The sequence below is a fragment of the Schistocerca serialis genome, chromosome 5 (genome assembly GCF_023864345.2).
Source record: "Schistocerca serialis cubense isolate TAMUIC-IGC-003099 chromosome 5, iqSchSeri2.2, whole genome shotgun sequence".
NCBI lineage: Eukaryota > Metazoa > Arthropoda > Insecta > Orthoptera > Acrididae > Schistocerca > Schistocerca serialis.
This window is the reverse complement of record NC_064642.1, coordinates 316,505,040-316,649,218: the sequence shown is the minus strand read 5'-3', so window position 1 is coordinate 316,649,218 and position 144,179 is coordinate 316,505,040. Positions and strand designations below refer to the sequence as shown.

The following is a 144,179-nucleotide window of genomic DNA, read 5'->3' as shown; positions in this document are numbered from 1 at the left end:
CAAAAATGAAAAGCGAGGCGAGGCAGACTGCGAGCGCACAGCAAACGGTCATTTGCTTGCTCCATAGATCACATTCGCGATACCCGATATGCTGTGGCATATGACCTTTGTACACGGATTGTAAATCTGTAATTTAAATCTCTGTATGGCTGCAGTTTGGTAATTTGCTACGTTACAGTTGAAAAATGTTGACCACTGGTAGTAAAGGGTTGCAAGCTTTGTTGATCTTCTTATTTATGATATATTTATTTAGACACTAATAACTTCTGCGCAAGGACTTCTCTGTGACATGGAAGATGTTATCTGTGAGATCAACCGCAATATGACGCTGTTATCACGTAATAGGGGAGAGAGTGTGGCAGATATGATACGCGAGTTGGGATGGAAGTCATTAAAGCAAAGACGTTTTTCGTCATGGCGAGATCTATTTACGAAATTTCAGTCACCAACTTTCTCTTCCGAATGCGAAAATATTTTGTTGAGCCCAACCTACATAGATAGGAATGATCATCAAAATAAAATAAGAAAAATCAGAGCTCGAACAGAAAGGTTTAGGTGTTCGTTTTTCCCGCGCGCTGTTCGGGAGTGGAATGGTAGAGAGATAGTATGATTGTGGTTCGATGAACCCTCTGCCAAGCACTTGAATGTGAATTGCAGAGTAATCATGTAGATGTAGATGTAGATGTAGATGTAGATGTAGATGTAGATGTACAAGTACCTTTCTGTTCCCTAATAAGAAGAAACATTTCACGTGACACAAAAAATTATATTCACGTATTTCCGAATAGCTGGAGAAAAACTAGTTGTCGTGAAAAATGAAAAGACGACTGAACATACGTAGTAGATTCAGGTAAACTTTACGCCAACTTCTTAAGGTGCCAATATAAAGCATGATTTTTCACCTTAGGACAAAGTATTCATCTTAAAAGAATTTTTCGAAAAACGTTATAGACTGGCCAGCCACCGCCGCTATATAGCATGCTGAGAAATAAAACAGCTTCAACTGTAAAGTCTTTTTATTCTCTGCCACTATCTGTTTCACAGCACCTACAGCTGCGTCTTCAAGTGCAAATTTGCATAAAAGGGGAAAAACAATCACGTAGAAAAATAAATAATCGAAAACCTAAGATGAAAACGTAAAAAAAGCACTCACTACAGTGAAGTCATGCTATACGTAACATATTGTGGGAAGACCCAGCGTTCTAAGTCAGTCCCATGCAGGAGATTAACTGCAAAAAATGTAAATGTTCTAAATGAAATAAGATATTGTGGCGAACACTAGCGCAAAACGTATGGAGAAGGGGAAAAATAATTAAGAGGAATTTTACCTAATACCATAATGGATAGGAAGAACATGTAAGAGGCACTCACCGAAGTCAACGTGTAGAGGTGAACAATCACTATCACATGGTATCTAAGTAACAGTCCACCGTCTAAAATTTTTTGCAGCATTAATAACAATATATTACGGAAAATGGACTGTAGTGTAAGGGTTCCCATGGAATACTGCGAGACATTCTTCTTTCCGTCGCTGTGTGTAGCTGAGACGGAAAAAGGGGAACCGGCCTGTATTTGCTGAGGCAGATGGAAAACCGCCTTAAAAACCATTCACAGGTAGGCTGGCACACCAGAGCTCGACACTAATTGGAACCGGCCCGTATTTGCCGAGGTAGATGGACACCCACCTTAAAAACCATCTAAAATAACAAGTAGTCGTAATCCATGACGTGAGTGTTTAGCTAGCCACTCAGTTAAGTTGCACATGGCATGAAAATTAAACAGACAGAAAGGGAAAATAATTACGTGTAGTTCAGCAACAACAATGAGCAAACGAAATCGTACCCAAATATAAAATTTTTAAAAGCTGTTAGAAGGTAGTTGGAGGGTACGTGGTGCAGATATATACACGAGCAATTGAATTACAGACACTTATTGTGTGACAGAGACAGCAGACCAGTCACCATGGAGGAGGATACCGTGCGGCGGGTCACGTGACTGGAATACTGCGAGACATTCTTCTTTCCGTCGCTGTGTGTAGCTGAGACGGAAAAAGGGGAACCGGCCTGTATTTGCTGAGGCAGATGGAAAACCGCCTGAAAAACCATTCACAAGTAGGCTGGCACACCAGAGCTCGACACTAATTGGAACCGGCCCGTATTTGCCGAGGTAGATGGACACCCACCTTAAAAACCATCTACAGGCTGGCCGGCACACCGGAGCTCGATACTAATCCGCTGGGCAGATTCGTGCCAGGGACCAGCATTCCTTCCCACTTGGGTAGCAGCGTGTTAGACCATGCGGCCAGCTGGGCGGTCACCAATTGGAAATAGTGACAATGATATGCAGCATCATAATTGAGCTGTGCACAGCTCGTGTTCATGCCGTTTATTGCTTGACGTCTTGTCTTTGCGGTATTGCCGTCCCGTTTCTTATTCGATTAACTGGCGTCACTAAGTTGCTGACTTGCCTGCCCGTGAGTGGCAGCAGCAGCACTTACCGATAAGAGTACTGTCATACTGTCTTTGGAGAGGCTGCTAGTATTTCAGGGTCGTTGTGTGTCGGGAGTTCAATCGGGACGGAGCAGCAGTGAGGTCCGGAGAGCCATGACTCGCCTGACCGTTGCCGACACACATGACTTGAGTGGGGACGACCTTGGTTGGTCGTTCGGTCGATCGTCTCACCGGACGACGTGTATTTGGTCACCGACAGCTTCTGGTTTCTCTGTGTGTGTCTACTTGTGATTCGTCCTTGTTGTTCCACAGTCACTGGTTTTAGTATTGCTCAAGTTGTTTGTGGAAGTGTTTTCGTGGAACCGTGTTTAGCTTGTGTGGTTTTGACTGAATAGCTATTTTAATGCTGCCTGCGTCCTGCATGGAGTCGGTCGGTTGGGTCAGAGCAGTGAGGAAGTCTCCACTGCGCTAGGACAGGCCGGGACCGCTAGCGGCATGCATGCGCAGTCAGATTGTGAGGCGCTAGCAGCGAGAGCTACAAGTTCGTTGCCTACCGTACCTGGGCACTGGAGTTGAGTGATCAGTCAACCTGTTATGAAACCTCCGCTGCTGTGACATCTCTTCGTTCATTGCCGGTTGTTGCTTCCTGGGCTGTTGTAAGTAGGCTGTTTAGGTTTTTATGTTGGTAACATCACGTAGCGCTCTGTATGAAAATCAGTGGCTGTGCTGTGTGCAGTCTGTGGCTGGTTGGCATTGTTGAAATATTCTCTATTGTAATGTTGGGCAGTTGGATGTGAACAGCGCGTAGCGTTGCGCAGTTGGAGGTGAGCCGCCAGCAGTGGTGGATGTGGGGAGAGAGATGGCAGTATTTTGAGAGCGGACGATCTGGACGTGTGTCCATCAGAAAGAGTAAATTTGTAATACTGGATATCATGAACAGATATATATACATATGTATATATGATGACTTTTGAACATTATTAAGGTAATACATTACTTGCTAACTATTCTTATCAGTAGTTAATACCTTCAGTAGTTAGAATCTTTTATTTAGCTGGCAGTATTGGCGCTCGCTGTATTGCAGTAGTTCGTGTATCAAAGATTTTTGTGAGGTAAGTGATTCATGAAAGGTATAGATTATTGTTAGCCAGGGCCATTCTTTTGTAGGGATTATTGAAAGTCAGATTGCGTTGCGCTAAAAATATTATGTTGATCAGAATAAGTAAAGAGAGTACGTTCAGTTATGCTCAGCTTTTTGAAAATCAAATAACGTAAGAGGTTTATCAGCACAGTGATCCAATAATTTTTCTAAGTGGAGGATTTATATGTCGACCCTTAGCCGAGGATACCTCACTGGAATCTTCTGATTTTTTCTTGTAGTTTGTGTAATTAGTGTAGCTATTGCGCGTAATTGTAGAGAGAATTTCCTTTGTAGTTGTAGTTTTTCATTGTTGTACTGTGAAACAGTTGTGGCATGCTTGTAGGTTTGCATAAAGTATTTTGCAGCTGCGCTTGCAATTAACTAGATATTATTTTCAGTGCTATGTTAATGTGTTTTCTTATTTTACCCTTCAAATTGTGCTTTTCTGTGTTATCGTGTGAAGTATTGTGACAGTTATGGCGCGTGAAAAACGTAATACTAGGCTCCGAAGTAAACTCAGAAATGACAGTGAAGACGAGAGTAGTGTGTTAGCGCCACCGTGTAATGAATTAATTAATGTTAAACACAGTAATTTGGTAATTGTGCATAGCGAAATGGAGTGGATGGCAAATAATGGTGTAAACAGTGAAACAATTAGTGAACAGGGAAGCATTATCGATCGATCAATCGGCAACAGCTCGCCTCAGGATTCCGAAATTACAGGACACAATTTTGCAAATACTGTAGATTCAGGTTTTGTGTCCTCTCCGTTTCCTCAAATACGTCAAGACACATTTTCTGCTTTTCAAAATGCGGATATTGCCGGTTCAAATGCACTGCCGAATAGCACTGAGGAACATGTTTCAGACACCACTGCATTGTTATTACAATTAATACAACAAATGGGACGAAGGCTTCAAAAGTTAGATACAACGCTTGAACAAAATCAGAAACAACTGGGACAAAAGCTTCAAAAGTTAGACGCAATGGAATAAATTCTTCAAAAGCTAGACACAATGGAACAAAATCTTCAAAAATTAGACACCACGCTTGAACAAACACGTGAAGGTTTAACCCTGAGTTACTTAAAATCAAATCGAAATGTCAGAAAGTCTGTAATGACGTAAAAACACAAATTTGTGAGCATTTTCAACCTATTTTTTCACGGCATGAAAATGCATTACAGAATCACGAAGCAGCCATAAAAGAACTGCAAACGATTGTTCACGAAAATCACGACACCTTGCAAGCCAAAATTGACTGAACTGCATCAAACGATTCGGTTACGCAACTTGCAAAAACTCAAGGAAACTTAAGGACATAGTAGATACGTTTTTACCACAAATGGACACACTGAAATTTGGTTCAGAAAAACACACTGAGGAAACCAGTTCATTATCGAAGAAAGTAGCCGAACTTTCGGATCAGTTCACTAACTTATCTACAAAGGTAGGTGATGATCTGAATGACACAAGACCGGTAGCCTTCACTGACACAGAAGAGTATGAACAAATTAGAAAATTCAAACAAAATCATAATCAACTCAATACACAGTACAAAAGAGAAATTCGGGAATTACAAGATCAGTTGACACAGGTGATACAAGAATTATATATTTCAGAGAACACTCGCACTCCAATACGGGAAGAGGGACTGAATGACACAATACGGAACAGCCACAAAATAATGACACAGGGCACTTCGGAAATTATGAAAGAAATTGGCAAGGTACACCGAATTTTGAGATGGAATCGCCGAAACGACGTAACAATGACCGACACGCGATTCACCGACATGATGATTTTGACTATAAGCTGTTTATTACTATACGTAAATTCAAAACATTTAAGAATTCCGGCAACAACATTCATCCACAAGCGTGGCTTCATCAAATCTCTCATTGTTTTCCTCCCAACTGGTCATTAGAGCAGAGATTAGAATTTATGTGTGGCTATTTATAGAATGAACCAGCTCTAAGAATGCGATCGGTCATTCACGATTGTCACAGTGAAGGAGAATTTTATCATGCATTCCTCTCAGCATATTGGTCTCAAGCTACACAAGACCGAGTAAAATTAGCATCATTATGATGAAACACTTTGAACAATCTGAATTTTCCAGTCTTGTGAAATATTTTGAAGACATGTTACATAAGAATCAGTATCTGTCAAACCCATACAGCCCCTCAGAACTCATCCGCATTTGCTCAGTCAAATTTCCTGAACATTTACGACATGTTATTTTGGCAGGACGTTGCAAAGACGACATTGAAGCTTTTCAGGGACTGTTACAAGAATTGGAAATTGACACTGACAATCGCAGGACGCGAAAACAGGAACACAACAATTACAGGTCACATCTGTCACAATTCCGTGATGAAAGGAATAATAACTGGACACGACAAGGCTATTCTTACAACGCAAATCGTGAACAAAACAGACACCACCCGTATGACAACCGTTGGCAGAGTAGTAATAATTACAGGGAAAGATCACCTCTCCGTGGTAATGACTATGACAGAGACAATCAGAGAAACAGACAATATGGGAACCAAAATAATTATTAGCAAGGGTGACAGAACAATTTCAGACGCAACGGTCCACTGTGCAGTTACGATTCCGGGAGAAATTCTCCACCACATGACCGACAAAAGAAGGAACTATGGAAACTACCGACGTAATGACAGACCTGAATTTCATCAGAACTGGCGAGATTCCAACAGGGCAGGGCCCTCTTGGCAAGGTGAATTTATAGAAGTTAGGTCTCCTAATCCCAATAACGACGCGCGCCAACAAAGAGACAGTAGGCAATGACTCACACCACTGGCAGCCACAAAACGTACTCATGAAGCTGACGACGTAGCTGCCGTGGGTAGTAATTACGTAAAAATGGGAGACATTAGGGACATCTTACTCCAGGAACACGACATAAAACATAACAACATTGCATATCCTGTAATTCACATTACAGTAAATGACGCAAAATTACGGCGTTACTTGACTCTGGCAGTCCCATTTCAGTAATTAGTGAAACAGCCTTTAGCAAATGCAACAAATCGAACGATTGCCCCACACTTCCCTTACGTAAGATTAAACTACAAGGTGCAATTGTTGGAAAAAGTGTAGATTTACGCCAACAAAACAACTTAGAATTCTTCTGTCAAAGCCACAGTTTCTCTATGAACTTTCTTGTCGTTCCATTATTGTCAACAGGAATTATATTGGGAGTAGACTTTTTGAATGAATACAAAGCAATCTTAAACTTTCACGATGCTGAAATAAGTTTAGAGAAAGAAGGTAAGTCAATAGCTTTGAAATTTGAAGATTGGCTCTCAAACCATGACGAGGAAATTAATCGGCTTTACCTTCTGTTAGACAACAGTTCGGAACTTGACACTAACAATCACTCTGCAAGTACTGACAGGGATGATATCGACGGCATATTTGATACTAATGAGTTAATTCAGAATAAAATTCAAACAATTGAGAATTGTAATAACACTGATAGGCAGGACCTTTTTGAGATTTTACAAGCACATTCCACAGTTTTTACTCACAAAACAGGAACAATCAAGGGATTTCAGTACCAATTTCGTGTTCGTGAGCATACTAAATTTTGTGTTAGACCATACATAATTCCGGCATATCATAGGGACTGTGTTAGAACAGAAATACAATTTATGCTTGACGAGGGAATTATTGAGCCTGCAGTAAGCTCATACAACAATCCATTACATGTTGTCGAGAAGAAAAATGGATCGATCAGGCTTGTCTTAGATTCGAGACAAATCAATACTATCATCATTCCTGAAACAGACAGGCCGCAAACGTTGAAAGAATTTCTTCAAAATTTTAATGATGTAAAAGTGTTGTCTTCTATTGATCTCAGATCCAGCTTTTATCAGATCTAACTTCATCCAGAATGTAGAAAATACACAGCTTTTCTTTGTTTCGGCGTTTGTTACCAATTTCGGAAACTTCCTTTTGGTTTGAACATTTCTTCGACAGCATTCATTCGTAGGCTAAATTCCATATTACCTGAGTTCTTAAAACGTCACATCACCCTATATGTGGACGATATTCCCATGGCAGAAACCTCATGGGAACAACGTATTCGCATCCTCAAAAGTGTGTTGCGTATCTTTGCAGAATCTGGAATTACAGTTAACTTGGAAAAGTCTGAATTCGGTAGATCAAAGGTGAGGTTTTTGGGACATATTATTTCTTCTGTAGGCATTCAGCAGGATCCTGAAAAGTTAGAAGCAATCAGAGCCACTCCAGTTCCATCCACAAAAAAAACAAGTCCGCCGTTTTCTAGCTCTGGTAAATTTTTACCGTCGTTTTCTGAATATGCAAATTCCAGTTACACCAAAACTTTGTTCTCTCACTGGAAAAAATACTATTTGGAACTGGGACGAATAGACACAGTTGGAATTCAATTCTTTGAAAGAAGCGCTACTTAACGCGCCAATACTAGCTCATCCAGATCTGTCATAAGATTTCTGCCTTAGCTCGGATTCTTCTAAAGTCGGTCTTGGTGTCAATTTATTTCAAGAAGCCATAGAAAATGAAATGACACTACTGTTTAGAAAACCATTGCTTTTGTTAGCCGAGTGCTAACAAAATCTGAAAAAAAATTATTCCGTTACTGAATTAGAAGCTTTAGCTATCGTTTGGGCATTTAACAAATTCCGTTTCTTTCTTTCTGGTAAGCACATAAAAGTATACAGTGATCACTGTGCATTACAATTTCTTATGTCTTCAAAATTAAATCATGACAGGTTAAAACCTTTGGCTTTGTTTCTGCAATAATTCCACTTCACAATTGGCTACATTGCCGGCAAGGAGAACATTGTTGCGGACGCACTGTCACGTGCACCGGCTGGACTTGAGAAAAGTAACACAGAAGGCAACCTCGAGAAAAATTTCAGTATTCTTTACATTCAGAAACCCACCTTTGAAAACTTCATCACCACATCTTTAAAGGACATTTCTCATGAACAAGATAAAGACACGATTTGGAAAGACATCAAAAGTCAATGGCATGAAAAGACACACACACAGATTCGGCATTATTATCTGGTTGGAAACAACATACTCTTCAAACGCTGCACTGTTGATGACAAGCTATGGGTACTTCGCATTCCTGACGATTTTGTTAGTAAACTCATTTGGTACATTCATTTCAGCTACGCACATTTTGGTCCACGAAAATGTTATCATATTCTTCGGACGACTTGTTATTTTAACAATATGGAAGAGAGAATTCGAAGAGTCTTGTCTATTTGTAAACTTTGTCAAAGGACTAAATCATCTACAATCTCACATCGTACTCCATTGCTTCCTATCATTCCTTCTAAATTAAAAGAATTTGCTGCTGTTGATCTCTTGGGACCCCTTGTCAGAACATCGAATGGATTTTCGTATGTTCTAGTCGCTGTTGAACTTACTTCAAAATTTGTTTCTTTCACACCGTTACATAAAGCCACTGGATGGTCTGTATTCAACGCCTTTGTTAAAAATTTCTTATTCGAAGTTGGACACGTTAGTAAAGTCATTTCAGATAACGGACCGCAATGCAGATGTGATGTTTGGTCACGCATGCTTCGGAATCATAAAATCAAACTTGTTTTTATTTCATTGTACTCACCACATTTTAACCCGTCTGAACGTATTATGAAAGAAATCAATAAGCTTTGCAGACTTTATTGTCACAGAAGGCATCAGTATTGGGACAGATATTTACACTCATTTCAAAACGTGCTGAATGAAATGCCTCATGACTTCACTGCTTTACCACCTATTCTTGTACTGAAGAATGAAGAACCATCGAACAGAATCAGAGAGCTTGTACCTATTCTGAATACACGTAAACTTCGACACAAAGATATAATTGATTTGGCTATTAAAAATATAAATTCTGCAGCAGAAAAAATGAGCAAACTACATGGTAAAGCAAATGCAAAGAAATTATATATTGGTCAGAAAGTTCTCATTAAAGCTCATTCATTGTCACATAATAAGAAACACTTGAGTCACAAATTCTTTCTGATTTACAATGGACCTTACAGAATCCGACGTATGCCACATGATTATTGCATTGAAGTTGAAACTCTGCGCACTAGGAAGAGTAAAGGATTGCACCACATTTCACATGTAAAACCGTTTATTGACAGATAATCTGCTTTTTAACTTACTCTTTGCCATAAAATTTTTCACTTCACGTTACTATTACGCTTTGTCTCACTTAGAAACTGTTAACATGAAACAATGTTTGGAAGTTAACTACCCAGTCTAGATCCTAGGGCACTTATTTAGACAGTAATTACAAATGCATTGTTATAGTGAACCGACGACACAGCGTTATTGTGTGTGTACATTCTTGCTTGTTAGTTGCACGATTACGTAACATCTATAAGGCTCACATACTTAGAACATATACCGCTACTGCTAACGAGATTTTAATGCAACATTTTGGTTTACTTGAAAATACATTCTGGATTTAAAGTACATTCTGAGAGATACCAGATGACACAGTGGTTAGTTTATTTGACACCTACACGATTATATCACGACACTACTAATGAGTGACACAATTTGCATTGTTGCTTTTGCAGTGTATCTGTTTTATATCTGTACAGTTTTTCTGTATTATTCTGGAAAGTAAGACATGTTTCAGTAGTAACTTTTGTGGTACAGCTACAATGAGACAGCCTTTTCCGTAGCATAACAATACGTTACAGTATAGTACTTTCTTGATCACAGTAATGTACGTAATAACTACGATATCTATACACATAGCATTTTACTTTTGTTTATTACGAGGTAAGTACATTGACTTCTGCAGAACTTTGCTTACGGAGGACGATAACTACGACACTTCGACAGAATTATCTTACAGTAAGACGCACAGTTTAGCGCTACAGTACACATATCTGAGTGATTAATTTTGTGCTTAAAACCTTTATTTATAAAGATTTTTGAATTACAAAGATACAAAACAAGTTTTCCGTGATACATTTCACTCCATTGCTGTAATCTATACCATCTGAGGGTATAATTACATTTATCCTCAGGGGGGTACACACCTACTTTGTGTGCTAAGTGTGTGGCGAGCGCTAGGAGCCCTAGCTAATATAGTATTTGCTTATACAAGTTTACACATCGGTACGCTATTTCTCTAACACAGAATTACACAGCTATCTGATTATTTAACAGAGAAACAAACATTTTTTTGTCAGATGTCTACGCAATTACACAGTTGGATAACTTCACACTTATGAAATTGTATTTTGTCTATACTTTGTGAACTGTTCACCTTCTTTTGGAACCATTTTGATACTATGAGAGCTTTGAATGATGTATTTGGTATGGGATCATGATTTTTTAAGTACGTTTTAGGAAGATGACATTATTGAAATGAGCAGAGAATTTTTTTAGGTTTTGAAATTATTGCCAAAGGATATGACGTTTTTGAGATTTGACTGAGGTGTTATGATGTTATTATTACAAAGACGATGTGTGTTATGCTGTTGAGGTATGTTTATGATCTATAAGCTAATGCTATATGAGGAATTTAATTATGCTATTTATTTATTATGATGAATTATTGAAGAAGTGTCGTCGAATATGTATATGTGTAATAAGGTAAGGAATAATGAGTAGTGGTTAGGGACTCTGATTTCTGAAAAATGATGTTGGAAACCAAGAATCGTACTTTAAAAGTTATGAAACGTGTGTACATGTGTGAATGTATCACAACACTGCTATTCATGAGATTTCGTTTCTACACATTTCTACTGTAATTTTTAGACCTGTGAAATTTTATTGGTATCAAACTGTCACTGTAGCGCATACCACTGTCGTAAATATTTCGGTAAGAAAGCTAAGTGACCTTGACGTAATGCATTGTGGGCCCCAGCTGCGCCAGTAGCCTGGAGATAAAGCCATTAGGTGGAGAAAAAAGAGGCCATTAACCTCGCTATTGACATTCCTTTCTAAAAATCATCGCAAATACGACACTCTCATTACTTGGAAACATATGATTACACTTTGGAGCTCATACTTTGTGCTACTTACTAAAATTCTTACGAATTTATGGGAAATATTCTCACATCTGCACACCTGAATATGACAAGTTGCTTTCTAAGAGAGTTGAAAGAATTTCTACTGACTTATGAAATGCGACATGGCTATTGGATGATGTTTTTATGCTTTACTTTGTACATAGTTGCTTATTTCATTTGATATCTGGGTTCCGGCTGTGTTGCAGCATTGGTTTTATAAAATAAAATTAAATGAATTTGCTAATGTGAACACTTTCTGTCAACAGATCTGTCAAATAATAATTTTATGATCTACATTCTTCAAAGAAGGAGCACTTGGAAAGGAAAGAACAATAAGAACAGACTAATAAAAGTAACTGCACACATAATTTTCTTTTCAAGCACTTGGTAACTATTTTGTAGAATAAGTTGTTGTGGTGCACCATTTTAATGACATAGACATTAAGATGTGAATAGACATTTCCCTTGTCCGCATTGGTGTCCTTAGTGTACTATTTCTTCTGCTTGAATTATGTCATATTAAGGTATAAGTTACTGCATTTGCTGCTGCTGTTTGCCAGGCATAGTGCTACTGAATTTCACTTTGTATTACTCTGTTAAGCCATTTTTAACGCTGATTTTTTTTCTTGTTTGCTGCACATTGCCTTATATTAGTTGTAATACTCCTTTTGCTTTGCTAATTTAGATATACTGCTGCTTGCTTCGCCAATTTGCATTTTTTTGTCATTGCTGTTCGTGGATTTTTATTTTATTTATTTATTTATTTATTGTTGCTATATTGCATCGTCCCTTAGTATACAGGGTGTTACAAAAAGGTATGGCCAAACTTTCAGGAAACATTCCTCACACACAAATAAAGAAAAGATGTTATGTGGACATGTGTCTGGAAAAGCTTAATTTCCATGTTAGAGCTCATTTTACTTTCGTCAGTATGTACTGTACTTCCTCGATTCACCGCCAGTTGGCCCAATTCAAGGAAGGTAATGTTGACTTCGGTGCTTGTGTTGACATGCGACTCACTGCTCTACAGTACTAGCATCAAGCACATCAGTACGTAGCCTCAACAGGTTAGTGTTCATCACGAAAGTGGTGTTGCAGTCAGTGCAATGTTTACAAATGCGGAGTTAGCGGATGCCCATTTGATGTATGGATTAGCACGGGGCAATAGCTGTGGCGCGGTACGTTTGTATCGAGACAGATTTCCAGAACGAAGCTGTCCCGACAGGAAGACGTTCGAAGCAATTGATCGGCGTCTTAGGGAGCACGGAACATTCCAGCCTATGACCTGCAACTGGGGAAGACCTAGAACGACGAGGGCACCTGCAATGGACGAGGCAATTCTTCGTGCAGTTGACGATAACCCTAATGTCAGCGTCAGAGAAGTTGTTGCTGTTCAAGGTAACGTTTACCACGTCACTGTATGGAGAGTGCTACGGGAGGACCAGTTGTTTCCGTACCATGTACAGCGTGTGCAGGCACTATCAGCAGCTGATTGGCCTCCATGGGTACACTTCTGCAAATGGTTCATCCAACAATGTGTTAATCCTCATTTCAGAGCAAATGTTCTCTTTACGGATGAGACTTCATTCCAATATGATCAAATTATAAATTTTCACAATCAACATGGGTGGGCTGACGAGGATCCGCACGCAATTGTGCAATCACGTCATCAACACAGATTTTCTGTGAACGTTTGGGCAGGCATTGTTGGTGATGTCTTGATTGGGACCCATGTTCTTCCACCTACGCTCAATGGAGCACATTATCATGATTTCATACGGGATACTCTACCTGTGCTGCTAGAACATGTACCTTTACAAGTACGACACAACATGTGGTTCATGCACGATGGAGCTCCTGGACATTTCAGTCAAAGTGTTCGTACACTTCTCAACAACAGATTCGGTGACCGATGGATTGGTAGAGGCAGACCAATTCCATGGCCTCCACGCTCTCCTGACCTCAACCCTCTTTACTTTCATTTATGGGGGCATTTGAAAGCTCTTGTCTACGCAATTCTGGTACCAAATGTAGAGACTCTTCGTGCTCGTATTGTGGACGACTGTGATACAATACGCCGTTCTCCAGGGCTGCATCAGCGCATCAGGGATTCCATGCGATGGAGGGTGGATGCATGTGTCCTCGCTAACGGAGGACATTTTGAACATTTCCTGTAACAAAGTGTTTGAAGTCACGCTGGTGCGTTCTGTTGCTGTGTGTTTCCATTCCATAATTAATGTGATTTGAAGAGAAGTTATAAAATGAGCTCTAACATGGAAAGTAGGAGTTTCTGGACACATGTCCACATAACATATTTTCTTTCTTTGTGTGTGAGGAATGTTTCCTGAAAGTTTGGCCGTAACTTTTTGTAACACCATATATATATATATATATATATATATATATATATATATATATATATATATATATAAGTTAACTTAAGAGGTGGTAGGCTATGTAAGAGAATGAGTTATGAAGAATAGAAAAAGAATGCATTGAGAAGTTGTATGAAAAAGATTTGGGCCAAAATGAGTATTGTACAATGATAAATAATTATTTTGAAAGAGGATATGAACAAAATAGTAGGGTTTAGGGACAACAGGCATAGATAGGACTTTTTGGGGATAATGATGAACGAAGGGAGATCTCCAAGAAGTAAAGAAAGTTTTGTTTGCTAAATACTGCAGTAAAACAAACCCTGTCCTTTCCTTTTGTGTTATTCCGCTATGTATTTGTGTACCCTTATGTATTAGTGTTCGCCCTGTCTTTATATGTTTATCTGATAAGTTATATTGCAGAAATTTTTTAATAATATGTTATTTACTTTGTAAAGATGTTCAGACATTATTTATTCTGTTTTGTTTTAATGCTCATGTGTGAAGTTGTTTCGAAAGTTATTCTGATCTTTTATGTCTTTACCTATGTCATAATTCCTGTAACACTGATGTATATGTTATTTCGATTCTTTTGTAAAGCCCGTATTACTACAAATGTTATCTGTATTGTTATGTTCTTTAATGATGTATTTTGTACCTTTGTAATTGTATTCTCATGTCGTAAATTTATTATTGTATAGACACCAGATCTTCAAATTAAGTTTCGTTTCACTGCATACGTTTCTGTTGGTCATAGTAAATGCACAATATGTGAAAAAAATGGACTGTTAGTGCTCGCATGTGTGTTGATAATTCAACAAGGGGCTGGTTAACAACATTGCTGGTTCTAAGGACATACCAAAAAGTTTGTGAGTGCACAAGTGGTGGTTTATGGACTTGCTATATTGTCTGCAAGATGGTGATTGTGCACCTGCACAGTCGCAACAGATGTCTGCTGGCCATCTCTACAAGGACTACAATGGGTCTACACCTTTGATGATCCACCAATACCATTATTTCTACAAGGACTGCAGTGGGTCTGCACCTCTGGTGGCCCATCACTACCATAATCTCTACCAGGACTACAGTGGATCTGCTCTGTGATGACCTACCTACCAATATTCTTCAAAATTGCGACTGACTCTGCTGTGGGTTTGCTCTGTTGTGGTCTATTACCTGTCTGCACGTCAAGAGTCAGCATTGTCTTTCCGTTGGAAGGACAATGCTACTTCTTTAAGACTGCATGGAAATCCACTACTTGCATGTGCATTTTCTTTTACTGCTCATACTTTGAGAAAAAAACTACAATTACTACTGTGATGAATGATCAGGATCGTCTTTATAAGACTGTGAGAAAATCTTTGCTTTTGACCAACAGTGTATCAATAAGTGTGTTCATTTGATATCTTTGTTATTGTAATTATGAAAAAAATTTTCATATCTGTATTGGCCACTGCCCAAAACAATCTTTAAAATTTTTTTGGGGTGCATGGGGCCTATGTAAGTAGGCTGCTTAGGTTTTTATGATGGTAACATCACGTAGCGCTCTGTATGAAAATCACTGTCCGTGCTGTGTGCAGTCTGTGGCTGGTTGGCATTGTTGGAATATTTGCTATTGTGGTGTTGGACAATTGGATGTGAATGTGGGGAGAGAGATGACAGAATTTTGAGAGCGGACGATCTGGACATGTGTCCATCAGAAAGAGTAAATTTGTAATACTGGATATCATGAACCGATATATAGGATGACTTTTGAACATTATTAAGGTAAATACATTACTTGTTCTCTATCAAAATCTTTCATTTGCTATTTATGCCTATCAGTAGTTAATGCCTTCAGTAGTTAGAATTTTTTATTTAGCTGGCAGTGTTGACGCTCGTTGTATTGCAGTAGTTCGAGTAACAAAGATTTTTGTTAGGTAAGTGATTCATGAAAGGTATAGGTTATTGTTAGCCAGGGCCATTCTTTTGTACGGATTATTGAAAGTCAGATTGCGTTGCGCTAAAAATACACTCCTGGAAATGGAAAAAAGAACACATTGACACCGGTGTGTCAGACCCACCATACTTGCTCCGGACACTGCGAGAGGGCTGTACAAGCAATGATCACACGCACGGCACAGCGGACACACCAGGAACCGCGGTGTTGGCCGTCGAATGGCGCTAGCTGCGCAGCATTTGTGCACCGCCGCCGTCAGTGTCAGCCAGTTTGCCGTGGCATACGGAGCTCCATCGCAGTCTTTAACACTGGTAGCATGCCGCGACAGCGTGGGCGTGAACCGTATGTGCAGTTGACGGACTTTGAGCGAGGGCGTATAGTGGGCATGCGGGAGGCCGGGTGGACGTACCGCCGAATTGCTCAACACGTGGGGCGTGAGGTCTCCACAGTACATCGATGTTGTCGCCAGTGGTCGGCGGAAGGTGCACGTGCCCGTCGACCTGGGACCGGACCGCAGCGACGCACGGATGCACGCCAAGACCGTAGGATCCTACGCAGTGCCGTAGGGGACCGCACCGCCACTTCCCAGCAAATTAGGGACACTGTTGCTCCTGGGGTATCGGCGAGGACCATTCGCAACCGTCTCCATGAAGCTGGGCTACGGTCCCGCACACCGTTAGGCCGTCTTCCGCTCACCCCCCAACATCGTGCAGCCCGCCTCCAGTGGTGTCGCGACAGGCGTGAATGGAGGGACGAATGGAGACGTGTCGTCTTCAGCGATGAGAGTCGCTTCTGCCTTGGTGCCAATGATGGTCGTATGCGTGTTTGGCGCCGTGCAGGTGAGCACCACGATCAGGACTGCATACGACCGAGGCACACAGGGCCAACACCCGGCATCATGGTGTGGGGAGCGATCTCCTACACTGGCCGTACACCACTGGTGATCGTCGAGGGGACACTGAATAGTGCACGGTACATCCAAACCGTCATCGAACCCATCGTTCTACCATTCCTAGACCGGCAAGGGAACTTGCTGTTCCAACAGGACAATGCACGTCCGCATGTATCCCGTGCCACCCAACGTGCTCTAGAAGGTGTAAGTCAACTACCCTGGCCAGCAAGATCTCCGAATCTGTCCCCCATTGAGCATGTTTGGGACTGGATGAAGCGTCGTCTCACGCGGTCTGCACGTCCAGCACGAACGCTGGTCCAACTGAGGCGCCAGGTGGAAATGGCATGGCAAGCCGTTCCACAGGACTACATCCAGCATCTCTACGATCGTCTCCATGGGAGAATAGCAGCCTGCATTGCTGCGAAAGGTGGATATACACTGTACTAGTGCCGACATTGTGCATGGTCTGTTGCCTGTGTCTATGTGCCTGTGGTTCTGTCAGTGTGATCATGTGATGTATCTGACCCCAGGAATGTGTCAATAAAGTTTCCCCTTCCTGGGACAATGAATTCACGGTGTTCTTATTTCAATTTCCAGGAGTGTATTATGTTGATCAGAATAAGTAAAGAGAGTACGTTCAGTTATGCTCAGCTGTTTGAAAATCAAATAACGTAAGAGGTTTATCAGCACAGTAATTCAATAATTTTTCTAAGGGGAGGTTTCACCGTTCCGGCTTAAGAGTGGTTATTGTGCCTCGGCTGTTTATAGACACCAATTTTGAAGACGTAGTGCTGCTGGTATCTTCGTCCTCGGCTGATATTTTCTGTTGCCGTACCGTTGGTCAGGCGGAAGGGAATTGATTAGGTTGCGGGTTGGTCCTTCAGCCGTCCCTGGGTCGAGTTGCCATCCGATTATTTAACCTTACTCTCGGCTGCCTGTCTCACCTCACCTTACGTTAGAGCTAGCCCCCCCCCCCCCAGGTCAGCCGTTGGAACACTTCTGAGCATAACTGTTCTGTTGGTTTTAGATTGTGATTTTCTTTTTAGTCTGAAGTATTGTGCGAGGCCTTCAGCTGTCTATTAATTTACTTTGTTTTAATTTTGAGATAAGGCCTTCAGCCATCTTAAATTAAAATTTGGAGATTCATTTGTTTAAAACTAACTTTTTTTAAAAAATTAGCTCTATCTGAATGTTTTTATCTAGACCCTAAGTCCTGAGTTGTTCTATGTCTTGTGTGTCGCCTTCAGCCGAGTATTTACGTGAAATATTTTTTAAGTAAGGCCTTCAGGCGCGCATATTCTTTAAAGCAATTTTTTTATAACTTGTGTTCAGGCCCTCAGCCATTCTTGTTTTTGGTATGGTTTTGGGCCTTCAGCCCAGGAGGTATCTCAAGTTTTCTTAACTAGGCCTTCAGCCATATTGCTTTATTTTGATCCTTTTAAGACAATGTGTAATTAAGTGGTTCCTAGGAAAATAAAGATTTGTGTGTTTTGTGCAACTGATTATCGCCCCCTCCACAACCACAACCTGATCCGCTCTAACCTGCGAAACCAGATTTCAATAATTTTTAAGAAGTTGGGTTTTTTTTTAAAGTCACATAGAGAGGAGGAACGCATCCAGCGCTAGGAATGGAAGGAGAAGCTATGTTCAGCTTATATCACCTACGTAATCGTAAGTGCACAATCTTGCCCTCTAAGTTAGCAGTATGACAAAGCATCTTACATGTACTGTATTCTGATCTACAGGTATGGAATGTATTATTTTATATCTATTTTAAAGTAATCCTTAACAAGTAGAGAAAATAAAATAAATTATGGTCACTTCCGATTTTTGTTTGGCATTACAATTCCTGTTCGATATTCTCGACTCCAATCCTCTTTATCAGTACACCATGTAAGAGCTCTAGGCTCTTCTAACTGCAGAGCAAGTTACAGAGTGCTGACAGGGGATTAGGGGATCTTCCTTCTATGCTTTCTGAGAGCGAATTTCACTGCTGGACGCAGTTTACAAATGTTCAAATGTGTGTGAATTCCTAAGGCACCAAAGTGCTGAGGTCATCAGCCCCTAGATTTACACACTACTTATACTAATTTATGCTGAGAACAACACACACACCGATGCCCGAGGGAGGACTCGAACCTCCGGTGGGAGGGGCTGCGTAATCCGTGACATGGCGCCTCAAACGGCGCGGCCACTCCACGAGACCACAGGACACCCTTTGGACAACAACGTGTTGGTGACAGGGGAGTGACCAACGACGATGGCAGATTTTGACCATAGAGTAGATATGAAGGGCCATTAACTCCACTTTTCTGTCTATAATGCTTCTGAAATTAATGATCCAAACAAACAGAAAGAAATGTTCATCTCTAGCAAGAAGCCATATGCTTGAATATTTCTGGTATCTCAATTGCAGATTTTTCAGCGCTCATTTAACTATAGGACTCTGTATCTCACAATGAACAAAAATGGATTTGTACCACTATTGAAATAAGCCCTTCATACACCCTGACATGAAAAAAAAATTGGAACATCTAGAGAAGTTGTGAGATATAAACGACAATTGATAGGAGTGTTTCTACGTATGAAAGATGATGTATATACAATTTCCCTTCAGTGACGCTAGTACCGTCATTGTGAGAATGCAAATCAGGTTTGCTTCAAACACACTCTGTAGCGGTCGTGAGTTTTAGTTCTGTTTCAGATTAGACAAAGATGCCATTACCAGCATCTCACTGTGTTTGAACAAGGTCGTGTAATAGGGCTACGAAAAGTGGATGTTCCTTCTACCGTACTTCAGAAAGCCTTGGCAGTTACGTAGCCACTTTCCGTGATTGCTGGCAGCGCTGGTCACGAGAATTTATCGTCGCAAGAAGGCCTCGCTCAGGACGGCCAAGTGGCACTACATAGAGGTAAGACTATCGTGTTCCCCGTACGCTTCTGATACATCGCATTGCATCTGCAGTAGCAGCAGCAATTTGAGCAGTAGTTGGCACCGCAGTGACTCAACGAACTGTTATAAATTGGTTACTTCAAGGATAGCTACGAGCCAGACGCCCTGTTGCGTGCGTTCCACTGACCTCAAAACACAGCCAATTGCGATTTCAGTGGTGTCAAGGGAGAGATCATTGGAGGATAGGGTGGAAGTCTGTTGTGTTTTCTCAATAAAGCTGCCTCTGTGTAAGTGATGGCCGTGTGTTGGTTAGAAGGCCAGTTGAGGGCCTGTAACCAACCTGTCTGCGTGCTAGACATATTGGGCCTCCATCTGGTTTTATGATCTGGGGTGTAATTTCGTATTACAGGAGGAACACTCTCGTGATTTCCTCACATGGTTACCCCACATATCCTGACTGTAAATGTGTACATCAGTCTGGTGATTCGACCTGTTGTGCGGCCAATCATGAACAGCATTCCAGGGGGTGTTTTCAACAGGATAACGCTCGCCCCTATACCGCTGTTGTAACCTAACATGTTCTGTAGCGTGTCGACATGTTGCCTTGGCCTTCTTCATCACCAGATCCGTCTCCAATCGAGCACGTATGGAACATCATTAGACGACAACTCCAGCGACATCAACGGATAGCATTAACCGTCCCTGTATTAACTGACCAAGTGCAACATGCATGGAAGTACATTCCGCGAACTGACATCAGGCACTTGTATAGCACAATGTGTACGCGTTTGTATGACTGCGTTCAACATTCTGGCGGTTAGCACCGGTTATTAATGTACCAGTATTTCACATTTGCAATGGCTTACCTCGCGCTTACGTTAACCTTTGATTTTGCCATGTTAATCACTTAAATAAATATATATTTGAAATTTCGTCACGCTATACTAATTATTTTCTGTTGTTGCGTTTTTCTTTTTTTCGTCAGTGGATCTGTCGATTGAGCGTTCACTAAAGCAGAATAAAATTTTTGTCGCCTATAAGTGTTACCTCCAGGGTCACGTACTTTTGATACGGCGTAAGGTTTGTTTTAACCGATCTGCAAATTTCGAAATGCCATTATATCGTTATAAAGGCAGATCCCTGTCAAAAGTATCTTGGATTTTGTACAATTGTTTCTTAGGAATTTTAACAATTTGCATTCGATACCGGGAACGAACTTATGTACTGGTGTGAATGGGTGAGGGGATGGCGTTCTCTGATGGAGATGACGTGGAGGTGCAGGAGATGTAGTCAAACAGTGGTTGACGAAACAATTTATTGACTTTCTTGTTAAAAAGGCGTAGAAATGGTGAGTCCACAGGCGGTGGGCGTCAGGCGGAGAGAAGTTAACCTCCTCTATGGACCGATTAGTACAGTCGCTTCCCGCCCACGCAGCCCTGCAGTGGGCGACGTTACTGCCCGTGCCTACCATACTACCTCGCAATGCCGCGCCAGACGGCGGTGCCTCAGCTCTCGTACCTGTGAGCCACATTCAGCCCAGCGGTAGTCGGCGGCATTGCCCAGGGTCAAAGCCCGGACCGGTGGCTGAAAAGCGGCGGCTGGCATTGGCGAATTCGAATGCCTCGGGGCTGGGAGGGCCTTAGTTCGTCCCTCGGCCCAAACGAGCTGCCACTGAATCACCAGGTCGGCGGTCATGTCGAGATGGTGGAAGAATGTTGGCGACCTCACGGTGGAAGTTAACACAGGGCAAATGGTTCAAATGGCTCTGAGCACTATGGGACTCAACTGCTGAGGTTATTAGTCCCCTAGAACTTAGAACTAGTTAAACCTAACTAACCAAAGGACATCACAAACATCCATGCCCGAGGCAGGGTTCGAACCTGCGACCGTAGCGGTCTTGCGGTTCCAGACTGCAGCGCCTTTAACCGCACGGCCACTTCGGCCGGCTAACACAGGGCAGAAGCCGATTCGAAGCCCAGCTAGTCTCGTGATCGGCCTGGACAGACGGCTAGCTTTTCTATACGACAGTACAGTCCTCGTTACTGCAGGAGTGAGGTACACGGTTTGTCAAGCGCCGCCGCAACATCTCTAACGCTGTCCTGTAGCCCAGACACCGGGTCGTGGTTGCTGACTGCTGGCATCGCATTATGCCGAGCCAGCGCGTGACAACAAGCGTCCGTCATCAGTGTCATTAATTAGCTTGAAACTATGATGAGATAAACACAGTGGCATTTTGCTTGTTGGCGCCACGCGTCACAGCTCATAAGGGAAACTTCCCCTCGCGCCCCCTCAGATTTAGTGGTAAGTTGGCCCAGAGAGTATCCCGTCAAAAACTGAACACAGTTCAAGCCTGAAAACAGGAAGAAAGTGTATTGAACTGTGAAAAAAAATAAAAATAGAAATAGTGAACGGCCCAGGAACAACAAATGCAATAAAGAGCATCCTGAAACAGCAATGGCGTAGTGGTTGAATATTTACGGTGTTGGACTGCCACGCGGGGACAGACGTGTTCAGAACTACCTCATGCCATTTACCTTTTTTTCCCAACATTATGAACTATCCGTCTGGTCACTGAAATGTTTGTTCTATTTCTGGAGTCTTGACAGTTGTCATACTGTACATCGGTTACAGAATATGATGTACTGTCCTGCGGTCGGCAGCAAGAACTACCAGTCAATTTGAACACATTTTATTGCAATTAAAGAAAAGACGCCTTCTTGGCATACAAGGAGTTTTAAACGCAGGACAAACAGAAAAAAAAACAGAACTCTTTGGTGGCAAAACAGATAAGGAAACAGGACAATGGAAAAAAATACTGATAAAAACTACTCTACAAAATACAACGTGCTACTACAAGACTACGGCGCGTGAATACAAGGCTAGGGCCAGCCGGAGCTGTTCCTAGTGGTTGGTAAACACTGCCGGTCTGACAACCTAGGCGTGCTTATAAAGCCAGGCCGGCTTATTTGGAAAGTCTTTTGTTTCTGTCCGCTGACGATGTTTCTCTCCGCGCTCCTGAACAGGGATCGGCAACCCATCTTGCGAGTCGGTTCTGCGGGCCCTCTAACAATAAGGGGCCGCTACGCCATATGAGTCATGAGGTAAGAATAGGTTACTGTCGCAAGTAAATGTGATGAATACTGAGAGCAGGCGAGATACCACATAGACGTCTCACAGAAATGGAAACAACAAATAAATGGGTTTGAACTGTGTTACAACAAAGGAATCCAAGAATCAAGACTTCCAAAACAGAATGCAACTTCAAAAACGTTAAAAACACATGTGATTGTGAAACTGTTGCGTTCATTTGTTGCAGTTTATTTGACAAACTATTATGTTTTCATCATTTCCTTGGGAGTGATCACATTCACATTCATACGAACACCTATACCGGGTAAGGAGGCATATCTCACTCACTTACCAGTCGTACAAATTAAGTGCGTCGATAAGAGATCCTATCATATGAGACACGTACTGTCACTAATGTATGATACAGCAGACGTGTTTTGCGGTGGAGGTCTGACTTATTGCCTTGTCATCAAACGTTTGCGATTCCCATTCGAAAGCCACTTCCTTTTGGCTGCTAATACTGTTGAGTACTTGTGCAAAATCAACTGTCATTATAGGTCTCTACCTCATACCTTGCTGTTGCAAACGGACGTTACACCATGACACAGACGCAAATTTGAGTGAAGCGTACAGCGAAGAAGGAAAAAGTAATTGACACGAAGGAGGTTTGAATACAGCTCGCCCGCTTGGCATTCCAACACCGTAACCACCTACCCAAGACGCCATTGTTGTTGCAGGTTGCTCTTTATTGCACTTCTTGCTCTTGAACCATTCACTGTTCCTGTTTTGCTTCTTTTCACAGTCATTATATCTTATGTGTACTGCATTTTATCGTATTGCCAAGACTCTGTTTTAATTAATTTTCCTGCAACAGAGTTCCTAAATGTCTTCCAAGTGCGCCAAAGTGAAAGCGTCCGGAAAAATATTGGATTTGGATCTATGACATGTTAAAAATAAAGATTTTTAACACAATGAAATATTTTTAGGAAAGAAATTGTTCCGTTTACACATAATGGTGCCATAACTTAAATCTCCGTTCATCCTTAGAGGAAGTAAAATATTACTAGGAGATACTTATTCTCCATGTCATGCTTCCTCGTATTACAGTTTTCTGTTGAGAATACCTTAAAATAAGCGCAATTGGAGATCTGTGTAATTCGGAGGAAATGACTCGAGCCGGCCACTGTGGCCGAGCGGTTCTAAGTGCTTCAGTTCGGAACCGCGCTGCTGCTAGGGTCGCAGGTTCGAATCCTGCCTCGGACATGGATTTGTGTGATGTCCTTAGGTTAGGTTTAGGTTGGTCTAGTCTAGGGGACTGATGACCTCAGATGTTAAGTCCCATAGCGCTTAGAGCCATTTTTTTAATGACTCGGATTATTATATACTTGGTGGTCAGAAACAGTCTGAAAAGCTTGCAGGGGTGTTGCACGGTAGGTTGTGCTGAGAAATTATTGTTAAGAAAAAAATTCGATGCGCTGTGCCGTTTCCGAGTTAATTAGAAGAATAGAATATTAGCTAGTCACGCTGTTGTGTGAGCAGTTTCAAGCAGCCTGCCAGAAACAATTAGTACGATATTCCACTGCCTGTGTTATTCCGAATTACGTTGCATCGTAATTCGGGGTACTGTACTTGTATTCGCATGGCTGACGACATATGGGAGGTTGTGTCTGGCCGGGAGTCGTGCTCGGACAGCCTATTGGTAAGACGGCCGTTCGTGACAAGCGGGAAATCCGGGTTCGATTCCTTGTCCGGCACAAATTTCCACTGTCGTCTTTCCATCATACAGATGATAGTCGTCCGTATTCGCAATTGCGAATACATTTATTATACGAGGGTAATCCCAAAAGTAAGGTTTCCTATTTTTTTATAAGTAAATAGACCTGTTAATTTCTACAATGGTTCACATCAGTTCATCAGTTTACAGCTCGAACATTTAGCTATTTTTCGACATAATCACCATTTCTGTCGATGCATTTTTGCAGACGCCGTGGCAGTTTCTGTATGCCCATGTCATACCAGCTCGCCGCCATGCTGTTAAGAAAGTTATGAACCTCTTCTTTCACCTCGTCGTCGGAGCTGAGTCGCTGGGACCACAATTAACGCTGACAGGTAGTGTGAGACTCTGAAAAAACTCAAACGAGCAATTCAGAACCGGAGAAGAGGAATGTTGAGCAAGGGCGTACACATTCTCCACGACAACGCTCGCCCACACATCGCTCGGCAAACCGATGCTCTCCTGCAGCAGTTTCAGTGGAACATAATCACCCACCCACCCTATAGTCCTGACTTGGCTCCCAGTGACTATCACCTGTTCCCTAGGTTAAAAGAACATTTGGCCGGAAAGCGATTCAGCTCCGACCACGAGGTGAAAGAAGAGGTTCATAACTTTCTGAATAGCATGGCGGCGAGCTTCTATGACATGGGCATACGAAAACTACCACAGCGTCTACAAAAATGCATTGACAGAAATGGTGATTATGTCGGAAAATAGCTAAATGTTCAAGCTGTGAACTGATGTAAACCATTGTAGAAATAAACAGGTCTATGTACCTATAAGAAAATAGGAGACCTTACTTTTGGGATTACCCTCGTATGTCACTTGTTCTCATAGCGTAGATAAAAACTCACGAACTGCTCAGCCTTTGGCTCGGGTTCGATCTTCACTCCCATGCTATGTCCAATTTCTGTACCACTCTCTTGCTCGCTTTTACGAAACCAAACTAAGTACACGTTTGGCGACACCGTAACTGGCGGACCGCTTGAATTTCCGCTCCTAACGACCCGACTGGCTTACTTCAATACTAATTCACTCGGAAACGGCGCAACGTATCGAATCTTTTTCTTGGCAGTCATATGTCAGCACAGCCTACCCTGCAACAACCGCACAAACTTTTCATACTGACCAACCTGTATAAATATTATCTGCATGTAAAAACTGCTCTAAATCTGTATACTTTCAACAAATTTACTAATAGCGCTCTGCCAACGATCTGGCTCACCCATCAGTTGCGTTGTAACCCCGTGTCCGAACACTTATATAAGGCAGCCCTACAAATTTAGCTCTTCATTATATTGTGTCCCGACACACATAGAGCACCACGTAGAAAACCTCTTACTTGTGTGACGCAATTATACCTTTGTTACTTCACTATGAAAGGTGAAGTTTTCTCATTTGATGTTTCTCAGTTTGCATCCGTAGGAGCAACAATTACTCACAGTTTCAGCTACTAATAAATAAATGCGTAAAAGCGTAGCAAATAACTATAATATTAAAGTTCCGTTATTAGAACAAAACATAAAAAACAGAAGTCGCATGTCAATTGCTGTTTGATTTTGGCGGCATGAGCCGCAGACTGTTCTCGCTGCACAGATATTCCCAATCTGCGTCTGTAACAACAGGCAGAACCCTCAACGCTGCATCAGATCATTCACATACATCACTCGGCAAACGGCGAGCAGTCATAGCATGCAGAACCACCTCACAACGGGGTACAGCTAGTGAATTTAACCATACATCATTACATATTCAGATACTAGCGTGAGCACAGGAAAACAGTCACTGACTGCTCGAGTCCTGAAAAAAGGAGAAAGAGAGAAATTATTGAGTCACTTGTGGGTGTTAACCGCCTCACAAAAAAGTGATGCACGCGGAAGACAGGGTCGGATATAATTGTAATATCATACACGTACACACCGTCAGTGCGTATGTAAATCATTAGACTCGCGGTTCTCCGTAACATGTAGAACATCCAACAGAATGCAGCAGTGTTGTTTGTGTTTAGTGTTGTTACCAGTTCTGGTAGCGTATACACGAGGCGTGAACGGATCCAGAAGCTAAGTGATCATTGTGAAGGACAGGGAGATGATGCGTACTCGTGTGCGGCAGCGTTATTAGCGCCTGACACAGTTTAGAAAGGGTCCGCATGTAGCTCTGCATTTGGCTGGTTGGTCGAATTGTGCAATAATCAGATTTGTGGGGCACTCGGATGAGACAGTTGCTCTACGTTGGACTGTATGTTCGCAAGCAGTTCAACATAAGGCCACTGCGAGGGTAGGCAGCTAATACGTTCAATGTTGCAATCTTGGGCCCTTTGACAGATTAATCTAGTCCATGGCGAATTTGCCCAGACTTACAGGGACCATAAATTCTCAATTAATATTACTTACGAGCTCTACACATCTACGCAGGAAGCAATGCATTCTATCTAATTCTTCATTTTCCTTTAGTAGTTCTATGACATTAATGCTTCCTGTGGCAAATCTGTAACAAATCGGTAACAACAGAAAGTGTTCGTAGTTTAGTTGGTAACACCTTCATGAGGGGTGCGGCTTGCCTAATTTGTTGCAGGTATATCCCTCAATGGAAACAAAGGCCCACTAAGTTCTACTTTATACTGCCGAAGACTAATTTTGGCACGATGTTTCTCGAAATAATGTAGCCCAAGAACTGCTGAATACCCGTCGCCTTCAGTGTACTCTTGGAAGTCTCTCGTTTCAATATTGAAACTTAGGAACGTTCTATCCACCAACTCTACGCTATTATCACCCATTCCACTCAATTTATAACGAGGGGACCCCAGTCCCTTCCTGCCTATGAGGTACAGACTGATGACTGACTCGTTTGCACCTGTGTCCACCAAACGTTTATGTCTTTCATCTTTTACACAGCCTGAAAAAAAAATCCATTTGCACATCTTCTTATGCAATGTTACGTCCTCTTGGGAATGTTCTCCAAAGGTCAAAACCTCCGCTGGCATTTAACAGTTGCCATTTCTTCTCAAAGTCCTGTGGTCAGTCTCCAGTTTGGCCACGCTTCTAGCATCAGGTTGCTGACACTGCTTCTGTATGTGGTCTTAACGTCCTCTTCTATGGGGTGTCCCAGAAATGCAGCAAAACACTTTGAAGGGTTGTCAAGGATGCCTTGAGGAAGAAAACGAGGATAGAAACCTTTGTCCAGAAACCTCATTCATTGACGTTACACAGGATCGAAATTATAGATGCCAGCCCCTGCCACTATGCCATCCCTTCAGCAGCAAACGTGACTTTGTGCACTGATGCACCACAGGCAGAAGGCCTTGTAATGTTGTTTCTTATTCAGTGATCGCGACTGATTGCCACGATCGCCAGTGAGAAGCTGATGTTGATGCTTATGTTGATTCTGAATCACCATCTGAATTGTTACTTTCTCACTGACAGGCGTTTTCATTTACTGCTATCACCACAGACGTACAATAAATCCAAAAGAACAGAAAGGAAAGGAAAAAAAACACAACCTGCCACCCCCAAACAAAACTTCAAGTCCACAATTACTCAAAAACTTTTACTGATTTCCACTGCTGCTGCACCCTCTTCCGTTGGTCGCCCACAACAGCCTCTAACAGTTGTTCTGACACCAAATGTAACAGGTTGTTGTTATGGGAAGATGCCGACAAGCAGTTCTCTGCTGGAGGCTGGTGAAGGCGCTGACGATGTAGGCAGTCAGTCTGTTGCCAAAACTCTTAATTAATAATCATATACGAACGTAGGGCAATGCATCTGCAACAGGCGGTCAGTAGATGTCAAGTGGTAGCCAATGCTAGGCAGGCGAGTTCAATAGGTCTACCCAGGCGATGAACATGGAGCTGCAGGCTGGAGAGTGGTGGTGGATGGCTGTCGTTGCTGGGTTGTTCAGAACTCGTTGCTAGGCCTGATCGACGGAGACGGTGATAGATGCTAGCAGCCCCAGGCTAAGGCAGTCAGCTCTGGTCAGAGATTCATGGCCTGGAGACGGCAAATATAGCAGTGTCGTAATTATGGCGGAAACTGGAACGAGCTGTATGTCATAGTAGGGACCAGTTGTGCCAATGACAACGAGATGGACCTGGGGATTTAAATACTGCGTCCCAGAGCTGAGTTTGTAGAGGAACAGTGTTTCTGTGTCGCCTAAAAATCTCTGGAATGGAGACCGGTAGCTGTTGTAATATATGCAGTGAAATGTTAGCAATTCGTGTTGCTTCTAATATTTGTCAGAGATAAAGTAACCATGCATAGGAGCTTGTAGTACGAGATGTGAATTTCTGTCACCTTCGAACATGACAATCTGGTCACTGAAAAATGTGGTAAAAGTAATTACGTCCATCTTAAATTCCCACTTTACTCCTGTTCTTGATAGCTTACGCTAATTATTGAATCACGAGAGGTATATGTATTATTAAAGTAATAAAATATTTTACATTAAGAGTCTGTCACGCCTATGACAACTCTTTACCCATCTGCATTCCCAAGCCTCATAATATTTATCAAACAAAGCTAAGGAATATAAATGCCAGAGAATGGGAAAGACGTCTTAACAATTTATAGTGTGCTGCGTGTCTTACCTGAATCGGAAGTTGTTTGGGACAATATAATCTCAGATCCATCAAGGCAGAAAGAGAGACTTGCAGTCTTGTTATTCAAATCAGAGATTATCTTTTATCGCAAAAGCTCCCAAGAGAATTGATTTCTCTGTTTTCTGTGTACCACCAGATAGGGCAACCAGTGGTAATGTCTGTTATTTTGTCTGCTAAATGTTTGCATATTATAAACTATCGACCATGTCCAAAATATGTTTTGAGTTGTTGACGTATTTTGCAGTTTACAGCATTATAAGCTGGCTTGCGTGAACCTTTAAAAAAAAACTTTAAGAAATTGGTGAACTGAGATATGATACGTTAAAGGAGTTTTGTAATCATTATTGCAATGTTATGCCAACGGTGTTGACACAGTGATAACACTGGTTCCCATCAGATCACCGAAGCTAAGACCTTGTATAGTCACCATCTGGGTCTGCGGAGTACTGCTGGCAAGTGGAGTGCACTCATCCCTTGTCAGGCCAATTGAGGAGCTACGTGACTGATAAGTAGCAGCTCCAGTTATGGAAACCGACATCGAATGGGAGAGATGTGTGCTGACCATGTGCCCCTCCGCATACGCATCCAGTGACACCTATCGTCCGAGGATGACACGGCGGTCGGCCGGTACCATTCAGCCTACCGAGGTCTGTTTGCACAGAGTTTAACGCAATGTTATAAAAAATTCTATGTTTCTATGTTTCATGATCTGTTGAGTGGGCAGCCAATAAAGGGAATACAAAAACTGTGGAACATCAAGAGAGGAGAAACGATTGTCTGTGGAGCATCATGTGCAAACTAACAAAAAGTTATGTTTGTTCTTAGTGGCTTACTTGCATCCAAACGGAATGCTTAGAACGCTTCAAAATTCAGTTAAGAGTGCTTTATTGGTTATTAAAGTAGTTTTCGTGTTATATTAATAATTTGCTGCAATTCAAGTGCCAAATTAGCAGTCTGACGCAGCAATAGGCCCAGATGCTTTTAGACTGTTTTTTCGTACGAACTTACCGAGCAGCTACCACTGTCTCGAAAAAGAGAATATAGTAATACGAGTAGATCACAGTATTAATTATTTTGGTATTAAACTCTTTCATTTTCCAATTTTTGACCAGATCCAGGTTATAGTAAAGATTGCCAAGCAGATGATCATGGAACCTGAACAGGAAAGCGACATAATATTGAATCCTGAAGTGGGAGGAACTAGCACTCAGCACTAGCACTCAGGTAGTTGATGGATCCCATAACAGAACTTTTTAAGCAACTGGAATTAATGTTTTCGACGCTGACCAAATTGGCAAAAAAGCCGGATGCTAAGTCGACAGATATTTGAAAGATGTCTACTGAAACTACGGAGAGTTCAAAAATGCAGGAAGCTACTGCTATCGAAATTAGGGATAACTCAAAAAGACTGGAAGCTACATGTACCGAAAATTCGAATCTTTCAGAAATCGCAGAAAAACAGAACACACACTAGTCCGAACTTATCGAACTTTTAGAAGGACAAAAGAATTTAGTAAAGGAGTTATCTACTAAAATATCACGATGAAAAGGACGCCCAAGCTATACACTTATTAGATACAAGGGGACATAATTGTTCCGATAGTCAAGCAGGAAATGAACGGTGTAAAAAAATTAGGGCTAAGTTTGTCATTATTGAAAGATATTGTAAATAAATTAATAGGAAATGTTAAATGAGAGATAGAAGAAGTAAAACATATGAAAGACATTCAGTCCATAGCACACAGTTCTGTAAACAATTTTACTTCCGAACGAATGTTGATCTGGATGTGGCAAATGCAAGCTGTGCCAGCGACTACTTTATTGCACAATGTGCAGCGCAATATATGGGCTACGTCACTTTATGCCGTGATGTTACTAGAGAATAATTTAATGTGACGTTGTCAATTTCAGAATTGTTACCAGACAAGAAGTCTATTCATCCCGTCAGATATATTCGCTTATTTCGTGGGACTATGCCAAAGTCCAGGTCAGATGATCAGAAAATACGTTTTTGTATGGCATTATTCAGGGCGAAGCCACGATGTCGGCCACAGAAGCTGCAAAATAGGACATACGATGAGTCTGAAAAAACTTTTCTGGCAAAGTATTTGTCCGACAGAATACAGAAAAGTCTTTGTAAAGATGTATTCAACGCAGAACCCGTTTCAAGTCTATCAAGGCAACTTGTGCAAATAGTTCGGAAAATATATTATTAAAACAACATACTTGGATAATCCAGTATTTCACAGAGATGTGCTCCAGATAGTAAAAGCGATACTGTTGGTGCACAAACCGGAAAAATTAATTCCTGTGTCACAAACGAATATGGAAGACTTTTTATCAGTATTGACTTTATACAAGAAGACATTAAGGCCGTGGCCAACAATGGACAATTTATCAGGAATAGTAACAAGAGAAGTGCTTAGACCAGAGTAAAACGATGGTTGATGGGTGGGATAGCAGCGAAAACTAATCAGTCCAGCCGGTATGATTCGAGGACAGACGTGACATCAGGGTCAAACTATATTCTAATGGTGCTAAATGCGATAGTTGGCATATAACTGTACCACAGTCCCCTCTAATATTTATGTAGGCGACATCTTAACCACGATGGTACGGATGCCGGTTACCTCCACGTACTTATACTGAAGAATGCCCCAAAATATGCATGCACTCACTTTACCCGTTAACAATTTCAAGAATATGGGTGCAACAGGGACCATATCTGGGAATATCAAATGGCAGATTCGGGTAACAAGCAGAGGTTAGGTTGTGGCTCCATCATCAAAGTCAAACCTAGTACAGTGATGGTATCAACATACTGGTCTCTCGTTGGGACAAATGTGTTCCTTTCTAGGGTGGCTATGTTGAAAAATAACCATGAAGTCATGAAGAATAAAGATTGAGAATGTAGACATTCTTTGATAGACAATATTAATGAAAAATGACATACCATTACAATTCTTGTACGGGGGAAGGTTACTTTATGTGTTTAAAGTGATCTCAGTTAGCAGCCAAACAAAGTCGGTGCTGCTGAACTGTTGACCAAACTATGGCTGTCAGTGTTGCCAGTGTGACATCCACACAGGAAACCTTGATAGTTTCTCTACAAGTGGCCTCAGTTAATAAATTTCATTTTTCAACGTCTCCCATAAGTAGAAGGCAAGACCTGTAAGTTTTGCAGACCATGGTGGGTATTCAATGGTTCCTCTTCGACCTTTCTGTCGTCCAGATAGATTTTCATCCAAGTAGGTTCTGACATCTCTGTGATAGTCAGGAGGAGCGCAATCTTTTTATGGTTGATAACTTTCAGTGTCAAACATCTCTCAGATGGCAGGTAAAATAGATGTCTGCAGCATATGAAGACACACCTCATCAGTTATGATACTTTCAAAGAAGACTGTGCGAATCAGATCATGTGAAGGCAAACCGCACCACACATTAATACCTGGTAGATTAATATGTTTGTCCACGTGAATGTGAGGATTTTCAGGAACCCAGTACACTCGTTAGTTGCGGTTTACGGCACTGTTCAGTTTAAATTGCTCCTCGTCAGACCAGATAACCATCCCTGCAAACCGTTCATCCTTATGAAGCATGCCTTCAAACCACTCACAGTACTCCAGCCTTTGATCTGTGTCGTCCTCGTTCATAGCATGCAACAATCATGAAATGCACACTTTCCACTTCGTAGCCTTCAGAATTCGTCATATGCTTGATTGGCTTACCCTGCTTTCATGCGCACCCTGCTTCACAGGTTTCTAAGGTGACCTAGCAAAATGTTGCAATGCAGCAAATGTTGCATGGCCTGATCTTTCATTAAATACACTCCTGGAAATTGAAATAAGAACACCGTGAATTCATTGTCCCAGGAAGGGGAAACTTTATTGACACATTCCTGGGGTCAGATACATCACATGATCACACTGACAGACCCACAGGCACATAGACACAGGCAACAGAGCATGCACAATGTCGGCACTAGTACAGTGTATATTCACCTTTCACAGCAATGCAGGCTGCTATTCTCCCATGGAGCCGATCGTAGAGATGCTGGATGTAGTCCTGTGGAACGGCTTGCCATGCCATTTCCACCTGGCGCCTCAGTTGGACCAGCGTTCGTGCTGGACTTGCAGACCGCGTGAGACGACGCTTCATCCAGTCCCAAACATGCTCAATGGGGGATAGATCCGGAGATCTTGCTGGCCAGGGTAGTTGACTTACACCTTCTAGAGCACGTTGGGTGGCACGGGATACATGCGGACGTGCATTGTCCTGTTGGAACAGCAAGTTCCCTTGCCGGTCTAGGAATGGTAGAACGATGGGTTCGATGACGGTTTGGATGTACCGTGCACTATTCAGTGTCCCCTCGACGATCACCAGTGGTGTACGGCCAGTGTAGGAGATCGCTCCCCACACCATGATGCCGGGTGTTGGCCCTGTGTGCCTCGGTCGTGTGCAGTCCTGATTGTGGCGCTCACCTGCACGGCGCCAAACACGCATACGACCATCATTGGCACCAAGGCAGAAGCGACTCTCATCGCTGAAGACGACACGTCTCCATTCGTCCCTCCATTCACGCCTGTCGCGACACCACTGGAGGCGGGCTGCACGATGTTGGGGCGTGAGCGGAAGACGGCCTAACGGTGTGCGGGACCGTAGCCCAGCTTCATGGAGACGATTGCGAATGGTCCTCGCCGATACCCCAGGAGCAACAGTGTCCCTAATTTGCTGGGAAGTGGCGGTGCGGTCCCCTACGGCACTGTGTAGGATCCTACGGTCTTGGCGTGCATCCGTGCGTCGCTGCGGTCCGGTCCCAGGTCGACGGGCACGTGCACCTTCCGCCGACCACTGGCGACAACATCGATGTACTGTGGAGACCTCACGCCCCACGTGTTGAGCAATTCGGCGGTACGTCCACCCGGCCTCCCGCATGCCCACTATACGCCCTCGCTCAAAGTCTGTCAGCCGCACATACGGTTCACGTCCACGCTGTCGCGGCATGCTACCAGTGTTAAAGACTGCGATGGAGCTCCGTATGCCACGGCAAACTGGCTGACACTGACGGCGGCGGTGCACAAATGCTGTGCAGCTAGCGCCATTCGACAGCCAACACCACGGTTCCTGGTGTGTCCGCTGTGCCGTGTGTGTGATCATTGCTTGTACAGCCCTCTCGCAGTGTCCGGAGCAAGTATGGTGGGTCTGACACACCGGTGTCAATGTGTTCTGTTTTCCATTTCCAGGAGTGTATATCCTGAACAGTGCCATCGGCTTAAAATTTATCCCAAATATGAAAAATTGTTGTACATGTTGGTAGCTGAGTTCCATACACATTATGCCATTGCTGCTGTGCCTCCATCACTTCAATATGACCTTGCATAGTTCAAACAACAAACTTACTACATACATTGCTGCACTTTCATCCACTGGGAAATGTGCACCAAGATCTGATCTATGCTACGGCGCAAAACTGCAACGATATCTCATTGTATTCCAAAGATATTAACTATCGAAGAGTGTCTACATTTTTCTGGACCCCTCTGTCTGTATATATATAATGTTAAAGAAAATAAGTTTATGGGTATATCCACATAATAGCAAAGCAATTAAAATAAATTTAGGCAGCAAGAATTATCCATTTTCCATGTAATAAGCTAGATACCGAGGTTTAGCAACTGCTGACTTCGAGTTGTTATGAGTCCTCAAAAGGACCTAAAGCTACTATCAGAATTTTGCTGGGTATTAAGAGGGAGTTCTAATTTTGTTGTACTGCTCAATCTTGCTGGTGATTCATTTTCTTGCTGGGATTGACACAAGTAGGTGCAAAAGAAAATACATAGTCAAATAACAAATAGCAGCCTATGTGTTCCATATTTAAACAATGCCTGTGTGCATACTAGACACCAGCTAAGAGCATATGTAAACCAGCCCTAGGGCAGAGGTGCCTAAAGAGAAGCTACGTGCTTAGATTAAAGGAAATGCTTGTATAGGTAGCATAATATTTCATTGGTAACAGGATAATTAGCAATCATGTGAGATTTTGGATAACAGTGTAACAGAAAATTATTTTGTGAGGAAATGATACATGTCAGAGAGATTTGTATATTGCAAATTGACAATATAAATATCTGAAACGTTAACTAGTCTAACTAAATATATGTGAGCTGGTGCCATGCCATGGACCTGAAGGGAAGGCTTTAGTTGTGGACTCTAAAAATAAATTGTTAATCCAAGTTACTTGCAAGCAGTGGCCTCAATGGTGAAGGCATTTCTTCAGTGATGTATAAATGACAAAAGCACTCAGCCCATGAGCACACCTGCAATATGTCAAGAAGAGCTTTTCTACATGCCACATGTAGACTGAGTGAGATCTCATTACAGCAGGTAACTGTCAATCAGGTTACACAGTGTCATTGTTAAGGAGAACAGTGTGTGCTTCTGAGACTTTTAAATTTGATAATGTACATGTGTTGCTAAGACTGCAAACTGGCTGTATATATATATATATATATATATATATATATATATATATATATATATATATATGTGTGTGTGTGTGTGTGTGTGTGTGTGTGTGTGTGTGTGTGTGTGTGTGTGTGTGTGTGTGTGTGTGTAGCAGTCATAAAAAGTAATAAACATTTTGTAAACAGAGAGTGTGTTATACACCAATAGGTGATGGACAATAATTGTTTTTAACAAGGGGACAAATTATGTTATGACAAAACAATAGAATATAATGTAGACCTTACCTCCCTAAGATCACGACTCTGGCTTTGCTGCTAATTAATTATTGCTGTGCTTTTGCCTCCCTAGGAATCTGTTATTATTTATTTGTTCTTGCTGCCACAACCGATCGGTGGCACTCCCACAAGCTGTAGCCTTTGCTGCTGTTGTGAGAGTTCCTTTTCATGTGTCAATATGTACACCCTTGTCTGGAACAACAGAATGCTGATCCACTGACGAATCAAGAGGCCAACAACAACTCCAACTTAACATATGTAATTTAAGCAACTAATGAAAGAATTTGGTAAAACCCACGGCTTTCCCATAAAAATTACTTATCGAAAGAATAAACTTAAGAAACAGTTCAATGTAAGGCCAAAGGTCTCATTCATGATTTTACCCAGTTTTCTATCGAACATAAACCAAAGAGAGAGGTACAGTTAAACTGATCAGAGACTGTATGAGAAATCTGATCTTAAAATCTGTAATGTAAACAAGGATCGACAATGCAAAGAACTATGGACAAGAATGTAACATCAAACCAATCTCTGAAAGAAAAAATCCCATAAAAAATAATCTAATAATATCCGTAACCTAGGTAATCAAAACTGTATCTGCAAAAAAGAAGCTATGACCATATCTGTCAGCCAAAAATAATCAGAAAGAAGAAAAGATAAAACTTGAACTTGGCCATACTAGCAACCATGTAACATGCCAGAGAGTAATGTCAGAAAGGTGTCAGCCTTCTTTATCCTATACATAATGTCTTCTGGCGTTCACTTGCACTTCATGGACAGTGGTATAACCACCATCACTTTATATAAATCTTCATCTACAACTTGGTGCATAGTAACAGAATTACTTGTATTAGTGATATGTTTATTGCGTTATTCCTGGTTATAACAATAACCATGTTTAGAAGCTTGTAGCATGAAATATGAATCTCTGTCACCTTCAAACATGACTCAGTGGCATTAAAAAATATAATAAAAGCCATTACAACCGTTTTAAATTTCCACTTTGGTTCTTTCCTTGACAGCTACTGGTATTCATCGGTGCAAGGAAGGTGTATTTATTCTTAAAGCATTAAATTACACACTGATCAGCCAGAATACTACTGTCAATGTAAACCCATCTGAGTGATATCAGCGTCACCAAGTAAGAAATGATCTGCTAGTCAGACACACACATGGTGCATGTGGTATCAGTGAGCGAGCTGTCCATTTGTAGAATGGGCAAGTTGGGATCTACACTCCTGGAAATGGAAAAAAGAACACATTGACGCCGGTGTGTCAGACCCACCATACTTGCTCCGGACACTGCGAGAGGGCTGTACAAGCAATGATCACATGCACGGCACAGCGGACACACCAGGAACCGCGGTGTTGGCCGTCGAATGGCGCTAGCTGCGCAGCATTTGTGCACCGCCGCCGTCAGTGTCAGCCAGTTTGCCGTGGTATACGGAGCTCCATCGCAGTCTTTAACACTGGTAGCATGCCGCGACAGCGTGGACGTGAACCGTATGTGCAGTTGACGGACTTTGAGCGAAGGCGTATAGTGGGCATGCGGGAGGCCGGGTGGACGTACCGCCGAATTGCTCAACACGTGGGGCGTGAGGTCTCCACAGTACATCGATGTTGTCGCCAGTGGTCGGCGGAAGGTGCACGTGCCCGTCGACCTGGGACCGGACCGCAGCGACGCACGGATGCACGCCAAGAGCGTAGGATCCTACACAGTGCCGTAGGGGGCCGCACCGCCACTTCCCAGCAAATTACGGACACTGTTGCTCCTGGGGTATCGGCGAGGACCATTCGCAACCGTCTCCATGAAGCTGGGCTACAGTCCCGCACACCGTTAGGCCGTCTTCCGCTCACGCCCCAACATCGTGCAGCCCGCCTCCAGTGGTGTCGCGACAGGCGTGAATGGAGGGACGAATGGAGACGTGTCGTCTTCAGCGATGAGAGTCGCTTCTGTCTTGGTGCCAATGATGGTCGTACGCGTGTTTGGCGCCGTGCAGGTGAGCGCCACAATCAGGACTGCACACGACCGAGGCACACAGGGCCAACACCCAGCATCATGGTGTGGGGAGCGATCTCCTACACTGGCCGTACACCACTGGTGATCGTCGAGGGGACACTGAATAGTGCACGGTACATCCAAACCGTCATCGAACCCATCGTTCTACCATTCCTAGACCGGCAAGGGAACTTACTGTTCCAACAGGACAATGCACGTCCGCATGTATCCCGTGCCACCCAACGTGCTCTAGAAGGTGTAAGTCAACTACCCTGGCCAGCAAGATCTCCGGATCTGTCCCCCATTGAGCATGTTTGGGACTGGATGAAGCGTCGTCTCACGCGGTCTGCACGTCCAGCACGAACGCTGGTCCAACTGAGGCGCCAGGTGGAAATGGCATGGCAAGCCGTTCCACAGGACTACATCCAGCATCTCTACGATCGTCTCCATGGGAGAATAGCAGCCTGCATTGCTGCGAAAGGTGGATATACACTGTACTAGTGCCGACATTGTGCATGCTCTGTTGCCTGTGTCTATGTGCCTGTGGTTCTGTCAGTGTGATCATGTGATGTATCTGACCCCAGGAATGTGTCAATAAAGTTTCCCCTTCCTGGGACAATGAATTCACGGTGTTCTTATTTCAATTTCCAGGAGTGTATCTGAGTTTGACTGAGGGCAGATTGGGATGGCCTGTAGGATCAGCATGTCGCATCTTTGAGGAGTGCTGTGGTGAGTGTCCTCAACATGTGGCGAAATCGAGGTGAAACCACATCTAGACGTCGTTGGATCGGGCTGTCATCACTCATTACACATGGCAGATGTTGCAGGTTGGGCAGACTGTTAAAACAGGACAGGCAGCGAACTGTGGCAAACATCAGACATTAATGCTAGGCAGAGTACAAGTGTATCTGAACACACAGTGCACCAAACACTCGAAACGATGGTCCCACTCAGCCAACGACCCACAGATGTGCCAATGTCAACATCATGACATCAACAACTATGACTGAAATGGACGCGTTTAGCACTGGACGTTGACGCAGTGGGAGAGCATTTTGCGGTCTGATGAATCCCAGTGCCTTCTTCATCGTGCCGATGGGAGAGTGCTAATCCAATGTCTGCCAGGGTAACAGCACTGCTGGAAGGAGACAAGCTGGCAACGGACGCATTTTGCTCTGGGGAATGTTCACCTAGCCGTCCATGGGTCCAGTGGAGTTCATGCAAGGCACCATGACGGCCAATGAGTATTGTACACTGGCTGCACACCGGTTACACCCCTTCATGACATCATGTTTCAGCAAGATAATGTATCATGTCACAAGGCCAGGAGTGTGATGGAGTGATTCAAGGAACACAATGGCATGTTACAATTTATGTGCTGGTTTCCCAGCTGTCCATATCTGTAACAGAACAAACTCATCTGGGACGTGACTGAACATACGGGAATTAGGTGACTTGTGTGTGCAGATGTGGTGCCAGCTCTCTCCAGCGACCTATCAAGGCTTGATCACTTCAATGCCCCGACACGCCGCTGCTGTTATCATTGCCAAAGGTGGGCAGACCAGCCATTACGTAGGTGGTCATAATGTTCTGGCTGATGAGTGTAATCATGTTAAAGCTTACATACATATTCTACATTCTCATTAGGCTCCTTCACGCCTCACAGTATTTATCAAACGAAACAACTAATTTAAGTCCTAGAGAATGGAAATGAATTTTCAAACAATTTCTAGTTTACTACTTATTGTGTCTTGTCTGATGGAAGTAGCTAGAGAGGATACAGGCTCGAATCAGTCATGGTAGAAAGACGAACCTGCAGCCTTTAGCGGCCTTCACACACTCAGTATTTATTGAGCAATAATATTGTGTAACTATATTGCGAAAAACTGCAGAGACCATGAACGGCATAAAATTATTGAGTTATGTTTATGTCAGGACATATTGTTAGAACTCTGCCTTTGTGGTGAATGTGTTGCACTTGATGATGTAGAATTCACATGTACTGCAATTGCAATCGCTGTGTGCTAAGAAGAAAAAAGAACGCATGACAATGGGTGAAAAATTGACTTGGTAGTCGTTCTGCACATGGCCATAATAATATACAGAGACCACTTGAAGCAGAGGCAGATGATTATAGAAAAATTTTAAAAATGATCTAGAAACCTCTCTGTGGATTGGTACCTTATGTAAAGATATTGTTGGCATATACCCGTCGGATTTCACATTTTGTAATGCTGTGAGCAATCCATAAACATGAAAAGAGGAAGATACATTATTGTAGAGGATAGGTAGGTAGTGCCATTGTGTGTTCCTGCAATAAGCAATTCAAGCCTCTGAAATGAACAAATAACCGGTTGCAGTGTTACTCCCCTGCACTTAAACACTTTTGTTGAACGTTTCTACAGATAATTAGTGGATAAGTATTAAATATGTAATGAAACTTCTTCCCTGAACGCACTTTAACAGACGATTCCTTTCATCTGTCATTTCTGATGTACGCATATTCATGTGACTTTACTGTATCAGTATCCACAAATCATGAGGTCTCAGCAGGAACGGCCTTGTCCTGCACAATACCAGGCTAACACAGTGCAATGTACGATTATTTTACAATGTATTGAGCGAGTGTCAATATTTTTAAAGCTCTACAGACTCATTCAAAAATGGTTGGTTCAAATGGCTGTGAGCACTATGGGACATAACTGCTGAGGTCATCAGTCCCCTAGAACTTAGAACTACTTAAACCTAACTAACCTAAGGACATCACACACATCCATGCCTGAGGCAGGATTCGAACCTGCGACCGCACTGGTCGTGGGGTTCCAGACTGTAGCGCCTAGAACCGCTCGGCCACTCCGGCCGGCTCCAGACTCATTCAATGCATCACCCAAATCGTCTATACCACTATCATACAGTAAATATTATTGTACAATACTCAGCATTGTGCAATAAATATTGAGTGCCTGAGGGCCCATTTACTAGTCACCACAGAGATTATCTTTTTTTGCAACACTCAGAAAAGAATTAATTTCCCTGGTTGCCATGTGTCACCAGATAGGGCAGCCAATGGTAATATATGTTATTTTGTCAGCTACATAGATTTGCACGTTATGCTGTGATCTGGCAGCTGTCATGGGTAGTTGGTCATACTGTATAAGCTTCCTGGCACTCCAGATCATTGGTACGCAAATGGATGCTGACGGAGAAGTGGGCACTTTCTACTAACTTTCAGGAGCATCGTCGGTGATGTATCACAGCAGCAGCCTGATTTCATTTCTAGGCTGCTTTCCATGCCGCTAGACTTTAAACCGCTACACAAGTAACACACCTCGATGAAACGTGGGCCATACACAGTAAGAACTACTACAGTACAGTATAGAAGATAACTGAAAGAAACACGCAATTAGACTAATAGAAACGACGCTTTTATTCAAAGACGATAATTGCACTGCAGTCACCACGATTTATAATGGTCCCTGGATGTTAGAAAAGGAGCACATGCTTCTTAATAGGATGTGTGTTCAACGCAGATGGCAATGCAATGTGCTTCCATGGTCTCCACAAGGTTGGTAAGGAGTTCTTATGATAGGGCTTCCGATTACTCCACCAACGCATTTGACAACTGTTGAATGGCCGTTGATGCATGTGGATGTGCTGCAGTACATGACTCCATCACACCCTGCACATGCTTTATTGGATGTAAGGTGGATGAATCGGCAGGCCAGTTTATTTGCTGTATATCATCTTGTTCCAGTACCTCTTCCACCAGCATTACTCAAAGTAGTCGCAAATTTTCATCCCTAAAAGTGAAGTCATGGCTGTATGCTCCCCTCAAAACACAAATATAAGGCAGAAGTGAAGTATCACAATAACAATGATCAGTGAGTGTACCTTTTCAAACATTTGGAAGTCAGTATGGCCCTTCAACATTATGCCCCCTCCCCCTACACCATAACATCTGCATCACCAAAACGATCATGTTCAATAATGTTCCTGAGTGTATTTCATGTTCCTACCTCTTATCATGTGAGGGCACATCCGGAATCACTACCCACACTAAATACACTCTCATCTGAGAAGAGCACATGACCCTACTCTCCATTGGTCCAATCTTGCCAATGTGTGGGTGTCAAAAGAACATGACATAGCCAAAGAGGCCACCTGTGTGCAGGCCTGTGCCACTGATTATTGTAAGATTGTGTGCCTTGCAAGCATGTTAAATATGTTCACAATAGCGTCGACTGTTTAACGTGGGTTCCTCTTTGCCTGTTGCTCAATGTAGCAGACATGTACTCCTGTAGTTAGCGGTGGTCAGCCACCTCCTTTGTTTCAGACTGGAGTGCTACATCATTAGACTTCAGTGTGCTTCCAGTACCCTGGCCACCTCCTCTGCTTCAGACTGGAGTGCTTCATCACCATACTTCACCCTTCTTCCAGTACCCTGACGATTCTTCTCCATGTGAAGTCATCCAAATGTTCCTCTGGGCCATGCTGTTATGAGGAACGCTACCACAGCGCACCTTAACTGATCACTGACTGATAAACACTATCTTTTCCAATTCCTTCGAGTGCCTCGGTTTTCTGGACCAGCCTCATTTGGCTCTATAGTCACGCTGACCTTACGCCATGTGGCGTCTAGCTTCATGTGCACGACTGGGCGGCATCTGCCAACATGCTTCCACACTTTCATTCATTTCCACCAAGTTGCTAATATGTTACGTTACTTTATCTATCTTGTCCAAGTCTGGCAAAGCAGTAAATATACAAAAGAAACTTTTCAAGAAGGAATATATAATTTCTGGAATGGAGCTACAGTAAGATTTTATTCTGAACTGTTTTCAAATTATTTGGGTGTGCAAAAAGTCTTTCTGTTCAGCCATTTTTGTGTTCTACTTTTGAAGATCTTCAGTGGGACATGAGTTTTCAGTGAAAGTTACGACCTAAATAGCTTTGTACTTACATATTTATAAGTATATCTTTAATGCTTATGTACAGAGTGACTTAGGTTATACCACTTATTGTTTTCTTCTGTGTGCAAAAGGTAACTGTTTATAAAGCGTGATAGGACCCATATTACATTTTACGTTTTAAGGTAAAGCTCACAAGATATTTTACTTTGAGAAACTGCAGACATATGTCTGATGGGCCTCTTCTGTTAGGCAAAAATATGTCTTTCCCTTGAAGGAATATGTGCTGAATATCATTCATTCATTCCTTCATTCCCGCGTTCAGGCCCAGTGAACCACGTGCCACCACAGTTAGAGCTCTCCATCTGTCTCTGTCTTCTGCTATCTGTCTCTAGTTTTCCGTGACTCGCAGCCGCAACGAGTCTTCTCTCACTCCATCAATCCACCTGTTTCTAGGTCTTCCCACTGGTCTGCTACCTGATGGGATCCAGTCCATTCCAACTTTGGGCCACCTTGTTGCCTCCATTCTACTTGTCTAGCCCATTGCAGTCTTTTGCTTATCACCACTCCCGAGATGTTAGGCTCCTTGTATAGCTCTTCTAATTCTGTGTTATGGCATCTTATCCATTCTCCAGTAGCCTCATCTCGGACTGGTCCAGATATTTTCCTGGGGACCTGCCTTTCAAATGTAAGCAGTCGGTTAAGTTCTTGTTTTCGAGTGCTCCAAGTTTGAGAACCATAAAGTACTACTGGCATTATTAATGTCTTAGACAACCATAGTTTTAGTTGTTGAGTTTTAATACAGGGTCTCGAGAGTGATAGCATCTGTTTCCCACCTGCAGATGCGCTTTTATCTCTGCTTTAGTTGATGTTACTTCTGTAAAAATTGATACTAGATATTTGAACTCTTTCACGTGTTTATGCCTGGTGTGGTTCACACTTAAATCTTGAGAGTTTTGGATCCTTCTTCCTATGGTCATATACTCTGTCTTTTGAGAGCTAATTAGTAGACCAATATTAGCTGCCAATAACTCGAAGGTCTGGATACTTCTTTTCAGATCTTTTTGTGTGCTGAAAATGGTGAATGAATAATGGTTCAAACAGCCCCCCCCCTCCTTAGTGGGTCATTACCTGCTATACATGTGTTGTAACCTCAAGCCGCTGCCTCACAAAAGTCTACCTGTTGATGTCTATAGGTCAATTCGCCCTGGACATCAATGGAACTGAAGGCAACATCACCATCAAATGGAGATGTGTTCACAGATCAAGGAACATCAAGACAGTGTGACTTCACTTATCCCAGTACTAAGGGATAAAACAGAGGTTATGAGACACCGTTATTGGAATGTAGTACGAAAAGTATGGAATTAACAAAGATAGAGTTTATTACTAGGCCTACTCAAAGCAAATTTATGTCCAATGTTCTAGAGAGGGGCTGTTTGTTAAATTTCCTGTATTCAGCTGAGAAGTGAAAGAATAGAAAAAGTGTTTTCTAAACATTTCTAAACATCAACATCTATTTGGTAGAGAGAATATTTACATTTTAAGACATTTATCATTGTGGTTTGTTCTCTTTCTGAGTATCAAATAATGTCAAAACGAACTGTACTTTTCATCTTCAATAGATCTTTTTTTTCACTGTTCAAAAAGGATTTTCATTGAAACATGTTCCATTAATTTACGTCCTCATTTGTGCACACGCACCACTGTTGTAGAAGAATACTCATTAGAAAAAATCCAAGTCCTCAGGATACATTTTGCAACATGTCATGGAAACAAATAGAACAGCAATATAAATATTTAAATAACGCAAAAGAACAAAATTCACTATTATAATATGAACGAGTACAACGAGAATACGTCAGATGTTAGTAACTGAAGCCTGCCTCCCCCCCCCCCCCAACCAACGTCATAGTCAAAATTCTATTCCCAAAAATCGTTGATGTTTCCATCACGTTCCATTGCGATTTGTTGACCATTTGTGCCATTGCCACTCTTTGGAATTCAATGAGGGTTATTTTGACGTTTTGGTCACCAACATCTAGTTGGAATAGACCAATGTGACAGTACATTTGGCAGTAACTAATCGAACAGTCCCATGACAAAAAATCTTTTATGTGCAGACCTTATCACAATTCCAAGCATAACAGACATAAAATTAACCAAGCAAAAGTAGTTAAAGAAATCTTTTATGCTCAAGTTCATTCTTCCTGTGATATTAAGATCACTTCACAGTTGACATGAACGGAATGTCAAAACATTCCAAAATGCATTCCACATAGCAGCGTTCACATAAGCCATCAATAGAAAGGAATGGGATGTCAACATCAATGTCTCTCTGGGAGAAAGTAGATACTGGTGGCTTTGTCTGCTAATATTGGAAATTAAGTGCACGTAGTGCTGACAACATCTAATAAAGTACTTTGTTTCTGTTGCTGACAGTTTGGTATTATCAGGTTTAGTAACCAGTGCAATAGAATATCTGAAACCAGGCCTACACATAACATTGGTGAAATGGAAATGACACTCACTTCTCCCAAATAGGTAGCATCTATCATAAAAACCTCAAAATCAAAGTATTCCAGTGATTATGGCAAATATCAATGAAATTAATCAAAGAGTGTTCATAAGAATAGAGTTCTATCTTAAGTCATTTGTGTAGCCAATGTCTTATCAGCAGAATATTTCCAGACTGGCCAAAATATGCTGAAGTTACACCTCTTTACAAGAAGGGGATAAAGAAATACCATCAAATCATCGACTGATATTACTTTTGTCAGCTATTTTAAAATATTTGAGATGTTGCGTTCAAATTTCTTCTTAGGTATCTAACTACAAAAATATATTGTTGAAGCCACAGTTTGGCTTCCTTAACAGTTCCGATATGGAGAAGGCTGTTTACACGTAGAGTGAGAATGCACTTAATTCATTAGATAACATATTAGAGGGGATTGGCATTTTCTGTGACTTGTCACAGGCCTTTGACTGTGTGACTCACAGCATTCTCTTAAGTATATCAGAATGTTATGGTGTCACAGGCAGTGCCGCAAAGTGTTTCAAGTCTTACGTAACTAATAGGAACAAAGGGTGTCATTGTGCAGTACCTCTGGAGTAAGCAATCAGTCTTCATCTGATTGGGAATTAATTAAATATGGTGTTCCTAAGGAGTCCATCTTGGGTCTACTGCTTTTTTGTGTATGTTAACGACCTCTCATCTATTACTTTGCCAGATGCTAAGTTTGCTTTGATTGCAGATGATACAAACATTGCAATAAATAGCAATCCAAGTACAGATTTGGAAATGGCTGCTAATCAAATTTTCACTGACAGTAATAAATAGTTTAAAGATAATTCACTGAAATTAAACTTTGAAAAGACCCACTATATGCAGTTCAGAACCTGTAAGAGATTTCCTTCCAGCATATGTAGAAAATATGAAGACATGCAGACAGAAGCAGTGGACAGTGTTAAATTTCTGGGATTACAACTCAATAGTAAACTCAGTTAGGAATGGCATACCACAAACTGCTGAAGTACCTAAATAGGTATGTATTTGCAATGATAATGATGCCAGATCTAGGAGATATAAATATTAATAAACTTGCAAACTTTGGTGACTTTCATTGTATTATGTCATATGGGATCAAATTCTGGGGTAACTCATCAAACAAAGAAAAAAGTTTTAGAGTGCAAAAGCATAGAGTGCATAAGACTCATTTGTGGTGTAAATTTAAGACCATCATGTAGACACCGGTTCAAGGAATTGGGTATTCTAACCACTGCTTCTCAGTATATTTATTCCTTAATGAAATTTGTTGCAAATAATATGTCTCTAATTCCAACCAATAGCTCAGTACATAGTATCACTATTAGGAATAATCTACATAAAGACCTAAAATCTTACCTTGGTCCAAAAAGGGGTCCAATATTCAGGAACACTCATCTTCAGTAAACTACCAGCAATCATTAAAAACTTGGTTTCAGATAAAGTACAGTTCAAACAGAGTCTGGAAGACTTTTCAGTAATTAAGCCCCATAGTGCTCAGAGCCACTTGAACCATTTGAACTTTTCAGTACGCAACTTCTTCTACTGTAGATGAATGTCTTAACAGGGCCTGTTAGATCAGCTTATGTAAAAATGTCTGTTAGATTTCAGTTTTGGCAGTACTTGGTCACAACAGTCAAGACTAGGTATTTTGTGTGTGATAAATTTATGAAAAACGTGTAATTATCATTTATTCTGACAGTGTACTAATTCTGTAACTATCAGCAGTTCTAGTTTACTGTGACATATTCATGAATCTTCACAATCTGCTGATAAATGATCGGGGAAGTGGGCATTATATTCAGATATTTTATGTTTTTTAAGTTATACTTCCTGAGATTTTCCACATGCATGAGAATCATCTCATTTTTGTGTTTATGCAACGAAAACTGAATCTAGTCTAACCTATTCTCACATCACTTATTCATGTTGCGGCAGTAGATTATGTAGCTTCATTTCTTCTTTGTCTTCATTTTAGTGTTTGCTTTGTTTTTGTAATATGCTGCAAATATTTTTAAATCAAGAATCGAAAATTAAGAATTCGTCATTCATCATTTTACAACGAAACAGGCTTCTTCATTGTTGAATAATACAGGATGAAGTAATACTTATGGGTTTATAGTGATATAAAATAACTTCAATTAACTGTAGTACACATATTAAGCATTATAATAATAAAATAAACTTCAGGTAAATTTCTAAGAGCTAGTGTCTGTAAGTTATACTATAGTGTAGTATGGTACAAACACTTTGCAATAATAATTGGACAGAGTATGTAGGACATGATTATACAAAATATACAAGCCTAATTATACAAAGCATAAACATATCACATAATGATGGAGGAGATTATTGTTTAATGTCTCTTCGATAAAACGGTCATTAGAGATGGAGTACAAGCTTGGATCAGAGAAGGATTGGGAAGAAAATCATCCATGCCCTTTCAAAGGAACCATCCCATAATTTTCCTGTAGCGATTTAGGAGAATCGTGGGAAACCTAAATCAGAATCTCTGGATATGGGTTTGAACCATCATCCTCACAAATGCGAGTTCAGTGTGCTAACCGCTGTGCCACCTGACTCAGTGGACATAATGACATGGTAGATCATAGGAAAATTTGTTTAGTACTAATATCCTCTTCAAGCATCTCAAATAATTATTTAATATGATAAAATGGGTGACCTGATAATCAGATGTACCACATGATTGTAAAAAATTTTAGGTCCATAGACCGAACGTATTGGTACTTTCTTGAAAATTCTGAGTGTGTTCACTTTGTGAGAATTTCCTGTACTTGTTAACCTGTATCTTGGTATATCTAAATTAGCCTTAGCTCTGTTGCTGTGTTCATGAGTTTCCCCCCTACAGCAAATCCTGAAATATTATATCTAACATAGAGAAAAAACACATATAAGTATAAATTTATAATTTTTATTGTCTTTTTAAAATGTTCTTAATGTCATAGGATTGTCCCCACACAATCAGACTATACAACATACGTGACTGGAATAGTCCAAAGTATGTCATCCTAAGGTTATCCACATCTATGTCTATGTGATATAAGGTCAACAAATCCTTAGCTTCGAAATAAAGTATGACACCCAAGACACTTTTTCCGATATGTGATTGATATGGAGTCAGCGGAGTTTGAAGTCAATGTAAATACTTTAAAGTCTTAAGCCCGGTCCACACGCAACGATCTGTCTGCGCAGACATCGGCGCAGATGTCTGTACATGCAAAAGATCGCTGCAAATGTGGTGTGTTCACATGACACAAACCCCAATCTACTACTCGCCCGCCATCTGTCGGTGTAGAAAAGAAATATCAGTGGCAAGCGACTACGCTCCCCGAAAACGTCAAAATTTAATTCAGTTATTTTGAAAAATAGGAATGGAGGAAGTTCTGTTGTGGTCTGTGTTCGCAACTTGTGTTGCAAAAAACATTCAGACCAACCGCAGGAAACAGAGAAAGCGGTCAAAATGGTGCAGACAGTGGCTGCTAAAGCGAAAGCAGTTTTGTCACGTAAATTTACTGCGAGAGTTGCAGGGCGAACCTGTTTTGTTTTACATAACCTCGTGTTCCATTTCCTCGCACATTGGCACTCCAATTTCATCTTCAATTGTACTCCTGCTTGGTCTTGGCGTTTCTTGATCGCTGAGAAAGCCAAGTAGATCAAAATACCATAACGTTGGCTGGTATACTTGATCTACTCCTACACCAGATCTTCTAGATTTCTGAACTTTGGATAACTCTTTTCGGTAAACAGTTCGCTGACAGTATAATTTACTTGACTTGCCTTCATGAACTCATATTTCAGGAAAGCGTAAATAGCTTCACATGTGTTGGGTATTATTTCACTCAATGCTTGTTTCGATATTGCAGATGAAAATTCCAAATCATTGTAGCTCCTTCCTGTTGCTAGGAATCTTAATGTTAGTGCCAGGCGTTCATGAGGAGAAATTTCCCTTCTCATACAAGTATTTTTCTCATAATATGAGGGGTTACATGCTTTAAGAGATAATTATAAGTTTCGACATCCATCCGCAAATAATTTCGCCAGTTCGCAACGAAATTATTTTTTTTATTACCGTTTCTCTGTTTGCCGAGGCGCCAACTGCCCGCAAATTTTCAATTAGAGCATTGTATGCTGCTGTCTTTTTGTCTCGGTCACTATATTCTTTACTTTTAATCTTCCACAAACATGGGTGGTTTCTGTATATTTCAATGAATTCACTTACAAACTCTCGAGAACACTGACGAGTATCAGCCATTTTAATGCCCTGTGCACACAAATACAAACACTAGACTGAGCAAACAGCTGTTTCGCGCCAGATTTGCGACGAACTCCTGTCCACACGCTCCAACTTGTCTGCGCAGATGTGGTTTGAACCGACAGATTTGAGAGGTTTCGCTCAAACCTCCAACTCCAACTTCCAGGTTTGCACACAACTCAGGTTGGTGCAAATCTTCTGTTCACACACAACGATATGTCTGCGCAGATGTGATGTGCGCAGACATTTGCGCAGACAGATCGTTGCGTGTGGACGGGCCTTTACTGACTTATTTTCTAGTTCATTAGACATTCCGTGATTACTTGACTATTTTTTCCATGAGCATTCTTCTAGAGGCCTGAAAGCAAAAAAATGATTTAGATTTTCAATACTTGGACAAAGGAAAAGCCTATACTGTGTATAAATAAGAACGTAAATAGCGAGAAGACAGATCTATTGAAGTAGAAAGTACAGATGTTTTTATGTTATTCAGAACTTTAAAGAAAAAATCACAGGGGGTAAGCTATTAAATGCTCTATATTTTGGCTTATATATATTATCTGATGTGTCTGTAGGACATGGTATATTTCCTCTATCAACAACAGCACGATGTTTTCAAATGTTTGGACAATACTTTTCCCATCGTTTCACTTCTCAGCACTTTGTACTACAAACTTCTCTTGTGTAATAGTGGAAAAGAATGAAAAAAGTTATTTAAATTTATGGCTCATCTTGATTAAAAGAAAGGATTGATTATTGAGTGATAGAACACATCCTGAGTCATCTACGAATCGTCACTTTGGTAATGTAGGGACAGTGAACTAAAAATTAAAGAGGGAGGCAAAAGCTTGACTACAGTAAGCGGGTTCAAACGGATGCACGTTGTAGTCATACTCCACGCCCTTGGCCTATGACACGGAACTTTAATGATTGCAGAATCTTGTGTTGGTGGCAGTCAGTGATCTCTATAGTAGTGGTGGGCAGGAAATCGCGTATCTGTTAGAAATCACAGTGACTGAGAAGTCACAGATATCACAGTAGCAACTTTACAGAATCTAACTGCGATTTCAGTCACAGTTAGCAGTCGCAAGTAATATTTCACATTGACAGACGTGAGCCATCTATTGGTCGAATTTAGCACTGCTTTCTGCGAATTCAGTGACAAGTCGCAACTAAGAGTCGCAAGTAGCAACTAAAAAGCGCGGTTAACAGTGGCATCTGTTGGCCGAAGTTCGTACTACGTCCATCTCTGCGGTACGCTATGGAGTCTAACTGCGATTTCCGTGACAAGTCGCAACTAAGAGTCGCAAGTAGCAACTAAAAAGCGCGGTTAACAGTGGCATCTGTTGGCCAAAGTTCGTACTACGTCCATCTCTGCGGTACGCTATGGATTCTAACTGCGATTTCCGTGACAAGTCGCAACTAAGAGTCGCAAGTAGCAACTAGAAAGCGCGGTTAACAGTGCCATCTGTGGGTCATAGTTCGTACTACGTCCATCTCTGCGGTACGCTATGGAGTCTAACTGCGATTCCCGTGACAAGTCGCAACTAAGAGTCGCAAGTAGCAACTAAAAAGCGCAGTTAGCACTGCCATCTGTTGAGCAAAGTTCATACTACGCTATTCGCTACCGAGTCAAACTGCGATTTCTGTGACAAATCGCAACTAAGAGTCGCAAGTAGCAACTAAAAAGCGCAGTTAACATACTTTTCCTAGTGTCATCTGTTGACCGACGGATGTACTTCGTTATGAGGGCCTTGTACCTCACGAGATCGATGTGCTGTGTGTGCATATGAAGGGCTTATTTCAATAGTGGTACAAGTCCATTTTTGTTAATTTTGAGATATAGAGTCGTAAAGTTAAATGAGTGCTGAAAAATCTGCAGTTGAGATACCAGAAATATTCAAGCACATGGCTTCTTGCTAGAGATGAACCTTTATTTATGTTTGTTTGGATCACTAATTTCAGAAGCATTATAGACAGAAAAGTGTAGGTAATGGACTTGTACCACTATTGAAATAAGCCCTTCATATTATATGACGACATGCACATTCAGCATCAGTTATGGTTGGTCAAATACTGCTGTGACTCTGAATGTATTATATTAATAAGAAGCAACATTGCCTTTTTCTCCTGAAAATATCAAGTAACGTAACAAATGTGTTTGATTCTGCTTCCAATATGACAGTTTTGGTTAATACTCCACATGCCTACGGGACTTTGCAATGTTAACACAGCAGAACTCAGACATCTGTATAAGTGTAGAGAAATGAAAACAGTCATATGAATGCCTCACTTTTTTTCCGACACAGTTCAAGACTCGGGAGAAAAGTTTTACACCTGGTGTTCTACATGGCAACTTCACACACAAGAACTTTTTGCCGACACTACTACCACCTACACAAGTAAGCTTTTCCTGTGTCACTTTCAAGTAATGCACTTAAGCTATTCCTGATTTAACTGGAAGATCTGTACTTCCCACTTTCATATCAACAGCCTCAAAATGCATAATGCATATTGTAGACTTCGGGATATGTTACAGGTCAGTGAGTGTCACACCAAGATTGTGGAGAAAGGGGGGGGGGGGGGGCATGTCACTCTCCAACAAGTGTTTACCAATAAATAAGTGGCGGAAAATTACGGGTATAGGATGGCTTAACATGTGGAAAATGAGATTTTTATTATTCACTCAATGTATTTAACATTTATTATTCCTTTAAAATCGCACAACAACTTCAATAAAACACTTTAATCAGTCACACACTTATTTCATAATTATTTCACTTTTAAACTGCAAATCCTCTAAGAGCTGTCTTGAATCTTCATGAGTCTCTCTCAACAGCCTTGATGTGGATAGATATGTACAGCAACCAGTAATCAGTCAGAACTGCGTCTGCAAAAACACAAGGATTATTAAAGAATTTTTGCTGTCACTAATTACTAGCAATATAATTGACAGAGTAGATTGCTAATATTTGCTATATCACATTTGCTAATATTTGCTATATCACATTCGCAAGAACGATCTCACTGAAGTAATTAAGTCCATCAAAACGCTTAGAAACTAACCTGTCGTCTGACGAAAACGGTCTAAAGACTGGCAATTTCTTTAGATCTGTTGACAATGATATTTTGAATTATCACTTTACTGAGTGACTGAAATGTAGTTCAGGTACCTATGAACATAACAATATGTTAGAATTCACTTTCTAAACACGAACTATTACGGTACTGTGCGGCTACTTACATATTAATTAGACTATTAATATTTTCACAGTTGTTTCTTTAATACAAAATTAAAGCCAACGGAAGAATAAACATAAAACATACTTACCAATGACAGGTTTGTTGAGATGCAATTTTCTGTGTGGACAGATGTAACTTTTTCATACGGTGGTACGTCGCAGAAGTAGCAGAAGTCACAGAAATCGCAGAAGTAGCAGAAGTCACAGAAGTAGCAGAAATCACGGAAGTAGCAGAAGTCGCAGAAATCGCGGAAGTAGCAGAAGTAGCAGTGGCGGAGGGATACGCGACTTAGGTTCCTTAACTGCGACTCTTAACTGCGACAAATCACAGTTAAGAATAACAGATACTGAAAAGTAGCATTCACAGAAATCACTGATATCGGAAAATCGCAGTTTAGCCCATCACTACTCTATAGTATGGCAGCTGTTGATGAAAGAGTGGAGGCAAAGATCCAAACTTGTTTTCGTATGTATAATCTTTGGCACCACGGTGTTTGACTGTTTGCATGGCGGTAGGAGTTTATTTGTGGGCTGTATGTGTTGTGTACTGTAGAGACACTGAGTTGTTTTGAAAAATACAGTGAAGTTGTCTTTCGAGATACGTTCTTGTAGCATATTTTAGCCTTACCTGTTCTGTATGTGCTGTAATCCAATAGTAGTTGTGTTTCGTGAACATAACCTGTAGGCTTCATTTCCGTCACTTGTGAGCATTTCATTTAATCTTTGCCTTGTAAACAGCTATTAAGTTTTCAGTACCACTTAAATATTATTATTTTAGTAAATGCGCTTAGTAATGTACACACTGTAATCACAAGTCTTCGTAGCGGAGGATGTGTTGTTATCACTCACTATGAAAGTGTTATTAGCTAGATGAGCCTTTAGACATTCTGTCCAGAGGTGAAAATATGCAAATGCGGCCATGAAGGAAAGTAAGACGTTTCAGTTCGTTATTGAATTTCACAAAGAATTCCCAGGGTAAGGAAGAAATGAGACGATCTCGCCCATCATTCAAGTAAACTGAGTCAGTTTATGCAAACCTGATAACCACTCAATTCATTTAGCACTAAAATCATAGATTTCCTATCAAAGATTATTTTTCGATGAGAATCGTGAGCGAGTGAATACAGTGTGGATTAGCCATAATACTTATAGAACATTGTAGAGTGTGATATGTAATTTGCTTCATTTCTGTGATGAGATATCTAACTTATTACATACATTATGATTCCAGTTGTGATCGTTGTTGGAGCGCTCTTGTAACAATGGCGTCATACTTGTCAAAAAAAGATGTAGAAGAAATGAAACCATATGTAGACAAAGCAGTCCAAAAGTTTTTGGGCTTTAGTGAACCATCAGTAGTGACTGCAGCTCTTAATTGTCTAGCATCTGGATATGACAAGAGAAAAACCTCAAGTAAGTATTAATATTGTATGATTCGTTCTGTACAAAGTGTTTACAGTGTTACATATCCCATGATTTATGTAATAAGAGAGAATTTAGTATCCATGAATGCTGTTTTTTATGTGTATGGTATACTTACAGATAGAAACAAAACATAGTATTAGCAGATTCTGTCTCAAAAGCCCAAATAACATATATAAATTATGTAACATAAAGTAGGACCAGAGGTACCATACACACAAACTAAGTTTGTGCTGTGTCTGATGGGAGGAACTATAAAGGCATTTCTCGTTTACGTTCACTCCCATCAGCCACTGCACCAAGTGGCAGTTTAGTGTGCATACATAGTACTGTTTTTCACATCAGAAGTTACAGTATAAACAACCATAGGCATATTTCATGACACTGATAATTTTGATGTGGAGTAATTAGTGCCAGAGACAGGGATGGGAGCTGTGTTTTGTATTACTGATTTGTATGATATTCATCAGGCATGAATTGGTTATTGTTTTCCCGTGTATAACTGGGCCCACCTGTGTACTTCTTGATCTGGTGAGATGGGACAGTGGGTGAAATGCTGGAGCCGTTTCAAGTGTGCAACTCCAGTTCTTGACTTTGAGCCACGATGTCGCTGTGAGATTATGATTCAAAGGATGTAACTGACTTGTAATTAAATGTTATCAGTAGCTATCTTAGTGGAAATACGGAAATGTCCGATTCCACCCGTCTGCTTTGACCCATGACGTCACAAATATGGCGGAAACGACCATCCACTAAGACTCCAATATGGCGTCCAATATGGCGCCTATGATGTCATTACCTAAACATGACAACAAACACAAAAATACATTGTAAAACCAACAAACACACCTTCCACAAAAGCCTAATCAAACTAACGGGACAAGTATGGGAAATTGGGAGTTTTTGGGTGGAGACAAACTAAATATAAACACATGCCACTACATCCAATGAAAAAAAACACTAAAATAACAAGACACCATAACCTTCCCATATTCCACTACACATAAAATCCATTGGAATTGATCACTTCCCTTGACCTATGTAGGTCGACAGCAACTAGTGATACCACACTATAAATCTCAAAACTTTCACCACCACCACCTATTTCGGCCAGCAGTACAGACATCTGCAAAAATGTTATGGGGGGCATCATGTTATCCCCCATCTCAGCATGTAACCGCGAACTGTTAAATTTCACTGTCATATCGATGCCTAACAAAAGAAGCCATAAATTAAATGCCTTACCACATGACAAACGGCAAACCAATACACCAATTGACCTATCAATCACATTAAAAAAAATTAATTGCTAACTCACTGAAACCAATATTCGTTCTTCAACCACAGTCAATACACATTAATTCACACTGCGACCAACGACACTCGGATAAGTCTAATACACCACATAACACGTGGACCATACACACACCACCAGACGACACCACCAACTGCAAGAAGGCGACCTCCGTTGACTCGCATTTCCTACAATATACTACTGTATTGCTGTGATTCACGGGTACTTACGGTACATATTAATTTCTCCCCACTCAGAACCCCATTTTCTTGTGGGTTTCGTGTTAGTTTATATATTTACTAGCTGACAAACCTGGCATTGCCTGGAAATTCATTTTGCCAATTTTCAAGTAGAAACGAAAACAAAACAAAAACTGTATTTGTAGTGGAGTATTGAAAAAATTTCATGTGCCTGTAGTCATGTGAAAACCTTTGAATATAAGACAGTCATACAAAGAGATATATTCATGATGCATAAGTACGGTAGTCAGACAAAAAACATGATGCCACAAAGTTTTTGTACATTGGGTGTAGCTGCTTGGCTTGTGTCCAGCAGGATTTTCTAAATGTCTGTATGGCAACACCTCTTCGTAGCTCTATAGACGGCTTTCACCATCAGCCTTTTGAGAGCTGTCAAAAGTGCAGCCAGGTGCCAGGCATTTCCTTTAGTTGGCTGAACTTAGTAGAATCTTGCTAGTAAAGAATAAATGTAGTACAACTTCATGCATGATGCAGCAGTTTGTCACACACCTCAGTGTTTATGACATCGTGTCTCTAGAACTATGAGAGGTAGGTGGTTTTTACCTCCACATTTATTGTTGCGCAACTGCAAGGGGTATTTGTACCAATTTTCGTTGAAATTGGTCCAGTGGTTCAAGAGGTACGCGAAAAGCATGTGCACGTGCATGGCTACAAGAAGGCAGAGAGAGTAATGTTTTAACCTCCACTATTTATAGGCAATTTAATATACAACTTTGTTATCTTTTTTAATTATCATTGTTTGCTTTGATTTATACACTTGCCAACCATAGATGTTATTTGCAGAATATAGATAGGCCTACATAATTATCACAGAAACATAAAAATGAAAAAATATTTTTTGTCAGAAATGAAAAAATAATAATAATAATACAGATAAATGTTTCTTTTTTTCACATATGTTACAATGATTTTGTGAATGTCTTGCCAGGAGATGTCACAAAACAAACACACACACACACACACACACACACACACACACACACACACACACACACAACAGACATTTTTATAATATGTGTAGTTTATTAAGAATTAAGTCCCGTGGAAACGTTTACAAATATTGGTCGCTATTTTCAAATCTTGTGCGTTTTGCTTCTTCAGGTCCGATATGATGTTTTTCATCAAAGCTGATTTTGTCGGCTCAATTGAGCAGAAAAAAGCAGAGGTTCTGTTTACAGAATATATATGTAAACACTTTTTTATTGTGATTGTTCAGATTTTGAAGCATGAAGTTAAGCTGATATTGTCATTTTATGTGATAATTTCAGAGCCTCTCTAATGGTCTTCCCAATCTCAGCTGCTCACGGAATGGGCTCTAGCAAAATGAATTGTGCAAGCTGTGTACTTAACATAGATTGTTTCTGGGTGGTGGCAGTAAGGTTCATTAATAAGTTCCAGATAAATCAAGTGCCACATCTGCTGTGATACTTGAGTAAAAAGTTTCACTCTTTGCTCATTAACTTGTGCAGTTGTGTAATTGTCATCATCATCTCCTTTATTATACATCTCCCAGGAGTTGGCGCCTGCACATTCTTCAATTGTTGCTCACAAGTCAGTGATCGACAACAGCTGAGTCATTTGGTTTCTTAAGTCTGTTGTGATTTTGGTGTTGTTTATACCTTTTAAATTACAATTTTTTCAGTTTCTACATCTGACAGTGCCATTTTCACAATATCTGGCTTACATCAGGTGTTTGGGGACCATCTTCATCTTAAATGCATCACAACAGACAATTCAGTCTTGTTTTAGGACTCAATGTATTATAAGTCACATTTTTCAAGTATTCTACCAACCTACTTGGTGGTTGTGTGTGAGAGGTATGGGAATGCTAGCTCAACAGCCCACTTTTAGGTTTACGAACCTCTTTTAAACACTCCACCAAAGGCTTTAGAACTTTGGAAAGTGCTCCACCCGTGGGCTTGACTTTTCCGTCCATCACTTGTAAACCCTTAGCAGTTCTGGTACCATTTCTATCATTGTGTTAATACTAAAAATTAGCATGGACTGATGCAAGTTAATTCTCAAAGGGAGTTCCAGCATCAGCAAAAATCCCATGCTTGCAGTGGACTTGGTTGACTTGACATGTTGACACAAAAGAAACTGATAGAGTTTTTAGATAAGCTGTACAAAAATGTACATTCCCATCATGTTTGAAAATTGTAACTTTTGATCAACATGGTGTAATGCAATTTCTCTTGCCATCAAAAAACATTTTGGAGTTATGAAATAACAATATGCTGTAAACTGAATAGAAATTAATTTTGTGTATGAAATTTTGTATGAACCTGTCTTGTATAATGTTGCCCATAGCTCAAAACATAGAAAAGTAAAATTGAGGTTGCTTCTAGAGAAACACAGCTATTTCTAGATAGTGTTAAATAGGGAACAGATTTTTTATTTGCTAAAAAATTTTGAAATATTTCTATGTGTGAAAAATATGCTTAAAAATGCACAGTGGTGGGTGGAAACAGTCACTGTTACAGTGAACTACGAAAACTTCCTCCAAGATTTCCATCATAAACCGATATTGATTGTCTCAAAACAACACACAATACTGAGAGAAGGACCTTCCATCATATGGTGACAGCCTTCCATATTTCATCAAAAGGATGTCACTGGCACACATATTTTCAATTTCACTGCCATCTACTTCCCCTTAGAAAGCCTAGCACAATTTTACACATAGTGTGAAATCCAATTTTTCTCTTTTTTAATGCACTTTTAAGTTTCGTGTAATAGCTTCCACTTTTGGACCTGTGAGTGAATTAATTTTTTTCTCAATGTCCTATACTTCATTAAATCTCTGAAATTAAAAAGTCGGTTGATGTTTCTAATTTATTGGTAGAGAGAAACAAAAAAAAATCAAATTAGCAGGTCTTTAAGACAGTTCATTTTTTAGCCTTCTGTTGTTAATTTCTGAAGAATTTCAACTGAAGGAGCATCATCCTTATTTAGTTCATCAATCACTGATTTAAAATTTTCAAAATTGTTTGCTTCGTACACTGCTGCTTTCAACCATGCCCTCCAACTGGTAACTAAGGGTGTAGGTGGAAGTGCAAGATCTGTACTTTTGGTTCTGAACATATCAATTCTTGTCGGCATTTTCATTAACACCATCTTGCTATTTGAGATCAATTTGTCTACTTTAGGAAATAATGTTCGTATCTGCTCACATACTCTATGTGAACCAGGAGATATACAAGTCATATTGTGTGGAAAGCTTACAGACAGGACTTTGGTTGCCTTCTTCATGTGTAGAGCAGCATTTGTAAGGAAGGGCAAAACACTATCAAACTTAACCCCATTTGGCCACAACAACTGCAGAGATTCATTAAATAAGCAAGCCATTGTGACATGATTCAGTGCCGGTATTTTTTTTACGTGCTGAAAGAAAACACTGCTTGTAAACTATTTTGTCATTTCCTGGCATGCCTACCACAACATTTCCCACTTTCCTACTTTGAGTCTGATGATTCATCACTGCTTACCCAAATTATTTTCACATTGTGCACTGATATCTTTCTTATAATTTCTTCATAACAAGTAGTCATATACAATTTTCTTAATGTTGATTCTTCTGGTGTTTCGAAATTTGTGTAATTCTTAAGAAAATTTCTGAATGCTGGACTTGTAAATTTATATAAAAGAGTATCACATGTGAGGAAAGTGTTACATAAATCTGCATAATATTTGGAACTAGGATATGTGGAAAGGAAGCTGCTTCACCTAAAACGTCATCTCTAGAAGATATATGTGAAGTGGTCATTCTGTGTTAACTATGACCGAGCGAGGTGGCGCTGTGGTTAGCACACTGAACTCACATTCGGGAGGATGGTGGTTCAAACCTGTGTGCAGCCATCCTGATTTAGGTTTTCTGTGATTTCCCTAAATCGCTTCAGGCAAATGCCAGGATGGCTCCTTTGAAAGGGCACAGTCGACTTCCTTCCCCATGCTTCCCTAATCCGATGGGACTGATGACCTCACTGTTTGGTTCCCTTCCCCAAATTAACCAGCTAATCAATGCTAACTACTTGCTAAATGCTGAAAGAGTTGAGATCATTTGGCTGCATTTACTGATTTCCCACATTTTCGGCAGAATAGAATTCTTCCATCAGTTGCAAAGATGCCATTAAATTCAGCAACATATTGATGTATAAGGGTGCAAATACTTGACTTGACTTTCGTCTCGTATCACCAATCATATCATTTAACATACTGTGCTATAATAAATGCTCTGTTTTGAAGAAGATAAGGACAGCGACTGAAGACTTGTGCACATTGTGTCAGTCATCCACATTGTAAATAAGGGATTCCCCCAGTTAGCAAGGAACCACGTGTAGTGGAGGCCACTCGCTACGCAATACATTTATAAATGAAGTTCATTCAAATTATGTTCTCATAATATGACAGTGCACAATTTTTTGTTAAAGTTCAAAATTATAACAAATAAAAACGATAATTTGTTTTCAGAAAAATTATTTAAAATATTTATTTACATAAAATATTACAAAAAATATGTATTTTATGTGCAATAGAATTTAGTATACAACTGAAGTGTGCTGTGTCGGGAATTTCTGTCTTAGTTACAGTTTTTGATCTAAAGAAAAAAATATTTATTTACATAAAAATCAATTCCCTATTTTGCATGAGTTGCTTTAATTTCAGCCTTTCTGAGGTGTGATATCAAAATTGCCTAAATATCGGGGAAATATTTCCTGGAGAAGATTTTGCTTCCAGTTATCTTGAGAATCGTCCACTCCCGAAAGCTATATTGTGAAAATCCCATGAAGAAACTTAACAGAGAACAGTCTACAAAAAGCCATGCTTTATGTGACAATTACTCCAGGAAGTAATTTTGTTATTATGAAATGTTTCAATGACTGAGTGCCCCCTGTACAATGAATGCCATATCAAAAATTGAATATCTTGTACTTTCCAAACTGGTGAACTAGTGTACCAACTCTTAGCTATATTATAATTGGATTGAAAGCAGTCTACTCACCAAGTGGCACCAGGATAAAAAACACATAAAGGTTAAATAAATGTGCAAGCTTTTAGAGCTGGTGGCTCCTTCTGGCAGAATGGTTGAAGTGGAAGGAAGAGGGATTAAGGAAAAGGACTGCAGAGATGGAGACCTCTTAGGTTTCCAGACCTCGTGTGTGTTGTTCTTAGCATAAGTTAGTTTAAGTAGTGCGTAAGTCTAGGAACCAATGATGAACTCCACTGTTTGGTCCCTCAGTAATTCACATGCGCACACGCCCCCCCCCCCCCCCCCACTCCTAAATACCACCAGTCCTTTTGCTTCAGCCCTCTTCCTTCCCCATCAATCATTCTGCCAACAGGATGAGCCACAGGCTCTGAAAGCTTGCATTTCTTTAACCTTTATATGTAAATTCTGGTGCTGCTCAGTAAGCAGATTTTTTTTTTTATCTATCCCGTTACATTTTCAAAAATTGGATATTTTCATTGATGCATCAGCATTGGTATGTAGCTTAAATAGTCAGTGTAAGATGTCACTTGAAAAACAACAAAAACTTCTGCATCCTCATTGTACAATTTTGAAAGTCTTGACTTACGGGGATGCTTAAGGTCAGGCACTGCATTTTGAAAGCTAAGAACTTTTGGAATATCTGCAAAATGTAAAGGCATTTACAAAATTTGAAGAGAATCTGAGATAGTAAGATGGAGATCACTGGACTATTTGAAATTGAAATTTTGATGCAATTTTTTTTTAGGAAATGCAGAGATGTAAGTTTTAATGTCAGAGGTTAAAATGTTTGTGTTGTTGATATTTATTTCATCTGCACCGCAGTAATTATAGTTGGCACTTGGTATTGTGTGTGCCTCAGTGTAAAGAAATTAAAAGGTTTCCTTGCAGAGCATGCTGTTTACATATGTGTAGATAGTTGCAAACTTTATACTTTGAAGTATGACAGAAAGGATCCAACAATCATAGAACAACAGAATGACAGCGATGTTAACAACATGTAGAAATATTAACTTACAAGGAGAAGCCACAACGTTCGGATCACGGATTTACTTCGGATATTTTACGCTTCTAGTAGTCCACTGTGACAACGTAATGTGCAAGTAGTAATGCATACTACATAGGCAATTTTGAGAAAATCACAGGATAAGTTTTATATGTCAGTGATGTACTGGTGTGTTGTGACTTTGAGCACGAGATGGCGGTGGCCTTGTGGTAAGGATTCAAGCTCCATAATTGGTATATTTCTGGATCAAGTTATCTTCATCGGCCCCCACACAACACTAGCGATATTGTTTCACATGTATTATGTTCGAAAGCTATGTTGTTGTTGTGGTCTTCAGTCCTGAGACTAGTTTGATGCAGCTCTCCATGCTACTCTATCCTGTGCAACCTTCATCATCTCCCAGTACCTACTGCAACCTACATCCTTCTGAACCTGCTTGGTGTATTCATCTCTTGGTCTCCCTCTAGGATTTTTACCCTCCACACTGCCCTCCAGTACTAAATTGGCGATCCCTTGATGCCTCAGAACATATCCTACCAACCGATCCCTTCTTCTAGTCAAGTTGTGCCACAAACTTCTCTTCTCCCCAATCCTATCCAATACCTCCTCATTAGTTATGTGATCTACCTATCTAATCTTCAGCATTTTTCTGTAGCACCACATTTCGAAAACTTCTATTCTCTTCTTGTCCAAACTATTTATCGTCCATGTTTCATTTCCATACATGGCTGCACTCCATACAAATACTTTTAGAAACGACTTCCTGGCAATTCTATATTCTATGTTAACAAATTTCTCTTCTTCAGAAATCCTTTCCTTGCCATTGTCAGTCTTCATTTTATATCCTCCCTACTTCGACCATCATCAGTTATTTTGTTCCACAAACAGCAAAACTCCTTTACTACTTTAAGTGTCTTATTTCCTAATCTAATTCCCTCAACATCACCCGACTTACTTTGACTACATTCCATTATCCTCGTTTTGCTTTTGTTGATGTTCATCTTATACCCTCCTTTCATGACACTGTCCATTCTGTTCAACTGCTCTTGCAAGTCCTTTGCTGTCTCTGACAGAATTACAATGTCACCGGCGAACCTCGAAGTTTTTATTTCTTCTCCATGGATTTTAATGCCTATTCCGAACTTCTCTTTTGTTTCCTTTACCGCTTGCCCAATATACAGATTGAATAGCATCGGGGAGAGGCTACAACTCTGTCTCACTCCCTTCCCAACCACTGCTTCCCTTTCATGCCCCTGGACTCTTATAACTGCCATCTGGTTTCTGTACAAATTGTAAATAGCCTTTCGCTCCCTGTATTTGACCCCTGCCACCTTGAGAATTTGAAAGAGAGTATTCCAGTCAACATTGTCAAAAGCTTTCTCTAAGTCTACAAATGCTAGAAATGTAGGTTTGCCTTTCCTTAATCTAGCTTCTAAGATAAGTCATACGGTCAGTATTGCCTCACATGTTCCAATATTTCTACGGAATCCAAACTGATCTTCCCCGAGGTCGGCTTCTACTAGTTTTTCCATCGTCTATAAAGAATTCACGTTAGTATTTTGCAGCTGTGGCTTATTAAACTGATAGTTCGGTAATTTTCACATCTGCCAGCATCTGCTTTCTTTGGGATTGGAATTGTTATATTCTTCTTGAAGTCTGAATGTATTTCGCCTGTTTCATACATCTTGCTCACCAGATGGTAGAGTTTTGTCAGGTCTGGCTCTCCCAAGGCTGTCAGTAGTTCTAATGGAATGTTGTCTACTCCCGGGGCCTTGTTTCAACTCAGGTCTTTCAGTGCTCTGTCAAATTCTTCACGCAGTATCCTATCTCCCATTTCATCTTCATGTACATCCTCTTCAATTTCCATAATATTGTCCTCAAGTACATCACCCTTGTATATACCCTCTATATACTCCTTCAGCCTTTCTGCTTTCCCTTCTTTGCTTAGAATTGGGTTTCCAGCTGAGCTCTTGCTATTCCTACAAGTGGTTCTCTTTTCTTCAAAGGTCTCTTTAACTTTCTTGTGGGCAGTATCTATCTTACCTCTAGTGAGATAATCCTCTACATCCTGACATTTGTCCTCCAGCCATCCCTGCTTAGCCATTTTGCACTTCCTGTCGATATCATTTTGAGACGTTTGTATTCCTTTTTGCCTGCTTCATTTCCTGCATTTTTGTATTTTCTCCTTTCATCAATTAAATTCAATATTTCTTCTGTTACCCAAGGGTTTCTGCTGGCCCTCGTCTTTTTGCCTGTTGGATCCTCTGCTGCCTTCACTATTTCATCCCTCAAAGCTACCCATTCTTCTTCTACTGTATTTCTTTCCCCCATTCCTGTCAATTGTTCCCTTATGCTCTCCCTGAAATTCTGTACAACCTCTGGTTCTTTCAGTTTATCTAGGTCCCATCTCCTTAAATTCACACTTTTTTGCATTTTCTTCAGCTTTAATCTACAGTTCATAACCAATAGATTGTGGTCAGAGTCCACATCTGCCCCTTACAATTTAAAACCTGGTTCCTAAATCTCTGTCTTACCATTATACAGGGTGTTACAAAAAGGTACAGCCAAACTTTCAGGAAACATTCCTCACACACAAAGAAAGAAAATATGTTATGTGGACATGTGACCGGAAACACTTACTTTCCATGTTAGAGCTCATTTTATTACTTCTCTTCAAATCACATTAATCATGGAATGGAAACACACAGCAACAGAACGTACCAGCATGACTTCAAACAGTTTGTTACAGGAAATGTTCCAAATGTCTTCCGTTAGTGAGGATACATGCATCCACGCTCCGTTGCATCGAATCGCTGATGCAGCCCTGGAGAATGGCGAATTGTATCACAGCCGTCCACAATACGAGCACAAGGGTCTCTACATTTGGTACCGGGGTTGTGTAGACAAGAGCTTTCAAATGCCCCCATAAATGAAAGTCAAGAGGGTTGAGGTCAGGAGAGCGTGGAGGCCATGAATTGGTCCACCTCTACCAATCCATCGGTCACCGAATCTGTTGTTGAGAAGCGTGCAAACACTTTGACTGAAATGTGCATGAGCTCCATCATGCATGAACCACATGTTGTGTCGTACTTGTAAAGGTACATGTTCTAGCAGCACAGGTAGAGTATCCCGTATGAAATCATGATAATGTGCTCCATTGAGCGTAGGTGGAAGAACATGGGTCCCAATCAAGACATCACCAACAATGCCTGCCCAAACGTTCACAGAAAATCTGTGTTGATGACGTGATTGCACAAATGCGTGCGGATCCTCGTCAGCCCACCCATGTTGATTGTGAAAATTTATAATTTGATCATATTGGAATGAAGTCTCATCCGTAAAGAGAACATTTGCTCTGAAATGAGGATTAACACATTGTTGGATGAACCATTTGCAGAAGTGTACCCGTGGAGGCCAATCAGCTGCTGATAGTGCCTGCACGCGCTGTACATGGTATGGAAACAACTGGTTCTCCCGTAGAACTCTCCATACAGTGACGTGGTAAACATTACCTTGTACAGCAACAACTTCTCTGACGCTGACATTAAGGTTATCGTCAACTGCACGAAGAATTGCCTCGTCCATTGCAGGTGCCCTCGTCGTTCTAGGTCTTCCCCAGTCGCAAGTCATAGGCTGGAATGTTCCGTGCTCCCCAAGACGCCGATCAATTGCTTCGAACGTCTTCCTGTCAGGACACCTTCGTTCTGAAAATCTGTCTCGATACTAACGTACCGCACCACTGTTATTGCCCCGTGCTAATCCATACATCAAATGGGCATCTGCCAGCTCTGCATTTGTAAACATTGCACTGACTGCAAAACCACGTTCGTGATGAACACTAACCTGTTGTGCTACGTACTGATGTGCTTGATGCTAGTACTGTAGAGCAATGAGTCGCATGTCAACACAAGCACCGAAGTCAACATTACCTTCCTTCAGTTGGGCCAACTGGCGGTGAATCGAGGAAGTACAGTACATACTGACGAAACCAAAATGAGCTCTAACATGGAAATCAAACGTTTCCGGACATGTGTCTACATAACATATTTTCATTATTTGTCTGTGAGGAATGTTTCCTGAAAGTTTGGCCCTACCTTTTTGTAACACCCTGTATAATCTATCTGAAACCTGTCAGTATCTCCAGGCTTCTTCCACGTTATACAACCTTCTTTTATGGTTCTTGAACCAAGTGTTAGCTATGATTAAGTTGTGCTCTGTGCAAAATTCTACCAGGCAGCTTCCTCTTTCATTTCTTACCCCCAATACACATTCACCTATTATGTTTCCTTCTCTCCTTTTTCCTACTGTCGAATTCCAGTCACCCATGACTATTAAATTTTCATGTCCCTTCACTATCTGAATAATTTCTTTTATTTCATCATACATTTCATCAATTTCTTCGTCATCTGCAGAGCAAGTTGGCATATACACTTGTACTACTGTAGTAGGCGTGGGCTTTGTGTCTTATCTTGGCCACAATAATGCGTTCACTATGCCTTACCCGCACTCCTATTTTTTTATTTATTATTAAACCTATTACTGCATTACCCCTATTTCATTTTGTATTTATAACCCTGTATTCACCTGACCAAAAGTGTTGTTCTTCCTGCCACTGAACTTCACTAATTCCCACTATATCTAACTTTAACCTATCCATTTCCCTTTTTAAATTTTCTAACCTACCTGCCCGATTAGGGGATCTGACATTATGCACTCCGATCCGTAGAACGCCAGTAGTTCGAAAGCTAATATGATGGAAAAGATGCATGCATCTGTATGAGCTTATATTGAATTTTTAATTTTATTTGGTTCTTTGCACATTTTTACTATCAAAATGTCTATACATGCAGTCAAATATGGTACCAAGAACTGCTTTGCACCTGGACATTTGAATCTCCAGACAGTTTTCATGGACAAGGGACAGGCTTCAAAAACCCAACTCAAACATTAATAAATAAAAGTCTAAGTAATTGTATTCCATAATACAGTGAGTTATAGTATACGAGAATATGAGGGTAATTTACAATTAATCGTCAGATGTGCTTTCAAGATTACAAGCTGCAGGATGATATTTTCACAGACTTGGGCAACATAAATTAAAATGACAACTACTGCATTGAATGAATGCGTTTCCTCACATGCATAACGAACTTCAGAGTTTGTAAGGAACAACAAAGTTCATTGACATTTTGAAAAATTTCTCTTTCTTCTTACTATTGGAAGCAAAACATGTATAAAGCACATTTACGTACATATTGGTGCCGAAAATCGGTGATGTCTGATTCAATGTATCGCGATAGCTTCTTCACAAGAAGCACTTTCTTGTTTGTTGTCAGTCAGAAATGAATAAGTTTGTAGGTACGTGATAAAGTTTTTAACTTGACTATAGAAATAAGTCACATAATACTTGCTGTAATAATAAAAACTGTTGTTGGTGGTGGTGTTGTGGTCTTCAGTCCGAAGACTGGTTTGATGCAGCTCTCCATGTTACTCTATCCTGTGCAAGCCTCTTCATCTTCGAGTTACTACTTCAACCTGCATCCTTCTGAAACTTGTTTACTGTGTTCATCCTTTGATCTAACCTCCACTGTTTTTCCCCCCAGTACTAAATTCGTGATCCCTCGATGTCTCAGTGTGTCTCCTACCAACTGATCCCTTCCATTAGTCAGGTTGTGCCACAAATTTCTTTTCTCCCCAATTCTATTCAGTATCTCGTAATTAGTTACATGATCTACTCATCTAATCTTCAGCATTCTTCTCTAGCACCACGTTTCAAAAGCTTCTATTCTATTCTCTATTAAACTATTTATCGTCCACATTTCACTTCCGTGCATGGATACAATCCCCTTCCATACGTGGCTACACTCCACACAAATACTTTCAGACATGACTTCACGACACTTAAATCTATATTTGACGTTAGCAAGTTTCTCTTTTTCAGAATACCTTTTCTGTTCACTGCCAGCCTACATTTTATATCCTCTCTACTTACACCATCAGTTATTTTTCCTCCCAAGTGGCAAAACTCATAACTACTTTAAGTGTTTCGTTTCCTGATTTAATTCCCTCAGCATCACCTGATTTAATTTGTCTACATTCCATTACACAGTGAAATAATGTTGGAAATTCAATAAAAGTACATGCAAACATACATGTGTTACCTTTCAAATGTAATATTACTTGTGTTGCAGAAATATAAATGGAAAAAAAAAGAGTAGTAGGAGTCAATCCAGCTATCTACTAATTATTGCAAACCACGTGACTGCTGCCAGCTCGTGCTCAGTGTCACAATACACCAGTGCATCATAGATGCGTAAAACTTCTCTTGTGATTTTCTCAAAATTAACTAAGTAGTAAGCCTTATTACTTGCACATTGTGTTGTTCTAATGGACTACTGAAAGTGCATGAAGTTTGAAGTAAATCAGTGATGTGAATGTTGTGGCATTCCCTTTTTAGTACTTTTCTTTCTTCTCTTTTTAAAACTGTGATAGCAGTTTTATCTTACTCAGTTATGGCCTAAAAATTCGATGAGAGTGTGTGCCATGTTTACTTGTGGATAAAGATTAAGAAATTTTTTTTAACAAAACAAGAGCAACATACACTATACTTTACAGTGGAACCTTCAATTGAGTTTCTGTAAATCCTCTTACAGTTGTTTATGTCATGTCTCTCTTTTAACTGTTGAATTACATTAGTACTCCAGTTTCTGTATTTTACAAATTGATATGTGTGTGGTACTCAACTCTTGCATAGTTGAATTCTAGGATTTGAACTCTCTTGATGTTGCGAGAAGAACCTGTAAATAGTACACCCCATTGTTATTCATGCATTATCTTAAACTCTTTATTGCCCTTTGTGTTGTTAACTCCCTAGATGAAAAACTTCTTCTTTGGAAACCTCAATTTTTCTGCTGATTTTTATGTAGTGTCGTCTGTTTGATAACATCATTCATTTCTGATTTTTGTGTTATTGCTGGTACTACTGCCATTATCGTCAAAGAACTGTCATCCATACTGGTAAATTAGATTGCATTTTGTTCCAGATAAGTTGGCTTCACTCCTCGATGAAAAGAAAGCAGCAAAATTTGCGGAAAAGCTGTTTGATTTGGCTGAAGACATAAAATCTGCGCAACGAAATAGCAGGAAACGCCATCATGAAAATGATACAAGGCAAGAAGATAGTTCCAAAAAGGCAAAAACCAAATTCACTGAGGCTGAGGCTCCAACAATTCCAGCAGCTGCTCAGCCAAGCCCTGGACAGCTTACAGCCATTCAGGTGAGTTCATCTTTTATACATTAAACTCTACAAAACTGTATTTGTCTTTCAATGTAGACTTATCATGACAGTTAAAAAATGAAACATTGCATTTTGGGGAAAATGCACCGGATGTGTCCTGTCAAAAATTGGCAAATTCAAACAAGGAGCTACCTCATATTTACTTCCTATCCGTTGATGTATTGTGTGAATGTAACTTTGCGTAAAAGTAGAAGAAAAACATAAAAGGACTACTAAAGAATACAGTTGATGTTTTTTGTAGTAGAAGAGCTCAATATCAGTAAATGCTATGAAGGCTTGTACAGCTTGGGGGCAATAAGAGCGGAAACCGGAACTATGGGAATGTTGACTCTGCAAAAGAGTTAATCCTTGCTACGATCAGAGTTGTTTGACTCCTTCCATATTGCATTACACTTTGTCTTTCAGCAGTACAAAAAAATTCTTTTACTCTTTGTATTAGAGTCCAAGTACTGATTCTGAACAGCTACGGTGGCACACTGCTCTGTTCCTTCCATGAGGAACCAGATAATGTGCCACTTTTACCACACATTTAGCTTTCTGAAGATAAGTTCCGACCTGCAATTCTGTCTCATGATCCACTTTCTTTCTTGGCTGAATTTTCCCTTGCTAAAATTGTGGGCTGAGTTGCTCTTGGCTGATCCGTTGTGTGCTGCAATTTTGTAGCGTGTCTTTACAAGCAGTTGATCCAGCGAAAAGAGGAAAGATGCTAACTTGACTATCAGCCACCTTCTAGTACGTGGTTTAGGATTTAATTACACAGGTTACCTCTAGTGCAACCTCTTCTTCCTTGGGAAATATAATTCGTCCCAGTTAGTGTATTCTTCGTAGATTCTCCTTTTACAGTTCACTCATCAGACAGCTGATCTACACTGCAGCTTAACCCCGTAGCTTCCTCCCGATTTCATTTAACATTTAAAAAAAGAAATTGGATACATGGTCCTAAAATAATTTTCTAAATAGGACAGGTTTCCAGATTACAGAAAACTCACTGGGCTACATTAAATTTGTCAGGAATCGTGCACAAAAGTGTAAATTTGTAATCATGCACAGATTTGTGTACTCCTGCTCAGTAGTTGTTCATAAACTGTATATTATAAAATAAAACAGTAGACTATTAAACCAAATGATAAATAATATTGCATTTCTGCGTGTTTACTCTAACTTTAATTCGTTTGTTGTTGTATTACATACATATTATTTCTGTATTTATTTACTTTTTTTCCGCATGTCACAGAAGGTAACAATTTTGAATTTCCTGTTCAAAGTTACTTTTTCTACACAATTTTTTGTATTATACAATAATTCAAACAGCTTGGGAGAATTTGTAGGTGCTGCAATCTGCGCAACATTGTTTATGCATTTATTAGTTTCTAGTGGTATTAATTCTTCCACGAACATCATTTTGCTCCTCTTCTACTTCCTTTGTTTCTTCCTGGTCATATTCTTTGTTGCAGATTTCTATTAAATCTGTTGCTGAAGAAAAAGTAGTGTGAGTTGACAGATAGTCACCACTTCGAATATAGTCATCTACACTACATGAAATGTTTCACGTTTTAATTGATTCAGGATTGCTTCTGCATTTTCTTGAGCTTCAATGGCTTACAAACCCTGCTTAATTGAAGCTGTTTTAACAGTTTCGAGCTTTTCCCACCTTGCTGCATCCAGGACAGAAACTAACCCGCAGGATCAAATGCACTTTTGACTTCTTCAACACTAAGAATAAGAGGCTACATCAATAATTACCTATGATTGGACGTGAGAGTATAAATAACACCTTGGTCCATGGGTTGTGTTGATCCTGCGGTCTCAGTGAATCAAGACACAAAAGAATTAAAGACTTAGTTGCCAGTGGGCATTGATTTAAGTCATTAGGGAAAGTTGAAAATTTATGCTGGACCAGGATTCGAACCCGGGTCTCTTGCTTCTTGGAAGGTGTGCTGACAACTACTCCATCTGGACATAGTGGTCAACACAACTGCATGGAGTAACCTAACTTGCCTCCTGTCAGACCCAAATTCTTAACTTGTCCACTACATCACTAGTGTGTGGATAAGTTGAGACAGTGGATCTGACAGGAGACATACTTGCGTAGTCCATGCAGTTGTGTTGACCACTGTGTCCGAATGGCGTAGTGGTCAGTGCATCTGCCTAGTAAGCAGGAGATCTGATTCGAATCCCATTTTGGCACTGTCACATCCAAATGTCCCACAAATCTGGATATTACATGATTTGACCAACTGGCCAAATTGAGACCCACAATGAGGCCATTTCAAGCTCTGTCAAGTGATGATAGCATTCTGTCATATGAGTACACAGCATCTCTGTGTTTTATCACAGTGATCACTCAACATGTGATGCTGTTTTCGCCCCTTACACACCCTACTAGGCCTGGTAACAACACTGATGCATCCTTGTGGCCCATTTACCTGTTGCAGTGAATTGCAGGTCTTAATAATCATTTACATACCCGCTGATGATGCATAAGTGAGTGAAGTTACATTCGACCATGTCGTCTGTGTGCTTCATCTTTTTTTTGTCAGGTGGAACATACATACAGTAATCAGCAGCTAAGGACTATGACAGTTGTCTATCTGAAGCCAGTAAAAAACATTTGGCAACATCTCTTTTTCAAGTCACACTCCACGAACTTAAGAGCACCAGATCTTGCTATGCCAACAAAGTTGCCATGCTTTGTTAGGTATTGTTGGTCTTGGATTCTACAGCCATTACATCCCACATTACTAGTTGTTGCCATCTGTAATCTTGTTTTAATAATATTGTTTTCACTATTTGATTCTCTATGTGTAAGTTGAAAAGCCTGAGAAGTAAAGCTAACCACTCAATGTAATCTGGAGGTATTTGGTAAACAGACGCATAAACAAGATTGAACTTACAGCATGTGCAGATTTATTTATTTATTTTTTCATTAAAAATCAATTTTGTGTCCCTTGTACATCACAACTGCTATAGCGATACCGAAAGGTAGAAACAGACAGTGAAGAGAACCTAAGTACTAACAGCATCATTCAGATTCAGAATTGTTGTAGATGATAGTTGGGGACAAAACTAGATAGGTTCAGTTTTGGTAAAAATGTGTATGAATAAACAAATCCTAATGATATGTGGACTGGTATGAAAACAGAAGTGATTTCTCAAAATAATGTCCACCTGTGTTGCCGTTGTCTCTAAGTTTCGTTTAAACCTGTGCATGGATTTCTGCATCCTGATTTCCTGCAGTTCTATAGGAAAACAAGCCATATAAAATTCCTGGATTATTTCTGAAACTGAGTAGTGATTGCAATCAGTAACATCAGTACTGATGCACATGGAGAAAATGTAAATTACACAGAGTAAACTTTGCACTTTTTCTCGTTAGGTTCATTACTGTAACATTAAGGTGTAATGTATCAAGTCATTGTACTGTGTATTTCACCAGATTTCCTAGTGTATTGAGTGACAGTAGTGAGATTTTGTAAATAGTGCATGTAATGGATCTGGGAAATGTGTTATTTTTTACCGGATTTGTCGATGCCAAATTGTAAATGTTTTCTTATATTTTTGTCAAAATATTTTTTTATTGTAATTTGCCTTATTATATGCTAATTTACTTATATTTTTGAGAGTGAAAGCATATTGATTACTGTTAGTAATTGTGACGAAGAATATCAAAGAGACTGATTGCAAGTGGAAGCTTGTGTGTTGTGTAAAATGTCTTTGACGCTAGAGTAGTTTTTGACTGTAGTCAGTCGGCAGTGAACTCTTGGTGTCCATGGTGTTGACGGTAGAACAATGCGCAGGTTGCCGTCATAAATAATTTGTTAGTGAACAGAAAGAATGAATTATGTTACACTTTTTTATATAAACTTTAAGAAGAAACCACATTCGAAGAAATGGTATTTGAAGCACCTAAAATGAGGCAAACACATTAAACCAGGTCATTTCTGCAACCGACAAAACTGCATTGTGGAATCATACTTCCACTAGTCAACTGAAGCCAAGACAAATATCGCCGTGTAAACATTTCACGGAAAAGGTACTGTCACGAAATATGCCAAATTTATGTAAATAAAAAGTAGTGACCATGTTTCAACTGGGGGCTGTAGCCGGGATATTGTGTACACGAGATCTTCAACAGTGCTACGAGGAAGAAAATTTTTGTGTGTTAATACCAGTTTCTTCAGAATGTGTGTTACAGTATTTGTGTTCATCGGGAAGTAAAAGTTTTGGAGAAGAAATGTTTCGGCGAAAAATATAATTTTCGACAGAAGAAGTAATTTCAAGAATTTTGGTCAACAGTCACATGGATGGAAAACGTGTATTTGCAACAGTAGAAGAGTGTTCCAGATAAGTCACGGAACCCTCGTATTTTGTTAAAACAATCTTTTTATCTTGTTTTGTATTTTTGTCTATAAATTTTTTTTCTTCGCAATGACTTATGAGATTTTCAAGAGTATTGTGCCTAAAGTAGAAAGTAGTAATTTAATAGACTTTGAAAATCAGGACAGGTCAAATGAAACAGAAAGAACCGATCAATTTGATTTAAAAAGTTTTCTTGTGAATTTCACGAAAGAAATTAAACAATCAGTTCACGACAATAAGACTTACTGGGATGAAAAAATTGATAACATTTTGTTGCAAGCCCAAGCAGTCAATACCCAAGTGGGCGATCTTTCGAACAGGGTTGGCAGTGTTGAGGAAAAAATTGAAGCTAAATTGAGCGATGAAATTAATACTGTAAAAAATGAGTTACTGGCAGATAGGGAAAGAAATTTAATTGATTTTAATGAGATAAAAGGGGAAATTAAAAATTTGGATGGGAATACAAAAGTTTTAGTAAAAAATGTACAACAAGGAACTGACAATCGTTTGGTTACTCTAGAAAAAAAGAGTAGAGTGCAATGATTTAGAAAACAAAAAATCTGTCAAAGAACTTAGCGTAAAATTGAAAGTTTTGACATTGAATTTCAAAGCAAAAATAACAATATCAACACATGCAATCTTGTATCTAATATTCCAGTGAAGCACTTTTCGGTAGATGGACCCTTACATCCCATTGATTTTATACGGTATTGTAAGGATTGTTTTTTTACCTCACTCACCAGATGATATGAAAATTAAATTTATGAAAAAATTCTTGGAACCCCGAAGCTTTGACTTGGGCAAACCAGATTGTAACTGTGGAGGTGACCTTTTCAGAATTTGAATCAAAATTTCTGGAAAATTTGTGGGATGATCTTAAGTAAACTAGAATCAAAAGTGAATTTTTGAATGGGAGAAACTATAGAGAATCAGATGGGAGCATGAAACAATTTTGCAAAAGTGAACTTCAAAAACTTATTCATTTAACAAAACCTTTGGATGACTTGATCAAAATTGATACCTTAAAGAGAAGATTGCCATCAGCAGTGCAGTTGAGTTTAGTTCATTGTCCTGATAGTAATGTAGAGCAGTTTCTCAATTTATTGAAAAGTTGGATAGGGTAACAACAAGAACACACAGTGGGTTTACTCAGAAAGGTAATGGTCAAAATTGGGGAAATGACAACTTTCAAAAAAGGGAACAAAACAATTATCATGGTGTCAGTCAAAATTCAGGGGGATATAACAATTCTCAAAAGAAGGACCATAATTTTCATCCAAAACAAGAACATGATTTTCGCGGAAATAATCAACAAAATAGAGAATATTTTAGGGATCAAAATCACAGAAATTTTGATAGAGATCAGTACAATAGAAATTACCAACAATCAGGCAATGTTTGGCATAGGAATGGGAACAGAAATGTTGATCAGAGACATTGGCAGAACCACAATCAGCAGTTCAAGCAGGAACAAGTTGTAATTCAGGAAATAAAAAACAAGTAGACGCCCCCTTGAAGGTCCGCAAGGTTGAGGCAGAAGGTGAGCATGATGAAAGGACCAATGGATGTGACTATCATAAACCCAAACATGACAGTTCCAAACCTAAGCTATCACATGAGGTCATTAGTTGTTGCTTATTGAAGAAATTTCAAGAGGAAAATAATGATGATATTGATAAAAATAAAATTTTCAGTAAACAAGAACATACAATAGATAAAAGTAATTGATTCATTTAATTTGACAGAGTTTTACACTGGGGCAGAAAAGAACAACACTTTGTCAGATGATGTAATTTGTACTAGTTCAGAGACGTGTGTGAATGAAAGAGAGAATGCATGCTGTGAGAATTAAAATATTGGTGAAAGGGATCTGGTAACTTTAGAAAGGGGAAATAATATTTTAGGGGATAATTTGAATGTGTATGACCTGAATATGTATAATGATAATGATGTTGATGATGAAGTTGATAATGATGGTAATGGTATTGATGATGATGATGAGGAAAGGTGTTTCATTAGTTCAAATAGGGAGTTGGGTATACACATGGTTGAAAATGGATTAAATAGTGAGAATATTATAGAAATTCCCAGGGATGTTACCAGGATGAATAAGGCTCACAAGCTGGGTGTATGTGAAAGTGTGAATTTTGATGTTGTTGGTAAAGAATCTGACAACACAAATAATGATGACACATGTATAACTTCTAGCCTAAGTGAAACTTTTACAGATACTAGTGACACACACACACACACACACACACATTTCTTATGAATATATGGCTGAACAGTGAAACTATTTCTTTTGACAAGAACTTTAGAAAGATGCTTATTAATGTATGTGAAACTGTATGTCCTGAGTGGTGGAAAAAGATGAGATATTTTATTTTTGAAAAGCTGAAGGATAAGTACTTCAATAGTATACAATGTGATTTGGATGAAAATTCTTGGCTATTTGAGATAATAGAGAGTACTAATGACAATTTTGTATCTTGTGCAAATTTTATAACTTTGACAAATAATACATATAATGGTATACCGTATGATTCTGATAAGTATAGGTTTGGGGAAATTGAAAGTGATTTATTACATGAGGATACAGGTTCTGAGAAAAGTGATCAATTTTGCAGTCCTTATATAAAAGTTCAAATTAGGTCATGGATTGGTAAATGTTTAATTGATACAGGAAGTGAGATCTCGGGAATATCTGAAAGGTTAAGCAAGAAATTGAAAGCGGGGAAAGATTATGTTGAAATGCCAGTTGTTGGGGTAAAGATAAAAGGTGCTACTGGGAAGAGCAGTAAATTGGTAAAAAGCCAGGCTTTAGTGACATTTTTAATTGAAGGCAAGTTGTTCACACATGGATGTTTTGTAATTCAGGAATTTAATGAGGATTTTCTTTTGGGTATGAATTGGATAGTAAAAGTAAATATAGCATTTGATTGGGTTGGAAGAAAACTTTTGATAGAAACTAGTGAAAGGGAATACATTCAGACAAATTTTGTGAACACACTCGGTGATCAGAGTAATGGAAATTTTGACAGTATCAATTTACTAAAAGAAAATAGATTGGAGAATATTGAAACTCATAGATTTGATACTGATGAAGTTGAATTTGGGAATTTAGTAAATTTGAAAATTTCAGAAACACAAAATTTATCTGGGGAGCAAAAACAACAGTTAGAAAATCTGCTGTGGGAATACAGTGATGTTTTCAGTGACATGCCTGGTAGGGTAAAGGGTTATCAGCGTGAGCTTCAGGTAAAACCTCATGAAACATTTTTCATAAAACCATACAGTATTGCAATATCAAAAAGACTTGCTGTTGAGAAAGAGCTGAAAAAGATGGAAGGATGTAATATAATAGAAAGGAGTATCAGTGCATATAATAATCCTCTAGTAGTAGTTTCGAAAAAAGATGGTGGAGTTAGATTGGTTTTGGACTCTAGACACTTCAGACAGACAGACCATCCCGAAAATATTGATGAGTTACTCTATAAATTTACAGATATAAAATATATGTCAGGTTTGGATCTAACTTCGGGTTTTCATCAGGTACCACGTTTGGTCAATTCTAGAAAATATACTGCTTTCTTGTACAATGGTAAGAGTTACCAATATTGTGTTGTGCCATTTGGGTTAAATTCTTCTGTTTCCGAATTTATAAGATCTTTGGATCATGTGCTGGGGCAAGAACTTGCATCTAAACTGATAATTTATGTAGATGACATTTTGGTTACAGGGCAAAATTGGGAGGAACATTTTTCGATTTTGAAGTCAGTTTGTGAAAAACTTAGAAAAGGGGGGATAACATTGAAATTAGAGAAATGTAAATTTGCAGTTTCTGAATTAAAATTTTTGGGTCATGTTGTCACAGACAAGGGAATTTTGGCAGATCCAGAAAAAAATTAAAGCAATTTCAGAAATTCCTATTCCTAAGACTAAAAAACAATTAAAGTCGTTCTTTGGGTTATGTGGTTATTACCGAAAACATATAAGTGATCAGAGTCTGAATGCACCATGTTTAAGTCAGTTACTTAAGAAAAACACTGTTTGGGTTTGGGATAAAAGTTGTCAGGAAGAGTTTGATAAAATTAAGCAAGAGTTGAGGAAGCAATACTTATTACACAGACCTGATTTTAATTTACCATTTTGTTTGAACACTGATAGCAGTAATTATGGGCTTGGAGCAGAGTTTTGCTCAAGCATGAGAAAAATTATACAGTCACAGAGAAGGAACTTTTGGCAATTCTTTGGGCTTTTACAAAATTTAGAATTTACCTTATTGGACATAAAACCATAGTATTTTCAGATCACAAAGCTTTGAGTTACTTACAAGAGTGCAAATTATACCACAGTAGATTGACCAGATGGGCAATATTTCTGCAACACTCGCATTCGGGAGGACGACGGTTCAATCCCGTCTCCGGCCATCCTGATTTAGGTTTTCCGTGATTTCCCTAAATCGTTTCAGGCGAATGCCGAGATGGTTCCTTTGAAAGGGCACGGCCGATTTCCTTCCCAATCCTTCCCTAGCCCGAGCTTGCGCTCCGTCTCTAATGACCTCGTTGTCGACGGGACGTTAAACACTAACCACCACCACCACCATTTCTGCAACAGTTTGACTTTGAAATCAAACACACAAAAGATTCTGAGAATGTAGTAGCTGATTCACTTTCAAGGTTACCAATTGGGGGAGAAAAGGAGATTTTTGAACAAGAGGAGGAAAAGCAATTTAAAATTATATCTTGGGTTGTCGGGTGTTCTGCCGGATATCAGCGTCGTACTTGCACGATATTTCGGTCACGTAGCTCGAGACCTTCGTCAGGTCGCACCTGATGAAGGTCTCGAGCTACGTGACCGAAATATCGTGCAAGTACGACGCTGATATCCGGCAGAACACCCGACAACCCAAGATGTCATTAGATCGCCGGGAAAGCCTGAAGAGTTACATAAATTTGAAATTAGATACTTGAAAGGGGTGGAAAATGAGAAAACAATTAGAACTATGTGTAACAAAATTAGAAAAAATCAAAATTTAGATCAAAGTTGGAAATTAATCAAAGAATGTTTAGGCAATAAGGGGTATGAGAAACTTGATAAATTTTACAAATTACATAAGGGGATTTTATTTCGGAGATCAGATGTAGATTCTGATAATTGGAAACTGTGTTGGCCAGAGGCAGATGCTGGAAAGCTGATCATTTACATACATGAAAGTTTTGGTCATTGTGGGATACAGAAGTGCATTCAAAAGATACAACAAAATGTTTATTTTTACAATATTGGAAAGAAGGTAAGAAAAGAATTGGCAACCTGTGACAAATGTCAGAGAGTTAAAGTGAACAGTCAAAGATGTGGTGGAGAGATGCAAAACATTATTCTGGAAAAACCTTTAGATCTTATCACTGTGGACTTATATGGAATGTTACCAAAGAGTAATGGTGGTCACTGTTACATATTTGTTATGGTAGATGTATTTTCAAAATTAATTAAACTGTATCCAGTGAAAAAGCTATTAGCCATTAAATTATAATAAAAATTGAAGGAGATTATTTCGCACAGGTGGGTAAACCAAAAGCTATATTATCAGATAATGGTTCACAAATTTGGAAAGAGCTTATTGGAAGATCAAAATTGAAGCATATACTTATATCTGTTTATTCTCCATCCACCAATCCTGCAGAAAGATATATGAGGGAAATTGGGAGACTTTGTAGAACCTATTGTAGCCATAAACATCCAACCTGGTTTGAGCACGTTCGAAATTTTGAAGATATTATGAATAGCCTACAACATAGTTCCACAGGATTTTCACCGTATGAGATAAGATGAGGTGACTTACCGAACAAAAGCGCTGGCAGGTCGATAGACACAATTGTGTGTCTATCGACCTGCCAGCGCTTTTGTTCGGTAAGTCACCTCATCTTTGTTTTTATATAATTTTTCCCATGTGGAATGTTTCCTTCCATTATATATATATATATATATATATATATATAGGAAAAAAACCCTACACTATATATGTCCAGTATCATTTTTACTGTACAATATGTAGGCATAATGAAATTAACATTAATATGAAAAAAAATTCAATCTTATTCTAGGAAATGAGTTTTACCTTTCTATTATTTTCAATCTGTATGCCGTATGTTAGAATATTTCTCATGTATGTTTTATACCATGTATATTTGTCATGTTAAATAATTTCTTTACTTGAATTTTTTGTGTATGAAATTGATGGGGAAGTATCATTGCAACAACAGCCAGTATCAAGTCCACAGATTCAAAGAGTCCAAATTTGGAAGAGGTTATCAGACTGCATCATTAATGTACTAATTGTGTAATACACATCCATTACTGAGTGTGGTCGGGATTTTGTTGTATATGTTCATAACAACAAAAGCCCTGGGGAGCAGTTGTAATGGATCTGGGAGATGTGTTATTTTTTACCGGATTTGTCGATACCAAATTGTAAATGTTTTCTTATATTTTTGTCAAAATATTTTTTATTGTAATTTGCCTTATTATATGCTAATTTACTTATATTTTTGAGAGTGAAAGCATATTGATTACTGTTAGTAATTGTGACGAAGAATATCAAAAAGACTGATTACAAGTGGAAGCTTGTGTGTTGTGTAAAATGTCTTTGACGCTAGAGTCGTTTTTGACTGTAGCCAGTCGGCAGTGAACTCTTGGTGTCCATGGTGTTGACAGTAGAACAATGTGCAGGTCGCCGTCATAAATAATTTGTTAGTGAACAGAAAGAATGAATTATGTTACCACTTTTTTTTATATAAACTTTAAGAAGAAACCACATTCAAAGAAATGGTATTTGAATCACCAAAAATGAGGGAAACACATTGAACCAGGTCATTTCTGCAACTGACAAAACTGCATTGTGGAATCATACTTCCACTAGACAACTGAAGCCAAGACAAATATCGCCTTGTAAACATTTCACGGAAAAGGTACTGTCACGAAATATGCCAAATTTAAATAAATAAAAAGTAGTGACAATATTTCATGCACCAAGTGGCGCAATGGAAGAACAGTGTGAAAATATCCATCTGGATATCATGATGTAGAGTTTCCGTGAGGATTCTGACCCAGATTCCTACCTTTTTGGCAGTTTGGAAGGATAGGGGTGGACTCTGTAACAAACTGAATCTTTGAATCTGTTAGTCATATGCATGTAAATAGTGTTAAGTAATTTGTAGCACATTGCCCATGAAAGATGTGTGTACATAATAATATTTGTTGCTTTTAGTACTGCAAGTAGGATAAGAGGAAATTGTCAAGATTTCAGGGAGTACCGTTATTATTGTGTGTTTCTGTTATCTGTTTTGGGAATTTTGCTCTACAGAAGACTATTATTATATTTAGCAGAGGAAGTGTACAATAACTTATTTTAAACACATCAACTGAGGAAGATTACCTAATAGAAATGTGCTTCTGAGACAGTTCATGAGACATTCCTTTCACTGACCAACAGTTTTATGTTTTAATAAAGCCAGTATATTTTTGGAAAATGACATACATTAATTTATACCATAATATAAGTAACAACTCATGTCTTCCTGTGGCCTTAAATTAATATCCAGTTTCACAAATAAGGAAAGCTAGCTTTTATGTTATTCTTCCATGCAGTTAACAGAAAATCGATAAGTATAGTTTTAGAGACTTGGATAATGACAGAGGCCCAGGAAGACTGAAAAAAACAAGGCTTATTACTTCTGTTCCAGAGTTCTTCATCGATATACTAGAGACTCGCCCCAGCTTCGCATAGGTACTACTAAGTATCTTTGGCCAGATGACTTGTTTGGCATAGTGGTAACAAATTATATACAAACATCTCTCATGAATCTGACTACCTGTTGGTGAAAACTGTATCAAAATCCTAACAGTAATTTCTTAAATGAGCCTTTACATACAGGGAGAAAAAGACAGCAGGGAACTTTAAATTTTACATATGTATAAATGTGTAGCTATCAGAGTTAAGAACTTGGTGGACAGAATGAGGAACTTGCATTGCTGTGCAAATGATATACTGATGTAAGCTAATAGAAATGGCCCCTGAAGAATGTTCTGTGCATTGATAGTAATGTCAAAAAATTGAATTAAGCATTGGTGCAGTTCAGTTATTTTGATGTTCACAATCATACTCGACATTAACTCAGTCTGATTTCTGGTCTGGACCGCCAGAGATGGCAGTCATATGTGCATGAGGTTTGTTTGTTTGTGTGTGTGTGTGTGTGTGTGTGTGTGTGTGTGTGTGTTCGTGTTCGTGTTCTCTGGAGGAGGCTTTTGATGAAAGCTAAATGTGTAACAATCTCTTTTTGTTGTGCTTGTCTGCAGCTCAACATGTGATCTTTAATTGAGAAGCAATCTATCATTTTTCTAATGTTGTTTATATATAAAAAAAATAATACTTCTCTAAGGCAACACACTTGTAACTAAAATATATAGAGATTGAAAAGGCAGTAAAGATTCTCAATTTTTGCTGCAACTTTATACACAGAGTGCTTTATAGAATGAAAAATTAGGAAATATTTAAAGGTTTTGCGACAGCATGGTACTTTAATAAACAGAGGAAGAATGATGTTCAGAATTTAAAGGAACAAAGGAATTAGTTACACAATCAACCATTATCTGTTCATATTGTTGGAAGAATAATTGAACACAGTTTCTGACAGTTTTTGTCATGGATACAATAACTGGCTCTTATTAACAAAATAGATTTTTTCATATTTCTTTCACTTTTGTTTAGTAATCTTCAATGTGCATTCTGTTTTTTTTCTTTTATAGATCAAAGAAATGATGGCTAATGCTCAAAAGATGATTGAAGAGAGAAAACGTGCATTAAATGCACTTAGAGTTGATGAAATTCCTCCAATGCGCTCTATGTATGGACGAGATGATACACAATCGATGAGAAGTTCAGCATTTTCTGCAGCTCCACCTAGCCTGTCGTCTGGAATGAATCGTGGTGATCCTGATAAAGCTAGAAAGATTGCACAGTTGCAGGTGAGACCATATCACAGATTGGCAGTAATGTATTTTCACAATGAATGACTATAGAAGTAGCTTCTTTCTCTATTTACTTTTGATAGAACATTGTGTGTACAGTAGGATGCAGAGCCAAGCATCATGCTGCAATAAGGTGCTCCTTAGATTACGTGTTACATTTCAGACCTGATGCGACAATGTACATTATGACCTTCATTCCAAGTACTGTAGTGTGACATGTATTGTATTTCTCTTGAACTCAAGTCATCTGAAATATAAAATGGCTGAAGTGTTTGATTGGGTGACACACAATAGTGTAGTGTGATACAGAACTTAATAGAATGATTCGTAATCTACATTAATAAGAAGTTCTCTTAAAGCTACTTATTGAGAGAGGAAATGTATAATGGTGTGCATGTTAGGAAGTAGCTGTGTGATTCATTCGGTGCAGAGAGGGGGAGGGGGTGATGCTTTGTGGTGTCACCAGTGGGCTACATGTCTCTGACCCACATCACATGTTCCCACGGTCATCAACCCTGATAACGGTCACTGCTGGGGTAGGTGCTACAGCAGCCCACTGTTCCTGTTTCTGACTCTCTGTAGTGGAATTTATACTCTTGGGAAACTTTCTCGTTTCTTAACTTAATACCTGCCATGTTTGCGTCATGCCACCCATAATGAACATTGTAGTGCCTAGGTAACTCCTCCATAAGTAAACTAACACAAAAATCAGCACTAAATGTTGTACACACAGCTTGAAGAGTGTGCTACAAACACTAAACAGTGGAATGACACTTTTGGCGGAAGCGTCACAGAGTACATTGCTCCTGGCCTCTGTGCATTGCCTCAGAACTTACCTTTCTCTGTGAAATTAACTAAAAAATAAAGTTCGAGAGTATAAGATAAAGCAGCACATTAAACCATATGCTCATGATGACAAGAATGGATTTTCCCAAATTACTCTCAGAAAATACCGAGACGGTTTTATCAATAAAGTTGATTCATTAGGTAAGTTACTCGCATTAATTTAGGCACATTCTGTGACTGGAATGATGCCAATATATTAAACCATTTCAGGCACAAAAACACACTAATATGTCGTAATCATGCACTTTCTGGTTATTCAGCCAAGAAAATGGGAATTATTGGAAGTATTGGACTATTGTACATTGCTTAACAGCATCCGTGGCTGAGAAAGCTGCATCCTCGTGAATATATCCACTCATAAATCATTTTGTTTGCCCTTCAAGTCTGTGAACATGATAATGCTCCTTTAAATGAAGAAACACTATTGGGTGGACACACTTTTTACTGGGAATTAAAACCTGAAGATGTTTGTGCATAATAAACTTTTCTTCCATAATCATCTTTACGTAATTGGTTTTCAATCCTTCCAAACTTTGTATGTGAGGTGACACACTTGCACACATTTGTGACTGGTTACATTATGAGTTTTCTGACAGCTGTGCATGGATTCGCATCTGATCAGAATCACTCATCACATCCTTGGTCATGTTGTCTACATAATCACTTATAGCAGATTGCCATTGCAAAAAGTCTAGTTGGGCTTTAATATCACATATCCCATTTACCAGTTCTTTACTTCGGGTATCCTTCCTAGATGTGACATTTTCTGCAGCAGCCTGCACTTCTGTGGCTGTCCCTGTTGTCTTGTTCTAAGGATAAATCAGAAACATGGTCTGATAATTGTTTTACTGTTGTAGCTTTACGTTTGTCCTTTACCTCATTAGTTAAAGTTCCAATAACTTCTGATATATGTTGGTTAACCTGGCACAAATCTGGTATTTGTTATCCGGTGTGGGATGTAGTCCAGCAATTTTATTTCACAAAACACTCACTTTTGCCAATCAGATCAATTTATTCTTGCTTAGTTGATCCTTGTTTTTCAGTCATATCCTCCTGCTTTTCAGTGAGTAAAGTAACTTGGTTAAACACTGCATTTACTGGTCCACCCATCTTCTCGATCCTGTAGAAAAGTTCCGTCAAAGGATTGTCCATTGGTTTCTGCTGACCAGGTGGTGCAATATTGTGTACAACTGGTTGAACATGAACTTCGTCCCTATCTTCCATTCTAGATTGCTGTCTACTCATAACACAATAAATTCACAATAAATAAAGAAAATCGTTTTCACTTTTAATTAGAGCAATATCAGTCCCCTTCACTCCTATTAGATTTTTGTAATTCAACAATAGGTCTACAATAACACAACAAACAAAAAATAATGTAGCAACACTTATCAGTCTGCAATGTCACAGTCACAGTTCCAGATAAAAACAAAACTTTCACAAAATAACTTCAGTCTGCTTGAGAATTAAATTACCAAAGCTACTCTGAAATATGAATAAAGTCTCCATCCTTGGTACAAGCAAAGTGAGAAAGAGTTGCAGTCTACCACCATAATTGACAGCAGCGGAGCCCTTGTTGATCAGTCGACTCGTGACTTGCTGCTCTCCTGGTCCTCCACTCATACATTGAAACATACAAAAATATAAGGGATTAACACAGTTGCATAAAAATAAGCTTAATTTACTTTGGTAAACTCTATAACAAATTTCCTTTTGGGTCCTGTCCGTCGCCACTTAAAGTATCCTTCTTATAAATAATATTACTCTTAGTAATAATTGTATAGTCTGGTGCCAAATAATAACTACTATAAACTGTACCCTTTACAAATCAGTAAATAACAGTCAGCAGTCTTTCAGTGCACCAGATAAATTGTAGTCTAATTGAAGTTTATTGGAAGTTTAATAATCAGTACTTTCCTTATTGGTAAGCAGAAACTCTGTGTCATGCTCTTTGTTGTGTACGCCCTATGGTAAGCTTGCATGTTACTTTGTAATAAGTTAGGGTACTAGTCCACATTGTCTCCGGAGACAGATTTTGTAACAACAGATCATGGGCCACCAGTAATTACCCAATAACTTAAAATAAATTTTCCTATGATGAAATTAGGACTCTGGAAATGAAAAGGACTTAAAATTATGCCACTCTGTACAATTTAGATATTGTTCTTTATACATTCTATAATGATGCTGAGGAATTAGATTAGCAAATGAGACACTTAAAGTAGTAAAGGAGTTTTGCTATTTAGGGAGTAAAATAACTGATAATGGTCGAAGTAGAGAGGATATAAAATGTAGACTGGCAATGGGAAGGAAAGTGTTTCTGAAGAAGAGAAATTTGTTAACATAGAGTATAGATTTAAGTGTCAGGAAGTCATTTCTGAAAGTATTTGTATGGAGTGTAACCATGTATGGAAGTGAAACATGGACGATAAATAGTTTGGACAAGAAGAGAATAGAAGTTTTCGAAATGTGGTGCTACAGAAGAGTCCTGAAGATTAGATGGGTACTTCACATAACTAATGAGGAAGTATTGAATAGGATTGGGGAGAAGAGAAGTTTGTGGCACAACTTGACTAGAAGAAGGGATCGGTTGGTAGGACATGTGTTGAGGTATCAAGGGATCACCAATTTAGTATTGGAGGGCAGCGTGAAGGGTAAAAATCCTAGAGGGAGACCAAGAGATGAATACACTGAGCAGATTCAGAAGGATGTAGGTTGCGGTAGGTACTGGGAGATGAAGAAGCTTGCACAGAATAAAGTAGCATGGAGAGCTGCATCAAACCAGTCTCAGGACTGAAGATAACAACAACAACATTCTATGATAAATTATGAAATACTTCATTTTAGTCATCAAAAAATAAATAATAGCACAGTAAATATCGGTGATCGGTTAGTGCACTAGACTGTTGCAGCATTGATTATATAATCCCTGGTGTATGAAATTACTATGCTTATTTCATGATACACTCTAGTACAGTGTAATGTATGCTCCATGTTTTTCATTCCGCTTAACATATATTGATAAATTATTAATGTTTTCTAAGGCTCAAATCCAGTCCAAGTTATCGTCAGGAGTTCTGCCAAGCCTTCCACCTCTGAGACCGGCTGTTCAGGACAAACCAACACCACTCATTCTGGACGAAGAGGGCAGAACAGTTGATGTTACTGGCAAGGAAGTTCAACTGACACACCTGGTTCCAACCCTTAAGGTAAGAATCTTGAGTGAGGAAATATTTACTTGCATTATTAGTAAGTGCATGGATAAAAAAATCTACTCACCTAGCAGCCACTTGGCGCATAGTTTTTTGTATATCCAATTACTTATATTTTCAAAAGTTGATCATTTTCATTGATATATTATGGTATTATTGTATCACAATACATTTATATTAAAGGGATGGTTGTTAATATTGGGGTTGAATGAAAAACAATGCCTCCACCTTTGTTAATTGGGCTTGGGTGGGAATATTTGAATAAATCAAATGCAGAAATAATCCTTAGAATGTGATTTTTAATTAGTAATATTCACTTTTCCACATAATCACCAACCAGTTGGATACATTTCTGCCAACGATGAACAAGTTTTCTGAAGTCATCATGGAAGAAGTCGACACTCTGTTTCCGCAACCACAGTCTCACAGTACCCTCAACCTCTTTATAAGAAGCATAATGGTGTCCCCGCAGATCGTCTTTCGTTATCGGGAACAGATGGAAGTCAGACAATGCTAAATCTGGACTGTAGGGAGGGTGCCATACGGAGGTGAGATTCAGTCTCTGAAGTTCTGCTGTGGTGGCACATGAAGTGTGTAGTCTGGCATTGTCATGCTGCAGGAAAACATTTTCCTTTTCCTTTCAGACCCTTGTTAGCCGTCATTTCAGAGTTCGCAATATTGTGATGTAATGCTCTGAATTGATTATTGTTCCACGATCAAGGAAATCAACATTTTGCTTGTGACGCTCAGTGGTTGCTGTCACAGGACATAAGTCTTTGTCTGTCACACTGGTCAGATGTTCCCACCTCAACATCTTTAAACTTACTCGCTCAATGACGCACACTACTCACATCAACACAATCACCATAAATTGCTTTCATTCTCTGATGAATCTCCTACAGGGTCACCATAAATTGCTTTCATTCTCTGATGAATCTCCTACAGGGTGACACCTTCTGCTGTCAAGAATTCAATGACTGGATGTTGCTTAAACTGCATTGACCGACCGTCTGCACAGGGTTCCATACTTGACACTAACACAACCATTCAGTGCTAAGGCTTCCCGCCGACTGGAACTGTAGAGAAGAGACTATGGAACAAGCCAGTACCTGCCGCATACCAATGCTGCCAACTGTTGAATAGTTACGAAGGTGGAGGCATTACTTTTCAGTCAACCATCGTAACTGTAATGTGTGGCATTTGTTCATGTTTGATTTAATTATTCGTATTTCTGTTATGATCATTATAGTTTGTGTCAGTACTATTGCAACTTTTGTATTGATTGCAAGAACCAGTATTAAATGAATAATTTTGGAATATTTCACAGTTTATCATATGTTGCCCCTATAGGAACAAAATTAGACTAATTACAGTCTGCACAAAGGTATTTAAACAGTCTTTCTTCCCACATTCCATACACAATTGGAAAAGGAAGAAAACCTAATGTATAGTACAGCGGAAAGTATTATGTGCTATGCACTTCACAGTGATTTGCAGAGTATGGATGTAGATTTAGATGGTGTTTATCAGAGGTGGTCAAAACTGATCTCATTGCAGTGCTTGCAATATAAAATTGTTTCATATAGGAATGGAAATAAATAATGAACTATATGATAACTGTTTCTCCAATTGACATTATGTTTCAACTTTCTCTTAAATAAAAATGAAAAACTGTGTTATGTAATTGACAGTAGTACATCCTACTCTATCAACTTATAATGCTTGTAGAACTCTTAGTCATAACTGCAATGTACTGGGAGTTTCGTGATCTGTGACTCTTCTATGTACCAGTAAAAGCATTTTGTGTTTGCAGAAGACATTATTATACATCTTTATTATGTAAAAATAAAAGATTTTTTTATTTTTACTAATTGATACATTAAAATTTTGTGATACTAAGGCTTCTTTTTAACATATGGCAGCAAATTCGATTGTTTTTTGATGATTTTCTTCCATCTAACATAACAACCACCACCACCCTACTCCCCCCCCCCCCCCCCCCCCCAAAAAAAAAAAAATCAATACCCAAGTTCCTACTTGTTCATGGTTCAAAGAGGATCCAACTTTGCATTTTGTATATTAGCTCTTCTATTAATAATAACTCACTAACAGACTTCCCTCATATTTTCCATTCTATATTCCTATTGCTTATTTATATCTTCTTTTTCCACAGGCAAATATCAGAGCTAAAAAACGTGAGGAATTCAGGCAACAGCTACAAGACAGAGTTGTAGAAGACCTCTCTGAAACACAGTTCTTTGACCCCCGTATTGGCGCAAAACCTGCTGTTCGTGGCAAGCGTGCTTTACGTTTCCACGAGCCAGGAAAATTTCAACAGCTGGCCGACAGAATGAGGATGAAGGTAAGCTCCTTTCTTGCTGAACTACTGTCTGGTAAAGAAAGAATTTGTGCCAAATTTAATGGCAACGAAACAATACTTGGAGGTCTAAAGAGGTATATATGACTTTAATAATGGAAGTTATAGTGTAATCGAAACTGTAGGACTAAAATGCCTCCTTTTGGAAATATCAGAAAACCAAAGGAAGAAATAGATGTAGAACACTTCCCTGTAATAGCAAAGAAAAGTATGTCACTTAGAAGCTTGCATCAGGACCTCTCTCTCCCAGCTGCCAAAGAATTGATTGCTTTTTGGTTGACATTCATGATGACATAATAAAAGCAGAAAGTCTCTGTAACAGCACTGTCTAGTGATTTCACTGAATTGGTCTGTAAGAAGCTCTGTTGACTTTTAAGTTGACCACTTAGGTTCCTGCAAAACCACACTCTCGGACATCACAGTGTATTTGAAAATAAACAGCCAAATATGTATGACAAGCAAGAATATGAATGTTATTGCTGCTTATTCCTCTCACAACAATTTAAGCAGTGCTTTTATGTTCTTGACTTACCGCACCCTCAGAAATCTCACCGTAGGCAGAGAAACGTCCAAATATTTGTGACAAGCCAGAATATAAATGCCATCACTGATCTCTTTTGCAGCAATTTCATCTTTTGTTTTTTAGGTCACAAACTCAAAGGAACTCATTCCTGAGAGGATGTGCTCTTATGTGCTATAATATTGAATATTGCAGTACATGCTTGTATTATATTGCATTATATTACTAAGAATGTCCCAGCATCTGTTACAAATATGAATAAGAAAAAAAAAATAGTTTAGAGAGTTTAGAGTAGGATGCAAACATACTTCCATGAACTCCATTATCCCGTGCCTCTACTCATTATGCCCCGGTGAACATTGGAAATTCAGACATTATCTGTCTTTTTGCAATGTCCTGGAAGCATTTACCATAAAGTGCCATTAACTGACATTAAGTATAACAACTTCTACCTAGAGTGACTCATTTGTTATAAATCTTCAGTGCATCATTGCACTGAAATGGCACACGCCATAACACACAACTTATAATATGAACAAAATGGAATACGATGAATCCAATATGGTGTCTAACTGCAGTCGAATTTTGTATTCACATTGAATCATGAATGTTACTCACTGAGCAAACCCACTTCTTTGGCATCCTCAAGATGCAGTATGCATCAGTATCGCATTATTATATTATCTTAGAGTTCTGTCTTTGTTAAAACAGTAAGGATGGTTTGCTCTTTCCTTTCCTGTCTCTTTGTTTCTATAAATCATCCTTTCTTCTGATTTTCCTTTATCATTTGTTAGAGGAACATTTATTTAAACTCTGTTTGTTTCCAAAAATGTCTGTTTTCTTCAGTCTGGTTTCTACCTTGCTTGTTAGCTGTGTTGTTCCCATTTATTAATTCATACTGTAGTCTTGATGTCAGAGTTAGTTGTTTATGTAATATTGAAACTTGGTGTTGACTTACAAAGCTGATTTAACACCTTATGTGAAATATTGTATACATTTTTCAGGCACAACTCGAGAGACTTCAGAATGAGATTGCACAAATTGCAAAAAAGACAGGAATTACTTCAGCTACAAAACTCGCTCTAATTGCACCCAAGACAGAGCACCAGGAAGATGAAGTACCTAATGTGGAATGGTGGGATGCAGTGATTTTGAAAGATGAAAGGTAAGTCAGGTTATAAATCAGGCACCTGCATGTTTTACACACGTCACCTGACAAAATTTTATGGAAGAGCTACCAGTATTATTTTAATACTTGTTTGCTCTCAGAATGCTAATGTAATAGCTTGAGACAGGAGACGGATTTTCGTTTAACCTTTATACAAGTTGAACATTTGGTATTTGTACTTGACATAATGGTATTGAGATTAAGGTTTGAGAGGCGACTTCAACAGATCAGGAACAATACACATGGAACCATGCTGGTCTCTCTGGGCATGGTGTCCCCTAATTGATTTTTAATGTATTGCAAAGGAATTAAATACTGTCTCTTTGTGACAGCAATTCAAACTGTTTACTCTCATAATCTCAACAAACTTAATAGCGACATATCGTAAACTGTTGATACAATTGGGGAAGGGGTAGGGAGAAGCACTTACTGCCTTGTCAAGATCTCAGCAATCAGTGCTTTGAAGAGCTCTCATAGGGAGGCACACACAAAGCAATTAACTTTTATTGATTTATTTGTGTTATGAAATATGGAGGATCTTTTTCGCACAATACTAACATGAAACAAGTTGACACAATAGTTAAGACACTAGATTCACTTTCAGGAGGAGTGGAATTCAAATCTATCTTTGGATATCCAGATTTATGGTTGCAGTGTCTTCCCTGAGCCAAATGGTTCCCTAAAATATCGTCCGATTTCCTGTGCCATTTTTTGCCCAGTCTGAACTTGTTCTGTATCTCATAATTTTGTGTATTAAAACATCCCTGAAGAGCCCTACCAAATGTCTGATTAAAATTAAAATTCAACTTTTATGCCTTCCATATATTGTTAATTTTTTGACATGTAAAAAGTTTGGCTATGACCTGATGAGTTTCAGATGCGCAATTAATGCAGATCCTGGCTATCAGTTTTGAATCTTTAGCCTTTAAAATGCTGAAGCAGAAAATATACCACAGTGCTTCATACAATTTGTAAAACATGGGGATGTGTTAGTTATGGTAATGATCATCCGTTTTTCCTTGCAGGTACTTTCATGTATTTATTTTAAAATTAACTATGTAATCCTTATATTTTGTGTAGACAGTATTGGATAGTTTTCATAATTGTTTGGAACTGGTTGATACACAATTTTACTACTTTTTTATTTCGACTATCAATTTTAGTCGAATTCGGGCCACCCTTGGGCCATAAAAGTTATATTCAGCTGCAGGAACTAATCATTCTTGAAATATTCTATTTAGATATAACATTAATGTGCCCAGAACAAATTAGCCTACTGTTGTTCCAGGCATATTAATGTTCACTCTACAAGTCAGAGTACATGTTTTTTGTAACACATGTTATACCTAAATAGGACATTTGCAAAATGATAGTCGTTGCAATTGTGGAATGGATAATTGAATACTTCTTTTAAGATGCTCCATAGACTTTGCATAAGTGTTTGTGAATTTCTCTGCAGTGAGAAATTCAATGAAGGCACAGTGCTTCTGATGTACATCACCTACAGGCACAATTTTGAAACTGTCCTGCAGCTACACTATCTGTCAGAAGTGACGGAAACTTGGCGCAATCACTCAGGAAACTTTGAATAACACATACATAACATTTCGCATATGTAGCATTGTTTTCAGCTGAGAAAAAAAAAGTGGTGTATTCCTTTCTGGGCAACCTTCATAGCACATTGTACATGGTATCCATCATATTTGATACGCACTCAAAAATGATATACGACATCTTATAGACTGTGCTCCGCACTGTGATTTGTGAATTGGATGCATGTAACATAGTTGCTTTAACTCTGTTGCCATTGTTGAGGGAAAGGAGAGAAAATCGCAAAGCAGACGTTCAACTTATCAATTCTTGAGCAGCAAATTGCTGATAGAGGAATGCTACGTATACTGCACAACAGTCTGAGAAATGTACTGGTAGAAGTTATTCATTAACTAAATTTAATCTGCATCACATTTTTTGTTTTAAACTCGATATAGGTAAAGTGCCTAATGTCAGTTGCAGCGTGCATAATATCCATATTCTCGGAGTTGTAATGTCTCCCACCTTTCAGAAGTAACATACTGCATCAAAATAGGTTCCAAGATCGAGATTTGTTTCATAATTTCCAATGTTTTCGTGTCCTGTGAGAGGTCACCTTAACACTAGTCAGGCAAGTATTTAGTCTAAACGTCAACTGATGATAACAATGAGCCTGCACCATTTTAGGTACTAACCTCAAACTAACACTTGGATTGAAATTTGTGGTGCTTTTTCTAAAGTAAAATTGGAAATTAGACTTTCAGTGTTCACTCACAAGTGAACCCATTTTTCCTTTTCATCCTCAGAAGGTGTAATTTTTTTACATCAAGCTGTTCTTCACAACATATTCTATAGTATAAAATGTTATTTGTTGAATAATTACACACACACACACACACGCACACACACAATAGAATTGTTCATATGATTATAAGCAGGACATGTAGAGATAATTAATCGACTACTTGATTGTTTTGCGAACTTGTCTGGCCTGTAGAAATAATTTTAAAGTAGAAATGACAGGCACTGACTTTACACACTTTTCAGTCATTTTTCAGACATCCTTCTTGTGTTAAGCTATCAAAAATATTATGGCTTTGTATCTCACATTTGTTTGTGCCTTTAACTATTACTGCTAATATAATTACATACATTTAGCATGTAAAATTTATCAGGTTTCACCATTCTTATTCTTACAATGGATCAGGTATTTGAATTCAGTAATGTAGTTGTACGTGCAACTAAATAAAAATACTACTGATACATTTTGTTCAACAGTGAGGTGGTATTGGTAAAAGACGATACACATGATGTTATAATTTAATTCAGCTCATTAATAATAGCGATCCTCCTCACTTTAGTTGTGGCAGTAACCATTAAAATTTTCTGGATTTAAAATATTCAGATTTTTGTGTAACTCGTCCTGCCTAAAGTTTATACCATTTTCAGGTTTACTGTAAAAGATGGAAAATTTGAACTAAAGGATATGGCTATCAGTCACCTGGTGGAACACCCAACACAGATGCGACCTCCAAGTAAGTGAAATGTTTTATAAGATATTGGGAATTAATTTATAATGTGTTTTAGATTAAAATTAGCATGTCAATGCTTTTTGCTGTAAGAGAGCTTAAAAGCTTAAAAACAGTGAATTTTGACAGCAAATCTAATGAAAAATAAAATATGTATGCTGTTTCATGTAATGTTTATTATGGACATTCAATAAATGGAGGTAGTAACACCACTCCAACCTCCAGCCTGTGTTTTCGTAGGCATGCGGGGGAACCGAAATGTTTTTCCCCAAGCTAATGGCATACTGATGTCTGAATTGATTCGTAAATCTTTGTGTGATAGCAACTTACTATAATTCTTAAACCTGTATCAGATCCTTCTGTGCCACTTCAGCTATTATTGCTGCTACCATTATCATGAACTCGGGAAAATTCGTTTCAGAAAACTATGAAATTTCAGAGAGACAGAATGGCTGGTCAGTACTTATATGAGGGGTGACTGAAAAGTAATGCCTACACCTTCGTAAATCTTCAGTAGGTGGCAGCCTTGGTATGCGGCAGGTACAGGCCTGTTCTGTAGCCTCTTCTCTACAGCTCCAGTTAGCAGGAAGCCTTAGCATTGAATGGTTGTGTTGTTACAGTGTAAAGTATAGAACCTTGCGCAGATGATCGGCCAATGCTATTTAAACAATATGCAGTCATTGAATTCTTGACAGCAGAAGGTGTCACCCCAAAGGAGATTCATCAGAGAATGAAAGCAGTTTATGGTGATTGTGTAAGTGTGAGTACTGTGCATCATTGGGCAAGTAAGTTTAAAGATGTTGAGGCGGGAACATCTGACCTGCTTGACAAACAAAGAGTTGGACATCCTGTGACAGCAGTCACTTAGTTTCACAAGTAAAATGGTGACAGATTGATATCCAGGACGATCATCATATTGTTACGTCGCAATGCTGCAAACTCTGAAACGATGGCTAAAAGGGTCCAAAAGGCCAATGCCCAACCACGCACTTCATGTGTCACCACAGCAGAACTTCAGAGACTGTTCTGCTGTAATTTCTGCACAGCGAATTATGAGGCCATGGTCACTACCAAACTGTGGCCAAGTGCAGAGTTTACCACCTTTGACAGAACCCGCTGCCGAGCAAAGTGTGCTAAATGTCAATGGCTGTTTCAGAACCTGTGCTGCTTGGAACCTTCTCTACAACACCACCATTTCTGAATTAAATAAATGGGAGTTGTCCTTGCAACACATCCTTCGGTGCTGTAACTCTCCTGACCTCAGTCTTTGCCAGGCCCTGCCCCACATCCACCTCCACCCTTGCCCCCTTACCATAACTTCACTCATCCTGCACCCACATCCTCTTCTCCACAGGTTCCCTCCTCCTCTGTTCTGTCTGAACCTCCCAGTTCATTGCTTCACATCATTGTACACTCTGTCTAACACACACCGTCTGTGGTCTGGGTGAGTGGGGTGGGTGCATGGGCACTCGTGCCCTCTGAGTATGTACCTCATTCTAGCTCTGAAGAGAATTCGTTCAGAAGCTAGCAAAGTTCTCCGTCTTGGTTTTGTGACTGTTGAAGGCTTGGCATCACAGCTATTCAGTGAGTCGTCTTTACTCTTTAAACTATTTATATTCTACCAAGGACTCTCCATTACAAAAAATACTTTATGTTAACTGCACTGTGTGAATTTCATGTAAATCATATAACAGTCTTCTCATTTTTATCTCTGTCCTTTTACCAAGAATAATTTGCTCCCGTGTGATTGTCACAAACCAAGAAGAATAAAAATAAAATAGTATTTGGTGGCAGAAAGATATTTTATCCCAAGAACATTAAATAATTGTTTCTCTCCATTTGGCAAACAGTTGTTTATTTTTATTGTGTTTCTTTTTCTGTAACTTGTGACTATTTAGTAAGATTTTCTTACCCAACCTCTGTCACCTTTGCATATTACCTAGTTAACTGATTCTCATGACACTCAGATGGTAAAAGATATTCTACTTTTTATGCAGCGGATCCTTTAAAACCCGTGTACATGCCTGTGTTCCTTACAAAAAAAGAAAGGAAAAAGCTTCGTAGACAAAACAGAAGAGAAGCGTGGAAGGAAGAGCAGGAGAAGATCAGATTGGGCTTGGAGCCACCACCTGAACCAAAGGTAGTATAATTGGACATACAGATGATGATTTTCCAGCCAAAAAAAAAAACTGTTGTTTTTATAACAGGACTAAAATTACATGTAACGTTTACAGTTTATAGTTATTAAATTTAATCAATAAAATAAACAGCATGAATATCAACTCAGATTAAGGTTTTGCCATTGATTTTTTAATAATCAAACTGTTGTATTTGTAATTAGCATCTGCACATTTTCAGAGTTGCCTTGTTGACATTTTCGAAGATTGACATACTTAAAAAATAAGTTTCCATGTCTTGACAAGTAACCTGCTGGTAATGGGAGTGCAGCCATGTTCTGTTATTGAACCAGACTCATGGTTAAAATAAGGGAAAGAGAAATACTGCGAAACAGGTTGTCCCAGAAAATTTAATTTGCATATTGAATGACACCAAATGTACTGTTCGCTATCATGAATATAAGGTGTATGATTTATGTCAAAGAACAGATAACTGTTGCCCCCATATGTGTCCGCTTGTGTTCGCTCGTGTGTGTCTATGTTCTAACCGGCCTGATAATGCTGGGCACTTCAATCAAAAACTGTATGAAACGGTTTTATTGGTATTTAACATTGTATTTTCCATTTTCTACTTTAAACCTTTCAACTATAGATAGTTTTGCCACAGAAACTGTATCTTAAAAATACTTCATTAAAGAAAAGTCTATTGGTGTGCAATGAACAAGCAAGTTAATCAACAGAACTTTGCCAACCAATCTATATCTTCAGAATATCTGCATTAATACAGATAATTAAATCATTGTGATTATTGGGAAATGCTCTAACTTTTTGTAAACAGGTCTCTACTTCTCCAAACCTTTTACCAATGAAATTTTTGTCAAGAAATGAAGCCTTAAGATGACAGTTACTCGTGTACTATACTTAACCTTTTGTAACTTAACATTAATTTTATAGCAGCATGCAATTTTGGTGGGACTCTGCAGTTGTGTCTGTAAATTGTATCACTCAGCTCAAATGTCTTGTCAGTCAATTTAATATAAGAATGTTGCATTTTCTGCACAATGTTCCAGCTAACACTTTCATTGACAGTTGGATTAAATTTGCAATATGTCTTTTACAGTGACCCACTTTAAAATCAGACAAGCACTTGACTTTGAAATTTCTGGCTCATTAACCATTTGCTGTGTAGACTTCTTTTGGAATTGGAGGAGGATACTGAGTAGTTGCCATTTTCGTACAACACAGGCCTTCCAGCAGGTTATTCATGGATGTCTTGAATACTTCTAGTTACTTGAGACTTTTCTCATGCATGAGAAGTTATGTATTCTTTTGTTAGAATTTTGTTTCATTCGATTCTAAACTGTGTTTTCACTTAAGTGGTATTTCATATTTCCATTAAAACTGCAGTACAATTATCCTTTTCCTCAGAGATTGGCAATACTTATGCCAATATTTCAAGTTAGTTATGCCTGTAAAAACAAGAAACCCTGAGCCAAATTATAGACAATCAAAGTAATTTTTTTTTTCTCAAACTGTCATACACCATAATCTTAGAGTAATCAGTGTCCCTTGCTGTTTCTTGTATTGGCTTTATTACATTGATATTCCTGGAACAATACCCCGTGGAAAAAGAATGGATCTGCACAAATACCCAAACAACAGAGACTGATGTTATTGATTGGCAAAGTGGTTCTGTAAAGCTTAGAAATATGAACAGTTAACATTTTGCTATGACTAATTACTTAAGTTTTAGACCAATGTTGCTCCTGTGCTGTTGAGAAATAATTAGCAGAAAGGTGGAAGGAGTATATAGAGGGTTTATACAAGGGCGATGTACTTGAGGACAATATTATGGAAATGGAAGAGGATGTAGATGAAGACGAAATGGGAGATAAGATACTGCGTGAAGAGTTTGACAGAGCACTGAAAGACCTGAGTCTAAACAAGGCCCCGGGAGTAGACAACATTCCATTAGAACTACTGATGGCCTTGGGAGAGCCAGTCATGACAAAACTCTACCATCTGGTGAGCAAGATGTATGAGACAGGCGAAATACCCACAGACTTCAAGAAGAATATAATAATTCTAATCCCAAAGAAAGCAGGTGTTGACAGATGTGAAAATTACAGAACTATCAGTTTAATAAGTCACAGCTGCAAAATACTAATGCGAATTCTTTACAGACGAATGGAAAAACTGGTAGAAGCGGACCTCGGGGAGGATCAGTTTGGATTCCGTAGAAATGTTGGAACACGTGAGGCAATACTAACCTTACGACTTATCTTAGAAGAAAGATTAAGAAAAGGCAAACCTACGTTTCTAGCATTTGTAGACTTAGAGAAAGCTTTTGACAATGTTAACTGGAATACTCTCTTTCAAATTCTGAAGGTGGCAGGAGTAAAATACAGGGAGCGAAAGGCTATTTACAATTTGTACAGAAATCAGATGGCAGTTATAAGAGTCGAGGGGCATGAAAGGGAAGCAGTGGTTGGGAAAGGAGTGAGACAGGGTTGTAGCCTCTCCCCGATGTTATTCAATCTGTATATTGAGCAAGCAGTAAAGGAAACAAAAGAAAAATTCGGAGTAGGTATTAAAATTCATGGAGAAGAAGTAAAAACTTTGAGGTTTGCCGATGACATTGTAATTCTGTCAGAGACAGCAAAGGACTTGGAAGAGCAGTTGAACGGAATGGACAGTGTCTTGAAAGGAGGATATAAGATGAACATCAACAAAAGCAAAACGAGGATAATGGAATGTAGTCAAATTAAATCTGGTGATGCTGAGGGGATTAGATTAGGAAATGAGACACTTAAAGTAGTAAAGGAGTTTTGCTATTTAGGGAGTAAAATAACTGATAATGGTCAAAGTAGAGAGGATATAAAATGTAGACTGGCAATGGCAAGGAAATCGTTTCTGAAGAAGAAAAATTTGTTAACATCGAGTATAGATTTAAGTGTCAGGAATCGTTTCTGAAAGTATTTGTATGGAGTGTAGCCATGTATGGAAGTGAAACATGGGCAATAACCAGTTTGGACAAGAAGAGAATAGAAGCTTTCGAAATGTGGTGCTACAGAAGAATGCTGAAGATAAGGTGGGTAGATCACGTAACTAATGAGGAGGTATTGAATAGGATTGGGGAGAAGAGAAGTTTGTGGCACAACTTGACTAGAAGAAGGGATCGGTTGGTAGGACATGTTTTGAGGCATCAAGGTATCACAAATTTAGCATTGGAGGGCAGCGTGGAGGGTAAAAATCGTAGAGGGAGACCAAGAGATCAATACACTAAGCAGATTCAGAAGGATGTAGGTTGCAGTAAGTACTGGGAGATGAAGAAGCTTGCACAGGATAGAGTAGCATGGAGAGCTGCATCAAACCAGTCTCAGGACTGAAGACCACAACAACAACAACAACAACAACAACATAAGATCATAACCTGTTATGCAGGTTTTTCCATGTGCAGTCTTGTGGATTTGTGGGTAATTTCCCGTAGCACAGTCATACCTTGTACCTTTCTCTTGCAAAACAATTCTTCATTGATTTTAGTATATGAACCAAAACTAAAATGGATTAGGATCAAATAGAAGAGAACAAAATTTTATTTTCACATATTTATGTGTCATGTTTTGTGAGAAAGACTGTAAAACATGATGCTGTGCAGAGAGGAACACCACATTCTGCACACCAGTAAGATGTCTCTTTCGAAAAATTTCTTCTCAGGCAATCTCCACACATCCTTGTCGGACTTTCCTCTTTTGCGGTTGACAAAAATTCTGGAAAATGCCTTGCTATGGGGTGAGTCACTTTTAATGTTTGAGGAATATGTCCGGTTGATGAACTTTGTGGAGAGGGGTACAACTGTTTTCCAGAACTAATCATGAGTCATTATAGCAACTATGACTATAAAAGTTTAATGAATCAGTCAAGAAGACTGGGGGAGTGTTTCTGCTAGATAGAGCAGATAAGCAGTTATTAGCATCTCACTTAGACATTGAACTGGCATCACTTAGTTGCAGTAAGATGGATGTAGAAGAATTATGGGCAAAGTTTAAGCAGATTGTAAATTATGGTCTGGAGAGTTATGTTCCTAGTACGTGGATTAAAGGATGGGAAAAAATCCACAATGGTTTGGAGGACACTGAGAAGGCAGAGGCTGTTGTGCTCTCGGTTCAAAATGGAACTCACAAATGACAAGTGAGTGTTGTTAAGAGATTCAGACATCTGTGAACAGATCTATCCACAAACACCACCACCTACCACCGTTACACATTAACAAAAGACCTGGCAGAGAACCCGAGGAAATTCTGGTCTTATGTAAAACCATTAAGTGGGTCTAAAGCTCCCATTCAGTCCCTTGTTGATCAGTCTTGTATGGCAGTTGAAGATAGCAAAACAAAAACCGAAGTTTTAAATTTCACATTCAAGAAACTGATCATACAGACATACTGTCATTTGACCATCGGACAGACTCCTATATGGATGACATAGTAATAAGCATCCCTGGTGTAGAGAAACAACTGAAAGATTTGAAAGTAAGTAAATCACCAGATCAAGGTGGAATCCCAGTTCAATTTTACAAAGAATACTCTATGGCATTGGCTTCTTACGTAGCTTGCTTTTATTATGAATCTCTCGCCCAGCACAGATTCCCAAGTGACTTGATAAAGGCACAGGTCACTCCAGTATATAAGAAGGGTAAAAAAAACGGACCCACAAAATTACGGACCAACACCCCTAACTTGGACATAATCTCAGATCAAATATAATAAACTTCCTTGAGACTGAGGAGCTTATGTCCACAGTTCAGCAGTGCTTTAGAAAGCATCGGTTGTGCAAAACTCAGATTGCCCTTTTCTTATGTGATACATTGAAAACTATGGCTGGGGGGCAACAGGCAGATTCCACATATCTAGATTTTCAGAAAGCATTTGACATGGTGGCCCATTGCAGGCTGTTGACGAAGGTACAAGCGTATGGAATAAGTTCACATATATGTCCGTGGCTCAAAGACTTCTTAAATAATAGAACCCAGTATGTTGTCCTCGATGGTGAGTGTTCGTCAGAGACAAGGGTATCGTCAGGAGTGCCCCAGGGGAGTGTGTTAGGTCTGCTGTTATCTATGTACATAAATGATTTGGCAGGCAGGGTGGGCAGCAATCTGTGATTGTTTGCTGATGGTGTACAGTAAGGTGTCAAAGTTGAGTGTCTATAGGAAATGTACAAGATGACTTAGACAAAATTTCCAGTTAGCCCTAAATATGGGAAAATATAAGTTACTACGAATCAGTAGGAAGAGCAAGCCTGTAATGTTTAAATACAGTATTGCTAGTGTCCTGCTTGACACAGTAAAGTCATTTAACTATCTGGGTGTAACATTGCAAAGCGATGTGAGATGGAACAAGGATGTGAGAACTGGTAGGGAATGCGAATGGTCGACTTCAGTTTATTGGCAGAATTTTAGGAAAGTGTGATTCACCACTAAAGGAAACCGAATATATGATGCTGGTGTGACCTATTCTTGATTACTACTCGAGCGTTTGGGATCCGTACCAGGTCAGATTGAAGGAAGACATTGAAGCAGTTCAGAGGTGGGCTGCTGGATTTGTAACCAGTAGGTTCGAACGACATGTAAGCGTTACTGAGATTTTTCGGGAACTCGAATGGGAATCCCTGGAGGGGGGGGGTGATTTTCTTTTCGAGAAACACTCGTGAGAAAATTTAAAGAACCAGCATTGTAGCTGACTGCCGAACAATTCTGTTGCTTCCAACATGCATTGCTCGCAAAGACCACAAAAATATGAGAAATTGGGGCTCATACGAAAGCATATTGACAGCCATTTTTCCCTCACCTATTTGCTAGTGGAATAGGAAAAGAAATTAGTAGTAGTGGTACAGGGTACCCTCAGCTCTGTACTTTATGGTGGCTTGTTGGAGTATCTATTTAGATGTATACATAGATGGGCTGAGTCCCAATTGCTGTTTTTCACTACCATGGATTTTCTAAAGAATATATGCATTGAAGCATACATACGTCATCGAGTAAATGATGAAAAAGATTCTGATAATATCTTTTAGTCTGTTCCTGGCCATTTTATAGCTTTGCAGATGAGAATTGCTCCTATCTGTGCCTTCTATATTTGTACTGTAATCCATGATAACACTTGGCTCTTGTATGATGCCATTCTCTGAATTTACTTTAGGAAATGAATTGTAATGTAACATGCAGTCCAAACAGCATCACTCTTGTAGTGTGTCATCAGCATCTGCTTTTTACTGTAGGCCATCACATATTCACCCTTCTTTAGTTTGTGATTTTTATGAAGTCAGGGAACTCCTTTCTATTCTGCCACATGGTGCCATCAACATTGGCATTCTTACATCGAAGTAAATACAATAACTCTTTCCAAACAAATCACCAGCAAGCTCCAAAACAATGCAAGAAATTATTTTCTCTTTAGGTTGCTGCCTGCCATAATATGTGTCCTTACCAGTACGAACAATGAAGTCCTGTGTATATCCTGATCAGTTTTCACATAGTTTATAAAACTTGACAGCAAATATGCTACACTTTCAAGGAGTAAATTGCCTCCATTCAATACATCTTTTCCAGTGCAGCAGAGGTTCATCAACATGCAAACTGATTTGAATCTCCATTGCTGATGTTCCATAACTGTCTGAAATTGGAATAGTTTTCTGCTCACAGCACCTAAGAGATCATATGATGTATTGGCCGCAAAGTGGAGAAATTTTACCAAGAGAGGAAACTTTTTTTTTTCCATGATTTATTTTCCTAAAGAATGGTGTGCTGGCTTGCGCAAAATTCATTGAAGATTAAACATCCTTTGGATGTTGATCTTTCTTTTCATGCTTGTGGAGAAAAATTGGAGAGATATTCCATCTTACGCCAGACACCATTTGCTTGGTTTTTCTTTACGCAATCGTGCTTCAGCGTTTTCTGTGCTGTCTTCAACAGTTTTTCTTTTAGTATTTATTTATTTGTTGCTCACCCTTACATGAAGTTAACCAGTTATTTTGTGCTTGTACCTCTATAACTACTATACATTTTACAGACCATCGTGATTTTTGATTGTGTTGCATTATTTCCTGATATTTTCAATGTGTTAGGACACTTACTTGAATTGTTAATAGAAATTTTGGTAGTTACACATGCATTTTTATTTATTTTATCACACAAACACAAGATTTCAGTAATTGTATAGTGTGTTAAAACAAATCTTTGAAGAAAGTCTTCACTTCATTATATGTTGTGTCTTGCCAGGAACAAAAGATAGACCCTGCTGCTAAATTGAGATGAAAAGCGATGCATTGATATACGCATAAAATTGTTTGGTCAGTTGTTGTTTTGCACTTCATTCTGTAAAATAATGATACATTTATGACGCTCTTACCAGGAAACAAAAAGTACTGACGAGCTGAACTAACATGCACAAAAGCATTTTGCGGCATCTGTTGCAATACTGCATGATCATAAGATGACATTGAATCCAAATCACTCTCCGTTTTCTTCACTCTCTGTCTCTTACAGACTATCAAAGCTGTTACCAAAGTAGTCATCGCTGTCTAAAAGCAACTATTATATCTCTGGGTCCAATAAATAAATGGCCCCTTTTTCCCATTGCTGAAGGTCATCATCTTGTAAAAATAAAACTAACGACACAAAAAGCGTGGTTTTTGTCACTTGGCTCAACACGTGTGCTAGTAAAAACATTGCAACTAGCTGAGAAAACATTATTTTGTCCAACGAGTGGCAGCATATAGTGGGGGAAGCATCAGCTAATTACATTATAAAACCTGCCAGCCTGAAGCTCATCATTCCTATTAGCTACAGCTATAGAATGCTGCAGACGAATATATCTGTCGAACTCACTGAGAATGAGCAGGCCATAGATGATATAGCTGTAATGTCCAGTTAAAAGTTTATGGTGAAAATATATGTAAGTTTGAAAATACTTCTTCATCTTAAAACAATTTGTTTGATATTCCTGTTTAGAACTATAGTTACAAAAATATTACTTCATGTGCATGTGTTTCAAGTGTTACTCTTTCATGTTTTGCTTGAATGACTGAAAACTGTCATATTACTTTTCTTTTATTTATTTTTAATTTTATACTTTTCCTTTCCTGCAGCTGAGAATATCAAATCTCATGCGTGTATTGGGAACAGAAGCGGTTCAGGACCCCACAAAAATTGAAGCTCATGTCCGAGAACAAATGGCAAAAAGACAGAAAGCTCACCAAGAAGCTAATGCTGCCAGACAGTTAACAGCAGAACAAAAAAGAGAAAAGAAAGTACGGAAACTGAAGGAAGACACAACTCTTGGTGTATTTGTTTCAGTGTATAGGTATGACAAGTTTTATTATAGGTTTAAAATACTGTTAATGTTTCTTGTTTCTGAGTGCACCCCCAAAGACATGAGCTATTTCGTAAATTTCACATAGGTATTGGGATTACTTTATCCTCAGTAATGTTTGGTGTTTCTTAAAATACTTGAAAAGATAGGCCAAAAACTCTTTCTGATTGCATAAGGCCATGCCAGTTTTGATATCATTTGTATTGAATATTATTTATGCTTGTCATAGCCAGTATTCCTTTATATTTAGATCATTATTTACTGTGTCAAACTAGCCATTTATAAAGCGGTCATTATGTTTGCTGGAATAACAATGTATATGTAATATGCTGTTTAGAGTCAGGTTTCAGTAAATATTGTGTGGTGGGTTTCTAAACAAAGAACTAGCTGAATAAACTCGGTACAACTGGGTATCAAACACCACAGCTCAGCTTCCTGGCAGATTAATACTGTGTGCCCGACCGAGACTCGGACGCGGGACCTTTGCCTTTCGCGGGCAAGTGCTCTATCATCTGAGCTACTGAAGCACGACTCACGCCCGGTACTCACAGCTTTACTTCTGCCAGTATCTCGTCTCCTACCTTCCAAACTTTACAGAAGCTCTCCTGCGAACCTTGCAGAACTAGCACTCCTGAAAGAAAGGATATTGCGGAGACATGGCTTAGCCACAGCCTGGGGGATGTTTCCAGAATGAGATTTTCACTCTGCAGCGGAGTGTGCGCTGATATGAAACTTCCTGCCAGATTAAAACTGTGTGCCCGACCGAGACTCAACTCAGGACCTTTGCCTTTCGCGGGCAAGTGCTCTACCATCTGAGCTACCGAAGCACGACTCACGCCCGGTACTCACAGCTTTACTTCTGCCAGTATCTCGTCTCCTACCTTCCAAACTTTACAGAAGCTCTCCTGCAAACCTTGCAGAACTAGCACTCCTGAAAGAAAGGATATTGCGGAGACATGGCTTAGCCACAGCCTGGGGGATGTTTCCGGAATGAGATTTTCACTCTGCAGCGGAGTGTGCGCTGATATGAAACTTCCTGTTAAGTGGACCACAGCTCAGGAACTGTATTCTTGGTATTTGCCGAGGTCTGAAATAACTCCACTCTTAACTTTTTATGGTTTTTTTGCTACACTGATTAATAATTTACTGAGCATTTATAATGCATTTGTGGCCAGCTGTAGCATTTATAATAATGATAAACTGATAATTAATATTATTATTGTTGTGCTGTAAGGTAAGTGATTTAGTAAAAAATACTGTCTGTAAACTGAAATTAAATGTTTGCTCTGTAAATCTTGAGGTTGTTTCTATTAACTGCTCTCAACCTTGTAAGTTGGGGGAGGGAGAGTTACTTATGTTTAGGATTATAATTGGAACAACATAAAGTGAGGCTAAGTTAATTTGATTCATTACTGTTCTTTTATTCATTTCTGAGTCCTGTTTATTGGATGTCACCTACTATCTTTCTTGCTTTATATTTACAAGCACAATTTATTCCTCAAAAGGAATTTTATCCTAGAAAAATGGAATCTTAGGAATAAAATAATACAAACACATCAGCATTGTTGTTATTATTTTAAAAATTCAGACATTTGTGATACTTAGCATGAAATATGCTATTGAATAGGTTTGGTCTTTAAGTTTTAGCTGCTGATGTAAACGTATTTCAATATTTGTGTAGATGAGTCTGGTGTTAATCCAATCTCACTGACATGTATGTAATTTTCATTTACAATTTTTTATAGTTTGTATGTTTCACCAGTAGCTGGTCTCATACTAATAACTGGCCTTTAATAACTTACAGTGACATACTAGTGAAAACAGTCAATTTTTGACAAAATAATTTAATTGAATAGATAAAAAATTCCACTCAGCAAGCGACGGCAGAACACACACATAAAAGAGGGTTGTAATTAGACAAGCTTTCAGAGCCAGTTTCTCCTCCTTCAGACAGAAGGGTTGAAGGGGAAGAAAGACAGGTGAAGGAAAAGGACTGGAGAGGTCAAGCAAAAGGGGTAGATTTCAGGAAAGTCACCCAGAACCACAGGTCAGGGGACACTGACCGCACAGGATGAGAATAGTCTTTCCTTATCATCCCGTGCAGTACGTCTTCCCTGACCGGAGGTTCTGGATGACTATCTCAAAATCTACTCCTTTTCCTGTACCTCTCCAATTCTTTTCCATCACCCCTGTCCGCAGCTCGTGGTCGTGCGGTAGCGTTCTCGCTTCCCACGCCCGGGTTCGATTCCCGGCGGGGTCAGGGATTTTCTCTGCCTCGTAATGACTGGGTGTTGTGTGCTGTCCTTAGGTTAGTTAGGTTTAAGTAGTTCTAAGTTCTAGGCGACTCATGACCATAGATGTTAAGTCCCATAGTGCTCAGAGCTATTTGAACCATCACCCCTCTTCCTTCCTCTTCAACCCTTCTGCCTGAAGGAGGAGCCACTGGCTCCAAAAGCTTGCCTAATTACAACCCTCTTTTATATGTGTGTTCTGCTGCCACTTGATGAGTAGATTTTTTTATCTGTCCAATTAAATTAGAATGACATACATATTTTGTTTCATAGATTGTGTAAAACTTCAAATGGAGAACCTGTAAATTCTCTTTCTGTGAATGATGCAGTTAATATTTGAAATAAATTATTGTACATGACATTTGTAAAATATAGTAAGCTGTGCCCTTTCATACCATGTCATTCATTTTTATAACACTCCATCACAAGGAAAAACCTCCACCCCCCCGGTAGCTGAGTGGTCAGCGTGACAGAATGTCAATCCTAAGGGCCCGGGTTCGATTCCTGGCTGAGTCGTAGATTTTCTCCGCTCAGGGACTGGGTGTTGTGTTGTCCTAATCATCATCATCATGTCATCCCCATCGATGTGAAAGTCGCCGAAGTGGCGTCAAATCTAAAGACTTGCACTCGGTGAACGGTCTACCCGACGGGAGACCCTAGTCACATGACATTTACATTTAAAAGGAAAAACAATAAAATGATAGCTATTTAAATCAAATTTAATCTGTTTAATGGATTTTGTTACTTTTTTGCAACTGTTAATCTCCTACATTATTTTGTTCCAGGGTAAATGAATTATCAAATCCTGCAAAGAAATATAAAGTTGAAACAAATGCAAAACAGTTATTTATGACAGGTTGTGTAGTCCTTTTTAAAGACTGTAATGTTGTAGTTGTGGAAGGTGGTGCTAAACAACAGAAGAAATACAAAAGATTGATGTTGAATAGGATAAAGTGGGAAGAAGATACTGTGAAAGATAGTGAAGGAAACGAGCACCCAAACAAATGTGTGTTAGTGTGGGAGGTAAGTGCAGACAATGAAGTTTGGAAATGTCATTGGCAGATATTATTACTTATTTGTGAAGGATTGTAATGTACACAATACAAGCTAAGATCCATGGTTTTGTAGGCATTATAGTCCATATAATTTTATTGTTCCCACTCTCTCTCTCTCTCTCTCTCTCTCTCTCTCTCTCTCTCTCTCTCTCACACACACACACACACACACACACACACACACACACACACACACACACACAGTGTTGCATCCAAGTGTTTTTCGTGAAACTTAAGTAGTTTTTCTATGTTTACATACATCATGTGCATGCGCGCGTCCACAGACATTGTTGTATCCAAGTGTTGCTCATTAAACTTAAGTAGATTTTCTACATTTACATGCATCATCTGCATAGGGTTTCTTACCATTCAGTTCACATATGGAACAAGTGAAGAATGAATGCTTATGTGCCCACTGCTCGTAGTCTAATCTTGCTTCCATGAACCCTACGGGGATGAATGTAGGGGCCATAGCGTATTCTTAGACTCCTTATTTACAGTTTTGTGCACATAAGAGGGCAGGTGTGGCAAGGAGTAGTGCACCACAGTAATGTCATTCTGCCCCATCACCCTGTAAGTGTTTGCTTCAAGGTACACAGAGAACATTTAGCATTGCTTTTCATGTTAGTATATGTATGGTGAACTTACTTAACCAGTGTAATGCTCATTATTGGTGGCATAAAGCAAGCATGACAAATATTACATAAAGAAGTGACGGAGGTATTTTCCCAGGCACATAAATTCTACTAGGGAGTGTCAGAAGCACACACACCAGTCTGGCATAGTGCCTCCAGTGTTGGCAGTTGCAAGAGTAGGCAACACGTGGAAGGTGAGGCATGGGACAGAGATGGAGGGTGCATTGGTGACACCCCAGGTTATCTCCCCTCTTTGTGCAGAATGCTTCACATGCTGTCATCTTAAGTGCACATCACTATGGTGGTTATTTTCAAGACTTCATAGGCAGGATCTTGTAGGTTAGTTGATCTAATAAAGTTTCTGCCAGTTCATTTTTCAGCATTTCTGTGATTCTCTTTAGTATGTACAACAAACTGGTGACCATTCGTGCTGACCTACATTGTACTCATTCAGTATTCACTGTCAGTCCTATGTGGTATGTGCCTCACAAATGCTGGGAGCAGTCTGCTTTATAAGCTGACCGCCTTATCGCAGTATTTTACCAATGAACTGAAGTCTTCCAGTTTTGAACATGGCTGTCTCTCAACAACCGTGTATAAGTTTCAATGGAGAAATACTACAGCAAACCAGTTGGCTGTGATATTTCTCCATCGGAACCGAAGTTTGTCATTTGCTTGTTCAATGACTGAACCTTTCTGAACATTCCATTGCATATTCCCATAATTATTACACCTAGATATTTGTACGAATTGGCTGATTGCAATTCTGACTCAGTGATACTGTAGTCATCAACTGCTTTGTTTTTCAATTTTGTGAAGTAAAAAACTTTACTTTTATGGTGAATTACCAGTCTTCCCGCCAGCTTGAAATCTTATCAAGATCTGACTCTATATTTATGTAGCTTTTGTCAAATAGTATTCGTTACAGTTAAGCGCATCATCTGCAAAAGGTTATAAATATTTTCTGCGAAGTCATCGGTGTACGTGCACATTAAGGGCCATGGGACACACCTGAAATTATTACTACATCTGTTGATGAGTCTCCATTCAAGGTAACGAGCTGTGTCTTATTTACGAAGAAATCCTCAATTCACTCAATTTTGTTTAATATCCCATTTGATTGCAGATTCATTAATAAGCTTTCACATGGTAATGAGTCAAATGTTTTGCAGAATTAGTGTGAGATGTTGCTATAATAACTACATAATATTTATATAAAGAAGGTGCTCACCATCTTCACATACTGATTTCAGCTAGAGAGCTGTTTGTGGTGAGCCAATCAATACAATAAATTCTTAGAAAAGTGCAGGGGCCAAGAGGAATGAAATGGCTGTAATTTCGTAACAAGGGAATTTAACATCCAGAGACACCTATTGGAGAAAATTAGTTACAGAATCCACAGTAGGTAATTTGGGAAGTTCAGTCACAGGCAGCAGACTCAGTCATAAGTGCCTCTGCAAAATTGTTATTGAGCAACTACCGGTATTTTCTTGTCAGATTCATTGTTCTGCCACCTGTGATGATTAATTGATTCTCTGCACATATTTGACTACTTCTGTAAGATAAAATTCCAATAATCTACAACTTGCAGTTACATTTCCAATGTTGCATGGCTCAGATTCCCCATTGTGAAGATTCAGATGGCTTACCCTTTGATGATGATACAGCCTCTTCCTCCTCGTCCAAGCACCTTTGCTTTTCCAGCTGGCTGTTATAGAAATTGACTTGCCAGCACAGCTCTCTACATAGTATCAGCACTTGAACACGATGAGCAGGTGTCTTATGGAAGTAGTGTGGCAATTGCAGCAACATCTGACATTGTGCTCAAGTAACATCTAAACAATATCAGAAATGCAGTCCCTTCTTTCACATTTTGCCAAATTTTGAAATTTATTGTGTAGAAAAGTAGTGACGATATGAAGTCAGCAGTTGCGTGTGTGACACAGAAACTGCTAACAGATAGAAATTTGCATTTTACGATAAATGCAAATATAGTTGCACATTCTGCCTCAAAATGCAAAAATACAGAATTATCTAACAGGTGCTGTTTCATTGAAGATTGTATCTAGATGATCAGTTTCATCAGGGATAGTTTGAAATAGTTTTATTTTCTGAATTTAATTGTCACAGATGTAACCAGTTTTCTGTTCATGGTATAGCATATAATCTGGTGAAGCCCAGTTTGGAATGATAATGACATAAGAACACATGCACAATCACTATGATGTGTCAGTGTGCTCGATGCTCTGGTGCAGTGCCAGCTCTGGGCAGTTGAATAGTGTCTATAAGGTACATCCCATGTAATATGGTTCAGCGGCACCCTCAGCATTGCGTTTGCTTGACCCATTGCACCATTGCAGAGTTCGACTAGCGACAGGAGCTTTTAGGACGAGTCCGGTGACAAGCATACTGGTGGAGGCTGTAGTCCCTCCATTGAAGATCAGATGTGCACAACTGCTCGGCAGTTACATTGCACACATTAATAGCTCTCCTGAATATCCTAATTACCATCTTCTTTTCCCAACCACGGCGGTTCACCTCCTGCATAGGTGGCCCAGGTCAGGGCTAATGATTGCAGTTCACGTGCGATCGCTTCTGTCTGAACTTGAGTCCTTCCCTTCCCCACCTCTCCTCAAGGTCCATTCACGTACACCTCCGTGGTGTAGCTGTAGGCTGAACCTTTGCCTTGTTCTTTCGAGTGGCCCTAAAGACTCCGTTAACCCTGCGGCTCTCCGCTGTCACTTTCTCTCGATTCTTTAAATGTTCTGGGGCTCTGAAGTGATTTACACTGATGGTTCGATGGCTGATGGTAATGTTGGCTTCGCCTTTGTCCACAAAGCCCATATTGAACAGCATTCTTTGCCTGATGGCTGCAGTGTATTCACTGCAGAGCTGGTGGCCATATCTCGTGCTCTCCAGTGTATCCGTTCATGCCCTGAGGAATCGTTTCTTCTGTGTACTGACTCCTTGAGCAGCCTACAAGCTATCGACCAGTGCTACCCTCACCATCGTTTGGTGGTGTCCATCCAGGAGTCCATCTATGCCCTGGACCGGTCCCGTCGTTCAGTGGTGTTTGTGTGGACCCCAGGACATGGCATTCCAGGCAACGAACTTGCCAAACAGTCTACGCGGAAACTGCTTCTGCAGATGGGCATCTCTGAACCTGATCTGCATTCTGACTTACGCCGTAGGGTTTTTCAGCTTTGGGAGATGGAATGGCATAACAGTACGCACAACAAACTGTGTGTCTTTAAGGAGACCTTGAATGTGTGGAAGTCTTCCATGCGGGCCTCTCGCAGGGAATCAGTTGTCCTCTGCTGGCTCCGCGTTGGCCCCACTTGGGCGAGCCACAGTTACCTCTTGCGCCCTGAAGACCCGCCTCAGTGTCGGTGCGGTGCCCGCTTGACCGTGGCCCATACTCTGGTGCACTGTCCCACTTTGACTGCACAGGGATGAAATCTTGTGTTACCGGACTCGTTGCTGCTCATTTTGTCTGACAACTCCTCATTGGCTGGTTTTTAGTTTTACATTTTATTCGTGAAGGCGGGTTTTATCATTTGATCTAAGTTTTAGCGCATGTCCTTTGTCCCTCTGTGTCCTCCACCCTAGTGCTTTTAGGGTGGAGGTTTTAATGTGTTGCAGAGTGGCTGGCTTTTCCTTTTTATTCTTGTGGCCGGCCAGCCACTGCAATCTGCTTTCTTGTTTTAATCTCTTCTGTTTCTAGCGTCTGTTGTTTTCTTGTCCTCTTTTGTTCCTTGTTTTCGTTGCCTTTCCTTCGTTCTTGTGGTTTTTCCTTTCTTTCCGTTTTGTGTTATGTATCTCACCTGTTTTATTCTCACACTTATTGCATTGTTTTATTAGAGACAAGGGACTGATGACCTCCCCCCTCTTTTAAACTAACCAACAACCATGTAATACAACATAGTGCTCAGCTGTGATACCTAACAGCTCAGAGCAAAGAAATGTGTGCATTTGGCAGCTAGCTACAGTTCAGAAGTTAATATAATGTGAATGCATTGAACATGATAGTTTTAAGTGGTAGGTGTTTTGAACTGATGTTGCATCAAGCACTGGTAGAGGTTGGGCCTGAACTATTTCTGTTTAAGGCACTGCCAGTGTCAGCAAGCAATTTTGCAGTAGCCATTACCAAATGCTCTTTGTGCGTTGCTCATTGTTTTCTTTTCTTACTTTGAAATAAGTGAAGATACCAATTATGATCCACCACTCTCATAACACCATCTGCAACTATACTGCAAACCACCATGTCTCATTGTACCACTTATTAGGGTTTATTCCTGTTCAATTCACATATGGTGTGCGGGAAAAATTATTGTTGGAATGTATCTGTGTGTGCAGTAATTGTTCCAATCATATCTTAAAGATTCCTATGTGAGCAATATGTAGGGGTCTGTAGTTTATTCCTAGAGTAATGATTTAAAGCCAGTTCTTGGAACTTTGTTAACTTCCTCGGTACAGTTTACATCTATCTTTAAGAATCTTCCAGTTCATTTCCTTCAGTATCTCTGACACACTCCCAAGGATTAACCAGACCTGTGACCATTCATGCTGCCCATCTGAATATGTTAAATATCCTTTCCACACACTTGAGTAATATTCTAGAACTGGTTGGATGAGTGATTTGTAAACAATTTTCAGTGTAGATTGATTGCACTTCCCCAGTATTCTACCAATGAACAGAGGTCTACCACCTACTGTACCTACTAGTGAACCTATGTGATCATTCCATTTCATATCCCCACAAAGTGCTGCACAAGGTATTTGTATGAATTGACCAATTCCAACAGTGATTCATTGATATTATAGTCATAAGATACTACCTTTTTTGAGTAGAGGGCAAAATTTTACATTTCTGAACATTTAAAGAAAGTTACCAATCTCTGCACCACTTTGAAGTCTTATCAAGATCGGACTGAATATTTATGCAACTTCTTTCAGTTAGTACTCCATTATAGGTAATTGCATTGTCTGCAAAAAGCCTGATAATTAATATTGTCTGCAAGGTCATTAATATGCAACATGAACAGCAAGTGTGCCAATACCCTTCCCTGAGGCACACCTGAAGTTACTTCTACATCTGATGAAGACTCTCTATTCAAGATAACATGTTGCATCCTCCCTACCAAAAAATCCTCAATCCAGTCACAAATTTCAGTTGGTACCTCATATGATCGCACTTTTGACAATAAGCATAGGTGTGGTACTGAGTCAAATGCTTTTTGAAAATCAAGATATAGTATTTCTGCCTGATTTCCTTGATCCAAAGCTTTCAGTATGTTGTGAGAAAAGAGCAAGCTGTGTTTCACATGATCGATGTTTTCGAAATCCATGCTGATTGACATTGAGGTCATTCTGTTCGAGATACCTCATTATGTTTGAGCTTAGAGTATGTTCCAAGATTCTACAACAAATCAATAACAAGTATATTGGACAACAGGTTTGTGGATCACTTCTACTACCCTTCTTGTTGATGAGTGCGACCTGTACTTGTTTCCAAGAACTGGGCACAGCTTTTTGTTCGAGGGATCTACTATAGATTGTAGTTAGAAGAGGGGCCAACTTAGCCACAAATTCAGTATAGAATCTGACGGGGATTCCCATTGAGCCTAGAGCTTTGTTCAATTTAAGAATTTCTGCTGTTTCTCAACACCACTGACACTAATAGTTATTTCTTCATCTTTTCAGTGGTACAAGGATTAAATTGGGGCAATTCTCATGGGTTTTCCTTTGTAAAAGAATATTTGAAAATGGAGTTAAGTGTTTCAACTGTTGCTTTGCTACCCTCAATTTCAGTTCCTGTCTCATTCACTAGGGGCTGGGCACTAACTTTGGTGCCACTAACAGCCTTTACATATGACCAGAATTTCTTTGGGTCTGTGAAAGATCACTTGACAATATTCTGCTACAGTAGTCATTGAAGCCATCAAGCATTGCTCTTTTGACGGTGAAACCCTATTCATTCAGCATCTCTCTATCTATAACCCTATGCTTTGTTTTACACGTCTTATGCAGTAATCTGTGTTTCTTAAGAAGTTTCTTTATAGTGACAGTATACCATGGAGGTTTCCTCCCATTATGAACTGTTCTACTGGGTGCATATGTATCCAGTGTGTGGTCAACTATTCTTTTAAACTTGAGCCAGAGTTTCTCTATATGCTCTTGTCCTGTCCTGAAAGTCTGAAGTTCCTCATTGAGATATGTCACTGATGATTTTTTATCTAGTTTACTTAGCATATATAACTTTCTGCTTGTTTTAGTTGTCCTTTGTGCGTCATTGTTGGCACAATCACGTCATGGTCTCTGATACCATTTTCAATGTGGACATCCTCAAAGAGAAGGGTTCAGCGATTCATTGGACAGATGTGTTACTTCTGCTTTCCCATAAATGCAGAGCACTCTGCTGTCTTGCGAGAGGGAGGCAGGACTTGCTTCCCCCCTCTGGCAGTAATAATTGTAATTCATTTACAGTTGGTTTGACTGCTAGTTTATAGTGTTCAGACTAGAAACCAGACAAAACAAAACCTGTCAATGCATTTTGACCATGTCTAAATTCATCCCCTAATATGTGAATAATTTTCAGTTCTGTCTCTGTACCTTGCCTTGTCAGTTCTGTCTGTACAGCATTCTACATATTCAGGTCCCAACACATAGCCAGTCTGCATTTGGCACATTGTGTGGTGTTTCTAAATGTGCTTTTAGGTGGGCCATTTTGGATGCAGTAGCACTGCTGTCAGTCGACGTTGCTACAGTGTGGCTGCAGTATGGCTGGGCAGTTTTTGCAGGTAGCTGCTGAGGGGTTGCCAGTGTTCTTCACCAAGGGTGGGAATATTTCATATAACAGGGCAATATCTCTATCCTCGTTTGAAAATGTTTTCCTCTGTCCCAACCTCTGCTTCTTACTTCTCTCACCAACAGCACTGCAGTCATAGGTATGAGTGAAAACAATACAAATTTGCTATTCTTTGAAAGATTTTTGTGTGCATTTGTATTGCCACATGTTTTGTTATTGTGAGTTTGTGGTTTACAGCAATGGAGAAGTGGACAAATAAGGAAACTGTTAATTTTATAAATGTGATTTATCCACAACCAGAGCTAAAGATTGGAATATGAAAAATCAGTTTATGAGCTGTTGCCAGTGAGTTCGGAATTACGCTTGATGACACACAACCAAAAATTCCATAGTCTTCGAAGCTTAAGCCAGATGCGAACCAAAAAAATTGTGTTAGAGGAGTGAAATCATAGATGGCTCTTCATCCAAATGGTTTACATTTGATGCCGTGATGTTCATACTATCTCGAGACATACCTGAAACACATATTGATAGTGCTGGTGGATAAAAATAAAATTTTAGAAGATTGTATTCTTATTTCAAACTTCCCTTAATGAAAGTTCGTTACATGTTCCATGAAACATTTGATCAATTCTTTTATCAAAATGATGTGGGATGAGCCAGTTTACAGGATATGAATACAAAATTAGTGTTAACATTAATGAACACATTATTATTATTATTATTATTATCTAAATGCACAAGCTACCAGTTTTAAAAGGAAATTTATCCATGAAGCAGGAGGAGTTGTCCAGGAGAAATGACTTTAGATTAGATTTAAAATTTGCGTTACTGTCCGTCAGACATTTCATGTTATTGAGGAAATGTTCATATATTTCTGTTGCTGCATATTGAACTCCTTCCTGAGCCACTGATAGTTTTTATAATGGATAATACATGTCATATTTTCCTGTAGTGCTGTAGGTGTGGACCTTACTGCTCTTGTCAAGCTGTAATGGATTATTTGTGACAAATTTCATTAGCAAATACATGTATTCTGAAGGTGCAGTTAAATTATCTGTTTCCTTGAAGAGGTACCTGCGTGACATCTGTAGGTAAACACCACATATTATTCTTACTGCTCATTTTTGTACTATCATTTATTTCTTACTAAGTGGTGAGTTACCCCAGAAATTTATTCCGTAATACATGGGTGAGTGGAAATATACAAAATATTTCAGGAGGTTAAGTTGTTCGTGTCCAAGATTAACAACTGTGCTGTTTAATGCGCAAAGTGGGTCATTAATGTGTGGTAACACCTGTTCGCGGCAACTGAGTACAATGAAAGTTTATTTTATTATTGTTTAATTACACAATGATTAGCTCATCAAGTATAAGTTTATTTTATTGTTGTTTAATTAAATTGAGATTTTGCTCATACATGTGTATGTGTATGAAATTACTGTGCTGTTTAATGCACACAGTGGGTCATTAATGTGTGGCAACACCTGTTCGTGGCAACAGAGTGATAAATTGAAGTTTATTTTATTATTGTTTAACTAGACAATGATTAGCTCATCTAATATAAGTTTATTTTATTGTTGTTTAATTAAACTGTGATTTTGCTCATACATGTGTATACTTTGGTAGCATAAAGACAGCTGTACTTCACATGTGTACGCCCTCTCGTTTTACGAAAATCAGTGCACCTGCTGGACGGTTAATAGTTCGAGAAGCTCAGTAATATTTCAGACCCTCCACCAAAGCATTAAAGTACACACTTCTGGTACCATATGGCTTGTTGATGAATAGTGAACTTGAAAGCGGTACATTAAACTTCTGCATGAATCGCATGAATCATGACAACTAAAAACTGATGGATTATCCCCAGTTGGGTTGTAACTTGTATACACTCTTTCATATCTGTATGGGTTTTATAAATTCTCCGACAAACTGTTTGTATGAGATAGTCGAAATCATGTTTCAACATTCTGCTAAAATTCAGTATCTGGTATCTAGCGTCAGTTCATTAGTTAAATTTTTTGAAGCATTCCACTTCCCTAAATAATAACAATTATTATTATTATTATTATATTTGCATCCTTGAAGCCTGATTCCTCTTCTTCTTTCTAACTTTGATTTCTTGTGTGGTGGAAAAGCTGGCAAGCTGCACTCACTTCCACTAGCTTGTGTTCTTTCATTTTGTGGCAATACTGTGATCCTGTGTAAACACTTCTGGCCTGGAAATATATTGCTGGGCAGTACTGGCTGGTAATGTTGTAGTCATATGGCTGCAGTGTTGCCGGATGACATTGTCAGGATACATTGTCAGAATATGCAATGTTTATGGCCCGTTGTATGTTCCTTAATAAATAAAGCAAATTATTAAGTGCTGCTTGACTCTAGCACACTCAGATTCCTTCATTCACAATAAAAACAGGCAACTGTGTAACACAAAAATCATCCAAATGTGTTTGTTTCCTAGTGGTGCACTTACAAACCTGTTCTGCCAAATTCTCTTCTCTTTTTTCCAGTAAAGAATTTTAGGTAATGGGAGTGCCACTTTGCATAGAAGTGGTGTGTGCTGCTCACATTTTTTGTTTCATTATCAGAGGGAGACTAGCTGGATGGCACAGTTTGGGCCAGTTTATATCATTATCAGAAAGGGAGGATGTGTCCTCTAAGGCAGAGTTAATGAAAATCTCACTTGATATAGTCAGGGAGACATAGAAATTTGTTATTTTGCCACCTGTACTTGATACCTATACTGGATATGACTATAATGTGATATATTATGAAACACTGTAGAAGTTGACATACAGTGATTTACTGCGTACCACTGTAGAACTTGGCAGGAAACATACATAAAAAAATAATAAGTCATAGAAGAATCCAAGAACTCACTTAAATTACTATATTAACACCAGATTACTTCTTCTCTTTATGCTGAGACTTATCAGTAACATGGATGACTTTCAACTATCCAGTATGTAGGTGTTATCTTCTGTCACTTGATAATGAATCTTATTAATCTTTGTTCTGTAATGTCGTAAAGTCTCTGAATGTATGTTTCAACATTAATAGTGGTTTTTACTGCTAATATGTTTTGAAGTTCCCAAACAGATGGATTCTGTTTCATGCCCAATGTTTTGATGTCTGATGTCTGACCCAGCAGGTTGAAGGCCAGGTGACATGCACAAATAAGACCATCACTTTGAGCAACTGACTTAGGTCACGTAAAGTATTGTGTACAAAGCTGAAATTGTCTACTAAGCCTTACCCCTGAAAACGTGATGAATCAGTCACACTGAGAAAAGTCAGAGATCGCCAAGAATTTTATTGTTTAGTCCTTTTTTTATTAATACATCAATTAATTGTATAATACATCTTTCCTGCACTTCTCAGAAACTCACGACGATCCTTTGGTGGTTCTTTGCATGTTTTTCCATGTCCTCACATTTAACTGAATAGACCGGAAGCTATTTGTTTAGCAGGCATCGTCAGTTGTGTTCACTAACGTCAGCCACCAGTGACTAATGTGTCTCAGCTACTGGTTGTGCCTTGGATTTTAATGCAACATTTCCTGTGTTGTCTTGTTGTGATAGATACACTCAAGGCAAGCCTCATCACTCTAATTATCAACTAGTATGATATAAAATAGAGAAGAGTTTTGCACTGAAACCTAATTGGATTCTAATGGTTTGTTAAGGCCTGATTTTTCATAAGAGACAATCGGAAAGTTTACGTTAGAGAGCTTTGCAGCAGCGTATCTGTAACATAATGCAACTCTGGCACAAATATATAAGCACTGACATCTAGGCAAGGGATTAGTGTGCATTTGTGTCTTTCAGGATGTGCATGTAGTAAATGTGGAAAAATGAACTATAGCAATGTTATTACTGAGTGTTTCCACCACATGCTATTATTCATCTCTTGGCTACCGAAGGCAAACAACGATAGACATCCATCAGAGAATGAAGAATGTGTCTGTTGAAAACCACCATTGTGGAATTATCCACCAATTTCTGTGCTGCTGCTGCATAACAACACCAATCTCCCCGTTGCAAATGTCATAATGCAGAAGTTACACAAACTCAGGTGCGACACACTCGCACTCGCCCTGTAGTCCCGATCATTCATTATGTGAATATCATGCCTTCACTTCCTTAAAAGAAAAAGAGCCTTAAAGGTTCAACGATTCCTGTCAGGCGATGATGTGCAGCAGATAGGTGCAGATTTCTTCATACAGTAGGACATGCTGTTCTTATACCTGAAGTGTCAGTGGGATGACTGCCTCATTGCTCACAGCGAGTTCACGTGATATACTGACTCTGGACAGTATGGCCTTCAAATGGAAACTTTTTGATATGGCCCCTTATGTTTATTAGTTGCTAGTACTGATGAATTTTCTTGAAATGTTAGTTCATAAAAATTATTTATTGTTTTATGTAATATGCCCATTGTTTTTCTTCTCACATAAATAACTGAATTTTTGTTTTCTTTTCAGGGAACAGTAAAACAGAGAAATTTTGGGGAAATGAAATTCAAAGTTTGTCCTAGTGAAAAACTTGCACGGGAACATTTTAAAAAACATTCTGTAGAACATTACTGGGATCTAGCATACAGTGGTGCTGTCCTAGAAGCAACAGACGATGTCTAGTCATGAGTTCTCCAGACATGTGGAGAACATATTTCACATACGTAGTTGTTACAAACTACTCTAATAGTGAAAGCAAATAAATTATTGACTATTCATAAATTCATGTGTTTTATCAAAGTGGCGCAGATTATTATTGAAAGCAGTGAAACAGTTTACTGTTCTGTTCATAAGATTTTTGTATTTGTTGAGTATATGTACATACAAAATGTATACTAAAGAATAAATTGTCAACATCGCCAATGTTATTGGCATTGTCAGCATGAGGAAGTGTACATTATTTTCAGTGATAGGGTAAGGACAACTTGTGAACTGGAACAAAGAACCAAGAGTATCAAGAAGAGAGTAGCCATTAGAACATGAAGGCTTCAGTTCAAAAGAATGCTGAAAGGTGATTAATTGCATCAAAAGGAAAATTTCCTTGACAAAATTTCTGGAAGAGAGAATGACTGTCTGCTAATTACCTTGAATAGGTGAAATTGTAAGTTGTGAGTGACAAGATGTATTATCCTAGCTTTTGAAACTGTTAGTTGCTTTGTCAGGTAGGAAGAAGGGATAGGCTGGAAGAATGTTAAAAGGAGAGATAGGTCAGTCAGACCCCAATATCAGAGGGATCTCCCATGTGATCCCTCAACCTGTGAGCTAAGTGACTTGCCCCCCTTTCTAATCACTCTTTCTTCCACAGGGATGGACTGTTTCAAAAGCTATGATGTCTGTTGTAATACTTGAAATTTTGCATCCTGAAGATAGTTAATGGCCATCCATTCTGTCTCCATGTAATTTTATAGTTGCAATAACATCAGCATAAATGAAAAATAATCTTCTTGTTCTAAATCAGTACAACAGTCTGATATTCACGTCCATAAATATTTTAGAATATTGCTGTTTTTATATTATTCTTTGATGCCAATTTCTCTCAGCTTCCTCAGCCAAACTGTTCCATTCTCCTTTATGTGATCAATCTTATACTTTCAGAATCATATTTATTTGTTCATAAGATTCTGTAAACACCATCATTGAAGAGAAACTTAGTAGATGTATTCTGTTGACAAGCCCAAGATTTTTCAAATGACAACCATTCTAGAGTTCTGCTCACTGAACAGTGATGAAATAAAAATCACAATCAATCAAGAGCACAACTTAAAGCATATGGTTGTTTATTTAGAAGACAACACCAGTGGCTCTGAGGCAGTCAGTCACTGGGTGGGCAGTTTGTGAACTCCTTCAGTGATAGCTGTAAGAAAGGCAAGTGCCAGATTTGATTCAATGACCAAACCCTAATTAAATGTATTTGGACAATGATGCAGAATGCTTGCAAAACACTCTTGGACTTATTATTGGGTATTGTTCATTGGAACATTATTAGTTAACATTAATAGAGGTATAGGAAAGACTGAAAAGAGAGCTGTGAGTTTCATCGCAATTTTCTTTACTAGGAGTAACGGCATCAATGATGCAATTTCAGTGACAGATGCTACAAGAAAGGCATATGCAACACAGAGGCTTATTGTTGAAATCACACAAACGCATTTCCCAGGAAAAGACAAGTCGCACAGGTTTCTTTCGTTTATTCATTCTTATGAAACGACCACAGCCATAAAATCAAATAGACTAAAACGTACATAAGAGTTCACTGACAGCTGTTCCCTTCTAGATGCACTTTTTTGTGGGGAGGGGGGCTAGGAGATCATGAAAGTATTAAAAGATCTGTCCTCTGGTACACACTCTCAGGTAAGTTGCTGAGTACAATTGTAGTATGTAGGTTAACAACAACAAAAAAAGATTTTCAGTATTTAATTGTTACAGGAAACAGTTTTCTGCACAGTACGAGTGGAGATGGCTAATTCAGGTGCCAGCCCTTCAGTTGCCCATGAGGAACAATCACCTTCGACACACATTCCTACATTAACAATGACCATTTTCTAATATGTACACTGGCTTGCATCCCAAAACCATTTAAATATGCACCTTCATCAAAAGTAAAATCAAACATCACCAGAAGAGTGGAACAAATAGTATTGTTTATTGTGAAAACTGTAAGAATTTTGTAAAGAAGTTGTTTTAATAACAGTTAACAACGTCTGTTGACAAATGACACCACAGCTTGTATCAGCATTGCACATGTAAGCCCATCCTCTATAAACAGTCTTAGCAATCACAGCAGGATCTTTTCAACATGTCCACCCCTTGCAGTAGCGAGATAGTGCAAAGAAACATTTTTATTTTCAGACTGAAGTGTCGTATGAAAGTTTGTACCAAGGCCAAGATTCGAACCTGTTCACTGGGCAGATAAGCTAACCACTTTGCCATTATGGCACAGAGGCTTTGCACAACTGCACAAACTACCCTAGCACACCTCCCTCCTCGGTCCAAATTTCCACTCGTGCCCCAGCCCATTTGGTACTCCTCCTAAACTTGAAGAGCATTGCAAAGGCTCTCCAATTGTATTGCAATAGCACGTCAGCATCTAATGAAATGGAGGACCCTGCCAGAAACCCAGGCATAGGTGCTGTAATCAAATGAAATTATATGGTTCCAGAGGCATGTTCAAGTTGCAAACATCTACGGTGTATATATGCAGACTGAAGCCACGAATGAAAATTTGTACCAAGGGCTTGTTACAAACTTTCATTCATTGCTTCAGTGTGCATATATACACTGATCAGCCAGAACACTACGACCACCTACCTAATAGCCAGTATGTCTACCTTTGGCATAGATAACAGCAGCAATGTCTTGTGGCATGGAATAAATGAGAGGTGTTTGATCGGGTTCAGATATGGCGAGTTGGGGGGCCAGTATGTCAATTAGAACTCACCACCGTGTTCCACAAACCACTCCATCACACTCCTGGCGTGTGACGTAGTGCATTATCATGTTGAGAAGTGCCACTGCAATCAGGTAACATGATCATCATCAAGGGGTGTACGTGGACTGTAACCAGTGTAAGATACTCCTTGCCCATCATAGTGCCTTTCAAGAACTCCACTGGACCCGTGGATGTCCACATGAATGTTCCCCAAAGCATAATGGAGCCGCCACCAGCCTGTCTCTGTCCTGTGTACAGGTGTCAAGGAGCTGTTCCCTCGGAAGATGACCGATTCGCAACCTCCCATTGGCTTGACGAAGAAGGTTTCAGGATTCATCAGACCATGCAACCCTCTGCCACTGTGCCAACATCCACTGCTGATGGTCACATGCACATTTCAGTCATAGTTGCCGATGTTGTGATGTTAACATTGGCGCACGCATGGGTCGTCAGCTGCAGAGGCCCATCGTTAGGAGTGTTCGGTGCACTGTGTGTTTACACACACTTACACTCTGCCCAGCATTAAACTCTGATGTTAGTTCTGCCATAGTTCATCACCTGTGTTACCAGTCTGCCCAGCCGATATCTGTAATCAGGCGTGGCTGCCCAACCTCACAATGCCTGGACCTGGTTTCACATTTAGTTTGACTTGAGTTAAATTTGGCATCACATCTTGTAGGTTTCAAAGAAAATGGATTCAGTTGCCACGCAGATTTTTGATTTAAGCTTGTCCAGCATAGTGGAATATTTCTGGCTGCCTCACGAAAAGTAGTTGCAAGGAGTCAGACTGGGTGAATATGACTGCCAGTCCAACACTGCAACAGTAAATCTGGGGTGATCCATCATAATTATTATTCCAAAGCATACATTAAGAAAGCTAAACACAGTTCGGTACAATGTGCTCAGGTCCTGTCTTGCGTGAACCACTCGGTGTCTCGTTGATCTTCTACTGTATGCTGTGCGGCTGTAAATTGTTCCAAAAATTGCAATGTAACGTTCACTTGTTATCAATTAAAGGGCTGATAGTACCCCAAACAGTAACTTTGAGAGAATACAGTAGTTTAGCGTCTCATAAAGCAGGATTTTCAGAATCCTGAAATTGCTTGTTTTATGTATTCAGAAATTCGTTCAGATGAAAGTGTGCTTCATGAACCAAATGCGCCAAGCATGAAATCCTTCATTATCAATAATTGTGAGAATCTAGTTCCCAAGATCCACTCTTTTGACTAAAGTAGGTATAAGTAGGACACAATGATTTTGAATGGAAACATGTAGACTGTTTCTGAGAATCAGTCTCTGCTGTTCTCAGAATCAGTCTCTGCTGCAGTTCTTGAGATGGAGTTCCCTGGATGTTGCTGTGTAAGCCCAGGAAACTGTGACAACATTTTGGGAGTAACTACAGTTGGACTAGGAATAACTTTCCCCAATAGATCATCAACCAAAGTGCTTGTCCATTCAACTTCAGGAAAGAGCTTGCTAATAGTTTCCACTCGGCTGCGTTTGGTACACTGAGTAATGTGTGAACTCTGTACCTCCATGTCAGTGTAATAATATGTTCTAACCTGTAGCATTCTAGTACGAGTAACAAATGTAAAATGGATTAATAAATGAAAAGCACCAGTTTGCTTTTGCAAACTGGTGCTTTTCATTTATTATAATGTTGTTCTGCCAAGAACCAACAGAAGATTCTGTTAACCTGTTAAAATGAATTAAATTGTTTCAACCTCTATCTGTGGCATGCTAACATCCTTTCACATTTCAGCAGTGGATCTGATTGCTGCAGGCTTCAGAGTACAAGTTGTGATTACACCACCATCTGTTAGCAGCTTTTGTGACTAATAGTTAAACATTTCTGTATAAAGTTCTTAGAGTTTTCACAATAATGTTCATTGGATTCTTCTATTGATATTTCTTTTTGTGTTATTTAACTTGAAAATTAGGGAGTCCTTTGTTTAGCACCCTTTATAACTGAATGAATTAAACAGATCTGCCAGCCGTTGATAAAAATTAGCTCTACAGTTGGCCACTTCTAAATGAAAGTAACTGATGTTTTGTCATGCTTCTTATGTTTCATGTGGACAATTTTGCATTGTATCATCATAGTGAGGTTGTCAAGTGTTCACAGGAAATTTAATATTGCTAGAAAACTTGATGTTCAGAACTAGTGAACAGGGCCATATTTGAAACTATATTCCTCCAATAGTCTAGAAATTGTAAGTTCCAAGTAGTTGAATATACACACATCAAAAAAAGTTTTGCATCACCTTGATTCTGAGAGTTCCGGAGCCTGTACAGAAAATTGGAATAGAGATCAACATAAACATCATTTCCGCCCTTTTCATTGCTCATGAAAACCACACATTGCATGTTGTACCACCATACAGCGAGACCTTCAGAGGTGGTGGTCCAGACTGCCTTAGACACTGGAACCTCCAATAACCAGTAGGATGTCCTCTTGCATTGATGCATGCTTGTATTCATTGTGGCATACTATCCACAAGTTCATCAATGCACTGTTGGTCCAGATTGTCCCACTCCTCAAAGGCGAGTCAGCGTAGATCCCTCAGAGTGGTTGGTGGGTCACATCGTCCATAAACAGCCATTTTCAATCTATTCCAGGCATGTTTGATACGGTTCATGTCTGGAGAACATGCTGGCCACTCTAGTCGAGCGATGTCATTATTCTTAAGGAAGCCATTCGCAAGACTTGCACGATAGGGGAGCGAATTGTTGTTCATGAAGACGAATGCCTCTCCAGTATGCTGCCGATATGGTTGCATTGTCGGTCGGTGGATGGCATTCACGTATCGTACAGCCATTACGGCGCCTTCCACGACCACCAGCAGCGTACGTTGGCCCCACATAATGGCCACCCAAAACTTCAGGGAATCCCCACCTTGCTGCATTCACTGAACAGTGTGTCTAAGGCGTTCAGCCTGACCGGGTTGCCTCCAAACATGTCTCTGACGATTGTCTGGTTGAAGGCATATGCAACACTCATCGGTGAAGAGAACGTGATGCCAATCCTGAGTGGTCCATTCAGCATGTTGTTGGGCCGATCTGTACCAGGCTGCATGGTGTCGTGTTCGCAAAGATGAACCTCGGCATGGACGTCGGGAGTGGAGTTACACATCGTGCAGCCAAGTGCGCACAGTTTGAGTCGTAACACGACATCCTGTGGCTGCACGAAAAGCATTATTCAACATGGTGGCGTTGTTTTCAGGGTTTCTCTGAGCCATAATCCGTAGGTAGCAGTCATCCACTGCGGTAGTAGCCCTCAGGCAGCCTGAGTGAGGCATGTCATCGACAGTTCCTGTCCCTCTGTATCTCCTCCATGTCCAAACAACATCACTTTGGTTCACTCTGAGACGCCTGGACACTTCCGTTGTTGAGAGCCCTTCCTGGCACAAAGTAACAATGTGAACATGATCAAACTGCAGTACTGACCGTCTAGGCATGGTTGAACTACAGACAACAGGAGCCATGTACCTCCTTCCTGGTGGAATGACTGCAACTGATCGGCTGTTGGACCCCCCCTGTCTAATAGGCGCTGCTCATGCATGGTTGTGTACATCTGTGGTCAGGTTTAGCGACATGTATGAACAGTCAAAGGGACTGTGTCTGTGATACAATATCCATAGTCAATGTCTGTCTTCAGGAGTTCTGGGAACCGGGGTGATGCAAAACTATTTTGATGTGTGTAATTAAAGAAAGGTGCAAATAATTAAGAAACTGACTGATTGTCAGTTTTGTGTGAGGTGACTAAGGTCATGAAGCAGTCTGCACATCTCACATCTATTGACTCACAGTTCTTGATATCTTTGAGTGTTTCTGCATGTAACACAAATCGTACTTAATGAGACTTCCTAGTCCCAAGACTGGAATGAGCTTTGCTTCAAACGTACTGCTTTAACTGAAGATAACTATCTACTGTACAAGAACTTTCATTAGAGATTTGGGAGGACAAGAGACAAACACATGGGGCATGCTAAGCAAGATATCTTACAAGCAAATAATCCAACTTCCTGCAAAACTTGATAAATGTGTGAGGCCATGCCAAAAAGTAATGCCTCAGAATTTTTTATGTGGAAACTCTTACAGCTTTTTAACTAAAACAAAACAAACTGATTACTCTTCATATCTACATATTAATTTCTCGACAGTCACCCTGGCAGTGAACATGTTTCTCCCAACCAGAGACCAGTTTGGTTATACGGTCACTGTAGAAGGTTTGTTGACGGAGCCACAATCTCAGCTGTGCTTGCATACTTCATCACTATTAAAGTGAAGTCCTTGAAAACTACTACTGCACAGGCCATGAAGGCCCAAAGGTACCGACCGGCCACCGTGTCACCCTCAGCCCACAGGCGTCACTGGATGCGGATATGGAGGGGCATGTGGTCAGCACACCACTCTTTCGGCCGTATGTCAGTTTCTGAGACCAGAGTCGCCACTTCTCAATCAAGTAGCTCCTCAGTTTGCCTCACAAGGGCTGAGTGCACCCCCGCTTGCCAACAACGCTCGGCAGACCAGATGGTCACCCATCCACGTGCTAGCCCAGCCCGAAAGCGATCTGACGGGAACCAGTGTTACCACTGCGGCAAGGCCGTTGGCAAAGTCTTTGAAGGCATTCTTTAAATTCTGAAAACATGAAAATGAGATGGGGCCACATTGGGACTGTGGGGAGGATGATCAATGATAGTGAACCCAAGGCATTGGATTGTTGTTGCGGATGTCACAGCATTCGTGTGTGGTCTGGCATTGTGGTTCTGAAGGAGAGGGTGGTACACGTGCGAGTGAATCCTGGTCCTATGTAAAATTGCTAAGTGGGTGTAAGGCTTCCATCCAGTCACTTGTTGGCCAGTCTGGTGTGGGAGTTGAAGGTAGCAAAACAAAAGCCGAAGTTTTAAACTATATATTGAAGAAATTGTTCATGCAGGAGAATCTTACAAACATACTGTTGTTTGATCATTGAACAGACTCGAAATGAGTAAGTCACCATGTCTGGCTGGAATCCCAATTCGATTTTTCAAAGAGTATGCTACAGCATGGCTCCTTACTTAGCATGCGCTTATCGTGAATCTCTTGCCCAGCACAAAGTTCCAAGTGACTGGAAAAAAGTGTAGGTGACTCCTGTGTACAAGAAGGGCAAAAGAACAGACCCAAAAAATTACAGACCAATATCTATAATATCGGTTTGGTGCAGAATCATTGAACATATTATTAGTTTAAATTTAATAAATTTTCTTGAGACAAAGAAGCCTACATCCACAAATCAGAATGGTTTTAGAAAGCTTCACTTGTGCAAAACTCAGCTTGCCCTTTCCTCCGACAATACACTGCGAACTATGGATGAAGGGCAACAGGCATATCCGCATTTCTAGGTTTCTGGAAAACATTTGACACAGTGTCCCATTGCACGCTGTTAATGAAGGTACAAGCTTATGGAATAAGTTCACAGATATTTGATTGGCTCAAAAGACTTCTTAAGTAATAGAACACAGTATGATGTCCTCGATGGTGAGTGTTTATCAGAGATAATTGTATCGTCAGGAGTGCCCCAGAGAAGTGTGGTAGGACCACTGTTATTCTCTATACACATAAATGATTGGGTGGGCAGCAATCTGCGGTTGTTTGTTGATGATGATGCAGTGTATGGTAAGATGTCGAAGTTGAGGGACTGTAGGAGGATGCAAGATGACTTACACAAAATTTCTATGTGGTGTGATGAATCTCAGCCAGCTCTAAATGTTGAAAAAGGTAAATTAATGTGGATGAGTAGGATAAATAAACCTGTAATGTTCAGATATAGCATCAGTAGTGTCCTGCTTGACACAGTCATGTCATTTAAATATCTGGGTGTAACATTGCATTATGAAATTGAATGAGCCTATGAGGATTGTGCTAGGAAAGGTGAATGGTTGACTTCGGTTAATTGGGAGAATTCTAGGAAAGTGTGACTCATCTGTAAAAGAGACCGTGTATAGGACACTAGTGCGACCTGTTCTTGGGTACTTCTTGAGTGTTTGGGATCTGTACAAGGTCAGATTAAAGGAAGACATCGATGCAATTCGGAGGCAGGCTACTGGATTTGTTGCAGGTAGGTTCAAACAACATGCAAGTGTTATGGAGATGCTTCAGGAACTCAAATTGGAATCCCTGGAGGGAAGGTAACATTCTTTTCGTGGAACATTATTGAGAAAATTTAGAAGACTGGCATTCGAAGCTGCACAACATAGGTTTAGTGTAGGGACCGTGAAAAGATATGAGAAATTAGGGGGTCATATGCAGATATATAGATAGTCGTTTTTCCCTCGTTCTATTTGCGAGTGGAACAGGAAAGGAAATGACTAGCAGTGGTACGGGGTAGACTACACTACATGCCGTAAGATGAATTGTGGAGCGTCAATGTAGATATAGATGAACGAACTTTTCAAATTCAAAACTTGATTACAGCACACTGTTTTTCACACACCAACATAGTTACATTACACACTGCCATACTATGTGCAACAATTTGGAGACCCCCTGTTGTGACAGAGCTGAAAATATGTAGACATGAACTTTAAATACGTAGTGTGTTCATAATGTTTGTTTTATTTAAAAATCTTTAAGCATTTTCACATAAACTCAGAGACATTACTTTCAGTATACTCTTGTATCTCTTATCACATCAAGTCTCATCACATTTATTAGTGTTGAGGATGGTGGTCACATTGTTTTTCTCAAGACATGATGTCTAAGGGCTCTGTGACCAGTTTTAATATAACGAGGATAGGAACTGTACGGGTTATTTTGTATGTTTTTTTAATTAACAATTTTGACCTTCGTTATGGGTCATTCTCTTACCCAGTACGTAATTATGTAAAAGCACGGCTTGTCAGCAGGACAAAGATTCAGTCAAAACTCAATCTGAATCCTAGCCCTGCTCAAGAGCTGTGCTTTGCAATAATTATATTTTGAATCTACATCTACGTGATTACTCTGCTATTCACAATTAAGTGCCTGGCAGAGGGTTCAATGAATCTGAAGATGATAATCCTAATTAAGTACAGATGGGGCAAATAAAGTGGCCCAGAGAACAGTGCTCTAGGGTACAAAGAAACACAGCGGAGGAAAGGAAATATATTACTAACCTGACAATAGCAGATGTTGAAAGTGACCATCGTGCAAGTCTTGGCACATTTGGGGCTTGGTAAGCAAGTTGCTGAAGGCAAATCAAAGCTGGACTACTGCAGTCACATCCAAAATGTTCTGCTGCTGTTCTTGAAGATTGTGAGGGTTGTTGCGATCTACTGTAGACTTTGAGGGCTTCCCAGACAAAGTAATCACACACACGTACAGATCAGGTGACCTGGGTGGCAAATTAGGGCCGTGACCACATGCACTACTCGTCTGCCTGATCAACATGATATGCCGGTCTCTTGTGGCAGGCATCCGGTTGATTTGGTAGGTCTCTGAAGCATTTCCTGGTGAACTGCAGCCACAATTTTTTTGTATGCGGGCACATTTTGGAATGTTTTTCGAATTGCTTGAAACAGATCATGTCTGATGCCCTTTTCAAACTAAGTGTTGCATGGCACTCTTTTCGGGCACTTTGGCACAGTTAAACATTCAGCAAACAACTGACCACACTATTTCCATGATTTTGTTGTCACACACATTTCAACAAGGAACACCCACAGCTCCACTATGAGTACCATCATCCCCTTTGAACTACTCCACTTGTGCTGACACGCACTGAACCAGTGTGGACCATGTGGCAGGTGAACATGTGGTGTGCGCATCATGGGGTGCAGTTATATGCATATGTTCAAGTCCATTCGTATCCACTTGTCTGGACCACTTTTATTTGTCCCACCCTATGTTACTAGTGTCAAATGCATAGAACCTTTAAATAGTGTAAGATCTTTAGCACTGTGTTTTCTCTGGCATATCAAAGACATGCCAGCTAACAGACTGATAGTGCCCATCACTACTGCTACTGTGGAAATCATAAAAATTGTGAACAGGCATATGAGGTGTGATTATAAAATAATAGAACTATTGCCATAAAACATTTTATTTCAAAAATGTACATGTTCAGTTACTGTCACCTTCAATATACTTTCCTCCTATATGTGCATTTTCCATTAATGGAAAAAGTGTTAGAAATCTTACTCTGTGAGCTCCTTGATGACACACCGAGCGAGGTGGCGCAGTGGTTAGCACACTGGACTCGCATTCGGGAGGACGACGGTTCAATCCCGTCTCCGGCCATCCTGATTTAGGTTTTCTGTGATTTCCCTAAATCGCTTCAGGCAAATGCCAGGATGGTTCCTTTGAAAGGGCACGGCCGATTTCCTTCCCTCACCCGAGCTTGCGCTCTGTCTCTAAGGACCTCGTTGTCGACGGGACGTTAAACACTAATATCCTCCTCCTCCTCCTCCTCCTCCTCCTCCTCCTCGATGACACATGCCACTCTTTTTTCCAGTACTCCTATGGACTGAAATCTTCTTCCTTTTAATGCAGATTTGACCTTGTGGAACAGACAAAACTCACATGGTGCTAGGTCGAGTGAATAATACAGGTGCTGTGCTTCATTGGAGACCTCTTGACACATTATTCGGTATAAGCCTGTGAATTATCTTGATGCAGAACTTGTAACTTATTCTTTTAGAATTTGGGTCGTTTTTTCTTATTTTCTCACAGAGTTGAGCAAGAACGTCAAGGTAGTATGTTGATTAACAATTTGACCTCCAGGAACCCAGTGAGATACAAAATTCCATGAATATCAGACAAACAAAAAAATGAATCTTAATTTGCTCTTTCAAACTTTTTCTGCTCTCGGTGAAGCTGGGCCCTTCCAGTACATGGATTGGTACTTAGTTTCAGGAGAATATGTGCAAAATCAAAAATTTAGGATCATTTCAAATGGTATTCAAAGTGTCAGTACAAACATTTTCATGAGCTGCTTTTTGTTCATCGTGATAGTTTTGCACATTCTTTTCTGATGTTAAATTATTTAGGTAAAATTTGCCTTATGCATATTTTGTCTACAGTTTCAGCAATCAATTGAATATTCAACTGATGGCCAGACCGAATCAAATTATCTACATTTTCAATATTTTCATCCATTTTGAAGTTGAAAGGTGTGAGTTATCTCCAACATCGTCTAGGCCATCTTGGAAATGCTTCAACCACTCAAAAACTCGAGTATGTGATACAATTTTTGCCATATGCTTCTTTTAGTAAAACATAGGTTTTGTGATGTTCACCTGCTTTATTTCTTTGTTGATAGTCCTCGGTGTTGACGTATTGTATTGCTATATTGGCTGAAAAATGGGGGGGGGGGGGGGTGGAAGTACAACACTGATTACTGCAAATGATGTAGCCGACAGTTGCACAGTTATGTTTCACAGTTCTTTACTTTCACCGTTTACACCCCCCCCCCCCCCCCCAGTTTTACACAGTTATATGGCCACTTCACTATGCAATGAATACCTAACCACACACTGTATAACACTATTTTTCAAATACATTGAACAGACACTGTCATTGTTTTAACACACGGCCTATTTGTGTTACACTAATTCCACTGTTAAATTAATGCATTATTGTTACTCTAACTGATACAGACATCCTGTCTGAAAATCAGCCGTGAACTGACTGTGCTGGGATCAAAAATCCATCCTTTATATATCCTCACAATAATAGGCAGTGAAACTATACATTGTTCAATGTTTAAGTTACAGAAATTACAATTAAAACATAACTCATTCAATTAACTGAATACATCTAAAATTTGCTCCTTTTTAACAGTTCCTTCTATCACAAAGGTTAGACCAAATTATTTGTTTAAATAATGAAATTAACAGATGTAGTTATGCAGACAATGCTTCTGACAAGGCTTATAATTATTTTGGAATTAATTAAGGGCTGGCTTTTCTAAAATGTTTTCGAATAGAGCCAAAAAAATACTTAAAGACTCCTAGTAGTTCTTCTTCCAAATGTTTGTAATTAGTACAGAATTTATAATTGTTTACTAGTCAACAATAGAATTTAAGTCACAAAACAATTACTGATTTCATCCTTTAACAAAAGATATTAATTAGGAACAGTCAAAGATAAATTAGGAAATTAATTACATACACAAAACTAAGCACAGAATTAGATCTGGTGCTGTATTTCTCAAGACTGAGTGCCAACTTTTCTCTTTTATGAAATGCAGATTATACTCATGTATGTTGATTAGTCAAAAATGTATTTAAGGAGGCAGATGGCAAAACGAGAGGAAGTAAAGAGATCCCAGCTTCTGTCGTCACAGTTTCAGTAGCAGTTATTTTCAAGTTTCATGTGAAACTTAGAGATAATTTGATGATCTGTTGTTATACTTACCATTTTTCTGGCAAAACAAAACAACAGCTGTTAAAAAAACAAAGGCGACAGCCACACTGATTTGTCTACAGACAACAGAGATGCCACATTCAGCCGAGAATGCTTCACACTGCACAGCTATTTGTTGTTCATCGTTGGTGGATGCGTACTTATTCTGTGACAGTATCAGTCCCATTTTTTTATAGTCACACATTGTATGAAGGAATCTGGCCTAGATCATGTAATAGTAAAATTTTGGCTGTTAAAGAAAATCCCTAACTATCTGACTGATTTCACTTATTCATAACAATACTCATTATGTGCTGATCTTCAATAAGGGTGTGGGGGGGGGGGGGGGGTCAACTAAGCTGAACATTCAAACTATTTGAGTTCTTACAATTAAGCTTACACCTCCATGCATTTCAGTCAGTGCTTCCTTCACAGATTGTTTAACTGACCAAAAACACCAAGAAATGTTGGACCAATATACGCAGCATAATATGCATTTCTAGAATTAGAGGAGACACTCAACTCTCTCAGATGAATAAGTTGATGTACTACCTGTGGCCAGTCTGTTGTTAATATTCTTACATAGCACCCTGATCCAGCCAGTGAGTATTTAACCACAATGTTCTCTGACCAGCTGGCTTTCTCCAACACTTCTCTTGTGACAATCTGAATACATCAAATATCAGTATCATCGAAATCAATGCTGTCCCGTTTGCTGAAGAGATTTGCAGTAGCACATACCACTGACATTGCTGCATACTGTTGATGTTAAAACTGTCAATCTCCCTAGGGGAAAAAAAAATGTGGACTCCTACCTATGATGTTATTAAGTTTGAAATTTGAACACCACAAAACAGAACATCTGGAATGTTCCTATTCCTGAACATTCTAAATCAAAGAATAAAATAAACAGATGATCAACGTACATCAGTACGGTAGCCTACCTTGGTTCCTATTTACAAAGTCATGAATGAGCTCAGAGCAAAGCAGTCCGTATGTGGTGGTGGCAGCTCATTAATGTTACAACAAACACACATGTATGCATCAAACACATCCATCCATTTCATGAACTGTTATGGTCTACATTCTAATCATCCAACCTTAACATTTTTGCTCTCCATAGCGTCTGCAAATTATGCTGAGCAGTGATAATCATTGTCAAAAGTGCTTCACTGTTAGGTAAGTAAACATGCTTTATTTTAAACTAGGCATTCGTTTTCCAACTTCAAAATATAACTAGTGACATTGCTCAACACATTTGGTCCATCTTTCATTACACTAAAAGTGACTGGAGGCTTGCTGGTTGGGGCATGTCTGCACAGTGGCATCCACTACTGGACAAAATTGTATAACCTGCCAGTTAATGACAGGTGACAGCGTGGATTACCTAAACGGAAATAGCAGGACATTCTAATTGCTTTCATGATCCTGAATATTAGGCACTGAAGCTGTGAATTATTTTACTATGGAGCACAAAATTTTTTTCACATTAATGTTCCACTCAGGTATATTTGTTGCTTGCTTTATTTGCAGTTGATTGTGAAGCCTTCTACACTTTCATCTTAAACACATGCATATAAATACAAAGTAAGTTAGTCCTCAGCATAAACATTAAGATGTTAAATACAGTTTACAAGCTGAGTTGTCTTCCAGAGCATAAACAAGTCTGATAGTGTCACAAACACCCTTGCCTGTATGGCATTGCCCATGCTGACTACACTGTGTCAGCACAGCAGCTTGGTGGAGGTGTGGTGCTGTAGGGAGAAAGGGGGAAAAGCAGCTGAAACTGGGACAGAGAGGTAGCTAGAGCAAGGGGGTAGGAATGTGGTGCTAGTGACCTCCTTACAGATGCAGGCAGGCGAAGTTGTGTGCAGCACATGACGACATGGAGGAGTGGATTAGGAAATAGAAACAGAGGAAAGGGAGGCTACAGTGAAGAGGGTGTTGCTTAAGGATGAATGGGGCAAGGGTTTAGGTGGGTTATGGGCAGTGACTTGTGGAGACAGATTGGGAGGATTACAGGATCAAAGAATACATCACAAGGACAGCTCACATCTGTGTGTTGCAGATAAGGTGACATTGGAAGGGAGGGGAATCCAGATGACGAGCTGGAAAGCACCCACAGAAATCAAGTACACTGGGGAGGGGAAAAAATCACAACACAAAGAAGAAATTGTGTGACACAAACAAAAGTTGGTAGGTGTGTTTCAAAATCTGAAAGATGATGTCTTTTCCAATTTCACCACAGTCACATAAGAGTGGTACTAGTAATACCCACTGTGAGGATGAAAATCAGGTTTTCTTTAAATATACACTGTTACCAGAATGAAATTTTCACTCTGCAGCGGAGTGTGTACTGATATTGAACTACCTGGCAGATTAAAACTTTGGAAAATAGTAGACAAGGTACTGGCAGAACTGAAGCTGTGATGACAGGCCATGAGTCATGCTTGGGTAGCTCAGTTGGTAGCACTTGACCGTGTAAGGCAAAGGTCCCGAGTTCGAGTCTCGGTTCGGCACACAGTTTTAATCTCCCAGGAAGTTTCACACACTTCACAGTTGTGAGCATTAGTCACCTTTTGAGACTGGTGTGATGAGTTGGTGTTAGTCAAGAATGCCTTTTACGGCAACAAAGATATCGTTATCAGCACCTAACTAAGTTTGCATGAGGTCATGCAATAGGGCTACAAGAAGCTGGATCTTCCTTCTGTGATATTGCAGAAAGATTTGGCGCAAATGTAGCCACTGCACATGACTGCTGGCAGCAGTGGTCAGGGGAATATAGAGTCACAAGGAGACTGGGTTCCAGGCGGCCACATGCCAATGCCAAGAGGGAAGACCATCAAGTTCAGTGTATGACTCTAGCACATTGTACTACCTCTGCAGCAGAGGTAGTACAAACCAAACCCCTGCCATTTGCAACTTAAGTGGCATCAAGCAGAAGCTCCTTGGAGGACAGGGTGGAGGTCTGTTTTGTTTTCTGATGAAAACTGGTTCTGCCTTGGTGCCAGTGATGGTGATGTGTTGGTTTGAAGGAGGTCAGTTGAGGACCTGCAACCAATCTGTCCACATGCTAGGCACACTGGACCTACATCTGAAGTATTGGTCTGGGGTGCAATTTCATATAACAACAGGAACACTCTTGTGGTTGTCCAACACAACCTGACTGAAAATTTGTATATCAGCCTGGTGATTCAACCTGTTGTGCTGCCATTCATGAACAGCATTCCAAGGGTGTTTTTCAACAGGTTAACACCTGCCCACATACCACTGTCATAACTCAACATGCTCTACAGCATGTAGACATGTTGCAAACTTGAGCATCATCCACAGCCATCATTAACCGTCCCTGTATTGACCAACCAAGTTCAAGAAGCATGAAACTCCACCCCACAAACTGATAAGCATCACCTGTGCAACTCAACGCAAGCGCACATTCTGGTGGTTACACCTATTATTATTAATCCATCAGCATTTCACATTTGCAAACCTGTGATATTGTAATGTTAATCACTTAAATATATTATCTAGACAAATGTATTCTTGTAATTTCTTCACTCTACATTAATTATTTTTCGGTGTTGCAATTTTTTTGCCATCAGACTATGTTGTGCTAACCAGTCTTTTTTGCCCCTGGATGGGCAACTCTGCTCTAGGCCACATTTTAGCAGTGGCAATTCATTTGGTTGGACACTAGGTTGGTGATCATGCCCGTATACAATGATGAGCTAAAATTTCACAGGACCTGGTATATGATATGGTTGCTTTCACAGGTGTCCCTGTCCCCTACAGAATAGGATAAGCATGTGATAGGACTGGAGGATATGCTGAGTGGGTGTATGGGACAGGTCTTGCACCTGTGTATGACCCAAATGACAAGAGTTCAGCATGCATCCTATCCAGAGATAACTCTATTCAAATGTGTGTGAATGCCTAAGAGACGAAACTGCTTAGGTTATCGGTCTCTCTCTCTCTCTCTCTCTCTCTCTCTCTCTCTCACACACACACACACACACACACACACACACACACACGGGAGGACTCAAACCTCCGGCGGGAGGGGCTGAGATAACTCCATTATTGGCTAATCCTTGCACTCCACATGTAGGTTCCACTGGTACCAGCTAGTATTAAGGTTATACCTCAATAAGTTTCATGTACTATTTATCAGAGCTGGACATTGCCTTACTGCCTACAAATACAGTCATAATCTTTGTTTCTATGCCTAGTGTATGTTACCAATGTGACCATAACACTGATTAAGAACAATAGAGCAAGGTTAAGAGTGCTACGCACCACATACAGGGGGAATTGAATCACAGAGAGGCACACTGAAAAAGAATGCTAGATGTATTTAGTTATCTCAATAAGACCTTCATCAAACTCAGAAAACATACACATTCACACAAGCTTACTTTAGACACGTGACCACTGTTGTCCTTGTGTGCTAAGGTCTTAGTGCCGGGAGATGACGATGGCCATGTATGTGAGTTGAGCTTGTGGGTGTTTTCTCTACATCTGATGAAAGACTTAGTCCAATATACCAGGTGATCAAAAAGTCAGTATAAAATTGAAAACTGAGTAAATCACGGAATAATGTAGATAGAGAGGTACTAATTGACACACATGCTTGGAATGACATGGGGTTTTATTAGAACCAGAAAAATACAAACGTTCAAAAAATGTCCGACAGATGGCACTTCATCTGATCAGAATAGCAATAATTAGCATAACAAAGAAAGACAAAGCAATGATGATGTTCTTTACAGGAAATGCTCAATATGTCCACCATCATTCCTCAACAATACCTGTAGTCAAGGAATAATGTTGTGAACAGCACTGTAAAGCATGTCCGGAGTTATGGTGAGGCATTGGCATGGGATGTTGTCTTTCAGCACCCCTAGAGATGTCGGTTGATCACGATACACTTGCGACTTCAGGTACCCCAAAGCCAATAATCACAGGACTGAGGTCTGGGGACCTGGGAGGCCAAGCATGACGAAAGTGTCGGCAGAGCATACGATCATCACCAAACAACGCGCGCAAGAGATCTTTCACACTTCTAGCAAGATGGTGTGGTTCCCCCCCCCCCCCCCCCCCTAATAAAACCCCATGTCATTCCCAGCATGTGTGTCAATTTTTACCTCTCTATCTACATTATTCCGTGGTTTATTAAGTTTTCAAATTTATACTGACTTTTTGATCACCTGGTATGAATATATCTAGCATTCTTTTTCATTGTGCCCATCTGCAACTCAGTGCCTCCTCTATGTGATGAGCAGAAATATGTCCTTTCCGTATTGATACTTAATAGATTTTCCACTTTTTTATTAACCCTTTCTGAGGGTTAAATACGCTAACCATTATTTCATTACATTCTCTCCCATGTATAGTTAATGCCTGTTTAACAGGATGTGGCTATGGCTTCCGAGTCCGTTCTGCTTTCCGTGTAAAGCATTAATGGTGGTGTCTGACTCCTTTCCCATCACCTTCTTTTACAGTTCTTGCCACTAATTTTATATCAGGACATTAACATATTCAGTAATTTTTGAGAACATTGCTCATGGAGACCTGGGGTCTGGCAAAAGTTATTTTAAATATGAGCAAAACAGTCTTGACTGCATAAAAACATTTATTTTGTGGTAGCTGGTTTCAGTCAGTTTTTGACCATCTTCAGACCTCATACCACGACAGTAGGCAGTGGTGATGACTGGAGTGGCTGTTATAACTCCACAAAGGTCAACATTGACATTTGTGGACTTATAATAGCTGCTCCATTCACTGCCACAGCCTACCATCACAATACAAGATCTGAAGAGGGTCAAAAACTGACCATAACCAGTGCCCAAAAAAAGTATTTTGCAGTCAAGTCTGTGCTCATTTTTAAAATTAACATATTCCTATTAAGTAGTCCATTTTCACAATGTGGGATGTTTAGATTCTTAGCTTTAGATTTGTGCTATGATTGCAGTGATAATGTAGGTACATAATGCTTCTCATTATTTTGCATCATAATGGCTATGTTGTCCGCCTGCTTAGCTGGGTGGTAACATGTTTGCCTCCCATGCACTGGGCCTGCTTTGGAGATTTGCTCCGCTCAGGGACAGGGCGTTGTGTTGCCCTCATCATTTCATTTCATGCTCATCACCGACCGCAAGTCACCCAATGTGGCGCAGAATGAAATAAGAACTTGCACTTGGTGGCTGAACCCGACTGGGACATCCCAGTCAACAATGCCATATGATCATTTCATTTTTTATTATTTCATGGCTATGTTGATGACTATTACTTACTTTGTATTAACATGCAGTTGTCTGATGATATGACCATAAAAGGCTTTCGAATCAATTGAAAATAAAGTAAACAAACACAGGTGGAAACTTAGTATGAATAGAACCTTTTGCACTCAATAACAAAGTTTACAACTCCACAAAGATCAGCCACATAATTCAACAGATTCAGCAGAGTTCTATTCAGAGACCAGAAGCACACTCTGAATATGTGGAACAATGTTGGTAAAAGTATGTGAAAGTTACCTTGGTATAGTGAATCAGACACTGATAGCTCAAGAAATTCTGACACAGTCAAACACTTCTCTCAAGCAGACTGTGTGGGCAAGCATTATCAGCAATCAACAACTTCAAATTCCAAGTTCCGGTAAAAACTGAATCTTGCGAAACAATGTCTTCTCACCAAAACCAGCTTTTCTGAATTGCACAGGTAGGAACTTTCCCTGCAATATATCCCATGTTTCTGTAACCTACCAGACCTCAACCTTCGTTAGTCTTTTTTTTATTTTATTTTATTTTTTTTTAGTTTTAGGGCGCACAACTTCAATGGTCATTAGCGCCCAGACTACGTTAAGAATGCACCGCGAAGCACAAGTTGAAAACAACAACTAAAAGGGAAAACACGATAAAAGACAGACTGACAGGCATAGGATTAAAAAACAGCATCATCAAATGTCATTAGAGAGGTTTGTCAAATTGATAAAACGAAGAACACGAGCAGCTGCTCGTGGGTCATCCGCTAAAATGGCATCTAAAGTACATGGCAGGTTAAGATCTAGACGCAGTGTGTTAAAATCCAGACAGGACATTAAAATGTGGCGGACCGTCAGCAATTGCCCACATGGGCAGAACGGCGCCGGCGCAGCCGTCAGCAGATGGCGATGGCTGAACCGGCAGTGTCCAATGCGTAACCGGGCCAAAACGACCTCCTCCCGCCGAGAAGGGCGGGAGGAGGACGTCCAAGCCGCGGGAAGAGGTTTCAAGTCCCGAAGCTTGTTATCCGTAAGTGCAGCCCAATCGGCATGCCACAGCGATAAAATGCGCTGACAAATGACCCTGCTACAATCTGATGAAGGGACACAACAAGAAGCTGTCCGAGGCTGGAGGACCGCAGCCTTGGCCGCGGCATCTGCAGCTTCGTTCCCAGGGATACCGACATGGCCAGGGACCCACATAAAGCTAACCGGAGAACCGACGTCCACCAGCTGCTGAAGAGAGCGTTGGATCCGGTGCACGAAAGGGTGAACCGGATACAGATCACTGAGGCTCTGGATGGCGCTCAGGGAATCGGAGCAGATGACATAAGCAGAATGTCGGTGGCGGCAGATGTAAAGAACAGCCTGGTAGAGGGCAAAGAGCTCAGCTGTGAAGACCGAACAATGGCCATGGAGCCGGTATTTGAAACTTTGTGCCCCGACAATAAAAGAACACCCGACCCCGTCATTGGTCTTTGAGCCATCTGTATAAATGAAGGTCATATTAATGAACTTCGAACGAAGTTCAACAAAACGGGAGTGGTAGACCGAACTGGGGGTAACCTCTTTTGGGAGCGAGCTGAGGTCAAGGTGAACGCGGACCTGAGCTTGGAGCCAAGGTGGCGTGTGGCTCTCACCCACTCGAAAGGTTGCAGGGAGTGAAAAATTAAGGTGTTGAAGGAGGCGACGAAAGCGAACTCCAGAGGGTAGCAGGGCAGAGACATACAACCCGTATTGACGGTCGACAGAGTCGTCAAAAAGCAACGATAAGACGGGTGGTCGGGCATTGACAGTAGCCGACAGGCATACCGACAAAGCAGTATATCGCGCCGGTAGGTGAGTGGCAATTCGCCAGCGTCAGCATGAAGACTCTCTACGGGACTAGTATAAAACACTCCGATCGCAAGTCGTAAACCCCGATGTTGTATGGAGTTGAGGCGGCGTAAGATGGATGGCCGTGCAGAGGAGTATACGAAGCTCCCATAATCCAGCTTGGAGCGGACAATCGACCGATATAGACGAAGCAGGATGGTTCGATCCGCTCCCCACGACATACCACTGAGAACACGGAGGACATTTAAAGAAAGGGTACAACGGGCAGCCAAATATGACACATGTGGAGACCAGCTAAGTTTCCTGTCAAACGTAAGACCTTAAAATTTTGTTGTCTCCACGATTGGGAGAGCAATGGGACCGAGTCATAAGGATGGTGGGAGAAACTCTGTAGCGCCAGAAGTTAATACAGACCGTCTTCTCGGCAGAAAAACGGAAGCCATTGGCGACACTCCAGGAGTAAAGACGGTCAAGAGAACGCTGAAGACAGCACTCCAGGACACGTGTACACTGCGCGCTGCAATAGACGGTAAAATCGTCCACGAAAAGGGAGCCTGATACATCAGCTGGGAGGCAATGCATTATTGGATTGATCGCGATGGCGAAGAGAGCGACGCTCAAAACTGAGCCCTGTGGCACCCCATTCTCCTGGCGAAAGGTGTCTGACAGGACAAAACCCACACGTACCCTGAACTGTCGATCCATTAAAAAGGAACGAATAAAAAGAGGGAGGCGACCGCGAAGGCCCCATGTATGCATGGTGCGGAGAATGCCCGCCCTCCAACAGGTGTCGTAAGCCTTCTCTAAATCAAAGAACACAGCCGCAGTCGGGCGCTTCCGCAAGAAGTTATTCATAATGAAGGTCGACAAGGTAACCAGATGGTCAACAGCATAGCGGCGCCTACGAAATCCACATTCTACATTGGTAAGTAGGCGTCGAGACTCGAGCAGCCAAACCAATCGAGAGTTAACCATTCGCTCCATCACTTTACAGACACAGCTGGTAAGCGAGATGGGTCGATAACAGGAAGGCAAGTGCTTGTCCTTCCCGGGCTTAGGAATCAGGACAACAATAGACTCGCGCCAGCATGCGGGAACATGTCCCTCAATCCAGATGCGATTGTAAGTACGAAGAAGAAAACCTTTACCCGCAGGAGAAAGGTTCTTCAGCATCTGAATATGAATAGAATCAGGCCCTGGAGCGGAGGACCCTGATCGGCCAAGTGCATTTTCGAGTTCCCGCATGGTGAATGGGGCATTATAACTTTCACGATTCGAGGAGCGGAAATTAGGTGGCCTAGCCTCCTCTGCCTGTTTGCGGGGGAGGAATGCAGTGTGGTAATGAGCGGAGCTCGAAACCTCGGCGAAAAAGCGGCCGAAGGCATTGGAGACATCCTCAGGGGCCACAAGGACGTCATTCGCGACCGTCAAGCCAGAAACTGGTGAGTGGACCTTAGTGCCAGATAGCCGGCGCAGGCTACCCCAGACAACAGAAGATGGAGTAAAACTGTTGAAGGTGCTTGTGAAAGCAGCCCAGCTGGCTTTCTTGCTTTCTTTAATAATACGACGACACTGAGCATGTAATCGTTTATAATTGATACAATTCGCCACTGTAGGGTGGCGTTTAAAGGTGCGTAAAGCACGTCGACGAGCACGTAAAGCATCTCTACATGCTGCGGTCCACCAGGGGACCGGTACGCGACATGGAGAAGAAGTAGGGTGAGGGATGGAATATTCAGCAGCAGCGAGAATGACTTCCGTGAGGTGTGCAACCTGACGATCGCAGCTTGTGAAGGTTTGATCCTGAAAGGTCGCCCTGGAAGAGAAGAGTCCCCAGTCTGCCTTGGAGATGGTCCAACTAGAGGAGCACGGAGAGGGGGTATGCTGCAGGAGATGGATAACACACGGGAAGTGGTCGCTCAAATATGTATCAGAAAGTGCATACCACTCAAACCGGCGTGCAAGTTGGGGAGTACATAAAGAGAGGTCTAAATGGGAATAGGTGTGAGATGTGTCCGAAAGAAAAGTAGGGGCGCCAGTATTGAGGCAGACAAGATTGAGCTGGTTGAAAAGGTCTGCTAACAGGGAGCCCCTCGGGCAGGATGCTGGAGAGCCCCAAAGGGGATGGTGGGCATTGAAGTCTCCAGTTAACAAAAATGGTGCAGGTAGCTGAGCAATAAGTTGCATCATGTCTGCCCTGGTAACGGCAGATGACGATGGAGTGTAAACGGTACAAATGGAAAATGTAAAAGTGGGGAGAGTAATGCGAATGGCAACTGCCTGCAGGCCGGTGTGCAACGTGATGGGATCGTAGTAAATATCATCCCAGACCAGCAACATAACCCCTCCATGAGCCGGAATACCTACCACAGGGGGTAGGTCAAAACGCACAGAGGTGTAGTGTGCCAAGGCAATTTGATCGCATGGGCGTAGCTTCGTTTCCTGGAGGGCTACGACGAGCGGACGGTGCAAGCGGAGCAGCAACTTCAAGTCCTCTCGGTTGGAGCGAATGCTGCGAATATTCCAGCGAATAAGTGCCATCGTAAGAAAAAAAGGGAGATGAAAGAAGGGGTCACCTCGAAGGCCGCTGAGGGCCTGGCTTCGAGCGAGCACTGCCGCCGCTATCAGTAGGCGGACAGTCATCGTCCATTGGGTCTATAGGTTCATCGGCCATCTTGGGAAGATGGCCGGGAGGGGGAGCTTCCTCCGCCGGTGAATGGCCAGATGTTCGGCTACCAGCGGTGCGGCCACGCGAAACGGATGACGGCCTGGGGCGGCAACTGCTGGGTGGCGCAGGAGAAGAAATGCGCCGTGGCGGAGAAGGAAAACTGTGCTTCCTATGAGCCTTCTTGGAAGGACATTTGGTGGAAGTACCGGTCGAAGGCTGGGAGGTCGAGGTACGTAGGAAGTCTGCTCGGGACGGTTCCTTCTTGAAGGCCCGTGCATCTGACTTCTGGGTCTTCGTCTTAGCAGAAGCTGATGAAGGGGCTGGTGTCTGTGGGGTGACGGGAGGAAGAGGAGACGTCGACCGCGCGATCTTAGCACTGGCCGAACGGACGACCGTGGTGCTGAAGGTCAGATCGCATGTCTGGGTTGCCACCTCCCTGGTAGTCCGAGGAGAGGCGAGGACAGTACTGTATTTCCCCGCTGGGAGCAGCGTGGGCTTCCTACTAGCCAATAGCTTGCGAGCAGCCGAGGTGGACACTTTCTCTTTGACCCGAATTTCTTGGATACAGCGTTCTTCCTTATAGACAGGACAGTCGC

The 144,179-nt window shown here is 40.0% G+C and overlaps 1 protein-coding gene and 1 long non-coding RNA gene across 3 annotated transcripts; one reads left to right on the top strand and one right to left on the bottom strand.

Moving 5' to 3' along the window:
* Positions 1 to 52,434: 52,434 nt before the first annotated feature.
* On the bottom strand, positions 52,435 to 53,291 carry LOC126480684 (uncharacterized). The gene is made up of 3 exons (XR_007587451.1): positions 52,988 to 53,291; positions 52,723 to 52,829; positions 52,435 to 52,546 (listed from the first exon to the last, which is right to left on the bottom strand). It is a non-coding gene; the product is annotated as an uncharacterized LOC126480684 (long non-coding RNA).
* A 92-nt stretch (positions 53,292 to 53,383) lies between these two features.
* LOC126481281 (U4/U6 small nuclear ribonucleoprotein Prp3) lies at positions 53,384 to 119,909 on the top strand. 2 transcript variants are annotated; one of them, XM_050104919.1, is made up of 12 exons: positions 53,384 to 53,410; positions 54,130 to 54,311; positions 68,911 to 69,143; positions 82,329 to 82,547; positions 86,441 to 86,605; positions 88,782 to 88,970; positions 90,510 to 90,670; positions 93,653 to 93,738; positions 95,730 to 95,872; positions 103,995 to 104,209; positions 107,295 to 107,532; positions 119,494 to 119,909. In XM_050104919.1, exons 2-12 carry the CDS (start codon positions 54,161 to 54,163, stop codon positions 119,644 to 119,646), a joined length of 1,953 nt encoding a protein of 650 aa, XP_049960876.1. In that variant the 5' UTR covers positions 53,384 to 53,410; positions 54,130 to 54,160; the 3' UTR covers positions 119,647 to 119,909. The 2 variants fall into 2 exon arrangements, with proteins under 2 accessions (XP_049960876.1, XP_049960875.1); XM_050104918.1 differs by lacking the exon at positions 53,384 to 53,410 and adding an exon at positions 53,417 to 53,601.
* The last annotated feature ends 24,270 nt before the right edge of the window (positions 119,910 to 144,179 follow it).

What these genes read in the sequence shown, in the direction of transcription:
- LOC126481281 (XM_050104919.1), top strand. Translation starts at nt 54,161, where the DNA reads ATGGCGTCATACTTGTCAAAAAAAGATGTAGAAGAAATGAAACCATAT. An exon ending in TGACAAGAGAAAAACCTCAA is followed by an intron (nt 54,312 to 68,910) that starts GTAAGTATTAAT and finishes ATTTTGTTCCAG; the next exon opens with ATAAGTTGGCTTCACTCCTC. An exon ending in ACCTGGTTCCAACCCTTAAG is followed by an intron (nt 86,606 to 88,781) that starts GTAAGAATCTTG and finishes CTTTTTCCACAG; the next exon opens with GCAAATATCAGAGCTAAAAA.